The 120248-nt window shown below is 50.1% G+C and overlaps 2 protein-coding genes across 2 annotated transcripts; both read left to right on the forward strand.

The window, feature by feature from the left end:
- Window positions 1-24646: 24646 nt before the first annotated feature.
- GATAD2B (GATA zinc finger domain containing 2B) lies at window positions 24647-100167 on the forward strand. Its single transcript, XM_060255832.1, has 11 exons — window positions 24647-24910; window positions 52169-52498; window positions 69788-69917; window positions 71561-71692; window positions 73894-74025; window positions 85409-85579; window positions 87741-88056; window positions 89481-89683; window positions 91262-91372; window positions 92800-92917; window positions 96665-100167. The coding sequence occupies exons 2-11, from the start codon at window positions 52170-52172 to the stop codon at window positions 96796-96798; spliced, it is 1776 nt and encodes a 591-aa protein (XP_060111815.1). The 5' UTR covers window positions 24647-24910; window position 52169; the 3' UTR covers window positions 96799-100167.
- Window positions 100168-115991: 15824 nt separating this feature from the next.
- LOC132582421 (RNA-binding protein EWS-like) lies at window positions 115992-117697 on the forward strand. Its single transcript, XM_060254024.1, is given in 2 exon segments — window positions 115992-116727; window positions 116730-117697. Coding segments are annotated over 2 exon segments (1548 nt in total). The 3' UTR covers window positions 117542-117697.
- The last annotated feature ends 2551 nt before the right edge of the window (window positions 117698-120248 follow it).

Here is a 120248-nt window from a genome sequence, read left to right on the forward strand (position 1 = left end):
TTTGCATATTAGGCCACGCCCCCCTGATGTAGCCAGTCCTCTTGGAGCTTGCAATAGGCCCTGTACTAAGAGTCCTGTGAGCTCCTGAAGAATTGGCTACATAGAGGTGTGTGGCTGAATATGCAAAGGAGTTCCTGCTACAGAAAAAAGCCCTAATCTTCACGATGGCACAGGTGACATAAGCCCAGGGATCCAGGGTTGGCATTGCTGTGTTCATTCTGTGGCCTTCTTCTGGGGGAACAGGGAGTTGCAGTTTTCTAGAGCCGGTTTGGTGTAGTGGTTAAGTGTGCAGACTCTTATCTGGGAGAACCGGGTTTGATTCCCCACTCCTCCACTTGCACCTGATGGAATGGCCTCAGGTCAGCCATAGCTCTGGCAGAGGTTGTCCTTGAAAGGGCAGCCGCTGTGAGAGTCTTCTCAGCCCCACCCACCTCACAGGGTGTCTGTGGTGGGGGAGGAGGATAAAGGAGATGGTGAGCTGCTCTGAGACTGAGATTCGGAGTGGAGGGCGGGATATAAATCCAGCATATTCTTCTTCTAGATAACAGATTCTCTCTGTTAACATTTTGATCAATGCAGGCTATGGATAGGTATTATCCAAGGTCAGTTGGCTAACATTCTCTTCCCCCCTCCCCCGACTATTCTAGCATTTCCCTGATCGGAATAGTTCAGGCTAGTCTGATCCAACATGACTTCTCTTATGTTCTTAAGGAATGCTGGAGTCAGGACATAGACACAGGCAGTAGTAAACCAGCTCTGAGTGTCTCTTGCCTTGAAAATCCCATGGGCTTGCCATAACTCAACTATGATTGGACAGCAAAAACCAACCCCCCTCCCCCCCGGCCGATTCCAGTGTTAACTCAGTTTCGGACTGGTATGGATATGATTGCCCAATTTCCTAATGATGGCTTGGATTTGGGGAGCGGTCCCCAAAAGTTTCCCTGCTCCTTTCCTTGCCTCTCTTTCCTTTCCAGAATTAACCACGGTTAGGCACAAACCAAGAATTTGCAGCCCTGGTTAGAATGACTTTGGTAAACTCTGGTTAGCATTGAGACTGAAGCCGACTAGCTCTGAAAAGGGAAGGGAGGAGACAGGGTATGAGGAGGAGGAGGAGGAGAAGATGATGATGATAATGGATTTATATCTTGCCCTGTTCTCTGAATCTCAAAGTCTCAGAGCGGTTTACAATCTCCTTTATCTCCTTCTCCCACAACAGACATCCTGTGAGGTGGGTGGGGCTGAGAGAGCTCTCCCAGAAGCTGCCCTTTCAAGGACAACTCCTACAAGAGCTATGGCAGACTCAAGGTCATTCCAGCAAGTGCAAGTGGAGGAGTGGGGAATCAAACCCGGTTCTCCCAGATAAGAGTCTGCGCACTTAACCACGCCCCAAACAGGGGAGTGTGCAAGTCCATGGGCGTTCCTGCTCTGCTCACCATTATTAGGAAATTGGGTATGATGAGAGGAGGGGCTGTGAATTTAGGGGGAGGTATTTGTGTGTTTCCTGCATTGTGCAGGGGGTTGGACTAGGTGACCCTGGGGGTCCCTTCCAACTCTATGATTCTGTGATTCGATGTGGCTCAGTGGAAGCACATCTGCTTGGGATGCAGAACATCCCAGGTTTGATCCCCGGCATCTCCAGTAAGAATCAGGTCATGGGCGATGCGAAAGACCTTGACCTGTGACCTTGGAGAGCTGCTGTCCTTCTGAGTAGACAATATGGACTTTGATGGGTCAGTGGTCTGAATCAGTATAGGGCAGTATAGGGCAACGATGCGTATATTTGGTGTTTCAAAAGGTTGTGAAAAGTTGCAGGTATTCCCTACAGAGAGACTTTTCCTACAGAGAGATGTCGAGTTGGCCTGTGCCGTCCGTTAACGTTGTTCCGACTGTACAATCGTGATGCAGGTAAAAAAAAAAAAAAGATAGCTACTCTTTGCATCTTTGGAAAGCTGCCACGTCTCTTCCCTAAAACAAAGAATTTGGGGAAGGTTCGGGATGGATTCGCTGCGAGCGAATGCCTGGGGTGCCTTTGGAGCGAGATGGCGAGAGTTGCTCTCCCAATTTTTTTTTGTTCTCCAAAGGAAATCCATCTGCCGGATGCGGGCGTTCAAAATGGTTGCCTAGGAATGGCCCCCTTGGCTGCCGAACCAGGCCGAATCGGTTGCGTCTTACAGCACGCCCCCCCCACCCCGCACTGTGAATCATTCCCTAATTCATTTGATCCTCCTAATTCAGATCGGGGTGGGGAGGGTGTAGCGGCCTTGGTGGCATAAAATTCTTTTATTGCCTTGATGTTTCAATAGCTCATTGTTCGGGTTTTTTTCTCAGCCGTTGTGGACCGACGAGCAGCATGGGGGCATCTGGACATTCAAATGGGCGCTTAGCAGAACAGGGGGGAAGGGGGAAACCCTGCAGATTCCTAAGCACTGGCATCAAATTCTTCAGAGACCATATAGCTCTCCCCCTCCTCCCGCTTCTAGTTTGAGAGCCGGTTTGATGTAGTGGTTAAGAGCATGGACTCTTTATCTGGGAGAACCGGGTTTGATTCCCCCACTCCTCCGCTTGCACCTGCTGGAATGGCCTTGAGTCAGCCATAGCTCTCGCAGGAGTTGTCCTTGAAAGGGCAGCTGCTGTGAGAGCCCTCTCAGCCCCACCCACCTCCAAGGGTGTCTGTTGTGAGGGGAGAAGATATAGGAGATTGTAAGCCGCTCTCAGACTCTGATTCAGAGAGAATGCAGTCTTCTTCTTCTTCTCTCCCCCCCCCCCATCCCAGGATACTTACACAGTCACCAGGGGATATAGCTGTGTCACAGTCCCAGGAAAATGCAGAAAAGCCACAGAACGTGGTTTGCAGTTTTTTTTTCCTGGAGAGGGGGCGGAGTCTGGTCCTTGGGGTTCCGAACACGTGTGATGTTTATGGGCTGCGCCTGATGACATCTCAGCTGCCGCCTTCGAAAATGGCCTGGAAACGGTTTTGTGGAAGACAGTTTTTCCACAGGCTGGGGGCGGGGGGTGGGGTGGGAGCGATGGTTTCAGACGATACAATTGTGCACTATTTCTGTTAGTTTGGTGCGGTGGTGAAGTGTGCGGACTCTTATCTGGGAGAACCGGGTTTGATTCCCCACTCCTCCACTTGCAGCTGCTGGAATGGCCTTGGGTCAGCCATAACTCTCGCAGGAGTTGTCCTCGAAAGGGCAGCTTCTGTCAGAGCGCTCTCACCCCCACCCACTTCACAGGGGGGTCTTTTATGGGGGAAGAAGATAAAGAAGATTGTGAGCCAGTCTGAGACTCTGAAATTCAGAGTGGGGAGCCGGATATAACTCCAATGTCATCTTCTTCTTCTTATTATTATTACTACATTGTAATATATAATGAAATAATTATACAACTCACAACCAGGCCGTGCTGACAGGCCGGGGCTCGGGGGGTTGGGGACCCCTGCTCTAGCAGCCACCCTGAGCCCGGAAGGGGAGTGCGAGATACAAATCTAATGAAACAAACAAAATATTCCGTCCTGACCCGGGTGGCCCAGACTAGCCCAGTCTTGTCAAATCTCAGAAGCTAAACTAAGCAGGATGAGTCCGGGTTTGTATTTGGAAAGGAGACCGTCACAGAGTACCAGGGTCATCGCGTGGGGGTAGGCAATGGTAAATCACCTCTGAATGTTCTCACCTCGAAACCTACACGGGGTTGGTGTGAGTTAGATGGGTTTTCTGGGGCCCACTGAACCTGCAGTTCCCCTTGATAGGCTTCCTGCCTTCCAAGAGTTTTTCTAATCCACTTCTAAACATGTGTAAGTCTCTAACCACGGCTGCAGATTCTTGGTTTGTGCCTAACCGTGGTTAATTCTGGAAAGGAAAGAGAGGCAAGGAAAGGAGCAGGTAAACTTTTGGGGACCGCTCCCAAAATCCAAACCATCGTTAGGAAATGGTGTAGTGGTGAATTGCGTGGACTCTTAACTGGGAGATCCGGGTTTGATCCCCCACTCCTCCGCTTGCAGCTGCCGGAATGGCCTTGGGTCAGCCATAGCTTTCGTAGGAGTTGTTCTTGAAGGCAGCTGCTCTAAGAGCTCTCTCAGCCCCACCTACCTCACAGGGTGTCTGTTGTGGGGGAGGAAGATAAAGGAGATTGTGAGCCGCTCTGAGATTCGGATTGGAGGGCGGGATATAAATCCAATATCATCATCTCCTCCTCCTCCTCCTCCTGTGTTTTATATTAGTACATTTCATGCATTAATGTTGCTTTTTATACATGTTCATGTGTAGAGTTTTTTTTTTTTTTAAAGCAGGAATGCGCAGGATCACATTTCTGGCTGGCTTGGTGTCAGGGTTGTGGCCTAATATGCAAATGAGTTCCTGCTGGGCTTTTTCTGCAAAAAAAAAATTGCCTTGTTTGTGTATGCGTATTTTAAATTTGTCCCGAAATCTGCTTCCTGTTAGCTTCGTTGAGCGACCCTCCCTCCTCTACAAAGAAGGAGGGGCTTACAAATGGTTCCCACATGGTTGACGCCCGTATTGAGTAATTTCTTAGCCGTATTGAGTAATTTCTTAGCCTGGATGAGCCATTGGTTCGTTAGTAAAATGAACATAAGGCCCAGTTGGATCAGACTAGTAGTTCATCTAGTCCGGTATCTTGTTTCACACAGCTACCGACCAGTTTCTCTGAAGGTCTGACAACAGGGCAGAGAGGCCAAGGCCTTCCCCTGATGTTGGCTCCAGCTCTCGGATCCCTGTCAGGCACCGTGGTTAATAGACTTGCTATCACTACATCCTCTGGCAGTGAATTACTCATTTTAATCACTCTGTGTAAAGTACTGTTTCCTTTTGTTCCTCCTGAACCTACTGCCCATCAACTTCTAATGTCCTGGCCCCACTGAAGGACCTTCTGATGGCACCTGGTTTTTTTTTTTTGCCATTGTGTGACACAGAGTGTTGGAGTGGATGGGCCATTGGCCTGATCCAACATGGCTTCTCTTATGTTCTTATGGCCACTGTGTGACACAGAGTGTTGGACTGGATGGGCCATTGGCCTGATCCAACATGGCTTCTCTTATGTTCTTATGGCCACTGTGTGAGACAGAGTGTTGGGCTGGATGGGCCATTGGCCTGATACAACATGGCTTCTCCAACACTCTGTGTCACGCAGTGGCCATAAGAACATAAGAGAAGCCATGTTGGATCAGGCCAATGGCCCATCCAATCCAACACTCTGTGTCACACAGTGGCCATAAGAACATAAGAGAAGCCATGTTGGATCAGGCCAGTGGCCCATCCAGTCCAACACTCTGTGTCACACAGTGGCCATAAGAACATAAGAGAAGCCATGTTGGATCAGGCCAATGGCCCATCCAGTCCAACACTCTGTGTCACACAGTGGCCATAAGAACATAAGAGAAGCCATGTTGGATCAGGCCAATGGGCCATCCAGTCCAACATTCTGTGTCACACAGTGGCCATAAGAACATAAGAGAAGCCATGTTGGATCAGGCCAGTGGAACATCCAGTCCAATATTCTATGTCACACAGTGGCCATAAGAACATAAGAGAAGCCATGTTGGATCAGGCCAATGGCTCATCCAGTCCAATATTCTGTCACACAGTGGCCATAAGAACATAAGAGAAGCCATGTTGGATCCAGTCCAATATTCTGTGTCACACAGTGGCCATAAGAACATAAGAGAAGGCATGTTGGATCAGGCCAATGGCTCATCCAGTCCAATATTCTGTCACACAGTGGCCATAAGAACATAAGAGAAGGCATGTTGGATCAGGCCAATGGCTCATCCTGTCCAATATTCTGTGTCACACAGTGGCCATAAGAACATAAGAGAATTCATGTTGGATCAGGCCAATGGCTCATCCAGTCCAATATTCTGTGTCACACAGTGGCCATAAGAACATAAGAGAAGGCATGTTGGATCAGGCCAATGGCTCATCCAGTCCAATATTCTGTCACACAGTGGCAAAAAAAAAAATCAAGTGTCATCAGGAGGTCCACCAGTAGGGCCAGGACACTAGAAGCCCTCCCGCTGTGCCCCCCAAGCCCCAAGAATACAAAGCATCACTGCCCCAGACATAGAGTTAGTGTCTTAAGAGCATAAGAGAAGCCGTGTTGGATCAGGCCAATGGCCCATCCAGTCCAACACTTTGTGTCACACAGTGGCCAAAAAACCCAGGTGCCATCAGGAGGTCCACCAGTGGGACCAGGACACTAGAAGCCCTCCCACTGTTGCCCCCCAAGCACCAAGAATACAGAGCATCGCTGCTTCAGACAGAGAGTTAGTGTCTTAAGAACATAAGAGAAGCCATGTTGGATCAGGCCAGTGGCCCATCCAGTCCAACACTCTTTGTCACACAGTGGCCATAAAAACCAGGTGCCATCAGGAGGTCCATCAGTGGGGCCAGGACTCTAGAAGCCCTCCCACTGTGCCCCCCCCCCAAGAATACAGAGCATCACTGCCCCAGACAGAGTTCCAACGAGCCATGTTTCAACCCATGGCTGCCGAATGGCATCTCTCGCTCTCTCTGCTGAAATCTTTTGTGTTGGAAAACAGTGAGAACCAATTTATTTTTATACCGGAAGAAACTGCGCGGACTGCTTTGGGACTGGACCTCGGTCAGTGAGTGTTTGTAGGGCAAAGCTGTTGGTTTCCAGAAAACCATCAGTGTGATTGCTGTCTAGTGCCCTGCGGTGACCTGGAAGCAATGAGACTGCAAGCGACGGCCACTCCTCTAGAGTGCCCATCCTTAGAAAGAAGGGGAAGCTGATGCCATCCCCTTTCCTGCGCAGGCAGAGAGTCCCTGTGTCCATTCTTGGAAACGGACTGTACAAGATTACGCACAGGGTAGAGAAGGTGGAGAAAGAACTACTTTTCTCCCTTTCTCATTACAAGAACTCTTAGACACTCAATGAAATTGCTGAGCAGTCGGGTTAGAATGGATAAAAGTACTTCTTCACCTAAAGGGTTATTAACACGTGGAATTTGCTGCCGCGTGAGGTGACGGCGGCTTGAGGAATAGCCAGCTTCAAGAGGGGATTGGATAAACATATGGAGCAGAGGTCCCTCAGTGGCTACTAGCCACAGCGCATTGTTGAAACTCTCTGGGGCAGTGATGCTCTGTATTCTTGGTGCTTGGGGGGGCACAGTGGGAGGGCTTCTAGTGTCCTGACTCCACTGATGGACCTCCTGAAGGCACTTGGGTTTTGGCCACTGTGTGTGACACAGTGTTGGACTGGATGGACCATTGGCTTGATCCAGCATGGCTTCTCTTATGTTCTTAACCAAGTGAGCTGCATTTTCACATAATCCAAATGGGCATTGTGAGGGGGGAGGGTTGCCTCAGAGTACCCTTGGAGACTCCTGGGGTCCCTGGCCCCTAGTTTGAGAACTGGTTATCCATTTACAAAGTTCAAAGGCAATTGATTCTCTTTTTACTCCATCTCCTGGTTCCATGTCTGTCCCTCCATCTGTCCCTTTTCTCTTTACTCGCTGGTTTCCAGTGAGGCCACATTCCTTCATAAACCTAAAACTTTGAAAGCACAGCAAATTATATAAATTAAATATAATTTCTGCGCGTTGCATGATTTTGAATAAAGAATTTGGATTATGTCTGTAGCATGCCCTGGCCCCCTTCCTTCCTTCCTTCCCCCCCTCCGTGAGTAATTCCATATTAATTACCCTTTTTCACTTCCATCAAGGGTCAGATTGTGCTACATTTTTGAGTGTGCTGAACCGACTTGGAGCCCGCCTGGAAATTCTGGGATAATTATAATTTTGAATTTGTGCCGTGATGGGCAGCGGATGAATCACTTAAGTGGGACCGACTGAGAGAACGATTCGAAGCCGATCTACTCAGAACCCTACTCATGTCTGTTCGGTGAGGCTGACTCCCAGGAAGGTGTTTTTAGGGTTGCGTTATAAACCTCTTGATTGCAAGCTGCCCCAATTAGTATAACAGCGGGTTTAAAAAAAGAAAAAGAAAAAGCTGAATTATTAGTGTCACTAGCAGTGTTCCTTCTATGCCCCACAATGTTGTCAGCAGAAATTCTACCCTGTGAGCAAAAAAAAAAAAGCTAGTAGCATTAAAGTTGTGAGCGAGTCTATGTTTGACTAACGCCTAAATTGGTTTTTTAGAAGATTACTTCCATAACCTTGTAAACGTCTCAGAATAAATTCTTCAAAATTATATTTAAGAATAATTTAAACATTATAAGAGAAAACAGAATCAAGTCAAATCTCACCCAGTCTTTTCCACTATGTTGGTAGACCTGGCGTCAGATGAACAGGTCTACCCACCCCTTTCTACTATATTAGTAGACCTGGCCTCTGGAGAACTAATATAGTGGAAAGGGGTGGGTAGGCCTGTTTATCTGACGCCAGGTCTACCAATATAGTGAAAGGGGGTCTACCCACCCCTTTCCACTATATTGGAAGACCTGGCCTCTGGAAAACAGGTCTACCCACTTCTTTCCACTACTTGGTAGACCTGGCCTCTGAAGAACAGGTCTACCCACCCCTTTCCGCTACATTGGTAGACTTGGCCTCTGAAGAACAGGTCTACCCATCCTTTCTGCTACATTGGTAGACCTGGCCTCTGGAAAACAAGTCTACCCACCCCTTTCCACTATATTGGTAGGCCTGGCCTCTGGAGAACAGGCCTACCCACCCCTTTCCGCTGTATTGGTAGGCCCGGCCTCTGGAGAACAAGTCTACCCACCCCTTTCCGCTACATTGGTAGACCTGGCCTCTGGAAAACAAGTCTACCCACCCCTTTCCACTATATTGGTAGACCTGGCCTCTGGAGAACAGGCCTACCCACCCCTTTCCGCTACATTGGTAGGCCCGGCCTCTGGAGAACAGGCCTACCCACCCCTTTCCGCTACATTGGTAGGCCCGGCCTCTGGAGAACAGGCCTACCCACCTCTTTCCGCTACATTGGTAGGCCCGGCCTCTGGAGAACATGTCTACCCACCCCTTTTTTTTTTTTGTAATTTATATCCCGCACCTTCCCACTAGGTGGCTCAGGGCGGCTTACAACATATAAAAACTAACATAAAATATAAAATTAAGCATAAAAAATTTACATTTCATAATTTATATAGTTAAAATCTAGACATTTGTTATAGACGTAAACATTAAAATCATACAGCGGTCTTACAGCTACACTCAGTTCAAGTTCAGGTTCAGTGCCAGTTAGTTGTGGGCCAGCCGGAAGAGGGCTGTCTTGCAGGCCCTGCGGAATTGGGCCTGGCCTCCGGAGAACAGGACTACCCACCCCTTTCTGCTACATTGGTAGGCCCGGCCTCTGGAGAACAGGTCTACCCACCCCTTTCCACTACATTGGTAGGCCCGGCCTCTGGAGAACAGGTCTACCCACCCCTTTCCGCTACATTGGTAGGCCCGGCCTCTGGAGAACACGTCTACCCACCCCTTTCCGCTACATTGGTAGGCCCGGCCTCTGGAGAACACATCTACCCACCCCTTTCCACTACTTGGTAGGCCTGGCCTCTGGAGAACACATCTACCCACCCCTTTCCACTACTTGGTAGGCCTGGCCTCTGGAGAACAGGTTTACCCTGCCTCTTTCAATTGTATTGGTAAATCTGGTCTCCGGAGAACGGGTCTACCCACCGCAGTCCACTATGTTGGTAGATTTGCCTTGTGCTGAGCCTTAGAAAACATACAAGCACTTGGGGGGCTGGGGGGACTCTTGCAATCTACTTTTTAAAAAGTGAAATATGACAATCAGCATTACAGGTCAAGTATAGCAGAGGGGAAACAATCACTTTTAGAACCCTTACTAACCTAACAAACAGGAAGTTGCTTAAATGTTATCAACCTTATTCATATATTTATATCCCCCTTTCCCCTTCCAGGACAGCTTACAAATTGTGCAGAAAGGCATAATATGGCTGTGCAAAAGAAATTGTTTTTTTTCTCCCCTCGCTCCATTGTAGCCTTTGGGGACCATTATAGTCAGTGACCCCTTAGGCTATAATGGATAATTGATCTGGGAGTATCTGGGGTTCTGGGAGAGCTGTTTTTGGAGGCAGAGGCACCATTTGCAACATAGCTGCTGGTGCCTCTCCTCAGAAAGCTCCTCAGGTTTCAAAAAGATTGGACCAGCGGGTCCAATTCTGTGGGCCTCAGAAGGAGGTGCCCCCCTTCCTCCATTTTTTTCTAATGGAGATTGTGAGCAGAGAGAAGAAGATGAAGATATTGGATTTATATCCCGCCCTCCACTCCGAAGAGTCTCAGAGCGGCTCACAATCTCCTTTACCTTCCTCCCCCCCAACAGACACCCTGTGAGGTAGATGAAGATATTGGATTTGTATCCCGCCCTCCACTCGGAAGAGTCTAAGAGCGGCTCACAATCTCCTTTCCCTTCCTCCCCCACAACAGACACCCTGTGGAGGAGCCCGCTTCGGTGGGGTAGGGCGGGATATAAATCAAATAAATCAAATAAAATGAAAATGAAATGAGAAGAAACCTGTGGGCAGCCTAGCTCATCTTAGAGGGAACTATGTTCACTACAGGTCTTGACAAAAATTGGAGAGGTGAGGATCATCTTAAAAGGCATCCATGCTTTCCCTCACACAGAGGGGACGGTTTCTAGGGATGCCAGCCTCCAGGCGGGACCTGGGGATCCCCCAGGTTACAGCTCATCTCCAGGCTTCAGAGATCAGTTCCCCTGGAGAAAATGGATGCTTTGGAGAATGGACTGTACCCCACTGGGCACTGTACCCCACTGAGGTCCCCGCCCTCTCCAGGCTCCACCCCCAGATCTCCAGGAGTTTCCCAAACAGGATCTGGCAACTCTCCACCCGTCCCCCACTGGTATGCAGGGAGCACCTGATGACCCTGCTTCTAATCATAGCAGAGGTGTTCCCTCTGCTCCCCTCACACATAAGAAGGAATGTTTCTTCTAAAGCAGGGGTGTCGAACTCATTTGTTATGAGGGCCGGATCTGACCCAAATGAGACCTTGTCGGGCCGTGCCGTGTGTGTACCTATTTAAGATTCGGCAGCAGAGATATAGACTTTATAAAGGACACAGACACAATTAAAAACAAAAGACAAACACAGTTAAAGATTTTCTTTTTTTAAAAACACACACCTTAAAACGTACTTAAGATATTCGCACTGGTTGGCCTTAAAGGTGCTTTCTTTGAATCTCTCCCATGAAATCCAGGGAAGTGGGCAAAGGAAGCTCTGGCTCTTTCCTTCCTTCCCCAGGGGACCCGGAAGGAGAGGAGCCTCAGCTAATAGAAGAGAAAAGAGGCTTGGCTTAGTAGCTGTGCTGTGCAATTCAAAGAGCCTGACGAAGCAAGCTCTGCTCCCCCCTTCTGCTCCCAAGGGAGGAGCCTCAGCCAATGGATTTAGTTTAGTTTAGTTTAGTTTCGATTTATATCCCGCCCTTCCCACCGAAGTGGCTCAGCCTGAATGGAGAAAATAGGGGTTTTGCTCTGTAGCTCCTGTGCGATTGAGCAAGCCTTGCAAAGCAAGCTGTTGTGCAGATGACCACCAGTTGCTCAGAGGCCTGATAGGAGCCCTCTGGGGGCCTGATTTGACCCCTGGGCCGCATGTTTGACACCCCTGTTCTAAAGTTATCCCCAATGCATCTGGGAGGGTGCATCGTCTAAATCCCCAAAGAAAGCAATAGTCTCTACCAAACGTTTGGGATTTATTGATATTCAGATGTATGCAGATTTAATCAGTTAATAGAATTGATTAATTGATGAAAGCTCATATGATTATTTGATGTAGCTTTCTGTGAGTGCCAGCCCTGGTTTGCACAGGTTACACAAGGACATGACAGTGGGGCACGCATTAGCAAACACCCGTTAAAGGATGCGTTCCGCTAATGCTGATGCTTCCCCCCAAGGTAAGGCATCTTCCCCAATGGGAACTCTTCTTCCACTGAAGGAAAGTGCTGCCATTAGTGGCAAGGATCCACGGGATCTAGCCCAGCATATTAACCCAGAAAAGTATCCTTTTGTTTGAAAACAGGTCCATGGCACCTCCAGAGTGCAGTTGGGGGCAGTGCTCCCTCTAAGCTGCAGTCTTGGGAGCAAAAATTCCACTTTGTGAGCTACTGGTATTAAAGTGGTGAGCTCCTGCCTAAATTATTGTGCTCTGGGGCCCTCCTTCCTGAGCTAAGACAAAAATGCATGAGCCGGAGGGTCAAAATCTGTGAGCTAGCTCACGCTAACTCAGCTTAGAGGGAGCACTAGTTGTGGGATCTTCATAGTTGTAGATTGGTGCCTGGCATAACTTTGTGCCTTTTTCCCGGCAAACCACAATCCTGGAATCAGAATGGCTGAAGCAAGCCCCCAAGGTTACCAGCCGCTATTTGAGCGAAGGCCCTACCCACATGGTCCCAGGCCAACTGGATCTTGTCCGATCCCCCTTCCTGTCATAAGAACATAAGAGAAGCCATGTTGGATCAGGCCAATGGCCCATCAAGTCCAACACTCTGTGTCACACAGTGGCCAAAATATCTATATCTCTCTGTCTATCTCTCTGTCTATCCATCTGTCGTCTATCTATCTATCTATCTATCTATCTATCTATCTATCTATCTATCTATCTATCTATCTATCTATCTATCTATCTATCATCTATCTATCTATCATCTGTCTATTATCATCTATCATCTCTCTCTCTCTCTCTCTCTCTCTCTCTCTCTCTCTATCTATCTCTCTCTATCTCTATCTCTGTATCTCTCTCTCTCTATCTATCTATCTATCTATCTATCTATCTATCTATCTATCTATCTATCTATCTATCTATCTATCTATCTATCTATCTATCTATCTATCTATCTATCTATCTATCTATCTATCTAAATTTTTGGCCACTGTGTGACACACAGTGTTGGACTGGATGGGCCATTGGCCTGATCCAACATGGCTTCTCTTATGTTCTTAATTGCATTTTAAATGTAACCCCCCCAGAGCCTTGTGGTGCAGGGGAGGGTGGGCTAAAAGCCTAATAAATAAGCAAGCAAGCAGAGGGCGGTCCTGGTTAATGCTTGGATGGGAGACCGCCAAGGAAGTCCAGGCAAGCCATCTCTGTTCTTCTTTCGCCTTGCAAACCCCATGGGGGTTGCCGTAAGTTAGCTGTGATCTGATGCCGCTTCCCACCACCGTGGAAAGTTGCTTGTAGCTATACTAGTCCGGAACTGTAATCCAAAAACGAAAACCACCACCTGTGTGATAGTTTTATCAGGGAGGGACGATGGCTCAATGGTAGAGCATCTGCTTGGTAAGCAGGTTCAATCCCTGGCATCTCCAGCTAAAAAGGGTCCAGGCGAGTAGGCGTGAAAAACCTTAGCTTGAGACCCTGGAGAGCCGCTGAGTAGACAGTACTGACTTTGATGGACCTATGGTCTGATTCAGTATAAGGCAGCTTTATATGTTCATATATGACCGGATAAGGTAAAGCTAACGGTAGCCCCCTGTGCAAGCACCAGTCGTTTCTGACTCTGGGGTGACGTTGCTTTCACAACATTTTCACGGCAGACTTTTTACGGGGTGGTTTGCCATTGCCTTCCCCAGTCATCTACGCTTTCCTCCCAGCAAGCTGGGTACTCATTTTACCGACCTCGGAAGGATGGAAGGCTGAGTCAACCTGGAGCCGGCTACCTGAACCCAGCTTCCGCCGAGATCGAACTCAGGTCGTGAGCAGAGGGCTCAGACTGCAGTACTGCAGCTTTACCACTCTGCGTCGCGAATACAGTGGTGCAAAAGGGTTTGCAAGCGAAAGCTTTTGCTTGTGCTGGCTTTTACATCATTGTAGCCGATCCCATTGAAGGAGTTACATGGTCTGACATTTTCCTGCTTTGGTCACTGGGAGAGGTGGGATTCTGATAACACAAGAGAGACTTGGCAGGTGGTTCAACCACCGGTGTCACATCGAGCCAGTGAAGGGGCGGTTTTACAATGATCCACCTGAAAGCATTCCTTTCTGGCACTCTTGACTGCGAAGCCCCAGGTTCAAATCACATGACTGCAAGCCCCAAATTCTCACCCCCTGCCTCCAACTGCAAAATTTATTTTATTCAATTTAGATCCCGCCCTCCCCGCTAAAGCAGGCTCAGGACGGCTGGGGGAAGGCGAAAAACTGTCTTCCACTTTACAGGGCTGTTGTAAGAAGTCTTGACAGGGTATTTGTGGAGCGCTTTACTGCTTACTGCCCCGTGGCGCAGAGTGGTAAAGCTGCAGTACTGCAGTTGGAGCCCTCCGCTCACGACCCGAGTTCGATCTCGATTGACTCCGCCTTCCACCCTTCCGAGGTCGGTCAAATGAGTCCCCAGCTTGCTGGGGGGAAAGCGTAGAGGACTGGGGAAGGCAATGGCAAACCACCCCGGAAAAAAGTCTGCCGTGAAAACGTTGTGAAAGCAACGTCACCCCAGAGTCGGAAACGACTGGTGCTTGCACAGGGGGACGACCTTTACCTTTTTTTAACTACTTCAGATGTATTTCAGAGTCTGCGCTATTATAACAGGGGCAGAGAAGGGTTAGGTGGCTTGAAGTTATTTAGTCAATGTCCAAGGATAGTCAGGACAGCCCGATTCGAGTCCAGGACACATGAAATTGCCTTACACTGAATCAGACCCTTGGTCCATCAAAGTCAGCATTGGCAGCAGCTCTCCAAGGTCTCAGGCAGAGGCCTTTCCCATTGCCTACCGCCAGCTATTTTACTCGGAGATACCAGGGGATTGAACCGGGGACCTTCTGCGTGCCAAGCAGATGCTCTACCGATGGAGCCACAGGAGCACCTCAGAGCCCTATAGGATTGTCAAGAGTATGAGCTTTTGAGAGTCAAAGCTCCCTTCGTCAGACGCCTTTCGAACTTTCTCTCGAAAGCTCGTCCTCCGAATCTCTGGGCCCGAATCCCGCCGTTCTAATTGATTCGACTTCCGGAGGCTGTTCAGCAGCACTCGTCTCTGAGCGGCTTACAGTGAGCACCGAACAAATTGCGAGCAAGATAAGGCACCTTCTCGCTGAGGCTAAGCGGGTCTGATCTGGGAAAGTTGTGTAAAAGCAGGGAGCGCAAATCAGAATCTGTGTGCACCAGTGTGTGTGTGGGGGGGGGGGGAGGAGGGGCTGAGCAGGGTGTTGGGGTGATCTTGCCTCAATGCAGCCCCCTCAGCCTCGTGCCAGTTAGTCTACCAGGTCCCCCCTTCCCCCTCCTCTCCAAACTGGTTTTCCCAGTATTCTAAAAGGGGCTTCTAAAAGGAAGGGAAGTTGAAGGAAGATATGTCTCCCAGAGTGTTTTCTCCATGCAATTCACAGCCTCCAGCTCAATATTTCTCTCTCTCTCTCCCTCTCTCTGTGTGCCCTCTTCTCTTTCTGGAGTTACTTTTCCTCGTGCAAGCCCTTCAGAGCCCAGCGAGGCCCACCCATCTTTCTCTCCCTCGCTTCCAGAGTCTCAGCTGGGCTCCCAGCTTTTTGGAAAGATGGAGCGTCCGTGCCTCGGTGACGTTCTCTCCTGCCCTCGTTTGCACTGTGCTCATCTCCTTCACCACGCAGCTTTCCTCCTCAATTCCAAACGCTGTCAATCAAACTCACTCTCTATCCGTCTGAGCCAACTAACAGGTCCGTCATGCTGTAGCGTGACCAAGGAATGGGAGCTCAGCATTGGGCTGAGCCAAAGGGGCAGGCCGTGTGGGTAGAATCACGTGCCGTTCTCAGCAACTCCCACTGAGTTCCGTTCTCAGCAACTCCCACTGAGTTCCATAGGGCACCGTTAGCAGGCTGTCGACTGCTGCATTTTTATTTTATTTTATTCCCTTCATTTATTTTGCTATCCCTCCATTTTATCAATTGAGCCGGTTTTGGGGAAGTTACCTTGAATTTTGTGGATTGCCAGCAGGTGAATATAACTTCCTATTCTGTTGGTGTCCCCAAGAACACAGTTCTTTCTGTGTCCCTGTAGGATTGCCACTACCATAGAGTGTAGTGGGGATAAGTAAAAGCTGCAGCGTAGAGGGGACAGCTTTCTGGGGGTGGGGTTTGCGACCTACCAGTTATCCTTCAGCTGACCTATGGTGCCTCTTTAGCTTGGAGAAACGTCAACTGAGGGGTGACATGACAGAGGTTTACAAAATTATGCACGGGATAAAGAAGGTAGAGGAAGAAGTACTTTTCTCCCTTTCTCACAATGCGAGAACTCCTGGACATTCAATGAAATTGCTGAGCAGTTGGGTTAGAACGGATAAAAGGAAGTCCTTCTTCAACCAAATGGTGATTAACACGTGGAATTCACTGCCGCAGGAGGTGGCGCTGGCTGCAAGCATAGACAGCTTCAAGAGGGGATTGGATAAATGAATGGAGCAGAGGTTCATCAGTGGCTGTTAGCCACAGCTTATTGATGGAACTCTCTGTCTGAGGCTCTGTATTCTTGGTGCTTGGGAGGGGCAACAATGGGAGAGCTTCTAGTGTCCTGGCCCCACTGATGGACCTCCTGATGGCACCTGGGTTTTTTGGCCACTGGGTGACACAGAGTGTTGGACTGGATGGGCCATTGACCTGATCCAACATGGCTTCTCTTCTGTTCTTATGTGACACAGAGTGTTGGACTGGATGGGCCATTGGCCTAATCCAACATAGCTTCTCTTATGTTCTTATGTGACACAGAGTGTTGGACTGGATGGGCCATTGGCCTGATCCAACATGGCTTCTCTGATGTTCTTATGTGACAGAGTGTTGGACTGGATGGGCCATTGACCTGATCCAACATGGCTTCTCTTCTGTTCTTATGTGACACAGAGTGTTGGACTGGATGGGCCATTGGCCTAATCCAACATAGCTTCTCTTATGTTCTTATGTGACACAGAGTGTTGGACTGGATGGGCCATTGGCCTGATCCAACATGGCTTCTCTGATGTTCTTATGTGACAGAGTGTTGGACTGGATGGGCCATTGGCCTAATCCAACATGGCTTCTCTTCTGTTCTTATGTGACACAGAGTGTTGGACTGGAGGGGCCATTGACCTGATCCAACATGGCTTCTCTGATGTTCTTATGTGACACAGAGTGTTGGACTGGAGGGGCCATTGGCCTAATCCAACATCGCTTCTCTTATGTTCGTCTGTGACACAGAGTGTTGGACTGGATGGGCCATTGACCTGATCCAACATGGCTTCTCTTATGTTCTTATGTGACACAGAGTGTTGCACTGGAGAGGCCATTGGCCTGATCCAACATGGCTTCTCTTATGTTCTTATGTGACACAGAGTGTTGGACTGGATGGCCCATTGACCTGATCCAACATGGCTTCTCTGATGTTCTTATGACCCGCCATGGGGTTTTCAAAGCAAGAGATGTTCAAAGGTGGCTTGCCATTTCCTGCCTCTGCTTCACGACACTGGACTTCCTTGGTGGTCTCCCACCCCAATACTGACCAGGGCTGACCTTGCTCGGCTTCTGAGACCTGATGAGATTAGGCTAGCCTGGGCTATCCAGATCAAGGGCATTACAGTGCCACAGCCCTCCCATCCCAGTGGAACAATCTCACGTAGCTGCCTTATAGTATATCAGATGCTCGGTCCGTCAAGGTCAGTATCGTCTACTCATACTGGCAGCAGATCTCCGTGGTTTCAGGCTGAGCTCTTTCACGTCACCTTCTGCCTGGTCCTCTTAACAGGGATTGACCTGGGGACTCTCGACATGAGTCACCAGGACAGCTTTGTGGGGAAGACAAAGAGTTGGTTTTTATACTCTGCTTTTCTCCACCTTAAGGAGTCTCAAAGCAGCTTGCAATCACCTTCCCTTCCTCTCCCCGCAACAGGGCACCTTGTGAGGCAGGTGGGGCTGAGAGAGTTCTGAAAGAACTGGGACCAGCATGGAGAAGAGGAGTGGGGAATCAAACCCTGTTCTCCAGATTAGAGTCCCCTGCTCTTAACCACTCCCTCCTTCCTTCCTTCCCTCCCTCCCTCCCTTCGTTTCTTCAATGGAGAATGCATTTAGAAGATATTGGATTTATATCCCGCCCTCCACTCCGAAGAGTCTCAGAGCAGCTCACAATCTCCTTTACCTTCCTCCTCCCACAACAGACACCCTGTGAGGTAGATGAAGATATTGGATTTATATCCCGCCCTCCACTCCGAAGAGTCTCAGAGCAGTCACAATCTCCTTTACCTTCCTCCCCCACAACCGGCACCCTGTGAGGTAGATGAAGATATTGGATTTATATCCCACCCTCCACTCCGAAGAGTCTCAGAGAGGCTCACAATCTCCTTTACCTTCCTCCCCCACAACAGACACCATGTGAGGTGTGTGGGGCTGGAGAGGGCTCTCCCAGCAGCTGCCCTTTCAAGGACAACCTCTGCCAGAGCTATAGCTGACCCAAGGCCATTCCAGCAGGTGCAAGTGGAGGAGTGGGGAATCAAACCCGGTTCTCCCAGATAAGAGTCCACACACTTAACCACTACACCAAACTGGCTCTTTAATTTGGCATTAAAGTTGCTTTCTTTCCACCTCTCTCGTTCTCTCTCTCTCCCTCCTCTCACCCCACCTTTTCCCGCATGGGCTCTGAGCGGGTCACAACAGTCAATAATACAAGGTTAAAATCAGGTACTTATAATAAAACAATATACAATCTAAAAGCAACGTAGCAGTCTAAACACAAACTCCAGTTCTGCAGTTGGTGGTGTCAGTTGCCACCACTCCTTCCATACATCCCCCAGCTGGTATAAGATAAATGGGTCGACAGAGTTATTTAACTGGCACAACCAACCAACTATCCCTTACCTCTAGCAACAGCCATGTCCCAGGGATAGATTATTGTTCCTGGCTTGAGGAAAGCTGTTCTAGCAAAGACAAGAGCAACCTTAAAGACTTAACAGAAGACCAGTGGAACATTAAAGACTTAACAGAATTTGTGGCAGGGAACGAGCTTTCGTGAGTCATGCCACAAATGTCATTAGTCTTTAAGATGCTAATGGATTCACTGCTACAGACAGACTGCCTGATTCTTTTAACTGGGATCGAACTGGGGACCTTCAACATGCAAAGCAGATACCCTTACCGCCGGGCTACCCATCTTGATCTAGCAAAGACGACTATTCGTTCTTCGTTCTTGCTGTCTCCGTGTGACTGAGAGAGCTTTGACTTCAGGAAGCTTATACCAGGGGTGGCCAAACTTGCTTAACATAAGAGCCTTATAGAATAAATGTCAGATGTCTGAGAGCCACAAGACATGAATGTCAGGTGTCGTGAGAGCCGCAAGACATGAACATCAGATGCTGAGAGCCAGTTTGGTGTAGTGGTTAAGTGTGAGGACTCTTATCTGGGAGAACCGGGTTTGATTCCCCACTCCTCCACTTGCACCTGCTGGAATGGCCTTGGGTCAGCCATAGCTCTGGCAGAGGTTGTCCTTGAAAGGGCAGCTGCTGTGAGAGCCCTCTCCAGCCCCACCTACCTCACAGGGTGTCTGTTGTGGGGGAGGAAGATAAAGGAGATTGTGAGCCGCTCTGAGACTCTTCGGAGTGGAGGACGGGATATAAATCCAATATCATCATTGAGGCGAGGAAGTACTTCAAGTACTTAAAGGGCTGTCATATATAGAGGATGGTGTGGAATTGTTTTCTGTGGCGCCGGAAGGTCGGACCAGAACCAATGGGTTGAAATTAAATCAAAAGAGTTTCCGACTCAACATTAGGAAGAACTTCCTGACGGTTAGAGCGATTCCTCAGTGGAACAGGCTTCCTCGAGAGGTGGTGGGCTCTCCTTCCTTGGAGGTTTTTAAACAGAGGCTGGATGGCCATCCGACAGCAATGAAAATCCTGTGAATTTAGGGGGAGGTGTTTGTGAGCTTCTTGCATTGTGCAGGGGATTGGACTAGATGACCCTGGAGTTCCCTTCCAACTCTATGATTCTATGAAGGCAGGCAGATAGATGGGGTGAGAGGAGGGAGAGAGAGAGAGGTGGAAAGAAAGCAACTTTAATGCTAAATGCATTCTCCAAGCCAGCCGATAGGGCAGTGGGAGCTTCAAGAAAGTGTGAAAGAGCCACATGTGGCTCCCGAGCCACAGTTTGGCCACCCCTGGACTCTACCCTGAAAATCTAGCTGGTCTTTAAAGTGTTCTGCTGGATTCAAAACTAACTCTTGTCGTTTCTGTTTGCGATGGAAGGGACTTGCTGAGGGGCAGAGCACCATAAGAGACGCTTCGCATCCTCCCTGTTTCCACTATAAATCCCTTTCCTTCCTCCGTCTGTGCCCCTCTTGATGGGCGTTTCGCTCTTAAAATATCAAAATATGTCAGACATTTGCCAAATTCGAAATGCAGAATTTTGGATGGGAGTCAGGGACTCAACGGATGCCCAGCCTTCGAGTGTGGCTTAGGCTAGAGGTATTTGGTACTGACTCTTGAAGGACATAACCATGGACTTGCTTTCCTGCATGCAGAGGTATGAAGGCGACTAGAGCAAGGGTGTCAAATATGTGGCCCGGGGGCCGAACCAGGCCCCCAAGCAACTGGCTGTCATCTGCTTCCTTCTCCCTCTCAATCGCAGAGGAGCTACAGAGCAAAACCTCTATTTTCTCCATTGGCTGAGGCTCCTCCTTTGTGGGGGGAGGCAGAGCTTGCTTTGCCAGGCTCTCTCAATTTCACAGCAGAGCTACTGAGCCAAACCTCTCTTCCTTCTCCCTCTCCTCTCCCTCCTGGTCCCCTGGAAGAGGAAGGAAAGAGCCAGAGCTTCCTTTGCCCAGTTAAGAATGTAAAAACATAAGACAAGCCATGTTGGATCAGGCAAGTGGCCCATCCAGTTCAACACTCTGTGTCACACAGTGGCCAAAAAAACCCCAAGTGTCATCAAGAGGTCCACCAGTGGGTCTAGAAGCCTTTCCACTGTGCCCCCCGCCCCAGCACAAGAATACAGAGCATCACTGCCCCAGACAGAGAGTTCCAACAATACACTGTGGCTAATAGCCACTGATGGACCTCTGCTCCATATGCTTATCCATTCCCCTCTTGAAGCTTTCTGTGCTTGTAGCTGCTGCCACCTCCTGTGGCAGTGAATTCCACATGTTAAATCACCCTTTGGGGGAAGAAGGACTTCCTTTTATCCGTTCTAACCCAACTGCTTAGCAATTTCATTGACTGCCCACAAGTTCTTGTGTAGCGAGAAACGGAGAAAAGTGCTTCTTTCTCTGCCTTCTGTATTCCGGGCATAATCTTGTAAACCTCTATCATGTCACCCCTCAGTCGACGTTTCTCCGAGCTAAAGAGCCTCAATTGTTTTAAGAAGAAGAAGAAGCTATTGGATTTATATCCCGCCCTCCACTCCGAAGAGTCTCAGAGCAGCTCACAATCTCCTTTACCTTCCTCCCCCACAACAGACACCCTGTGAGGTGGGTGGGGCTGGAGAGGGCTCTCACAGCAGCTGCCCTTTCAAGGACAACCTCTGTCAGAGCTATGTCAAGGACAACCTCTGTCAAGGCCATGCCAGCAGGTGCAAGTGGAGGAGTGGGGAATCAAACCTGGTTCTCCCAGATAAGAGTCCGCACACTTAACCACTACACCAAACTGGCTCTCCATAGGGAAAGTGTTCCAACCCTTGAATCATTCCCTGGATCCCATGGGTGAAATACAAAGAAAGCACCTTTAAGACCAAGTGCATGTGTTTGGCTATGCCCTTTATAAATATCTTCCCTACCTTATCTTAAAATAGGTTCACATATGGCCCAGCCCAACGTGGGTCCGACCCGACAAGGTCTCATTTATGTCAGATCCGGCCCTCATAACAAATGAGCTTGACACCCCTGGACTAGAGAACTTTCAGCAGTTCTGGAAAGCCGCCGTCAGCCACGGCTGTTCGCAGATGCAGAAGAAGCGTGGCTTTGCCCAAGCGTGACAGTGGTCAAGATTTCCTGCTGTCGGCACCGATGTCCCCTCTAAGCTGCGGAGTCCTGTGAGCAGAAATTCTTACTTTGTGAGCTCCTGGCATTAAAGTGGTGAGCTGCTGCATAAATTAGCGCGCTCTGTGGTCGTCCTTCCTGAGCTACGACAAAAGTGTGTGAGCCGGAGGCTAAAAATCTGTTGAACTAGCTCATGGTCACTCAGCTTAGAGGGAACACTGGTTGGCACTAGGGAGTGCCAATATGTTCAATATCTGAAGAAGGGAACAGTGGCTCACAAAAGGTCCTCCCCCACCACAGATTTTGGAAGCTTTTAAAGTCCTAGAGAGCCCCGTGGCGCAGAACGGTAAAGTTGCAGTACTGCAGTCAGAACCCTCTGCTCTGGGTTCGATCCCAGCGGAAGCTGGTTCCAGGTTGACTCAGCCTTCCATCCTTCCGAGGTCGGTCAAATGAGTCCCCAGCTTGCTGGGGGGAAAGTGCAGGTGGCTGGGGAAGGCAATGGCAAACCACCCCGTAAAAAGTCTGCCGTGAAAAGCAATGCCACCCCAGAGTCGGAAACGACTGGTGCTTGCACAGGGGGACTACCTTTGCCTTTACCGTTACTGCATAAATTAATGTGCTCTGGGGTCATCCTTCCTGAGCTAAGACAAAAGTGTGTGAGCTGGAGGCTAAAAATCTGTTGAGCTCGCTCATGGTCACTCAGCTTAAAGGGAACACTGGTTGGCACTTGGAGTGCAAATATATTCCGTATCTGAAGAGGGGAGCAGTGACTCACAAAAGGTCCTCCCTCACCACGAATTTTGTTAGTTTTTAAAGTGCTCCTGGACGCTTGCTCTTTCCTGCTGCTACAGACAAACTCACACGACTGCTCATCTTAATATATTCAGTGGAATACCAGATGTGCTCTCAAGGACCAGGGGCGGGGGTGGGGGGGCGACACTAAATTTCTTCGCACCCACTCTGGTGAATGAGCCACGCACACCTGACCCGCAGTGAGCTCGACGGATCCAGTAAGAGTATGTAGATCAGATTTCCTGGTTGGGTTGCTCCATTTGCATTCAAGGGGAGATGCTGTTGGAACTGTAGTTTGTCCTAACAACATCGGTAGTCGATGGGAGCAGTACTCCCTCTAAACTGTGGAGTCTTGTGAGCAAAGATTCTACTTTGTGAGCTGCTATCATTGAAATTGTGAGCTACTGCATAAATTAGCTTGCTCCGGGGCCATTTTTCCTGAGTTAAGTCAAACGTGTGTGAGTCTAAAAAACTATGAGCTAGCTCACACTAACTCAGCACAGAGAGAACACTGGATGGGAGAGTTGTGGCGACATAGGGTCTTGTGGGGCATAGGGTCCTGTGGGGCCAGAAGGGTCATGTGTGAATGTGCAGAGTCACCAAAACTAAATTGTGGGGAGGGGGGGGGCATAGAAGATTTGATTAATGAGAATTATCTAAGTCTGGTTTACATCAGGGGTGTCAAATATGTGGCCCAGGGGCCGAATCAGGCTCCCAGAGTGCTCCTATCAGGTCGCCAAAACAACTGGCTGTCATCTGCTTCCTTCTCCCTCTCTCTTGCTTCCTTCTGGTTAACAGCTTACTTTGCAAGGCTTGCTAAATCGCAGAGGAGCTACAGAGCAAAACTATCTATTTTCTCCATTGGCTGAGGCTCCTCCCATGAGGAGGAGGAGGAGGGGGGGAGAGGCAGAGCTTGCTTTGCCAGGCTCTGTCAGTTGCACAGCAGAGCTACTGAGCCAAATCTCTCTTCTTTCTATTGGCTGGGGCTCCTCCCCCTCCTGGTCCCCTGGGGAAGGAAGGAACGAGCCAGAGCTTCCTTCGCCCAGCTCCCTGGATCCCATGAGAGAGATACAAAGAAAGCACCTTTAAGACCAAGTGCTAATGTTTTAAGCATGTTTTAATTGTGTATGTCTGTGTCCTTTATAAAGTTTGTATCTCTGATACCTTATCTTAAATAAGTTCACATGTGGCCCAGCCTGACATGGCCCAGCCTGACAAGGTCTCATTTATATCAGATCCAGCCCTCATGACAAACAAGTTCAACACCTCTGGTCTGCATAGCTTTACTCAGTAGTGTGGTGGCCTTTTCGTAGAACAAGAACGAGTTTCATTGGTAGAGCATGGTCTTTGCTTTCAGGAAGTCCCAGGCATCTCCAGCTCAAGGGTCTCTGGTAATAGATGTTAGGAATGTCTGTGACCCTGGAGAGCTGCTGCTGGTCATTGTAGTAGACAGCGCTGAGCTGGGTAGACACCTTGTATTGACATCTATATAAAGGCATCTTCACAAATGGTCCATAACTTGATCTCCCACCTTTCAAAGCGGGCCAAACAGGAGGTTACCGGCCTTTGGCTTAAATTTTGATTTCTCTCCATCCCGCCCCAGGGCGAAGACGCCGCCTAATTTGAATTGTGCTTTTCAGAAAAAAAAAATGCAAAACCAGCGCCCGGTGATATTATCCTTCCATTTTCGGCAGCTAAGTGGTTAAAAGACCCTTGGAGGAGAAGCCCACGCTCATGAATGAAAGGCAAAGTTTGGCAAGGTGCCAGCATATGCTTTCAGGAGTGGGGGCAAGAGAGCCAGCGCGGCAGAGCTGATGATGGAAGTCGTGGGGAAGGAAGGGGGGGGGAAGCAGTTAACTGGCTCTTATGCCACAACCAACTTAAAAAAAAAAATTAAGCGATAATTCCATGTCCTGAGGTTACAAACCGGCTGCAACTGGTTTTATTTTTTTTTTCCCCTGCCCCCGCTAGGCATCATGGGTAAAAGTAAGCATCCCCCCTTTTCTTTTGTTTAATATAACGGCACCACAGATGATTGGCAGGGACGTGCCCGTTCCGCAACTGGGCTCCGGCAGGTCCCTGGAGGGGGATGGCACGCCGCGGCCGCCCATGTTCCACCGAGGGGGCTTCTCGTGAAAAAAACCCTGGCTTTCCCCCCTGCCCTCGCGTGCTCGCAATCTGTCTTCCCCTCCGTCTGTCTGTCTCTCCCCTCCTCTTGACAAGTAGAGGAGCGAGGGAGAACACGCTACCTGTAAGTAGTCTGCCGGACTGTCTATTTTTAAAAAATATAGATATATGTATATATAAATATTTAACAAAAAGGGCCTTCAGGGAATAGCTAAGACCTTGGTTTTTTTTTTTTTTTTAAATATATATATATATTGTTTCTTTTATAGCCACAAGCTCTCGAATGTTTGGGTTTTTGGGTTTTTTTTAACGTTCGGGGGAAGGAAAATCTTTGTAGTATAATTTTTTCTTTGCCCCCCCCCCCCCTCCGTTCCTGCGGCGGCTGGTCTTAAGCTGTGGAGGAAGAAGACTGAGATTTGGGGGGGAGAGGGGGGGGAAGGATGATTATTGGGGGAATATGGCAAAGAAATTCTATTGTCTCTCTGGCGTGCTGATAGTTTGATAGAATACCCCGAACCTTCTCTCTCTCTCTCTCTCTCCCTCTCTCCCTCCCTCTCTCCCCCTCCCTCTCCCCCCTCCTCCTCCACCCCGCCTCCCTTCTTTTCATGTCAGCTACAACCCTGCTCTGTGAATGGAGGCAGCCAGCTGACGGGGGAAGAAGCCTGGCACGGTGCCAGGGGCTGGAGTCGCTTTTGCGCGTGTGTGGAGTGTATGCAGAGCACAAAGGGGGGGGCGGCGGCACAGGGAGGCCTTCCTTGCAGTCTAGGAAATCGCAGGCTATTATATAAGGGAGTCTGCGTCACCGGGGCGGATGGGGGGGGGAGGGCGGAGGGCGAGGAGGAAGGGGAGAGACAGGTCTTCGAGCCATGCTCAGCTTCCCCTCCCTTTTATTGTATTAAAATGGCCCAGGCGAGTCATTGAGCTAATGCCAGCCTCTTTTAATTCTACCGGCTTCTCCCTCCCTCCCATCCATCCCTCCCAAAAGAAAATTGTGCCGTTCAACCACGGGGGATAGGGGTGGGGGTGGGGGAGTGGAGGACCACCCTCCCCTCACTCCTCTCCAAGCGTTAACGAAATAAGACCTAAGATGCTTCGAAATCTTTCTCAGGTGCCGGAATCCCTGATGGTCTCTCTCCCGCCCCAGTCAAGGATTCCTCCTGCAAAAGGTTTCGTTTTATCGTGACGGAGCGAAATTTTCGGTGGGGAGGCTTTAAAAATAAATCCAGCTCCCATTCACGTGCCTCACAGCCTACGGCGACCCCTGCGAAGGTTCGTCTTTCCCCAGTTTCCATCGTTCTCTGCTCTAGAAGCCCGATAATTATAGGCCCGGGACTCCAGGCTCTAGGTCCTCTAGAAGCCGGGGGGGTGGTTCCATATACGTCTAGTGCATGACTCTCATCCCTTCAGACGTCTCAAGACATTCGGCTTCAGTGCGAAAGTTCAGAGGCGAAACAGAGGCCTAGGGAAGCCAGGAGCTCGAGAGCGATTCGCCGAGGGCTTCCCGCCACGTGTGTGGTTGAGGGAGGATTTGAATCCAGCTGCAGTTCTCTCTAATGTGGAGCGGTAAGATGCTTCTGCAGCTCCGAGACAAGGCTCTGGGAGGCTCTGTGTGCTTTCGTGACATTCAAATGGAAAAAAAAGTGTCTTGACGTTCAGGAGAAGTGCCAGTGGTTTCCCCAAGAGCACACTGGATCCTAGGGATCTGTTTGACTAATCTGCTCTATCTAGTGTGACGAGCCTTCCTTTCACAGAACATGCCTCCTCCGTGGCAGCAGGACTCCTTCCTTCCTCAGAAGGCTTTACACAGGTTTCCTAGATTTCAGTCTACTTTCTGCAACCTCTTTGCCCACCTTCCATTTAGCCCGGGAGTATATCTGTTTACTCAACTTTCTTCTCTTCCCTGGTGTGAGATGGGAGGCCAGGTCTGCATGCGCAATAGAATGCGGTCGTAATACCGAGAAGGGAGAATGGTTTGGGGGACTTCAAGCTAAGAGGCGGGGCATCCCAGACTTGCCCCCCCTCCCCAGCAGTTTGGGACCCTTTTGTCACCTCCTTTCCACCCCATTCTGTTGTGCATGCCGACAAGGGGTGAGGGTTGAACCAAGAGTCTATTCTGAAGCTTTTCACTTGACCTCTGTGTAAGAGTTGGTGCGGTTTAGGAGTTGGATCTTGGATCTTGAGTTCAGATCTTGAATCTGGACCGCTTGAGGCAAGGCGTTGTTCTTCCAGCCTCTCGTCTGCAAGGCAGGATTTGATCATTCTGGCCCACCTTGCTGGGCCGTTGTAGGAATTAGGTCATATACAGGCGGTTCACAAATACAGAAGAAGTTAAGAGCGCCGGCTTTGCATGCAGACGGTCCCCGGTTCATTCCCCAGCCACTCGATAGTTCAAGGGTTTTAGCAGGTGTTGACAAAGATTGTTGTCTGCGTGGGATCCCGTACAGCCATAGGTAGTCAAAGGGGATGATACCGGGCTAAATGGACCACTGGTCTGACTTGCTGAAAGAGAAGTTCAAATGTTAAGGATTGCTTGTGAAATCTCTCGACATCTTGACTAGCCTGAACTGTGGGCCTTTGGGAATCGTGGTCATTGGATTCGCTTGGAACTGCCTTTGCGTTTCGCCGACTGCCCAAAGTCCTTATCTTTGCTGGCAGGAATTTAGCAGGGCTGCTCCAGTCTGCATTTTCTCCTTCCTCACACCGAAGCTCTTCCTTCTCCTTCTCCTCCTACTCGCCCCCCCCCCACCCGTGACTTTATGCCGGAGAAACCAGACCGCTTTACTCTCTGGAGCCGTTGTGATGTTGCCGTTGCCCTTTCTGACGAGGAAAGCTTTCCCGGTCTGCTCGGTTCGTTCACCTCGGAAGAGCCACGAGGGAGAGAGAAGCGGAGCCGTCTTGGAGAGCTGGTGCCAAAATGGCTCGTAAGGAAGCGGCATCGGCAGCCGCTCGCGACAGCTCTGCGATGCCTTTGAGAACAGAGCCCACTCTGTCTGGAACGGTTTTCTGTTGCTTCTTCTCTACGATGCTTTGAGGATTCATGCGCAGATTGTCGAGAGGTGGTTTTTTTTTTTTCTTTTTGCAATGGATGGAGATGGAATTTGGACCCCTCGCCCCTCAGACGGAAGACCCGTAAGCTGAGCTTTCTCTTCTTTCGTTCCCCAAACGTCACGTTCCCCTCCCCCCCCCCAACCCAGTCGCAGCTGTGGCGTCGAACGTCTCTCGGCGAGTTGCGCATGGAACGAGAACGCGAGCAAATGGGATTGTGACCGCTCACGGTCCGAAGGAAGCGTCAGGATTCAAAGCTGGGTGGGGGCGGCGGCGGCAATAACGGTGTGGCTCCATTTGCGTCTCCTCCCTCTTCTCTTCTCTTCCTCTCTGATCTGCCTGGCCGTCAAGCCCCGATTTCCTTTTTAGGCGATTGTCCTTTTTATAGCATTGTGTGGGGAAAAAAAACGGTTTGGGAGCCAGCCATTTTGTGTGTTCTGTCTTGAAATGCATCTGTACGGCGGCGAGATCGCTTTGCATTTGACACGGGCGGAGGGGTTGAGATGTCGCAGCGGGCGGGCGGCTGGCGGGACTGAAAGCGAGCCAAAGGGTTTGGGGGAAATCGCCCTGCCAAGGGTTTAGCTTGTGCCTGGGGTGATTAAAAAAGAGAGAAAGGAAGAACTATAAAGCTTGGAATCTTGGAATTCTGATATGCCAAAAGCTATTACGTGCAGGGGAGGCTGAAGGCAAGCAGGATGGAGACCCAGTTCGGTGAAGTGAGATGGCTGACAGCTGTCAGCTAGGAATGCTAATGGAGCCTCCGTGTACACAGGCAGTATATTGTGAAACGCAACTGGGAGATTCCTTTTGATCGGAACTCAGTTCTGCTACCAGAGGCGCTTTCTGCCGGTGGAAAAAGTCTTCCACAAGAGGGAAGCGTCGTTGCTGGTGGAACCAGACCCACCGTGTTCATTCCATCGTCTTTATAACCTGACCATGAGCTTGTGGAGGTGCGTGCCGTGGTCCCAGCCGGAGTCGGAATAGCGGGTTCGATCCTCAAGCTTCGCAGTTCTTTTCCGCCCTGTGGAGGCTGCTTTGGGATGTAAAATCTGCTTCCTAGTTTTATTTATTACGGTACTTTCAGATTGCCTTTGCCTACGAAATGGGGAGCCCAAGGCAGTTTGCGATAATCTTTATGGTGTTGGTTGATTAATGCAGAGATGATCTAGGAATTGAGCAGAACTCCCACTCTCCCCGGGACATTGGACTGTACATCCATCATTTAGGCCAAGGTTTGGAAAATCCCAGGTGCCAGGATACCACGGCTCCTAGAAATTTCATAATTGTACCTAGCAGGGCTTTTTTTTTGTAGCAGGAACTCCTTTGCATACTAGCCTTCACACCCCTGATGTAGCCAATCCTCCAAGAGCTTACAGGGTTTACTGTAAGCTCCAGGAGGATTGGCTACATCAGGGGTATGTGGCCTAATATGCAAAGGAGTTCCTGCTACAAAAAAAGCCCTGGCGCCTAGTATTTTCATCAATCATTTATTCGTCAGCATTTCTTGGTGATTCTCAGTAGAAGTACAAAACGTTATTTGGGCGAGAGTTCAACGTTAGCTTTTTGTTATGAGCAGCTGCGAAAAGTTTAGAAGTAGGGTTTGCACAAAAACGGTTAGAAAGTGTGGTTGTTAAAACACAAAAACCTGAATGGGGAAAAGGGTCTGACTTCCAGATTTTGAGGGCAGTTTATGTGTGTTCAGTGCTGTCCAGTCACTTAAGAACATAAGAGAAGCCATGTTGGATCAGGCCAGTGGCTCATCCAGTCCAACACTCTGTGTCACACAGTGGCCAAAAAACCCAGGTGCCATCAGGAGGTCCACCAGTGCGGCTACGACACTAGAAGCCCTCCCACTGTGCCCCCCCAAGCCCCAAGAATACAGAGCATCACTGCCCCAGACACAAGAGAAGCCATGTTGGATCAGGCCAGTGGCTTATCCAGTCCAACACTCTGTGTCACACAGTGGCCAAAAAACCCAGGTGCCATCAGGAGGTCCACCAATGGGGCCAGAACACTAGAAGCCCTCCCACTGTGCCCCCCCAAGCCCCAAGAATACAGAGCATCACTGCCCCAGACACAAGAGAAGCCATGTTGGATCAGGCCAGTGGCCCATCCAGTCCAACACTCTGTGTCACACAGTGGCCAAAAAACCCAGGTGCCATCAGGAGGTCCACCAGTGGGGCCAGAACACTAGAAGCCCTCCCACTGTGCCCCCCCAAGCCCCAAGAATACAGAGCATCACTGCCCCAGACACAAGAGAAGCCATGTTGGATCAGGCCAGTGCCCCATCCAGTCCAACACTCTGTGTCACACAGTGGCCAAAACACCCAGGTGCCATCAGGAGGTCCACCAGTGGGGCCAGAACACTAGAAGCCCTCCCACTGTGCCCCGCCAAGCCCCAAGAATACAGAGCATCACTGCCCCAGACAGGGAGTTCCAACAGTATGCTGTGACTTACAGCCACTGATGGACTTCTGCTTCTGACCTATGGTGACCCTGTGACCGCCACGTCAGCGAGCTGGTGCCAAAATGCACCTCCGAAACGTCCTATAAGGACTTGCTCAAGTTTTGCAAACTGAGGGCCATGGCTTCCTTGATGGAGTCAGCCTTAGTCTTCCTCTTCTCCTGCTGCCTTCACCTTTCATCCCATTATGGAGCAGAGGCCGATCAGTGGCTCTTAGCCACAGTGTATTGCTGGAACTCTCTGTCTGGGGCAGTGACGCTCTGGATTCTTGGTGCTTGGGAGGGCTTCTAGTGTCCTGGCCCCACTGGTGGACCTCCTGATGGCACCTGTTTGGGTTTTTTAGCCACTGTGTAACGTAGAGTATTGAACTAGATGGGCCATTGGCCTGATCCAACATGGCTTCTCTTATGTTCTTATTATTGTCTTTTCTAACGACTCTTGTCATTAGAGAGCCAGTTTGGTGTAGTGGCTAAGTGTGCGGACTCTTATCTGGGAGAACCAGGTTTGATTCCCCACTCCTCCACTTGCACCTGCTGGAATGGCCTTGGGTCAGCCAGAGCTCTGGCAGAGGTTGTCCTTGAAAGGGCAGCTGCTGTGAGAGTCTTCTCAGCCCCACCCACCTCACAGGGTGTCTGTTGTGGGGAAGGAAGGTAAAGGAGATTGGGAGCCGCTCTGAGACTCTTGAGTGGAGGGCAGAATATAAATCCAATGTCGTCGTCTTCGTTGTCTTCTTCTTCGTCGTCGTCTTCTTCTTCTTCTTCTTCTTCTTCTTCTTCTTCTTCGTCGTCGTCGTCTTCTTCTTCTTCTTCTTCTTCTTCTTCTTCTTCTTCTTCTTCTTCTTCTTCTTCTTCTTCTTCTTCTTCTTCTTCTTCTTCTTCTTCTTCTTCTTCTTCTTCTTCTTCTTCTTCTTCTTCTTCTTCTTCTTCTTCTTCTTCTCATAGTTCAACCAAAGTACAATAGCCACAGTTTAGTCATGAGCGTGGCTCATGTCGTCAAGGCCTGCTTGAGGTGCGATTCTGGTACCTTTGAAATAAAAAACTAACCTGCCAAACAAATGTGCCCAACGCAGCTATCTGAAAACAGTCGGTGTCAACATTGTGCAACATGCTGCTTGATAGCTAAATAGAGCTCCCTTCCCCTTTGACTTTTCGGTGCTGGGAGGGAGGCAAATAACTGGTTAGAGCCACGACTGTCACTTTTGCTCTTCAAACATAGAAACGCTTGGTGCTGGGCTGGTGGGGGGGCACAGTGGGAGGTCTTCAGCCTAGCATTTGCCCCCAAATGCTAGCTTTTTGATTTGCTGAGTTCTCCCTTTTTGTTGTCTGGAAGAATATGCTTTAGCTCTTTAGCTTCAAGAGGCGATTGGATAAACATCTGGAGCTGAGGTCCATCAGTGGCTATTATTGTTGGAATCTGTCTGGGGCAAGTGATGCTCTGTATTCCTGGTGCTTGGGGGGGCACAATGAGAGGGCTTCTAGTGTCCTGGCCCCACTGGTGGACCTCCTGATGGCACCTGGGTTTTTTTGGCCGCTGTGTGACACAGAGTGTTGGACTGGATGGGCCACTGGCCTGATCCAACATGGCTTCTCTTACGTTCTTATGGCCACTGTGTGACACAGAGTGTTGGACTGGATGGGCCATTGGCCTGATCCAACATGGCTTTCCTTATGTTCTTATGGCCACTGTGTGACACAGAGTGTTGGATTGGATGGGCCATTGGCCTGATCCAACATGGCTTCCCTTATGTTCTTATGGCCACTGTGTGACACAGAGTGTTGGACTGGAGGGGCCATTGGCCTGATCCAACATGGCTTCTCTTACGTTCTTATAGCTAGCTTGATGACAGAAAGCACCATGCAGTGGCAACCAACTTAAAATGACCCTGGAGGGTTTTCAAGGCAGGAGATGTTCAGAGGTGGCTTGGCTGCCTCTGCGTAGCAACTCTGGATGATTAAAGAATGATTAAAGGGTCATCTAGTCCAACCCCCTGCACAATGCAGGAAACTCACAAACACCTCCCCCTAAATTCACAGGATCCTCATTGCTGTCAGATGGCCATCTAGCCTCTGCTTAAAAACCTCTAAGGAAGGAGAGCCCACCACCTCCCGAGGAAGCCTGTTCCACTAAGGTAGGGGTGGCCAACGGTAGCTCTCCAGATTTTTTTTTGCCTACTACTCCCATCAGCCTCAGCCAGCATGGTCAATGGCTGGGGCTGATGGGAGTTGTAGGCAAAAAACATATGGAGAGCTACCGTTGGCCACCCCTGCACTATTGAACTGCTCTAATGGTCAAGAAGTTCTTCCTGAAGTTTAAGCTGAAAATTCTTTTGATAATTTCAACCCGTTGGTTCTGGTCCTTCCTTCTGGGGCCACAGAAGATCAGGCAAGCAAGGGCATTGCGGTCAGGCGCTTTGGTTTGTGGCTGTTGTGTTTTGCTCTTAGAGAGGGCTGCAGTCTTCCGTCCATCTTCACTCCAACTCCCAAGATTTTGGAGCGCAGACTGCCCCAAAGCGGCCTCACTTGGAAACAGGACGCTGGGCTAGATTGACCTTTTGGCCTGACCCAGACGTTCAGGGTTGATGCTCTTCCGATGAACCTCTAGTGCTCCAACCCAAAGCACTGCTGTGTGTGTTTTTGCTTGAAATTGGTCCTAGCAAATAAAAAAAAACCCCCAAAGATCTTTGAGTCAGACGACTGCAGGCCTCATCCTTCATCCCCAGGGGCTTGCTCTCTGCCAAACCTATTTGCAGGGATAAATCCCGATTTGTTTGCTTTCTCAGATTGCCGCAGCCCTGGATCAACACCACGGCTTCTGTTCTGCCCCCCCCCCCCTTGCGTGTCTTCATCCCATGCCATGCCAGGATACTAACCTAGGAACACCACTTTTTTGTTCCTTCTGGTCTCAGTTCCTTCAGGACTGCTTTCAAATAATTTTAATAATTTATAACTGTTTTAACTATGTTTTTATAAGTATAATGGATGCAATGTGTATTTTATGTTGTGAGCCGCCCTGAGCCTGCTTCGGCGGGGAGGGCGGGATAGAAATAAAAAATTATTATCATTATATTATTAAAAACTTCTGTGGTCCCTGTTTGCAACAGGACTGCTGCCATAGTGTAGAAGCCGAGAAACGAGGCGAAGCACCCAGTTCGAATCGTGTCATAAGAACATAAGCGAAGCCATGTTGGATCAGGCCAATGGCCCATCCACTCCAATCAGTGGCCAAAAATTTATACACACACACACACACATATATATACACACTGTGGTTAATAGTCACTGATGGACCTCTGCTCCATATTTTTATCTAACCCCCTCTTGAAGCTGGCTATGCTTGTAGCTGTTACCACCTCCTGTGGCAGTGAATTCCACACTTTAATCACCCTTTGGGTGAAGAAGTACCTTCTTTTATCCGTTCTAACCCAACTGCTCAGCAATTTCATCGAATGCCCACGAGTTCTTGTATCGTGAGAAAGGGAGAAAAGTCCTTCTTTCTCTACCTTCTCCATCCCAGGCATCATCTTGTAAGCCTCTATCATGTCCTGCTCTGAACTCTCTCGGTGACTTTAGATGTGAATTTGTCCCAGAATTTCAGTACAGTATAGAAGAGTTCCTTAGCAGACCGGTCAGCCTCTTGCAGCCGATAGCTTAAAGACCACTTTGCCAAACGAAACCCTAGCTCCTGGTAGGATCGGTGTCTTTTAGGAAGCGTCCTAAAGGAAGACGGGACTTGCTGACATCACCACGATCTCTCGCTTGATAGTGAAGGTGGACGTGAGGTGGAGGCACGATTGCACAGGGACAAGCCATGTGGAGAATGGCACCCAGCAAAGCCTGTGGCATGGACAACCATCACCAGGGGCTGGAGGTATAGATCAGAGCAAGGCAAATCCCTGCAGACGTGTCTAGCCCTCTCTGGGAGGGGACCGAAACTGCATACCAGTTGGCCAAAAGCAGCCTAAATAGTCTATCATCGATGGTGCGGTCTCATTTGGAGTACGGTGTGCAGTTCTGATCGCCGCACCTCAAAAAGGATATTATAGCATTGGAGAAAGTCCAGAAAAGGGCAACTAGAATGATTAAAGGGCTGGAACACTTTCCCTATGAAGAAAGGTTGAAACGCTTGGGGCTCTTCAGCTTGGAGAAACGTCGACTGCAGGGTGACAGGATAGAGGTTTACAAGATAATGCATGGGATGGAGAAAGTAGAGAAAGAAGTACTTTTCTCCCTTTCTCACAATACAAGAACTCGTGGGCATTCAATGAAATTGCTGAGCAGTCGGGTTAAAACGGATAAAAGGAAGTACTTCTTCACCCAAAGGGTGATTAACATGTGGAATTCACTGCCACAGGAGGTGGTGGCGGCGGCCACAAGCATAGCCACCTTCAAGAGGGGGTTAGATAAAAATATGGAGCAGAGGTCCATCAGTGGCTAATTAGCCACAGTGTATGTGTGTATATAAAAAAATTTTTGCCACTGTGTGACACAGAATGTTGGACTGGATGGGCCATTGGCCTGATCTAACATGGCTTCTCTTATGTTCTTATGAAGGGCCGGGTGCCATTGCGTTTATGCATTGTGCCATCACAGCCCTATGAATTAACATCCTCCAGAACATCACAGGATGCTACAAGCATGGCCAGTGCCAAGAGGGGATTGGATAAACTATGGAGTAGAGGTCCATCAGTGGCTATTAGCCACAGCGTATTGTCGGGGAGGGATGGTGGCTCAGTGGTAGAGCATCTGCTTGGGAAGCAGAAGGTCCCAGGTTCAATCATCCCGGCATCTCCAACTAAAAAAGGATCCAGGCAAATAGGTGTGAAAAACCTCAGCTTGAGACCCTGGAGAGCCGCTGCCAGTCTGAGTAGACAAGACTGACGTTGATGGACCAAGGGTCTGATTCAGTATAAGGCAGCTTCATATGTTCATATGTTGGAACTCTCTGTCTGGGGCAGTGATGCTCTGTTTTCTTGGTGCTTGGGGGGTGGCACAGTGGGAGGGCTTCTAGTGTCCTGGGTCCACTGATGGACCTCCTGATGGCACCTGGGTTTTTTGGCCACTGTGTGACACAGAGAGTTGGACTGGATGGGCCATTGGCCTGATCCAACATTGGTTCTCTTATGTTCTTATGTGACACAGAGTGTTGGACTGGACGGGCCATTGGCCTGATCCAACATGGCATCTCTTATGTTCTTATGGCCACTGTGTGACACAGAGAGTTGGACTGGATGGGCCATTGGCCTGATCCAACATGGCTTATGTTCTTATAACGTCCTTTCGTTTAACAGCCTTGCTCAGTCAACTGGGAGTTGCGGCTTCCTTGATTAGCTCAGTCCGTTTCACGTTGAGCCGGCCTCTTTTTTCTGCCACCTTCCGTTTTTCCTAGCATTATTGTATTTCCCATACAGATAGGTCAGGACGGGTAGCCGTGTTATTCTGCCTGTACCATTAGGAAAGAGCCGAGAGTCCAGCCGCACCTTAAAAACTAAACGAAAATGAGCTTTCGTGAGTCACTGCTCACCTCTTCGGATACAACTAGAATACGAGCGGAGTGATTTGAGATGCTGAATGGCAATAGCAGGTGAATTACAATAGTAGACGTGAATGGATTTGGCGAGAGATGCAGAGGGATAGCAGGCATTGTTGTAGCAGTTGTCTTTTCCAGTGACTTTTATCTTCTCATGATGTGAGCTAAGTACGGTAACCTCAGTGTGGTCATTTTCGCTTCTAGGGCAGGGGTGTCAAACATGCAGCCCGGGGGCTGAATCAGGCCCCTGGAGAGCTCTTATCAGGCCCCCAATCAACTGGCTGTCATTTGCTTCCTTCTTCCTCTCTCTCGCTTCCTTTTGCATCACAGCTTGCTTTGCCAGGCTTGCTCTATCGCACAGGAGCTACAGAGCAAGACCTCTATTTTCCCACTGGCTGAGGCTCCTCCCTTGGGGAGGAACGGGGGGAGGGAGAGCTTACTTTGCCAGGCTCTCTCAATCGCGGAGCAGAGCTACTGAGCCAAGCCTCTCTTTCTTCTGTTGGTGGAGGCTCCTCCCTCTCCTGGTCTCCTGGGGAAGAAAGGAAAGAGCCAGAGTTTCCTTGGATCCCGTGGGAGAAATACAAAGAAAGCACCTTTAAGACCAAGTGCTAATGTTTTAAGCATGTTTTTAAGTTTTAAAAAAATCTTTTGTGTTTGTTTGTGTCTTTTATAAAGTTTATATCTCTGCTACCTAATCATAAATAGGTACACACACGGCCCAGCCTGACAGGGTCTCACTTATGGCAGATCTGGCCCTCATAACAAATGAGTTCGACATAAATATGTTTATTCATCTTTTTTGGTTATTCCCGGTATGCTGCCATACCTGGCTTTTCCCTCCGCTTTTGAGTTGTCAGGTCCCAGGGTTCCTGGTTCAGTGGAGGGAGGCTCCAGGACGTGCTTAAATGCCAATATTTAGGGGAAGGGATGGTGGCTCAGTGGTAGAGCATCTGCTTGGGAAGCAGAAGGTCCCAGGTTCAATCCCTGGCATCTCCAAAAAAAGGGTCCAGGCAAATAGGTGTGAAAATCCTCAGCTTGAGACCCTGGAGAGCCACTGCCAGTCTGAGAAGACAATACTGACTTTGATGGACCAAGGGTCTGATTCAGTATAAGGCAGCTTCATATGCAACACCTCAGACCGTGGCCGCAGGAGGTTGATGTCGCCTGTAACCCCTGACGGCTGCTACCTGAGCCTTTCCCCTCTCTATATATATCTCTGTTATCTCAGGCTGCAGGCTCTCCTCCCCAGCATATGCAGGTGCTGAGACTTAAAGCCCCGTCTTGACACCCCACTCCCTCCACCAATCCCTGCGATTCTTTAATACATTGATTCCCCAACCCCCAAAATATGCTCTTTAACAGGGGAAGGGGCTGCTGGGATGCCTTCTGCTCCGTTCGAGTCGACGACAGCGTCAGCCGGTCATTGCAAGGCACCCGCACTCAAGCCAGGGCACCGTGTAGGAATCATAGAATCAGAGTTGGAAGGGACCTCCAGGGTCATCTAGTCCAACCCCCTGCACAATGCAGGAAACTCACAAATACCTTCCCCTAAATTCACAGGATCTTCATTGCAGTCAGATGGCCATCTAGCCTCTGTTTAAAACCTCCAAGGAAGGAGAGCCCATCGCCTCCCGAGGAAGCCTGTTCTACTAAGGAACCACTCTTAACGCTCAGGAAGTACTTTCTAATGTTGAGCCGGAAACTCTTTTGATTTAATTTCATTTGTTCTGGTCCGACTTTCTGGGACCAAAGAAAATAATTCCACACCATCCTTGGGGGCCTATCTATCTTTGGGACCGCCTTTCTCCACATGTTCCCCAGAGAGCACTGCGTTCAGGGACGCAACATCTACGGTCCATCCCCAAACCAAGGGAGGCCAGGCTGTGTTCTACACGATCCAGGGCCTTCACAGTGGCAGCACCTGAAATATGGAATGCACTCCCGGAGGCCATAAGGGCCCTGCGGGACCTCTCTCAATTCCGCAGGGCCTGCAAAACTGAGTTATTCCGACAGGCTTTTGGCACTTAAGCTGGGAAAGACTGCCATCGATACTGCTGAGATGTTGGAACCACTACCAGGTTTAACTGTTAGTAATGGACAATCCTGCCTAGGTAGTTATGTAACAGCACCGTAAAATGGTTTGAAAATGTTTTAATAGTGTTTATTGTTTGAAGTTTGTGAGGAACTCCAAAGGGATCTGTTGAGGCTGGGTGAGTGGGCGTCAACGTGGCAGATGCGGTTCAATGTGGCAAGTGCAAAGTAATGCACATTGGGGCCAAGAATCCCAGCTACAAATACAAGTTGATGGGGGTGTGAACTGGCAGAGACAGACCAAGAGAGAGATCTTGGGGTCGTGGTAGATAATTCACTGAAAATGTCAAGACAGTGTGCGTTTGCAATAAAAAAGGCCAACGCCATGCTGGGAATTATTAGGAAGGAATTGAAAACAAATCAGCCAGTATCATAATGCCCCTGTATAAATCGATGGTACGGTCTCATTTGGAGTACTGTGTGCAGTTCTGGTCGCCGCACCTCAAAAAGGATATTATAGCATTAGAGAAGGTGCAGAGAAGGGCAACTAGAATGATTAAAGGGCTGGAGCACTTTCCCTATGAAGAAAGGTTGAAACGCTTGGGACTCTTTAGCTTGGAGAAACGTCGACTGCGGAGGTGACATGATAGAGGTTTACAAGATAATGCATGGAATGGAGAAAGTAGAGAAAGAAGTACTTTTCTCCCTTTCTCACAATACAAGAACTCGTGGGCATTCGATGAAATTGCTGAGCAGACAGGTTAAAACAGATAAAAGGAAGTACTTCTTCACCCAAAGGGTGATTAACATGTGGAATTCACTGCCACAGGAGGTGGTGGCGGCCACAAGTATAGCCACCTTCAAGAGGGGTTTAGATAAAAATATGGAGCACAGGTCCATCAGTGGCTATTAGCCACAGTGTATGTGTGTATATAACATTTTTTGCCACTGTGTGACACAGAGGGTTGGACTTGATGGGCCGTTGGCCTGATCCAACATGGCTTCTCTTATGTTCTTATGAATGTTTAATTTGTATTTATTGTCTGAAATTTGGACTGTTAGCTGCCCTTGCGCAGTCCGCTTGCGCAGAGGGCGGGGTATAAATTAAAGGTAATAAATAAATAATAAATAAATATATGGCAGCCCTTCACATATGTGAATAATCTCTCAGCCGCCACTTCTCCAGGCTAAACATGCCCAGCTTCTTCAACCTTTCTTGTAGGATTTGGTCTCCAGAGCCCTCACCATCTTTGTCGCCCTCCTCTGGATGTGTTCCAGCTTGTCTATAGCCTTCGTAAGTCCTGTGCCGGTGGAACGTGTAGCGGTCAAATCTTTGTCTTGTGGACCGGCGGTGGGAGGCTCGGCCAGGGAGGGGGAGCAGGTTGAGTCCGCAGCCCAGGGTGGTGTCGCAGACTGCGGACGTGAGGGCTCTGAGCTCTGTTAGGATAGGACCCGGATGCCAACCCTGGTTGAGATCCCCTCTGAGTTGTGACAGTGATTGACTTTGGGCCCAGCCCCATGTTCTCATCTTAGCCTGCTTCACAGAGTCATAGAGGGGATAAACGAGAAAAGGGAAACCCTCTTTGTATGCTCCCCTAACCGCTACGGAGGAAGGACGGGGGCGGGGAAGCTGTTTATGTAGAAGTTTCTCTGAATGATGTCCATCTACTGTAGTGTGATGCGTGGCTGTTTAGAGAATGAGCTGTGATGTGGTTCTGCTCCCATCTGTTCAGAGCACTTCGTTTGCCGCGACACCCCTGCAAAGCAGGCCGGTGTCTATTATTTATTTTGGTCAGGCCGCACCTGGAGTAATGTGTGCAGTTCTGGAGGCCTCTGTTCAGAAAGGATGTGGACAGAATGGAGTGGGCGCAGAGGAGAGTGACGAGGATGATCGGGGGCTTGGAGACCAAGCCCTGTGAGGAAAGTCTGGGGGACTTGGGAAGGTTCAGTCTGGAGAAGAGATTGAGAGGGGGCAGGATTGCTGCCTTTAAGTCTTTGAAGGGCTGTATCTTAGAGCAGGGGTCCCCAACCCCCATGCCATGGACCAGTACTGGTCCTGTGGCCTGTTAGCAACTGGGCTGTGAGTTGTAAAAATATTTCATTATATATTACAATGTTGTAGTAGTAATAATAATAATAAAACAGCGACATTGGATTTATATCCTGCCCTCCACTCTGGATTTCAGAGCCTCAGAGCAGCTCACAATCTCCTTTCTCTTCCTCCCCCGCAACAGACACCCCGTGTGGTGGGTGGGGCTGAGAGAGCTCTCCCAGAAGCTGCCTTTCCAAGGACAACTCCTGCCAGAGCTACGGCTGACCCGAGGCCATCCCAGCAGCTGCGAGTGGAGGAGTGGGGAATCAAACCCGGATCTCCCAGATAAGAGTCCGCGCAATTAACCACCACGCCGAACTAATAGAAATAAAGTGCACAGTTGCATCATCCCGAAACCATCCCCCCTCCCCGGTCCGCGGAAAAATTGTTTTCCCACAAAACCAGTCCCTGGTGTCAAAAACGTTGGGGACCACTGTCTTATAGGAGGACTGGGAGCTCTTCCTGTTGGCAGCAGAGGAGAGGACTCACAATAATGGCTTAAATTAAGGGTGGGAAGGTACCAGCTGGATATTAGGTAAACCATTTTTTATGGTAAGGGTTGTTTAACAGCGGAATCAGCTGCCTAGGGAGGTGGTGAGTTCCCCCCTCCCTAGCAGGCTTTAAGCAGCAGCTGGACAAACCCTTGCCTGGCATATGCATCCTGCATCGAACAAGGGGTTGGTTTAAATGGCTTTCATTGCCCCTTCCAACTCTGAGATTCCATGATAAAGCCCGGTAGCTGCTGGGCTGCAAAGGGCTAAGGAAGATGTGTCAGGGAGGAGCAAGAGGGGACGTGGAACAAGACAGTGCTGTCATAGAATCATAAGAGTTGGAAGGGACCTCCAGGGTCATCTAGTCCAACAACCCCCTGCGCAGTGCAGGAAACTCACAGACGCCTCCCCCTAAATTCACAGGATCCTCATTGCTGTCAGATGGCCACCTAGCCTCTGCTTAAAAACCTCCAAGGAAGGAGAGCCCTTTGCTCTGGAGAGCTACAGAGCGATGTAAATAGTCAGAGTGTTGAACTAGGAATGGCGAGACCTGAGTTCAAATCCTCAGTCAGGAAGTAGTGCTAGCAGACCTTTGGCTGTTCGCACTCTTTTAGTCTCACCAACCTTCAGTTTTGGGCATCACATTTTAAGAAGGATATAGACAAGCTGGAACGGGTCCAGAGGAGGGTGACGAAGATGGTGAGGGGTCTGGAGAGCAAGTCCTATGAAGAAAGGTTGAAGGAGCTGGCCATGTTTAGCCTGGAGAGGAGGCGTCTGAGAGGTGATATGATCACCATCTTCAAGTACTTGAAGGGCTGTCCTATAGGGGATGATGTGGAATTGTTTTCAGTGGCCCCAGAAGGTAGGACCAGAACCAGTGGGTTGCAATTAAATCAAAAGAGTTTCTGGCTCAACATTAGGAAGGACTTCCTGACCGTTAGAGCGATTCCTCAGTGGAACAGGCTTCCTCAGGAAGTGGTGGGCTCTCCTTCCTTGGAGGTTTTTCAACAGAGGCTAGAGGGCCATCTGACAGCAATGAGGATCCTGTGAATTTAGGGGGAGGCGTCTGTGAGTTTCCTGCATTGCGCAGGGGGTTGTTGGACTAGATGACCCTGGAGGTCCCTTCCAACTCTTATGATCCTGTGGGGGTGGTATTTGTGAATTTAGTGGGAGCCCTGTGGTGCAGAGTGTTAAAGCTGCAGTACTGCAGTCCTAAGCTCTGCTCACGACCTGAGTACAATCCCAGTGGAAGCTGGATTCAGGTAGCCGGCTCAAGGTTGACTCCGCCTTCCATCCTTCCGAGGTCGGTCAAATGAGGACCCAGCTTGCTGGGGGGAAAGTGTAGATGACTGGGGAAGGCAATGGCAAACCATCCCGTAAAAAGTCTGACGTGAAAACGTTGTGAAAGCAATGTCACCCCAGAGTCAAAAACGACTGGTGCTTGCACAGGGGACTACCTTTACCTTTACCTTTACTTGTGAATTTGCTGCATTGTGCGGGGGGCTGGACTAGATGACCCTGAGGGTGCTTTCAAACTCTATGATTCGAGACATCTTTCCGAAGTAGGAACTGAAGGCTGCTTTAGACATTACTCCAGGGCTGCAATCACATACGCTCACTTTCAATCCATTTTCGGTCCACTTTCCAGCTGGATTTTGCTGTGTTGAACTGACAAAATCCAGTTGGAAAGTGCATTGAAAGCGCATTATTTTGTGTGTGTGTGATCATCATCATCATCTTCTTCAAGCTGAGGTTTTTCATGCCTACTTGCCTGGACCCTTTTTAGTTGGAGATGCTGGGGATTGAACCTGGGACCTTCTGCTTACCAAGCAGATGCTCTACCACCGAGCCACCGTCCCTCCCCTAACTGGCAGCGGCTTTCCAGGGTCTCAAGCTTCACACCTATTTGCCTGGACCCTTTTTAGTTGGAGATGCCAGGGATTGAACCTGGGACCTTCTGCTTACCAAGCAGATGCTCTACCCCTGAGCCACCGTCCCTGCCCATGTTAGGGCCGGCCCTGGCCGCAGCTGAGTTTGGTGAAATGCTGATGCTCTGGGCTGTGACTCACATGTCATGTTGAAGGCCGTTTTTGCTCTGCAGTAAAAGGGAAACAGAAAAGCAAGGTAGTTGTTTGTTCTAATATCGGTGGGGGTCAACAACTTGTTGACTTGGGAGTGAACCTGTCCCTTCCACAACCGTCTCGGGAAATGGCCTAGCTTGACTGAACAGATCAGTGAATCAGTTGGAACAGAGGCGGAGAATTGCCAGCGGAAAGTCCCCGGATTGTCTTGATTTTTGGAAGTTTGTGTGATTTGAATGCACGGTTTGCATTCTCTCTCTCTCTCTCTCCCCTTGCCAGCCCTTTAAAGCGTGCCTCTACTTGCCTCACTATTTTTGGCTCCAGTTTGGCGCCCTGAAATTCTTCCCTAGCCCAGTTGGCTCCAGAGGCAAAGGGATGCTCGACTTTTGAGTTGCGGTTTTCCAAAAGTTGCCTTTGGGCACAGCGGGGGTGAGGGGGGGGGGGAAGCACATGAATATGGATGCAGAGGACCTTGGATTTGTGTGTTTGTACCCCTCCCTTGACAAGCTGAAGCAGCAATAAATTATGCAAGTATGTTCTGGGGCCTGGGGGAATGAGTGGGGGGCGCATACTTGGAAGCCTTCCTTGGGTGGAGGAATTGAGGTCACTCAAGTTGAGGGGCAGTGCATGTGACTCTTGTACCGAATCAGACTCGTGGTCCATCAAGGCTGGTATTGTCTACTCAGAGTGGCTGTGCCCCTCCAGGGTCTCAGACAGAGGTCTTTGCCATCACCTTGTGCCTGCTCCTTTGAACAGAGGCCAGGGATTGTACTGCGACCTTCTGCAGGTAAAGCAGAGGCTCTTCCACTGAGCCACAGCCCCTGCTCAGACTGGCAGTTTCCAGGGTCTCAGGTAGAAGTCTGTCACATCACCTTCTTACTGCCTGGTCCTTTCAACTGGAGATGGTGGGGCTTGAACCTGGAACCTTCTGCAGGTAAAGCAGAGGCTCTTCCACTGAGCCGCAGCCCCTGCTGAGACTGGCAGTTCTCCAGGATCTCAGGTAGAAGTCTGTCACATCAGAGCCAGTTTGGTGGAGAGCCAGTTTGGTGGAGTGGTTAAGTGTGCGGACTCTTATCTGGGAGAACCGGGTTTGATTCCCCACTCCTCCACTTGCACCTGCTGGAATGGCCTTGGGTCAGCCATAGCTCTGGCAGAGGTTGTCCTTGAAAGGGCAGCTGCTGTGAGAGCCCTCTCCAGCCCCACCCACCTCACAGGGTGTCTGTTGTGAGGGGAGAAGACATAGGAGATTGTAAGCCACTCAGAGTCTCTGATTCAGGGAGAAGGGCGGGATATAAATCTGCAATTCTTCTTCTTCTTCTTCATCACCTACTTACTGCCTGGTCCTTTCAGCTGGAGATGGTGGGGCTTGAACCTGGAACCTTCTGCATGTAAAGCAGAGGCGCTTCCACTGAGCCACGGCCCTGACTCAGACTGGCAGCGGTTCTCCAGGGTCTCGGGTAGAAGTTTTTCACATCACCTCCTGCCTGGTCCTTTTTTAACGGCAGATGCCTGGGGTTAGACCCGGGACCTCCTGTATGCCAACCAAGGTCTCAGGCAGTGGCCTTTCACATCTCCTATGACCCTGATCCTTCACTAGAGATGGGTGGGATTGAACCTGGGATGTTCTGCAGGCCAGGTGGAGGCTCTACCACTGAACCACAGCTCCTCCCCAACTCCGAACAGACTAAATAACACCTTCGTGCAATTGACTTATTGTTTTAAATCGTGTAAACGACTGTTGTAAGCCGCCCTGAGTCCGCTTGCGGAGAGGGCGGGATAAAAGTCTAATGTAAATAAATAAATAAATGCCACATTAGCTTACAGAGCTGACTGCCGTAAGATCTTTTGATGGGCATGAACTGAGATAGCTTTAAGTGAGGACTAGGGGCAGGTTCATGGAAGAGGAGTGGTCTGACGGGGGCTGTTCCCTCTAAGCTGCAGAGTCCTGCGAGCAAAAATTCTACTTTGTGAGCCGCTTGCATTAAAGTTGGGAGCTACTGCATAAATTAACATGCTCTGGGGTCATCCTTCCTGGGCTAAGACAAAAATGTGTGAGCTGGAGGCTAAAAATCTGTGAGCTAGCTCACGCTAACTCAGCTTAGAGTAGGGGTGTCAAACATGCAGTTCGGGGGGCTGAATCAGGCCCCCGGGCAACTGGCTGTCATCTGCTTCCTTCTCCTTATATCTTGCTTCCTTCTGCATAACAGCTTGTTTTGCAAGGCTTGCTCAATTGCACAGAAGCTACAGAGCAAAACCTCTATTTTCTCCATTGGCTGAGGCTCCCCCCCCCAGTTCCCTGGGGAAAGAAAGGAAAGGGCCAGAGCTTCCTTTGCCCAGTTCCCTGGATCCCAAGGGATACAAAGAAGCATCTTTAAGACCAATAGGTGCTAACGTTTTAAGCATGTTTTAAGTTTTTTAAAATATATATTTGTGTTTGTGTTTTTTATAAAACGTATATTTCTGCTACCTGATCTTAAATAGATGCACACATGGCCCGGCCTGACATGGCTCAGCCCAATCCGACATGTCCTGGCCCAACAAAGTCTCATTTGTGTCAGATTCAGCCCTCATAACAAACTACGGTAGTTCAACACCCCTGGCTTAGAGGATAGCAAGATGAAGCTTCCACGCAAAGATGCAGTATTCTTTGGAATACAAGTTGCTGTAGAGCGAAAGGGTTGGCATCTGAGTAAGAGGAAGCCATTCTAGATAAAACCTTGTTTGGATCAGCAGGGCTTTCTTTACTTTCTTGCAGCAATTCAGGAGCACTGGAGCCAGGGTCTTTTTTGCAGCGCCCCGGCTCCAAAGCGACTTTCCTGGAGAGGAATGAATCGCCATGGCTCTTTTTAAAGGACGGTTTGTACAGCACACTTTTAAATACGCTTTTTGGCAAGTCAGTCTGTCGATGCCGTTTTTTAAAGCGAGTTTCCACCTACAACTTAGCCCCACAAAATTTGAGGCACATCTTCCACAAAAGAAAGGAATATAAAACGGCAGCCACCAAAACGGTAGCTTGGTTTTAGATATTATTCATTTTTAACATATTGTTCAGGGTTGTCATTTAATTTTCATGTTTATTTCTAGACTTCAAATCGGGGGTGTCAAACATGTGGCCTGGGGACCCAATCAGGCCCTTGGAGGGCTCCTATCAGGTCCGCGAGCAACTCACTGTCTTCTGCTTCCTTCTCCCTCTCTCGCTTTGACAGTCTTCCTCAATCGCACAGGAGCTACAGAGCAAAGCTCCTCCCTTGGGGAGTAAATGGGGGAAAGAGAGCTAGCTTTTCCAGACTCTCTCAATTGCACAGCAGAGCTACTGAGCCAAACCTCTCTTCCTTCTGTTGGCTGAGGCTCAACAAGCCATTGAATAAGAAGATGATGATATTGGATTTATATCCCACCCTCCACTCTGAATCTCAGAGTGGCTCACCATCTCCTTTCCTTCCTCCCCCCCCCCCCCCACAACAGACACCCTGTGAGGTGGGTGGGGCTGAGAGGGCTCTCACAGCAGCTGCCCTTTCAAGGACAACCCCTGCGAGAGCTATGGCTGACCCAAAGCCATTCCAGCAGCTGCAAGTGGAGGAGTGGGTATTCAAACCCGGTTCTCTCAGATAAGAGTCCGCGCACTTAACCACTACACCAACTGGCAGAGGTGACTGAGGTGGATTAGGCTGAGTGTGTGTGTTGTGTCCTTTATGAAGTTTATATTTCTTGCTACCTGGCATTACATTTCATGACAAGGTCCCATTTATGTTGGTTTTTATGTTGTAAGCCGCCCTGAGCCCACCTCGGTGGGGTAGGGCGGGATATAAATCGAATAAAATAATAAATAAATAAATAAATAAATAATGTAGGATCTGGCCCTCATAGCAAACGAGTTTGACACCCCTGCTTTAAATATAGGCTTATAAACTGACAGTCACCCCATTGTTTGGTTAAGAAATTCCCTCCAGGTGATGGGGCAGAGAAGCTTAAGCAAAACCTGGCACTCTCCGCTGCCTTCCCTCGCAGCCATGCCTTCCGAATCCCAACTGCTGAACGTTAAACATGTGTGGGCAAGCAGGCACACTCACGGAATCATAGAGTTGGAAGGGATCTCCAGGGTCATCTAGTCCAACCCCCTGCACAATGCAGGAAACTCACAAACCCCTCTCCCTAAATTCTCAGGATCTCCATTGCTGTCAGATGGCCATCTAGCCTCTGCTTAAAATCCTCCAAGGAAGGAGAGCCCACCACCTCCCGAGGAAGCCTGTTCCACTGAGGAATCACTCTAACGGTCAGGAAGTTCTTCCTAATGTTGAGGCGGAAACTCTTTTGATTTAATTTCAGCCTGTTGGTTCTGGTCCTGCCTTCTGGGTAGTAACTTCCGAGGACCTTTTCAAGGCGACTTTCAAGGCATTTATGAATTGCCTCGATCTGTCAGGAAAGGGCTAGGAAACGAATGCAATCAGAGATCATGGGAGCAATGGACTGAAGAGGTTTTTATTTTGTTATATTTATATCTGGCCTTGAAAAAAGGCTCAGAGCAGCTAACGAATATATAAATGAGCCAGGGCTGACCACTCGGAAGAGGTGCTTCAGTCTCCCGAAGACAGTTTGGTGTAGCGGTTAAGTGCGTGGGCTTTTACCTGGGAGAACCGGGCTTGATTCCCCACTCCTCCTCATGCAACTGTTGGCGTGATCTTGGGTCAGTCATAGGTCTCTCAGAACTGTTCTCTCAAGAGCAGTTGGAACTCTCTGTCTGGGGCAAGTGATGCTCTGCATTCTTGGTGCTTGGGGGGGGGCACAGTGGGAGGGCTTCTGGTGTCCTGGCCCCACTGATGGACCTCCAGATGGCACCTGGGGTTTTTTGGCCACTGTGTGACACAGAATGTTGGACTGGATGGGCTATTGGCCTGATTCAACATGGCTTCTCTTACATTCTTATGTCTGAGGCAGTGATGCTCTGTCTTCTTGGTGCTTGGTGGGGACAGTGGGAAGGCTTCTAGTGTCCTGGCCCCACTGATGGACCTCCTGATGGCACCTGGGTTTTTTGGCCACTGTGTGACACAGAGTGTTGGACTGGATGGGCCATTGGCCTGATTCAACATGGCTGCTCTTATGTTTTTAGTTCTTGGGGGGGCTCTCTCAGCCCCACCTACCTCACAAGCAGTATTCCATATAAGCTGAGTTAGTGTGAGCTAGCTCACAGTGTTTTAGCCTCCAGCTCACATGTTTTCATTTTCACTTAGGAAGGATGACCCCAGAGCACACTAACTCATGCAGCAGCTCACAACTTTAATGCCAGAAGCTCACAAAGTAGAATTCTTGCTTACTAGACTCTGCAGCTTACAGGGAGTATTGCTCAAAAGGTGTCCGTTGTGGGCAAGGGAAGAGAAAGGAGATTGTAAGCCACTCAGACACCTTCAGGTAGAGAGGGGCAGGGTATAAATCCAATCTCCTCCTTGCCAATTGGTGGATGGACTGGTTCCTTGTCAGGTTAGATATGCCAATTAAAGGTTATTGAACTTGAACTTATTCTCCTCTTCCTCCTCCTCCCCCCTTGATTGAGACTGAGATTCTAGGTCAGGGGTGTCAAACATGCAGTTTGGGGGCCGAATCAGGCCCCTGGAAGGCTCCTATCAGGCCCCCGAGCAACTGGCTGTCATCTGCTTCCTTCTCCCTCTCTCTTGCTTCCTTCTGCATCACAGCTTGCTTTGCCAGGCTTGCTCAATTGCACAGGAGCGACAGAGAAAAACCTCTATTTTCTCCATTGGCTGAGGCTCCTTCTCTTCCTGGTCCCCTGGGGAAGGAAGAAAAAAGCCAGAACTCCCTTTGCCCAGTTCCCTGGATCCCATGAAAAAGATACAAAGAAAGCATCTTTAAGACCAATGAGTGCTAACGTTTTAAGCATGTTTTAATTTTTTAAAAATATATATATATTTGCGTTTGTGTTCTTTATAAAATTTGTATCTCTGCTACCTAATCTTAAGAACACAAACACAAATAGGTGCACCCACGGGCCAGCCCAACCCAAAATGATCCAGCCCCACAAGGTCTCATTTATGTCAGATCCGGCACTCATAACAAATGAGTTCTAGGTGGCTGTTGGGTGTCGTTGCTTTGGAGAAAGGATGAGAGGCCAATCTACAGGGGAGAATGGCACTCTCATCACCTAATAGCCGCAAGTGACTAAAGTAAAACCTCCTTAAGAGAAGCCATGTTGGATCAGGCCAACGGCCCATCAAGTCCAACCCTCTGTGTCACACAGTGGCAAAAAATGTTATATACACACATACACTGTGGCTAATAGCCACTGATGGACCTGTGCTCCATATTTTTATCTAAACCCCTCTTGAAGGTGGCTATACTTGTGGCCGCCACCACCTCCTGTGGCAGTGAATTCTTGTGTAGGGGCAGTGAATCCTTGTGTAGGGGCAGTCTATCTCTCCATACTTGCAGCAACAGGTGAACAGTAAGGGAGGGCATCGCCTCTGCGGCCCTCTTAGGAGCTTCCCAGAGGCAGCTGCATTAAAAATGTGTCATGCTTTATAGCTTCATATGCTCATGTGAGGAACCCCTCACAGTTAGTAGGTAAGCTACAACCTGACGATTACATGCCATCCATGCCGCTTTCCTATTTTGAGGAGAGGCCATGGCTCAGTGGTAGAGCATCTGTTCGGCATGCAGAAGGTTCAATCCCTGGCATTTCCAGTTAAAAGGACCAGGCAGTAGCTGATGGGAAGGGCCACTGCCAATCTGAGTCGAGGCTGTGGCTCAGTGGAAGAGCATCTGTTTGGCATGCAGAAGGTCCCAGGTACAACCCCTGGCATCTCCAGTTGAAAGGACCAAATGGGAGGTGATGGGAAGGAGCTCTGCCAGAGACCCCCGAGACCAGCTGCCAGTCTGAGTAGACAATACTGACCTTGAACATATGAAGCTGCCTTCTACTGAATCAGACCTTTGGTCCATCAAAGTTAGTATTGTCTTCTCAGACTGGCAGCGGCTCTCCAGGGTCTCCAGCTGAGGTTTTTCACACCTATTTGCCTGGACCCTTTTTTGGAGATGCCAGGGATTGAACCTGGGACCTTCTGCTTCCCAAGCAGATGCTCTACCACTGAGCCACCGTCCCTCCCCAAGGGTCTTGATGGGCCAAGGGTCTGATTCAGAAGGCAGCTTCTCGGTATGCTTATATGCTCAATCTCTGGCATCTCCAGTTACAAGGATCAGATGCCAGGTGCAGAGAAAGACATAAGAACATAAGAGAAGCCATGTTGGGTCAGGCCAGTGGCCCATCCAGGCCAACAATCTGTCTCACACAGTGGCCAAAAAAACCAGGTGCCATCAGGAGGTCCATCAGTGGGGCCAGGACACTAGAAGTCCTCCCACTGTGCCCCCCCCGCAAGCACCAAGAATACAAAGCATCACGTGCCCCAGACAGAGAGTTCCAACAATATGCTGTGGCTAAGAGCCACTGATGGACCTCTGCTCCAGATGTTTATCCAATCCCCTCTTGAAGCTGTCTATGCTTGTAGCCGCCGCCACCTCCTGTGGCAGCGAATTCCACGTGTTGATCACTCTGTCCTCTTCCTAACCTCTTCCTGAGTCCCTGGATAGTCTACGTAGACTCTGCCAGTCTGACTTTGATGGACCAGCGGTCTGATTTAGTATAAAGCAGTGTTGTATCTTCATATGCTGCATACACGGGAGCTGACTGCCCCAAGACACGGTGACAGTTGGAGCTGCCTTATTGGTTGCATTCTGTGGCCTTCCTGCTGCAGGGGCCCTGGTGAAATAACACTGTCTGGCCATTTATCTTATACCAGCTGGGGGATGTATGGAAAGAACGGAGGCAACTGATGCCACCAACCGCAGAATTAGAGATTGTTTTTAGACTGTTATCTTGTTTTTAGGTTGTTATATTGCTTTGTTACGTGACTCTGATTTTAACCTTGTATTATCGATCGTCGTTAACCTCTCAGAGCCCATTCGGGAAAGGGCGGGCTATACATCGAATATAAATAAATAGATTTCTTTCTCTCCTCCCCCCTTTTCTAAACGCAAGAAACCCGTTAAAAATAGTGAAAGAAATAGAAAATGCAAATGGGTCTGAGCAGGCTTCACTTTTCCGCCTTCTCGTTCTTCCTGACATGCGGAAAGACAGGCCCCCACGACACCATTATGAAAGAGAGAGCTCCTCGCCATAAGCCTTAAGAACATACGAGGAGCCATGTTGGATCAGGCCAACGGCCCATCCAGTCCAACACCCTGTGTCACACAGTGACCAAAAACCCCAGGTGCCATCAAGAGGTCCATCAGTGGGGCCAGGACACTAGAAGCCCTCCCACTGTTGCCCCTCCCAAGCACCAAGAATACAGAGCGTCACTGCCCAGACATAAGAACATAAAAGAAGCCATGTTGGATCAGGCCAATGGCCCATCCAGTCCAACACTCTGTGTCACACAGTGACCAAAAAACCCAGGTGCCATCAAGAGGTCCATCAGTGGGACCAGAACACTAGAAGCCCTCCCACTGTTGCCCCTCGCAAGCACCAAGAATACAGAGCATCACTGCCCAGACATAAGAACATAAGAGAAGCCATGTTGGGTCAAGTCAGTGGCCCATCCAGTCCAACACTCTGTGTCACACAGTGACCAAAAAAACCCAGGTTCCATCAGGAGGTCCATCAGTGGGGCCAGGACACTAGAAACCCTCCCACTGTTGCCCCTCCCAAGCACCAAGAATACAAAGCATCACTGTCCCTACATAAGAACATAAAAGAAGCCATGCTGGATCAGGCCAGTGGCCCATCCAGTCCAACACTCTGTCACACAGTGGCCAAAAAACCCAGGTGCCATAGGAGGTCCATTAGCGGGGCCAGGACAGTAGAAGCCCTCCCACTGTTGTAGCCCCTCCCAAGCACCAAGAATACAGAGCATCACTGCCCCGACATAAGAACATAAGAGAAGCCATGTTGAGTCAGGTCAGTGGCCCATCCAGTCCAACACTCTCTGTCACACAGTGGCCAAAAAAACCCCAGGTGCCATCAGGAGGTCCATCAGTGGGACCAGGACACTAGAAGTCCTCACACTGTTGCCCCTCCCAAGCACCAAGAATACAGAGCAGGGGTCCTCAAACTACGGCCCGTGGGCCAGATGCGGCCCGCTGAGGACATTTATGCGGCCCGCCGGGTTATGGCAAAATCAGACCGGAAGTGACATTCGACCTAAACTCGCGTTAGCAGTACACACTTCCGGCACTGGGCTGAGGCGGCGGAGACAGAGTGTGAGGTGATACCGAGGTGAGGTGAGTTCCCAGGCCGGGGTGTGTGGTGTGGGGAAGGGAGAGAGATGCAGAAGACGGAGAACTGACGGCCCGCGGTCTTGTACAGTAACGGCAGTCCGGCCCTCCAACAGTCTGAGGGACAGTGAACTGGCCCCCTATTTAAAAAGTTTGAGGACCCCTGATACAGAGCATCACTTGCCCCAGACAGAGATTTCCAACAATACACTCTGGCTAATAGCCACTGATGGACCTCTGCTCCATATGCTTATCCAATCCCTTCTTGACATTGTCTATGCCTGTAGCTGCCACCACCTCCTGTGGCAGTGAGTTTCACATGTTAATCACCAGCCTTGCACTGACCCCACTCTCCTTCCCCCCTCTCCCCCCACAGGATGGACCGAATGACGGAGGATGCCCTGCGCCTGAACCTCTTGAAGCGGAGCCTGGACCAAGCCGACGAGCGGGATGACGTCCTGGCCAAGCGGCTGAAGATGGAAGGGCATGAGGCCATGGAGCGCCTCAAGATGCTGGCACTGCTCAAGAGGAAGGACCTGGCAGGCATCGAGGTGCCCCACGAGCTGCCTGTCAAGCAGGATGGCCTGAAAGTCTACGAGGAGAAGCTGAACGGGAACCTGCGACCCCACGCGGACAGCCGGAGTTCGGGCCGGCCGGGGAAGGAGAACATCAACGACGAACCGGTGGACATGAGCGCAAAGAGGAGGTAAGGGGACTTCCTTTTCTTTCTTTCTTTCCAGAGCCATCCTCCCTGTTGTGAGGCCGAAAGGCAAAACAAAGCCCTCCCCCTCCGCAGCAACTTAGAGACAAACAAGAAAGCAAGAGTGTAATGTGTCACCAGAGTAACCTACATTGCTAGGCCAGGGGTGTCAAATGTGTGGCCCGTGGGCCGGATCAGCCCTCCGGAGGGCTCTTGTCCGGCCCGTGAGCAAGTCTGCTTCCTTCTCCCTCTCTCTCGCTTCCTTCGGCATCACAGCTTGTTTGGCCAGTATTTCTCAATTGCACAGGAGCTACAGAGCAAAGCCGTTGAGGCTGAGGCTCCTCCTTTGGGGAGGAAGTGGGGGGAGAGGGACCTTGCTTTGATACTGACCACAGTGTTGCAAGAGTGCTAGTACTTTAAGCATGTTTTATTTTGGGTTTTAAAAAAATCTTTATTTGTGTTCGTCAGTGTCCTTCATTAATTTTCTATTTCTGCTACCTGTCGTTACGTTTCGTGACACGCATGGCCTGGCCCAAGAAGAAGACTGCAGATTTATACCCCGCCCTTCTCTCTGAATCAGAATCTCAGAGCGGCTCACAATCCCCTTTACCTTCCTCCTCCCACAACAGACACCCTTTGAGGTGGGTGGGGCTGGAGAGGGCTCTCCCAGCAGCTGCCCTTTCAAGGACAACCTCTGCCACAGCTATGGCTGACCCAAGGCCATTCCAGCAGGTGCAAGTGGAGGAGTGGGGAATCAAACCCGGTTCTCCCAGATAAGAGAGCTATGGCTGACCCAAGGCCATTCCAGCAGCTGCAAGTGGAGGAGTGGGGAATCAAACCCGGTTCTCCCAGATAAGAGTGCTACGGCTGACCCACGGCCATTCCAGCAGCTGGAAGTGGAGGAGTGGGGAATCAAACCCGGTTCTCCCAGATAAGAGTGCTATGGCTGACCCAAGGCCATTCCAGCAGCTGCAAGTGGAGGAGTGGGGAATCAAACCCGGTTCTCCCAGATAAGAGAGCTATGGCTGACCCAAGGCCATTCCAGCAGCTGCAAGTGGAGGAGTGGGGAATCAAACCTGGTTCTCCCAGATAAGTCCATGCAAACTTAACCACTACACCAAACCGGCTCTCATTTGCCAGCTGTGGCCCTCACAACGAATGTGTCCGACACCCTTGTAATCTAGGCCTTTCCCCAACTTAACCCTAGAGCCTTGAAGACGAGACAAAATAAATTAGTGTGTGTTTCCTAATGTCCCTTGTGAGTAGACTTTGGCAGCACTTCAGGGCAGGGCCGGGTGTTCAGTCCATGAGGACGGGCAGGTGTCACACAAACCAAGCATTCTGCTCCCAGGGTGTGGATGGTAGTCCAGAGTGGTCTCAGTAGTGGACCACATGGAAGAGCAAAAAAAAGCGGCCAAACTTTTATGATTTCGTGCCCCCGGAATCAAGTAGGGATCATAAAATTACTGAAAACGATACCTCGGTCATCTCCTCGACATGCCAGAATTTAAGCAAGAGACAGGTAAAAACAGAAATCTTGAAGGGAGGTGCGACAGACAGCACCATTTAATGTGCCATCTTGGGAGCCTGAATGGGGCAGCAGGGTGGGGCTTGGGAGAGGGTCTTTGATCTCTGTGTCCCTTCTTGGTGAGAGGCAGCAGAAATAAAAATAAGGGACATTTTTAAGAGCCCTGCTGGATCAGATCAGCATTCTGTCTCACAACATGGCCACCCTATTCCTCTGGATGGCCAATGATAGGGCAGAGAGCAGGGGTGTCAAATATGCAGTCCGGGAGCCAAATCAGGCCCCCAGAGGGCTCCTGTCAGGCCCCCGAGCAACTGGCTGTCATCTGCTTCCTTCTCCCTCTCTCTTGCTTCCTTCTGCATAAAAAGCCTTTGCAAGCCTTGCTCAGTTGCACAGAAGCTACAGAGCAAAACCTCTATTTTCTCCATTGGTTGTGGTTCCTCCCTTGGGGAAGAGGGGAGGGGGAGGCAAAGCTTGTTTTTCCAGGGTCTCTCAATCGCACTGCAGAGCTACTGAGCCAAGCCTCTCTTCCTTCTGTTGGCTGAGTCCCCCGCCCCATCCCCTGGGGAAGGAAGGAAACAGCCAGAGCTTCCTTTGCTCAGTTCTCTGGATCCCATGGGAGAAATACAAAGAAAGTACCTTTTAGACCAACAAGTGCTAACGTTTTAAGCGTGTTTTAAGTTTTTTAAAAATATATATATTTAATTGTGTTTGCCCATGTCCTTTGTAAAGTTTATATCTCTGCTACCTAATCTTAAATAGGTACACACATGGCCCGACCCAATCTGACATGGCTCGGCCCAACAAGGTTAGATCCAGCCCTCAAAACAAATGAGTTTGACACCCTTAGCATAGAGACCGACGTTACCTCCTGGCTCTGAGTTTCAGAGGATTAGTGCCTTTGAATGTGGAGGTTCTCCTCAGTCTCTGTGGCTCCTCAGGCGTCATTGATAGACTTCTTCTTGACCCTGTCTAATCGCTTTTTAATGCTGTTTATTCCTACGGCCTAAGCAGATTCAGACAAGTTCAGGAAGGGATGTGATAGTTTAGCTTACCTTGCATAATTTACATAGGTTGTCGAATTCACCTTGTTTGGGGTGTGGTGTTACCAGTTGTTTCCTAATTTTGAAGCAGAGAATCACGGAATCATAGAGTTGGAAGCGACCTCCAGGGTTATCTAGTCCAACCCCCTGCACAATGCAGGAAATTCACAAACACCTCCCCCTAAATTCACAGGATCTTCATTGCTGTCAGATGGCCATCTAGCCTCTGTTTAAAAACCTCCAAGGGAGGAGAGCCCACCACCTCCCGAGGAGGCCTGTTCCACCGAGGAACTGCTCTAACGGTCGGGAAGTTCTTCCTAATGTTAAGCCAGAAACTTTTCTGATTTAATTTCAACCCATTGGTTCTGGTCCTACCGTCTGAGGCCACAGAAAACAACTCCACACCATCTTCCATATGACAGCCCTTCAAGTACTTGAAGATGGTGATCATATCACCTCTCAGCCGCCTCCTCTCCAGGCTAAACACGTCCAGCTCCTTCAGCCTTTCTTCATAGGATCTGGTCTCCAGACCCCTCACCATCTTCGTCGCCCTCCTCTGGACTTGTTCCCGCTTGTCTATATCCTCCTTAAAATGTGGTGTCAAGAGGTTGTGACAAGTTCCATCAGTGTTTAGATGCTGGTCCACAAGGAGATCAGCTTGTTTTTAATGGCCACGTGGGTGCAGTTTTGCTGGTTTAAGAAGCGTGACACTGCGTGCCCCATTGGGTTTGATTACACACCGATGTCCCCAAGGGCAAATGAGACTGATCTAGAGGAAAGAGGACATTTCTCAGGGGCATCCTAGCCAACCAGGAATGGGAAACTGCTTTGAATGGGTTTTATTTCTAAAAAGTGTGCCTTTAGTTGTTAAATAAATAAAACATGTGAGAGCCCTCTCAGCCCCACCCACCTCACAGGGTGTCTATTTGCAATAATTCCTGAGAAATCACTGGGAGAGCACATTTAAGACACATTGCTCTAAGAACATAAGAGAAGCCATGTTCGATCAGGCCAGTGGCCCATCCAGTCCAACACTCTGTCTCACACAGTGGCCATAAGAACATAAGAGAAGCCATGTTGGATCAGGCCAATGGCCCATCCAGTCCAACACTCTGTGTCACACAGTGGCCATAAGAACATAAGAGAAGCCATGTTGGATCAGGCCAATGGCCCATCCAGTCCAACACTCTGTGTCACACAGTGGCCATAAGAACATAAGAGAAGCCATGTTGGATCAGGCCAATGCCCATCCAGTCCAACACTCTGTGTCACACAGTGGCCATAAGAACATAAGAGAAGCCATGTTGGAAAAGGCCAGTGGCCCATCCAGTCCATCACTCTGTGTCACACAGTGGCAAAAAAAAAAAATTATATCCACTGATGGACCTCTGCTCCATATTTTTATCCAATCCCCTCTTGAAGCTGGCTATGCTTGTAGCTGCCACCACCTCCTGTGGCAGTGAATTCCACATGTTAATAATAATAATAATAAATTTTATTTGTATCCCGCCCTCCCCACTGAAGCAGGCTCAGGGTGGCTAACAAGACATGGTATACACCATGATTTTGCATAAAACAATTTTAAAATACAGTTAATAAATACATTTAAAACAGTTACATAAAAAGTTAAAACTACAATTAAATTAAGGTGCTATGTTCAATAGATGTATTCCGATGGCTGGATATCGCTTTCAGGGTTCCTTATAAGCTTGCAGGAAGAGGGTGGTTTTGCAAGCCCTGCGGAACTGATTAAAGTCCCGCAGGGCTCGCACTTCCTCCGGTAGTTGATTCCACCAGTGGGGGGCCATTATAGAGAAGGCCTGCTCCCTCGTTACTTTCAGTTTGGCCTCCTTTGGTCCTGGGATCCTTAAAAGGCTTTGGGAGCTAGATCTTAGTGCTCTCTGGGGAACGTGTGGGGAGAGGCGGTCCCTAAGGTAGGCAGGTCCTCGGCCATATAGGGCTTTAAAGGTAATGACCAGCACCTTGTAGCGAACTCGGAATATAATTGGAAGCCAGTGCAGTTCTTTCAGCCCAGGCCACACGTGTTCCCACCGAGGTAGTCCCAGTAGCAGCCTGGCCGCCGCATTCTGGCCGCCCTTTGGGTGAAGAAGGACTTCCTTTTATCCGTTCTAACCTGACTGCTCAGCAATTTCATCAAATACCCACGAGTTCTTGTATTATGAGAAAGGGAGAAAAGTCCTTCTTTCTCGACTTTCTCCATCCTATGCATAATCTTGTAAACCTGTTTCATGTCACCCCGCAGTCGACGTTTCTCCAAGCTGAAGAGCCCCAAGCGTTTCAACCTTTCTTCATAGGGAAAGTGTTCCAGCCCTTTAATCATTCTAGTTGCCCTTTTCTGCACTTTCTCCGATGCTATAATATCCTTTTTGAGGTGCGGCGACCAGAACTGCACACAGTACTCCAAATAAGACCGCACCATCGATTTATACAGGGGCATTATGATAGGCTTCGCTGGCCTTCAGACTCCCGATTGGCTAGGATCCTCCATGTGACAAGTTCGGAAAGCAGTAAGGTGGATCTGACCGCCCACCAAGGAGTCTTTCTCCAACTTTAGAGGTTCTTCCTCCAGCAGGAGCCACCGACTTGAAACTGTTCATTGGAGCGGTAGGACGGGCGGCAGGATCCAACCCTAGTCCCTCTGGGGATACTACCCCGCAGTCAAACTTGACAGCATCGTTAGGATTGCCAGCTCTGGATCAGGAGAGAAACTGGAGATATTGGGGGAGGAGCCAGGGGAAGGACCACAGCAGGGCAAAATGCCCTAGAGCAGGGCTGGCCAAACTGTGGCTCGGGAGCCACATGTGTCTCTTTCAAACATATTGTGTGGCTCTTGAAGCCCCCACTGCCCTGTCAGCCAGCTTGGCATTTGTCTCTTTAAATCACTTCTGCAAGCCAAGCCAGCCAGTGACTTGGAGAATGGATTTAAAGGTAAAGTTGCTTTCTTTCCACCTCTCCCTCTCATCTATTTTCCTTCCTTCCTTCCTTCCTTCCTTCCTTCCTTCCTTCCTTCCTTCCTTCCTTCCTTCCTTCCTTCCTTCCTTCCTTCCTTCCTTCCTTCCTTCCTTCCTTCCTTCCTTCCCTCCCTCCCTCCCTCCCTCCAGTCCCAGGCCACTTCCTTCCTTCCTTCCTTCCTTCCTTCCTTCCTTCCTTCCTTCCTTCCTTCCTTCCTTCCTTCCTTCCTTCCTTCCTTCCTTCCTTCCTTCCCTCAAACATCCAACCACTGTACCCGATCCCCTCGTCTGAAGAAGTGTGCTCTAGCACACGAAAGCTTACATTCTGAATAAACTTGGTTGGTCTTATGTATGTTGCTCCCTTCCGTCGGGAGGAATATGAAATACGATTATGAGAATATGTGCACTCATGTATGCAACGATTGTACTTGTGGCTTATGTCAAGGCAATGAGTAAAGTATAGTTATAGTATAGTTTCATGGTTGTATTGGGCACATTTAACCTACATAAAGATTCTGGACAGCTCTATATATTGTGTTTGTATTAAGATATTTATTGTACATGGAAATAGTAGTAATAAATGAAGACCGCAGATTTATACCCTGCCCTTCTCTCTGAATCAGAGTCTCAGAGTGGCTTACAATTTCCTATATCTCCTCCCCCCACAACAGACTCCCTGTGAGGGGGGTGGGGCTGGAGAGGGCTCTCCCAGCAGCTGCCCTTTCAAGGACAATCTCTACCAAAGCTATGGCTGACCCAAGGCCATTCCAGCAGGTGCAAGTGGAGGAGTGGGGAATCAAACCCGGGTCTCCCAGATAAGAGTCCGCACACTTAACCACGACACCAAACTGTGACTGGCATCCTCAGAGGTGTAACCCAGAAAACTGGAGCTCGCTCTGGGTCATCCCTGATTGAAACGTCAGTTCTCACAGTGCTAAGACCACAGCCCGGAAAAATCTACAGCAGCCAATGGATTCCGGCCGTGAAAGCCTTCGACAACATATTGAGCAGAGACGGTTTGCCATTGCCCTCCTCTGCATAGCGACTCTGGTCTTCCTTGGTGGTCTCCCATCCAAGTGCTTAACCTGGGCTTGAGCCTGCCTAGCTTTCAAGATCTGATGAGATGGGGCTGGTCTGGGGCATCCAAGTCAGGGCAGTTCCCCGTGTTAGGGAATGTTTTCTCCTCCAAAAGCTGCATTCGATCTGGGAAACCCCAAACGGTTGAAGCTCCAGCACCCTCCTTGAATGAACAGTCTTGTTGGCTCAGCAGACGGTTGGGCGCTTGGCGGGGCTGGGGTTGTCCTTACAGTCCCAGGCCACTGAGCTTCTCCGCCCTTTGCCGGTTGGCTTCAGAGGTCTGGGGCGGGGAGCACGCCCAGCCCTGTCGCCCCTGCAGTGCGGCGGCACAAACGGGTGTTCAGCAGAGCCCAGCAGCGTCAACGCAGGGGCTGGCTCGATCGGCAAAACCCTGACTCACTGGTTAAGTCACAGGAGGCAGGGAGGCAAGATGCCTACCGTGGGTGGGAGAGAAGCATCTCCAATTCGGAACCGTCTTGGCTGCTGCTCCGTTTGGCTGGTGGCGGCCCCGGGCTGCGGCGCCTGCCATCTGCCCCACCACCTCCGGTCAACCTCCGTTTTCTCGTGCTGGAACAGAAGGATCTTACAGTTTGGATGGCGGGGCAGTGTGGGGGGGGAAGAGCCGCACTGATGTGTCAGAATCGGGCTGCAGTCAGCCAATGAGCCAGCGCCACCTGGGAAGTGGGCATAGATCGGGTGCAGCGAATGCTCTTAATTGCTCAAGCCTTTGTCGTTATCCCAGGTCCGAGGGAACAAACGGTCAGCGTAGGAAGGCAAGGTCATTCCTCGGCCCAGGAAACTGTCATCGCCAGGGCAAAATGGCTGACCTTGTGCATGGCTCACAGACCCGCTGGTCCATCACAGTCAGTATTGTCTACTCAGACTGGCAGCCGCTCTCCAGGGTCTCAGGCAGAGAGAGGTTTTTCGCATCATCAACTCCCTGATCTTTTCATGTGGAGATGCTGGGTATTAAAACTGGGAGAGCCAGTTTGGAGTAGGGGTTTAGTGTGCGGACTCTTATCTGGGAGAACCGGGTTTGATTCCCCCACTCTTCCACTTGTACCTGCTGGAATGGCCTTGGGTCAGCCATAGCTCTGGCAGAGGTTGTCCTTGAAAGGGTGTCTGTTGTGGGGGGAAGAAAATAAAGGAGATTGTGAGCCGCTCTGAGACTCTGATTCAGAGAGAAGGGCGGGATATAAATCTGTGTTCTTCTAATGTTCGTATGAGAGGAAGGCCTCTCTGCTCTATTGTTGGCCCTCCAGAGGAACTGGTTGGTCACTGTGTGAGACAGGAAGCTGGACCGAATGGACCACTGGTCTGATCCAGCAAGGCTCTTCTGATGTTCTTATGAGGGGAAGGCCTCGGCCTCTCTGCCTTGTTGTTGGCCCTCCAGGGGAACTGGTTGAGGTCACTGTGAGACCAGATGCTGGACTAGATGGACCCTCACTGGTCTGATCCAGCAAGGCTCTTCTGATGTAAGAGGGGAAGGTGTCGATCTCTTTGCCCTGTTGCTGGCCCTCCAGAGGAACTAGTTGAGGCCACTGTGTGAGACAGGAGGCTGGACTAGATGGACCACCAGTCTGATCCAGCAGGGCTCTTCTTCTGAGGGGAAGGCCTCGGCCTCTCTGCCCTATTGTTGACTTTTCAGAGGAACTGGGCGAGGCCACTGGGTGAGGCAGGATGCTGGACTAGATGGACCACTGAGGCTGATCATGCCCGGCTCTTCCTATATGGAAGGCAAGGGATTCAAGGGAAACAAAGAACGAAGGAATTGCGCAAAGGAGTACGCTTTCTCGAGTTCCTTTCAGAGTGGTATTTCCTTTAAAGGTGATGGAGCTTAGCATCACACACACCCCAAACAAAAGCGATCTGCAGCGAGGAGAGTGGATGACATCCGTGTCCATGCACACCCTGGAAAACCTGCGGTCCCTGTCAAAGGAAAGTGCATAGGAGGAAGAGTTTTCTGTAGGGCGTTCCTCTTTGGTCTCGGCTGCGAGAAGCGTCTCTCGATGCTCTGTCACAATCTTGTGATCTTGGAAGCTTAGGCAGAAAAGGGAGGCGAAGTCAAGGTAGCCAGGCGCAGTTTTACGAAACGCTAAAGTGCTCTCTGGCAGGAAGGGAACAGAGGATTGCACACAAACTCGAGCCACCATTTTTTTTTTTTTTTGCACGCCTGCTCCCGTCCTCCGAAGTAAGCTTGCAGTCCTTTTGTCAGGAGTTTTCAGGTGGGCAGCTTTTAATTGCTTCTTAATTGTCGCTTGGACTGACCCTTTGTTCTTGCCGTCGTTGTTCTTCTCATGGAGAACCTCACGGAGTTGAAAAGTTAATGGCTAAAAAAATGATAATCAGAGACCGTCGGGGTCTCAGATGGAGGCGGAAGGGCCGAGTGTGCAGGTAACGCCTGGAGCAGTTTATCTGCCTCTCCTAAGAATTCTGTCCTTCATGTAGGTTCACTGGCTTAAAGAGCCCCTCAAGGTTCTGTCCCCATCGGTGGCAGAGGAGAGTTCGAAAATAAGTATTCCTCCATTTGAGTTACCCCCCTTCTCCCCACCCCTGCCCGTTAAATCGCAGCCAACCAGAGCAGGGGTGGCCAAACTGTGGCTCGGGAGCCACATGTGGCTCTTTCACACATATTGTGTGGCTCTTGAAGCCCCCACAGCCCCGTCGGCTGGCTTGGAGAAGACATTTGTCTTTTAGAATCCATTCCCCAAGCCAAGCCAGCCAACAGTTTGGAGAACACATTTAACGTTAAAGTTGCTTTCTTTCCACCTCTCCTTCTCTCCCACCATCTATTTTTTCCTTCCTTCCTTCCTTCCTTCCTTCCTTCCTTCCTTCCTTCCTTCCTTCCTTCCTTCCTTCCTTCCTTCCTTCCTTCCTTCCTTCCTCCCTCCCTCCCTCCCTCCCTCCCTCCCTCCCTCCCTCCCTGTCTTGCAGCTTTCAAACATCTGACGTTCATGTCATGCAGCCTGCAAACATCTGACATTTACTCTATGTGGCTCTTAGGTTAAGCAGATGTGGCCACCTCTGCTATTGGGTTTTCAAGGCCAGAGACGCTGGGAGGTGGTTTGACATTTCCTGCCTCTGCATCGCGACCCTAGCATGCCTTGGTGGTCTCCCTTCCAAATACTGGCCAGGGCCAAACCCTTCAGAGATCTAACAAGATTGGGCTGGGCTATCAAAGTTGCCCTATTAGGGGTGTCGAACTCATTTGTTATGAGGGCCGGAACTGATACAAATGAGACCTTGTCAGACCAGGCCGTGTCAGTCTGGGCCAGGGAACTGGGCAAAGGAAGCTCAGGCTCTCTCCTTCCTTCCCCAGGGGACCAGAAGGAGGAGGCTCAGCCAATAGAAGGAAAAGAGGCTTGGCTCAGTAGCTCTGCTGTGCAATTGAGAAAGCTTAGCAATGCAAGCTCTTCCTCCCCCCCCCTTCCTTCCCAAGGGAGGAGCCTCAGCCAATGGTGAAAATAGAGGCTTTGCTCTGTAGCTCCTGTGCGATTGAGTGAGCCTTGCAAAGCAAGCTGTTATGCAGAAGGAAGCGAGATATAGGGGAGATGGAAGCAGATGGCAGCCAGTTGCTTGGGGGCCTGATAGGAGTCCTCTGAGGGCCTGATTTGGCCCCCAGGCCAGATGTTTGAGACCTCTGCCCTATCTTAAGAATTTCTTTTTAATATTCACTTACATAAAAAGCCCCTCAAGTTTCTAGCCTTCCTGGTGGCAAAGGAAAATGGGTAGGCACCAACTGAGTCACCCTACCTGTCCTAAAGTATTTATCTTTCACATATCTGACAAAGGAAGCATTGATCCTTGAAAGCTTATACCCTGAAAATGTTGTTGGTCTTTAAGGTATCACTAGACTCCAATCCAGCTGTTCCATTTCAGATCAACACAGGTATCTTCTGAAACAGTCTTTCACATCTGTTCACTCACTTAAAGAGATAGAGGCACCAGATTTTCAGCATAAGTATCTGGTGCCTCTCCTCAAAACACCTTCCGAGTTTAAAAAAGATTGGACCAGGGAGTTCAATTCTATGAGCGCCCAAAGAAGGTGCCCCTATTCCTTCATTATTTCTAATGGAGGAAAGGCATTTGAAAGGTGTGCAGTCCCTGAACTCCTCTCTGGAGTTCACTCATACTTGCTTCTGGCTCCACCCTCAATGTCTCCTGGCTCCACCCCGCAAAGTCCCCAGATAGTTCTTGAATTGGACCTGGCAATCCTAGAAAGAAGCCATTTTCTAGACTTCTTGACCGCAGCACACTAAGTATGCAAGCGTTCCAACATTATCTGGAAAAGGGCGGAAGTGCAGAAAGGAGGCTTCTGTTACTGTTTGTAGGGGAAGTGGTGCATCAGTGCAGTGCACAAACTTCTATCTCTTCCCCCCCCCCCTTCATGGATTAGCAGCTGCCCTTTCGCCACAGTACTTCCTCTCCAGTTTGGTGTAGTGGTTAAGCGTACAGACTCTTATCTGGGAGAACCGGGTTTGATTCCCCACTCCTCCACTCGCACCTGCTGGCATGGCCTTAGGTCAGCCATAGCTCTGGCAGAGGTTGTCCTTGAAAGGGCAGCTGTTGTGAGAGCCCTCTCAGCCCCACCCGCCTCACAGGGGTGTCTGTTGTGCGGGGGAGAAGTTATAGGAGATTGTAAGCTGCTCTGAGACGCTGATTCAGAGAAGGGTGGGCTATAAATCTGCAGTGCTTCTTCTGCTTTTCTTCTTTTTTAAAGCTTTAGCAGAACCTTCCCCCCCCCCCCCAATAGCGGTAATTTTGCAAGGGCCCAAACTTCTCAGTTGAAGCAAATCGTACCAACTGATTAAGGCCATGGAGGTCCACCGCTGGAACTTCAGACATGTTTTCGTTCCCTCTGCGGCTTTCCCCTCTTTGAAATTAGACCCTTCGCTCCCCCTATCCCATGCCCTGGTGCAATATAGATTTTTTATTTTTATTTTTTTATTTTATTTGATTTATATCCCACCCTACCCCACCGAAGCGGGCTCAGGGCAGCTCACAGCATAAAAGTTCTAACAATAAAATTCAGAATTAAAATACAATAGCATTAAAATACAAAAAAATACAATAGCAATTTACATAATTAAAACATTAATATCAGAACATCAATCCAACAGTGTGCTATCTGTAGACTTCCTTCAGTATTTTGGTGCCAGTCAGTTATAAGCCAACCGGAAGAGGACTGTCTTACAGGCCTTGCGGAACTGTCCAATATCCCGCAGGGCCCTGTCTTCCGGTAACTGGTTCCACCAGCAAGGGGCTGTGATTGAGAAGGCCCTGTCCCTGGTTGACTTCAAGCGGGCCTCCTTTGGCCCGGGGATTACGAGCAGATTTTGAGAGCCAGATCGCAGTACTCTCTGGGGGACATATGGGAAGAGATGGTCCCTAAGGTAGGCAGATAAGATGACGTCACAATGTAAACAGGACCAAGGAGGAGAGACTAAGCCACAACGAAAAGAAAAAACTCTCCGTGTAGAATGCAATTTTAATGTGTTGTGAATAGGCGCCTGCATTGCTGAAAAAGATAGCACTTACTATGGCGTTCCCGCTATTATGCGTCCTCTTTAGAGAAAGCTAGGAATTCTTTTGGCGCTACTGGACCTGGAAAACTGTGCAATACTTTTAAGAATGGTCCTTGGAAGAAGGATTTGAGATCCGAAACGGCTTGCAAAGCGGACCGGTTCTCCGTCGGACCATCTACTTTTTATACTGGACTGAATGTAATTTAGTGGCTTTCAGCCACAAAAGGACATAGGAGCATTGAGCAACTTATGAGGTTTTAACTTGGTGATACGTACTGATAATATTTGTTTTGCATTTTGATACTTGTTATTCACAAGTCAAAATTTCACTTTACGCGGAGAGTTTTTTTTTGTTGCGGCAACGTAGATAAGATCCGTGTCTTCCTCCGTTAGTGTGACTTTAAGCAGCCTGGGTAGGGGATGGTTTGGATCTGGGAAGTGACATGGTGCCGGCTACTCATCTTGGTCCATCAAAGTCAGCCTTGTCTACTCAGACTGGCAGCAGCTCTCCGGGGTCTCAGGCAGAGGCAAGTCTCGCAGGGCCCGGATCTCCAACGGGAACTCATTCCACCATGTAGGGGGCCTGGATTGAAAAGGCCCTGGCCCTTGTTGATTCCAACTGGGTGTCCTTAGGACCAGGGATTGCAAGAAGATTTGATTTAATTTAATTTAATTTGAGGCTTATACCCTGCCCTATCCCGCAAGGTGGGCTCAGGGCGGCTTACAACTTCAAAAAACATTACAGTAACAATAAGCAAAACATATCCAATGAAACACAAGAAATTTAAAATCTCATAAACGTAATACGTAAAAGCAGAGGATCATAGCTCCAACAATAGCACAGCCAGAAGCCACCGTTCAGCAGTTGGTACGACTTCAGCTGGTTAACACCACTCTTAGCGCAGCTTCAGGACATTGATACCACTCAGACCCTTGACCGACTCAAGCACAAGGATAGTAAAGTGCTGGGGGAAGGTTTCAGAGGACGGCTGGTAAATTAAAAACCTCCTGGAAGAGCTCTGTCTTACAGGCCCTGCGGAACTTAGGTAAGTCCCGCAGGGCCCGGATCTCCCAACGGGAACTCATTCCACCAGGTAGGGGGCCCGGATTGGAAAGGCCCTAGCCCTTGTTGATTCCAACCGGGCATCCTTAGGGCCAGGGATCGCAAGAAGATGTTGTGTAGATGATCTCAAAGTCGGGGGGGGGCCTCATATAGGGAGAGGCGGTCCCGAAGATATCACCTACTCCCTTATACTTTCTACTGAAGATGCCGGGGGTCGAACCTGGGACTTTCTGCATTCCAGGCAGCTGCTCTACCAACAATCCACAGCATCCTCCCCTCAGCCACATATCCCCCAGATGCATTTTAGGGCCGAAAGCGACGTTGGGGGGGTTCCCATCGCAAAACTTCAGCATTGCCTGGGGTACGGCCTTCAGCGACGCAGCTCTTCTCCTGCTGCTGTCAAATTTGGCTATTTTGGGTATGGTTGCCGAGAGAAGGCCTGGTTGCATCGCCACCTCCCTCTGTGTGACGTCACAGTGCCCGCAACGGTGCTCGGTGACAGCTGGGGTGACATCACCTGTCTCCGAGTGACAGGAAGGGGCGGCCAGTTCTGGCGTCTGGTGATCGCTTCCAGGTTGCACGTGGATGGTTCAGTCTGTGCTTAAGCTTTCTCTCTCGACGGGAGACGCATTCTGAGGCTGCGATGAGTGCAGAGTTCAGGTAACCCACCTGTCTCGGAACTGTCTTGAAATTCTCTCTCCTACGTCTCTGATTGGATGGACTTTCCGACATACCTCTCCTTCCTTTGAGGTTTTTAAACAGAGGCCAGATGGCCACCTGACAGCAATGAAGATCCTGTGAATTTAGGGGGAGGTATTAGTGAGTTTCCTGCATTGTGCAGGGCGTGGACTACGTGACCCTGGAGATCCCTTCCAACACTGTGATTCTATGATTCTACCTTGCCTCCTGTAAAAACTTTTGCTGTATTCCTTATCGGTGGCCTTCATTTTTTCATTTGCTGTGGATGCCACTGCTCCTTAAGAAGGGCCTGGAATTATCCCTAGGTTCTTGGCTCGTCTGTCTATTTAATTCTTAAAGCTAGGAGTGTGAGCAAAGTTGAGAACTGGAGTAGGACACCTGCCCCAGTTAGTTGAAGAGACTGTAAATAAAAAGGCTGGGAGGGGCTGTGGCTCATTGTTCCCAGGCATAAGAACATAAGAGAAGCCATGTTGGATCAGGTCAATGGCCCATCCAGTCCAAAAAAACCAGGTGCCATCAGGAGGGCCATCAGTGGGGCCAGGACACCAGAAGTCCTCACACTGTTGCCTCTCCCAAGCACCAAGAATACAGAGCATCACTGCCCCAGACATAAGAACATAAGAGAAGCCATGCTGGATCAGGCCAATGGCCCATCCAGTCCAACACTCTGTGTCACACTGCTGCCAAAAAAACCAGGTACCATCAGGAGGTCCATCAGTGGGGCCAGGACACCAGAAGCCCTGCCACTGTTGCCCTCCCCCAAGCACCAAGAATACACAGCATCACTTGCCCCAGACAGAGAGTTCCACAAATAACCTGTGGCTAATAGCCTCTGATGGACCTCTGCTCCAGATGTTGACCCAGTCCCCTCTTGGAGCTGTCTATGCAACCCTGTGGGATTTTCAGGATAAGAAACGAACAGAGGTGGTTTCCCATTGCCCCCGTGCAGCAACCCTGGACTTTCTCAGTGGTCTCCCATCCAAGTACTATCTAGAGCTGACCTTGCTTATCTTCCAAGATCCAGTCAGATTGGGCTAGCCTGAGCCATCCAGGTCAAAGAAAGCTATGAACAGAGGTTGTTTGCCATTGCCTGACTCTGCGTAGCAACCCCGGACTTCCTTGGTGGTCTCGGATCTCAAACTTTCAAAGTTTTCCTCTGAGAACTTTGCTGCAGTTTCTTCATGTGATGGGTGGAAAGTGTTGTCAACTCTCAGCCAACTTATGGTGGCCCTGTAGGGTTTTCAAGACAAGAGACAAAGGGAGGCGGTTTGCCATTGCCTGCCTCTGTGTAGCAACCCTGGACTTCCTTGGTGGTCTCCCATCCAAGTACTACCCAAGGCTGACCCCACTTAGCTTCCGAGATCTGGACGAGATCGGGCCAGCTTGGGGCATCCAGTCAAGGTGGTTGGCCAATGCCTGCCTCTGCGTAGCAACCCTTGACTTCCTCGGTGGTCTACCATCTAAGTACTACCCAAGACTCACCCTGCTTAGCTTCCAAGATCTGAACGAGATCGGGCCAGCTTGGGGCATCCAGTCAAAGTGGTTGGCCAATGCCTGCCTCTGCATAGCAACCCTTGACTTCCTCGGTGGTCTCCCATCCAAGTACTATCCAAGGCTGACCCCGCTTAGCTTCCAAGATCTGGACAAGATCAGGCCAGCTTGGGGCATCTAGTCAAGGTGGTTGGCCAATGCCTGCCTCTGCGTAGCAACCCTTGACTTCCTTGGTGGTCTCCCATCCAAGTACTAACCAAGGCTGAACTAGCATAGCTTCTAAGATCTGATGAGATAGGGCTAGCCTGGGCCATACAGGTCAGAGTGAGAGACATTAAGAGGTTGGCCTTACCTGCCTCTGCATAGCAACCCTGGATTTCCTTGGTGGTCTCCCATCCATGTACAAACAGAGGCTGACCCTGTTTAGCTTCTTAGATCTGATGAGATAGGGCTAGCCTGGGCCATACAGGTCAGAGTGAGAGACATTAAGAGGTTGGCCTTACCTGCCTCTGCATAGCAACCTTGGACTTCCTTGGTGGTCTCCCATCCATGTACAAACAGAGGCTGACCCTGCTTAGCTTCCAGGATCTGATGAGGTTGGACTTGCCTGGGCCATCCAGGGCAGGGCAATTTCTATGTGGCCCTTTGCAAATCGGACCCTTGGTACGGCTTTCCCAGCCTTGCAGACAAACCCACCAAAGTCTGTAGACCGCACGGCTCTAACTGGTACTAGTTAGTCATTTGCAGCCTCCATGAAAAGCTCTGCCTTTTGTGAAGCCTGGTTGCCTGGAGGTGATAGTTATTCCCCCAGGGTGACCAAGCCAGTGGTTTGCTTGCATGCTTGGCTTTCTTTCCAACACACACCAGGCAGATCTCTCCGGAAAGGAGCTCCGCAGCTAGATCGCCACCACCGAAAAGGCCCTGTCGTCAGTCACTCTCCACTTGACTTCGGCAGATGGGGAGGGGGCACTGAGAGCAGAGTCCACAGCGAAGATCAGGGCCAGCCCTAGACTGTCTGGCACCCTAGGCAAGGCTGACTTCTGGTGCTCTGCCTACACTGATAAAGTCACTGAGTTACAAGGGAGAACCCAATTTGGTGCCCCCCAGAAGGCTGGCGCCCTAGATAATCGCCTAGTTTGCCTAGTGGCAGGGCCGGCCCTGGGGAAGATCACACACTTTTTATCCCAACCCGCCTATAGGGAACTCAGGGTAGCATGCATTGTTCGACCCTCCCCTGTTTTATCACACAGCAACGCTGCAAGGCTTGTGAGACTCAGAATCAGTAGCCGGTGTAGCGTGCTTTGCGGCACAGTACGGATTTGGAGGCAGGTCTTTCAGCTCAGCATAGATATAAACTTTATAAAGGACACAGACAAGCGCAAAGATTTTTTTTTAAAGTTAAACTAAAACATGGTTAATACATTAGCATTTGTTGGTCTTAATGGCGCTTTCTTTATATCTCTCCCGTGTGATCCAGGGAGCTGGGCAAAGGAAGGTCTGTCTCTTTCCTTCCTCCCCCAGGGGACCAAGAGGGGGAGGAGCCTCAGCCAATAGAAGGAAAAGGGACTTGGCTCAGTAGCTCTGCTGTGTGATTGAGAGAGCCTGGCAAAACAAGCTAGTGGAGAAGACAGAGGTTTTGCTCTGTAGCTCCTATGCGATTGAGCAAGCCTGACAAGGCAAGCTGTGATGCAACAGGAAGCAAGAGAGAGGGAGAAGGAAGCAGACGACAGCCAGTTGCTCGGGGGCCTGATAGGAGCCCTCGGGGGGCCTGATTTGGCCCCCGGGCTGCATGTTTGACACCCCTGGCATAGGGTATTTTTGCCTCGCCTGTCTCAGCTTCCGTTGCGTGATAGTTGCAAAACTTAGCTTCTCTCTCTCAATCTCTGTCCCCCTCCAGCAGTGACCAGGACAGGGGTCGGCTAACCCCCTCGCCGGATATCATTGTCCTTTCCGATAATGAGGCTTCCAGTCCCCGCTCCAGTTCCCGGATGGAGGAGAGGCTCAAGGCCGCCAACCTGGAAATGTTCAAGGTGAGCCGCTTCTTTGCCCCGGTGTCACGGTCTGGGTGCAGTCGGGAACAAAGTCCGAGTCCAGTCCGGGTTGAGCCGGGGAGTTCTATCAGAATCCGAGTCAGGTAGCTGAGTTGGGCGGGGGGGGGGGGGGGTGCGGAGAGCAAGGACATCTGGAGCTGAGAGTCAGGAAGCTGGAGAGTTCGAGCAGGAGTGCCAAGAACCGGGGTGGACGCTGGTCGGTCATGGATGCGACTTGTCGCTTCCACGGAGAGCCCAGCCCCAAGCAAGGGGCTAAATGGGCCTCCAAGGAGGTTAGCGTTAGCACACGGTGAAGCTCCTGTCAAAACTCAGGGCTCAGCGACCGCCTTCCTCACAGGTGTGTGTCCCTCCGACAGGTCGCTAAGTCCCAATGGAGTCGCTCCCTCAGCTGAGCTACCTGCTGGGTTGAGTCTGGTGGGCTTCCTGCTCGCAGCTGTTCCTCGTCCCCTGCTGCTGGGTCAGGTGCAGGAGATGCTGGGTCAGGTGGAGGCAAGCTGTCAGCTTCAGGAGTGTTAGAGGGGCCAGCTACAGGCTCTGTTGCCAACTCGGGCGGATCCCATAGTTGTCGGCAGGGGTCGTTTTGTAGAAAAATAGGTGGTGGAGCTCATTAGCATAACATTAGCATATCCCCTCAAGCCAAAAGCAACCTGATACAAGAAAGGAGAGAGCCTTGGTCAAGAGAGGCCTACTTGGGCTGGCTAGAGATCCAAAGCAACCTGATACAAGAAAGGAGAGAGCCCCAGTCAAGAGAGGCCTACTTGGGCTGGCTAGAGATCCAGCCAGCCCAAGCAGGCCTCGCTTGCCTGGGGCTCTCTTGGGCCACCCCTCCCTCCCCAGTCAAAAGGTCAGCAAGTTACCCACCGCCCAAAACCGCATAAGAAGTGGAGAAAGGGTGGCACGGGTTTCTTCAGGGGTTAATGAGGACTGCTGGGAGTGTGGCAAAGCCCCTGGGGGCTGGCTACCTGCCGGCTCACCTAATCCAGGGATTGTTATGCAGCTGCACCTCCTATTCAATGGACAAGGTAGGTGGGGAGGAGGGGGGGAAGCCACAGAAAGGTTCAGGAGCTGCGCTTCTGTAAGCTCCTGATGAATCTAAGGCCTAGTTGTCGGCGTCGCCCATGGCACCTGGTCCCTGAGAACGCAGAGGCCTGAAGCACTAATGTGCAGGCTCCGAGTCCATGCTTCTTTTTTGTCAGAACGCGAGAGAGGTTATTTGTTCATTTGGACATACAGGCACGCACAGTCTCAGCTTCCTCCAAGGAATCTTAGGACATGTAGTCCCGAAGGGTGTGCAGTTCAGCATGCTTTCATCGAGGCCCTTAACTCTTTGCTTGTCAGACAGCGGCTTCTGGGGTGATTCTGCCCTTCAGGTGGTTTCCCGGGGCACGCAGCCATGGGAAAGCGCAGCCTGTGCCACTCGCGTAACACGTGAGATCCCGGCAGGAGCTCCAAAGCTCGTTAACGGTTTTGCAAAACGAGGTTCCGGCTCTCGCGCCCGGAGCCATCTTGGCATCCCAGGCCACTTTGGGAGGTTCCCGTCCGCGCACGTTTGCAAGCGGCCCTCGCGCCCCCCGCAGCCGACGGGGCGCCTCTCACCTCGACCCGTGTCCTCCTCTCCCCAGGGCAAAGGCGTCGAGGAGCGGCAGCAGCTGATCAAGCAGCTCCGGGACGAGTTGCGGCTGGAGGAGGCCCGGCTGGTGCTGCTCAAGAAGCTGCGGCAGAGCCAGCTGCAGAAGGAGAACGTGGTACAGAAGGTGATGCGTTAGGCGGGGGGGCCTGGCGGAGGGGGGTGCTGTTCGCGCAGCACGTGACAATCCCTGCCCCAGGTGCCGTGGGAACGGCTGAAAATCTGAGCCCTTGTGCCAGATGCGCCCACCGTTGCCCATGGCACATATGAACATATGAAGCTGCCTTATACTGAATCAGACCTTTGGTCCATCAAAGTCAGTATTGTCTTCTCAGACTGGCAGCGGCTCTCCAGGGTCTCAAGCTGAGGTTTTTCACACCTATTTGCCTGGACCCTTTTTTGGAGATGCCAGGGATTGAACCTGGGACCTTCTGCTTCCCAAGCAGATGCTCTACCACTGAGCCACCGTCCCTCCCTCCTCCTCTGAGAATGCAGAGGCCTGGAGCACTAACGTGCAGGCTCAAAGTCCATGTCAGAACGGGGAGACAGTGTACAGCAGTGGCCCCCAACCTTTTTGGCCCCAGGGCTGGCAGGGTGGGGGCACCCAATTCTGCGTGGCACCTCTTCCCCCCCGGTTTCCTCTCCGTTTCCTCCGCCCCCCCTCCCATGCAGCCTCGCCGCCCCCCCATTTTCACCATTTTAAGGCTGGGGAAGGGGCCGTGAAGCACCTCCCAGGCCGCCCCGCCCCCCCCCCCCCAGGAAGGAAGCGGGGAGGAGGCAAGGGCAGTGCCGCACTTTCAGCAGGTTGCTTGCTGCTGCCACCACAGTTTTCCCCGCCAATCAGCTGATTGGCAGGGGGGAGGTCGGCCTGGGAAGCGCTTCATGGCCCCTTTCCCAGCCTTAAAATGGTGAAAATGAGGGGGGGAGGAGGCACCTCGTTGGGGGGGGGGGGCGTGAGACTGCACAGGGGTGGTGAGGCCGCAAACCCAGGGGTTGGGGACCCCTGTGTACAGCATCGGTTCCCCTATCCGTATTTCCCCTAGCCGCGTCTCGGCTGTGACATCGTCCCACAGCTTGCAGACCGGCTTCAAGCCCTAGTCTTAGTCACTGACCTGCTGGTCTGTTGTGAACTTTGGGTTCAGACGTCTCCCCGTTGGACCACTTCACACATATCATGTCAAATGGTGGTCTGGTGCTGTGGGAACAGTCCCTGTGCTTTTGCGCCCTTTCTCTCTTCCCTTTGCAGTTTAATTAGCGACCTCCGCTTGAGTGGAGAGCGGCATTTGCGTGTTCGTAAGAACCAGCCGTGTGCTGTGTGCTTCCACGGCTTGCGGGTTTGGAGGAGCAGAAGCACACAAAGACACAGTTTGCTAGTTCGACTCTTTAACCAGAAACCGTGCTTTGTGTTAAAACGCTGTATGCCAAATCCCGGCATTCAAGGGAGAGGGGAAGGAGTGTGTGAACTCTGGGCTTATTCCCATAGCGCCAGGTGACGGTTTGAGGTTATGTGAGAGCTTGACCCACAGTTGAGATTCCTTAAGCATTAAAGAAGAAGAAGACGATATTGGATTTATACCCTGCCCTTCACTCTGAGTCTCAGAGTGGCCTACAATCTCCTTTACCTCCCCCCCCCCACGCACATACAAAACAGACAACCTGTGAGGTAGGTGGGCTGAGAGAGCTCTCCCAGAAGCTGCCCTTTCATGGACAACTGAGCGAGAGCTACGGCTGACCCAAAGCCATTCCAGCTGCTGCAAGTGGAGGAGTGAGGAATCAAACCCGGTTCTCCCAGATAAGAGTACGCACACTGAACTGCTACACTAGACTGGCTTGGTGCCACATCTGAATTGAGCCAAAAGTAACCAGGCTGTGAGAGCCAGCACGCTGTAGTGGGTAAGAGTGATGGACTCCAATCTGGAGAACTGGGTTCGATTTTGCACTCTTCCGTGTGAAGCTAGCTGGGTGGCCTTGGGTCAGTCACAGCTCTTTCAGAGCTCTCTCAGCCCAAAAAACCAAGTCTAGCTCGCCACCTAAAAATAGCTAGAACTTCAGGCTGCCAGACAATCTTAGGATCTCCTGGCTATACTACACACAGTGCCATAATACTTAATGAATCAGCCACGCCGTTCCACGTGTGCTAAGACAGTAACTTCTCTGTTATTTTGGGGGCTTATTCAGAAAGAGCAAGTATATCATAGAAACGTGGAGGGAAGCTGGTCTCGCCATCTTGATCCAGGGAGGGAACAGCACCGTTGGTTTTAATAGCACCGGAAACCGAAGTTCTGCATTAAAAGTAATGCCAGTGTCGCTCTCTCCCTTGTCTGCTAGACTCCGGTTGTTCAGAACGCAGCATCTATCGTTCAGCCATCTCCTGCCCACGTCGGACAGCAGGCTCTGTCCAAACTTCCCTCCCGGCCTGGAGCTCAGGGGGTCGAGCCCCAGAACCTCCGAACATTACAGGTAAGGAACGTAGGGGTCCGCTGGTTCTTTCTCTCACTTCCCAAACTTTTCCTTTTGGGTCTTGGAGCATGACAAGCGCGCATCCCTTTGCGAGGCGTCTGCTACTTAGCTGTAACAGTGTTTGCTTTCCCCGGTCACAGGAGTTCAGGTCTGCTGTTGGCTCTTTCCAAGTTTGACGTTTTGCCGAGTTCATTTTCTGTGCATCCCAGAAGCGGGCGATCTTTTGCAAGCTTCCAAAATGTTGCCCGTATCAGCTTTGTCTCGTGCAATTGAAGAAATTGGATTGTCTTGCTTTCGCCTCATCCCTGCCCACCGAAATCCAATCGGCTTTGCCTTAAAAGGGAGAATTCTGTATACTGCACTACCCTCTAGCTTGGAGAAACGTTGATTGAGGGGTGACATGATAGAGGTTTGCAAGATTATGCCTGGGATAAAGAAGGTAGAGAAAAGGGCACTTTTTTCCCCTTTCTCGCAATGCAAGAACTTGTGGGCGCTCCATGGAATTGCTGAGCAGTTGGGTTAGAATGGAGAAAAGGAAGTATTTCTTCACCCAAAAGGTGATTAACACATGGAGTTCACTGCCGCAAGCGGTGGCGGCAGCTACAAGCGTAGCCAGCTTCAAGAGGGGATTGGCTCGACATAGGGAGCAGAGGTCCATCAGTGGCCCATCCAGTCCAACACTTGGTGTCACACAGTGGCCAGAAAAAACCAGGTGCCACCAGGAGGTCCACCAGTGGGGCCAGGACACTAGAAGCCCTCCTACTGTTGCCCCCAAGCACCAAGAATACAGAGCATCCCATGTTCTTATGTTCTTCATTAATCTGACTTGCACTGACTTTCCCCTCGCATTCATGCACGTCCTTTGCAAACAAGTCAGGGTCCCCCTCTGTTCACTCTGTGCAGGATCAGCCAGGCAGCCTCCTTCCAGCCGCAGGGTGCCAACCAAACGCTCTCTCCTCCGGCCAGCAGGGTGCCGACAAATCGCTTCCGTCTCCACCGATTCAGCGGGACGCAAACCAATGCTGCCCGCCCGTAGCGCCACGCGATGCAGGCTGTACGCCATCCCGGGCACAAAGCGTTTGAGGAAGCGCGCGCATGCTCATGAAGAGTGGAAGAGCCATTAAAAAAATAAATACATCGTTCAGGGGCTGTCTCAATAGCGAGCTCGTTGGAACTTGTCTGCTCTTAATTACCGGTTTCTTTATTTTCAGTTAAATTTGCAGAGATAAGCCAGAAACACACGAGTAAGATAGATAACTCCTGTGCTGGCATCTCTCCTTGCCAAGCCGGAGGAGGTGCTTCTGGAGAACCTTGGCCTTTTCCAGGTCTTCTTCTGAGAGCCAGTTTGGTGTAGTGGTGAAGTGTGCGGACTCTTACCTGGGAGAACTGGGTTTGATTCCCCCACTCCTCCACTTGCAGTTGCTGGAACGGCCTTGGGTCAGCCATAGCTCTCGTAGGAGTTGTTCTTGAAAGGGCAGCTTCTGGGAGAGCACTCTCAGCCCCACCCACCTCACAGGGTGTCTGTTGTGGGGGAGGAAGGTAAAGGAGATTGTCGGCCGCTCTGAGACTCTGTCCTTGAAAGGGCAGCTGCTGTGAGAGCCCTCTCCAGCCCCACCCACCTCACAGGGTGTCTGTTGCGGGGGAGGAAGGGAAAGGAGATGGTGAGCTGCTCTGAGACTCTTCAGAGTGGAGGGCGGGATATAAATCCAATATCTTCATCTACCTCACAGGGTGTCTGTTGTGGGGGAGGAAGGTAAAGGAGATGGTGAGCCGCTCTGAGACTCTTCGGAGTGGAGGGCGGGATATAAATCCAATATCTTCATCTACCTCACAGGGTGTCTGTTGTGGAGGAGGAAGGGAAAGGAGATTGGGACCACTCTGAGACTCTGAGATTTGGAGTGGAGGGCGGGATATAAATCCAATATCTTCTTAATATCTGTTTAATATTTTTCTAGAGATAAGGAGAATATCTATCTAATATCTAGCTAGGCTAACATCTATGTAGAGAGACAGTTTGGTGGGTGGTGAAGTGCGTAGACTCGGATCTGGGAGAACCGGGTTTGATTCCCCGCTGCTCCACTTGCAGCTGCTGGAACGGCCTTGGGTCAGCCATAGCTCTCGTAGGAGTTGTCCTTGAAAGGGCAGCTTCTGTCAGAGCTCTCTCAGCCCCACCTACCTCACAGGGTGTCTGTTGTGGGGAAGGAAGGTAAAGGAGATTGTGAGCCATTCTTTGATTCGGAGTGGAGGGCGGGATATAGATCCAATATCATCTTCTTCATGGCCTGTCCTGGGAATTCCTGCTGGGCCTTGAACGAACGGAGGAAGCCCCTCTCCCGTTCCTGCCGCCCAGAGACCTTTCCGTCTCGTCAGAGAGCAGGCGGGCGCGTTTTCCCTTGTAGGGCCGACCGGGCCTTTCCAAGAAGCCCCCGTCCTTTTTTTCTTCTCCGCACCATCGCATCGGTTCCCAGAAACGCATTAGCATTGCGTTGACCTTTTTTTTTTTTTTTTTTACGAATTGCACGCTCCGTGCTGGGGGATGGGGAGGGTGCGGCCGCTGCGCCTGGATCCCCGCCAGAAGACATCTTGGCAGCTAGGCTGCTTCGACGGGAGCCTCTTTCCTCGAGACTCAGTCCCACCTTCGGGTTCTGGCAGCCAGCTGTTTGGCGGCGGCTGCCGTCACGAGGCAGGATGCAGAAGCCGGGAAACGAGGGCCCGGGAGGAAGACTCCCTTTCGGGAAGGCCGCAGTGGGCTTTCCTCGGGGGTATATTTTTACTGACTTACTTTGGATTTATATGTCGCCCACTCCGCAAGCAGACTCTGGGCAGCTAACAGCCATGATTAAAAATACAATCTGGGTTAGTTTTAAAACGATGAAAACACGCACAAACAATTTAAAAATGAGATATTTGGCGCTGTGGAGAGGAATTTTTTTTAACATAGGCGGAGCAGATGATATAGAATCATAGAGTTGGAAGGGGCCTCCAGGGTCATCTAGTCCAACCCCCTGCACGATGCAGGAAACTCACGAACACCTCCCCCCTACATTCACAGGATATAGATGTCTCGGTTCTTCTGGTAATCTGTGAGTGGTCCTTCTGATGGTGTTGCTCAGCAGCATAGCAGTGGCAGCCTCATCCCACATTAGTTGTTGTAGGCCTGTCGAAAGAGTTCAGTTTTACAGGCCCTGCAGGATTGGGAGAGGTCCTGCAGGGCTCTCGTGGCCTCTGGGAGAGCGTTCCATAACGTTGGTGCTGCCACTGAGAAGGCCCTGGCCCGTGTAGAGCTTAGTATGGCCTCCCTTGATCTGGGAATGGATAGCAGATTTTGGGCTCCCGAACGCAGTGCTCTCTGGGGTATGTATGGGGAAAGGCGGTCCCTTAGATAGAAGAAGAAGAAGATATTGGATTTATATCCCTCCCTCCACTCCGAAGAGTCTCAGAGCGGCTCACAATCTCCTTTACCTTCTTCCCCCACAACAGACACCCTGTGAGGTAGATGAAGATACTGGATTTATATCCCGCCCTCCACTCTGAAGAGTCTCAGAGCGGCTCACAATCTCCTTTACCTTCCTCCCCCACAACAGACACCCTGTGAGGTAGATGAAGATATTGGATTTATATCCCGCCCTCCACTCCGAAGAGTCTCAGAACGGCTCACAGTCTCCTTTACCTTCCTCCCCCAAAACAGACACCCTGTGAGGTAGATGAAGATATTGGATTTATATCCTGCCCTCCACTCCGAAGAGTCTCAGAACGGCTCACAATCTCCTTTACCTTCCTCCCCCACAACAGACACCCAGTGAGGTAGAAGAAGATATTGGATTTATATCCCGCCTCCACTCCAAAGAGTCTCAGAGCGGCTCACAATCTCCTTTTCCTTCCTCCCCCACAACAGACACCCTGTGAGGTAGAAGAAGATATTGGATTTATATCCTGCCCTCCACTCCGAAGAGTCTCAGAGCGGTTCACAATCTCCTTTTCCTTCCTCCCCCACAACAGACACCCTGTGAGGTAGATGAAGATATTGGATTTATATCCCGCCCTCCACTCCGAAGAATCTCAGAGCGGCTCACAATCTCCTTTCCCTTCCTCCCCCACAACAGACACCCTGTGAGGTAGATGAAGATATTGGATTTATATCCCGCCCTCCACTCCAAAGAGTCTCAGAGCGGCTCACAATCTCCTTTACCTTCCTCCCCCACAACAGACACCCTGTGAGGTAGATGAAGATATTGGATTTATATCCCGCCCTCCACTCCGAAGAGTCTCAGAGTGGCTCACAATCTCCTTTACCTTCCTCCCCCACAACAGACACACTGTGAGGTAGATGAAGATATTGGATTTATATCCCGCCCTCCACTCCGAAGAGTCTCAGAGCGGCTCACAATCTCCTTTCCCTTCCTCCCCCACAACAGACACCCTGTGAGGTAGATGAAGATATTGGATTTATATCCCGCCCACCACTCCGAAGAGTCTCAGAGCGGCTCACAATCTCCTTTCCCTTCCTCCCCCACAACAGACACCCTGTGAGGTAGATGAAGATATTGGATTTATATCCTGCCCTCCACTCCAAAGAATCTCAGAGCGGCTCACAATCTCCTTTACCTTCCTCCCCCACAACAGACACCCTGTGAGGTAGATGAAGATATTGGATTTATATCCCGCCCTCCACTCCGAAGAGTCTCAGAGTGGCTCACAATCTCCTTTACCTTCCTCCCCCACAACAGACACCCTGTGAGGTAGATGAAGATATTGGATTTATATCCTGCCCTCCACTCCGAAGAGTCTCAGAGTGGCTCACAATCTCCTTTACCTTCCTCCCCCACAACAGACACCCTGTGAGGTAGATGAAGATATTGGATTTTATATCCCGCCCACCACTCCGAAGAGTCTCAGAGCGGCTCACGATCTCCTTTACCTTCCTCCCCCACAACAGACACCCTGTGAGGTGGGTGGGGCTGAGAGGACTCTCACAGCAGTTGCCCTTCAAGGACAACTCCTGCGAGAGCTATGGCTGACCCAAGGCCATTCCAGCAGGTGGAAGTGGAGGAGTGGGGGATCAAACCCGGTTCTCCCAGATAAGAGTCCGCACACTTAACCACTACACCAAACTGGCTCTCCAAGTCGTTGGCTCTGTAAGGCATATGCATGTCAGCCGTGGCACCTTATGAGAAAAGGCCGAATAAAATCATCCCTTCCTGACTGCACTGTTGCATCATCCCGGGTCAGTAGATCAGAGGCCGGTCTGAAGTCCCTTGGAAGCCCATCTGAGGCTCTTCAGTCACCGGAACAGAGATGACAGACAAGCTGCTCTCACAGACGAGGGCAGAGGCTGCAGGGGGGGGGGGGGGCGGGGGAGCCGGGCAGTTTTCCCCGAGTCCACATCCTTAGTTGCGCCAATCAACTCAAGACGTCTTGGGTTTGCTGTGGCGCCATATGCTTCACGGCCAAGGGCAACATTCTCTTCTCTGGGCCCTGCCCCTTTAGCCGTCCCAAGAGGCGGTGACCCCACAGCCTGCCTTCCTAGAGCTGGAAGGGACCTCCAGGGTCATCTAGTCCAACCCCCCCTCCCCCGCACAATGCAGGAACTACACAAATGCCTCCCCCTAAGCTCACAAGTGCGGTCTTGAGTTCTCTGCTCATGATCTGAGTTCAATCCTGGCGGAAGCTGGGTTTTCAGGTAGCCGGCTGAAGGTTGACTCAGCCTTCCATACTTCCCAGGTCGGTCAAATGAGTCCCCAGCTCGCTGGGGGGAAAGTGTAGATGATTGGGGAAGGCAATGGCAAACCACCCCGTAAGAAGTCTGCCATGTAAACGTCTGATACGACGTCACGCCAGAGTCGGAAACGATTGGTGCTTGCACAGGGGACCGCCTTTACCTTTTTTAAGTTCACTGGATCCGCATTGCTGTCAGATGGCCATCCAACCTCTGTTTAAAAACCTCCAAGGAAGGAGAGCCCCCCCACCTCCTGAGGAAGCCTGTTCCACTGAGGAACCCTTCTAACTGTCTAACGTAATCCAGCTCCAAGTTCCTTCATACCGCTGCTCTTCAAGACTGCCCTAGGATCTGAAATCGTCCAGCCCAAACGAGGCTCGCCAGCTGCCCAGTGCCCTCACATGCCCCTTGCAGGCAGGACTGTTTGCCCTCCCACAGATTCTGCGATCCCCACCCCACCCGCTTCAGCTTCAGCAGAGGCTCAATGGGTTCACTGGCTGGTGGATACACCTTGCCCACCTTTGCCTGAGGGCCTTTAGCCTGGCCACCTCTGGCCCACCAGGAAACCCAAGTTACCCCCATCACAAGGATTCTCCTGGGTCATAAGAACACAAGAAAAGCCACGTTGGATCAGGCCAATGGCCCATCCAGTCCAACACTCTGTGTCACACATTGGCCATAAGAACATAAGAGAAGCCATGTTGGGTCAGGCCAATGGCCCATCCAGTCCAACACTGAGTCACATAAGAACAGAAGAGAAGCCATGTTGGATCAGGCCAATGGCCCATCCAGTCCAACACTCTGTGTCATACATTGGCCATAAGAACACAAGAGAAGCCACGTTGGATCAGGCCAATGGACCATCCAGTCCAACTCTCTGTCTTACACAGTGGCCAAAAACCCCAGGTGCCATCAGGAGGTCCACCAGTGGGACCAGGACACTAGAAGCCCTCTCACTGTTGCCCCCCCGCAAGCACCAAGAATACAGAGCATCACTTGCCCCAGACAGATAGTTCCAACTATACACTGTGGCTAATAGCCACTGATGGACCTCTGCTCCAGATGTTTATGCAATCCCCTCTTGAAGCTGTCTATGCTGGCAGCCACCACCACCTCCTGTGGCAGTGAATTCCACATGTTAATCACCCTTTGGGAGAAGAAGTACTTCCTTTTATCAGTTCTAAGCCAACTGCTCAGCAATTTCATGGAATGCCCACGAGTTCTCGTATTGTGAGAAAGGGAGAAAAGTACTTCTTTCTCTACTTTCTCCATCCCATGCATAATCTTGTAAACCTCTATCATGTCACGCCGCAGTCGACGTTTCTCCAAGCTAAAGAGCCCCAAGCGTTTTAACCTTTATTCATAGGAAAGTGTTCCAACTCTTTAATCATTCTAGTTGCCCTTTTCTGCACTTTTTCCAATGCTATAATATCTTTTTTGAGGTGTGGTGAGCAGAACTGTACACAGTACTCCAAATGAGACCGTACCATCAATTTATACAGGGGCATTTTGATACTGGCTGATTGGTTTTCAGTTGCCTTCCTAATGCCAGCATGGCGTTGGCCTTTTTTATTGCAGTTGCACACTGATTTGACATTTTCAGTGAGTTATCTACCATGACCCCCAAGATCTTCCCTTTGGGAGATCTTGTCACCCCTTTGGGTGTCCTAATGCTACAGGTCCTTTTGCACTCAGTTCCAGGGTGTGTTTGTAGCAGAGTCGGCATTTGGTAGAGATAGTTAGAGAGCCAGTGAGACCCCCATGACCTTGGGAGGAGGCACTGCTGGGCAGCGTCAGCAATCACCACAAAAGAACATGAGAGAAGCCATGTTGGATCAGGCCAATGGCCCATCCAGTCCAACACTCTGTGTCGCACAGTGGCCAGAAACCCCAGGTGACATCAGGAAGTCCAACAGTGGGGCCAGGACACTAGAAAGCCTCCCACTGTTGCCCCCCTAAGCACCCAGAATCCAGAACATCACTGCCCCAGACAGAGATTTCCATCTATACCTGTGGCTGATAGCCATTGATGGACCTCTGCTCCATATAAGAACACAAGAGAAGCCATGTTGGATCAGGCCAATGGCCTATCCAGTCCAACACTCTGTGTCACATAAGAGAAGCCATGTTGGAGCAGGCCAATGGCCCATCCAGTCCAACACTCTGTGTCACATAAGAGAAGCCATGTTGGATCAGGTCAATGGCCCATCCAGTCCAACACTCTGTGTCACATAAGAGAAGCCATGTTGGATCAGGCCAGTGGCCCATCCAGTCCAACACTCTGTCACATAAGAGAAGCCATGTTGGATCAGGTCAATGGCCCATCCAGTCCAACACTCTGTGTCACATAAGAGAAGCCATGTTGGATCAGGCCAATGGCCCATCCAGTCCAACACTCTGTGTCACATAAGAGAAGCCATGTTGGATCAGGTCAATGGCCCATCCAGTCCAACACTCTGTGTCACATAAGAGAAGCCATGTTGGATCAGGTCAATGGCCCATCCAGTCCAACACTCTGTGTCGCACAGTGGCCAAAAAACCTAGGTGCCATCAGGAGGTCCATCAGTGGGGCCAGGACACTAGAAGTCCTTACGCTGTGCTTTCCCCCCCAAAGCACCCAGACTCCAGAGCATCCCTGCCCCACCACCTTGCCCTTGCTGAGCTGGAGCAGCCCAGCCCTCCTTGTCTCGCATTCCATTGTCAGTGGCGGAGGTGGCAGCTGCTCCTCATCCTGATAGACTGCAGCCCCTGAGCAGGCAGCAGCCCACTTGGTTTGCCTGCCCGACTGGGCATCAGCTGAGAACTAACAAAACCTGGACTAACAAAATCTGTGACAGGGGATGAGCTTTTGCGAGTCCCTGCTCCCTTCTTCAGATACCTGAAGAAGCGAGTAGTGACTCTGAAGCTCATCCCCTGCCAACTGGACTCTTGCTCTTTTGTCCTGTATCAGTATCGGGTTGTCCTCTTGGAAATCTGGGAACACGGACGGAGGATTCTGGGAAGTATTCCAGGTCACGCACGCCGAGGTGCTGGCCTCCCCGTAGCATCAGAGCCAACCCTGGGGTTTGGGGGACCTCAACAAGGGACGTTGGGGCATCTGCTTGGGAAGCAGAAGGTCCCAGAAGCGAGTAGTGACTCTGAAGCTCATCCCCTGCCAACTGGACTCTTGCTCTTTTGTCCTGTATCAGTATCGGGTTGTCCTCTTGGAAATCTGGGAACACGGACGGAGGATTCTGGGAAGTATTCCAGGTCACGCACGCCGAGGTGCTGGCCTCCCCGTAGCATCAGAGCCAACCCTGGGGTTTGGGGGACCTCAACAAGAGACGTTGGGGCATCTGCTTGGGAAGCAGAAGGTCCCAGAAGCGAGTAGTGACTCTGAAGCTCATCCCCTGCCAACTGGACTCTTGCTCTTTTGTCCTGTATCAGTATCGGGTTGTCCTCTTGGAAATCTGGGAACACGGACGGAGGATTCTGGGAAGTATTCCAGGTCACGCACGCCGAGGTGCTGGCCTCCCCGTAGCATCAGAGCCAACCCTGGGGTTTGGGGGACCTCAACAAGAGACGTTGGGGCATCTGCTTGGGAAGCAGAAGGTCCCAGAAGCGAGTAGTGACTCTGAAGCTCATCCCCTGCCAACTGGACTCTTGCTCTTTTGTCCTGTATCAGTATCGGGTTGTCCTCTTGGAAATCTGGGAACACGGACGGAGGATTCTGGGAAGTATTCCAGGTCACGCACGCCGAGGTGCTGGCCTCCCCGTAGCATCAGAGCCAACCCTGGGCTTTGGGGGACCTCAACAAGGGACGTTGGGGAGGGACGGTGGCTCAGTGGTAGAGCATCTGCCTGGGAAGCAGAAGGTCCCAGGTTCAATCCCCGGCATCTCCAAAAAAGGGTCCTGGCAAATAGGTGTGAAAAACCTCAGCTTGAGTCCCTGGAGAGCCGCTGCCAGTCTGAGAAGACAATACTGACTTTGATGGACCCAGGGTCTGATTCAGTAGAAGGCAGCTTCATATGTTCATACATATATGTTCAAGGAGCTACCTGGCAGGTCCCTTCCCGGGTGCAGCTAAGCCACGGAGGACAAGCAAGGGAACATCGACTGCCCGAACTCACTGCTGCTACTTGCTCATTCACTGAAGGGAAGCCAGCTGCAGCTTCTGGATGCGGCTGCTGCCAAGAGCCAGGGCCGCCTCCTTCCCACTTCTCAGCTGATGCCCACTCAGGCAGGCAAACCAAGTGGGCTGTTGCCCGCTCAGGGGCTGCAGTCTTATCAGGATGAAGAGCAGCGGCCACCTCCGCCCCTGACAATGGAATGCGTGACAAGGAGGGCTGGGCTGGTCCAGCTCAGCAAGGGCAGGGTGGTGGGGCAGGGATGCTCTGGAGTCTGGGTGCTTGCGGGGAGCACAGCGTAAGGACTTCTAGTGCCCTGGCCCCACTGATGGACCTCCTGATGTCACCTGGGGTTTTTTTGGCCACTCTTCTTCGTATGGTAGTTTCCCAAGCGCAGGATTTAAAAAAAAAAATCCTTTTAGAGGATTGCTGAATCTTGTGGGCTCCACCTGCACTGTGAAATGGTGCTAGTCAGGTGCCGGTTGAGCACCTCAACGAGGACTAGAGCCTTAAGCGATATGAGCAGGCTGGATGGTTGGAATGAAGGGAAATGTGTACATGACAGTGGAAAGCGTCCACAAATGGCAGCTAACGTAGGGCTACACTTTAGGGATTTCAAAGCATGAGAGAAGAAGAAGAGGTGACTTGTCATTGCCTGCCTCTGGGTTATGACCCTGGCCTCCCTTCCAGGGCCTAACCAGGGCCAACCCCGGATGATAAAAGGAAGTCCTTCATCCAAAAGGTGATTAACGCATGGAGTTCACTGCCGCAGGAGGTGGTGGCAGCTACAAGCATAGCCAGGATAAACATACGAAGCAGAGGTCCATCAGTGACTATTAGCCACAGCATATTGTTGGAACTCTCTGCCTGGGGCAGGTGATGCTCTGTATTCCTGGTGCTTGGGAGGGGCAACAGGAGAGGCTTCTAGTGTCCTGGCCCCACTGGTGGACCTCCTGATGGCACCTGGTTTTTTTGGCCACTGCTTGACAGAGTGTTGGACTGGATGGGCCATTGGCCTGATCCAGCATGGCTTCTCTTATGTCCTTATGTTCTTAGCCCTGCTTAGCAGGTGGGATTTGATCATATTAGGCTAGCCTGGCTCACCCAGGTGAAAGCTGAAAATGTACTTTCTACATCTGCCAAGTTTGGTGTAGTGGTCAAGTGTGCGGACTCTTATCTGGGAGAACCGGGTTTGATTCCCCACTCCTCCACTTGCACCTGCTGGAATGGCCTTGGGTCAGCCATATCTCTGGCAGAGGTTGTCCTTCAAAGGGCAGCGGCTGTGAGAGCCCTCTCCAGCCCCACGCACCTCACAGGGTGTCTGTTGTGGGGGAGGAAGATAAAGCAGATTGTGAGTCGCTCTGAGACTCTTGAATGGAGGGTGGAATATAAATCCAATGTCGTCGTCTTCTTGTCATTGAGCCTTGAAGGTGGAAAGATTCTTGTTCCTTAACATGGTGAGAGATGGAATCCAGGGCATTGCCCCAAAGCTTAGAGGGCTGTTCTGTTCCCAGCTGAAGCCACATGTCCCTCCCCCCCCCTTCTTTCTCTCTTTGGACAGGGTCACAGTGTCATTCGGTCGGCCACCAACTCGGCCCTCCCCCATATGCTTATGTCTCAGCGTGTCATCGCGCCAAACCCCGCCCAGCTCCAAGGGCAGCGCGTCCCTCCGAAACCAGGCCTCATCCGCACCACCACTCCGAGCATGAGCCCGGCCATCAGCTACCAACCGGTGAGTTGTGGGGGATCCGGGAAAGGTTGCGGGTCAGGGCAGCAGAAAATGGCTTGGCAGCTCCAGAAGGGGAGTGATGACCTTCCAGTTCTTCCACAGGCTGCTCTTGGAGCTCCCATTTGGTGGCAATCAATAGGGCGGTCTTCATCCTAGCAGGGTGGGGAGAGAAGGAGGGAAGCCCGTGGCAAAGCGAGCTCGGCTTCAGCTGGTGCCAGATCAGAGAAGTTATCGATCATCATATAATTTCAATTACAATATTCAGGGCTTTTTTTGTAGCAGGAACTCCTTTGCATACTGGCCACGCCCTCCTGATGTAGCCAATCCTCCTGGAGCTTACAATAGGCCCTGTACAAAGAGCCCTGTAAGCTCTTGGAGGATTGGCTACATCAGGGGTGTGTGGCCCAGGGATGGAATTCTGGCAGGAGCTCCTTTGCATATTAGGCCACACCCCCCTGATGCAGCCAATCCTCCTGGAGCTTACAGTAGGCCCTGCAGTAAGAGCCTTATAAGCTCCAGGAGGATTGGCTGCATCAGGGGGTGTGGCCTAATATGCAAGGGAGTTCCTGCTACAAAAAATAGTCCTGCACATTCCCCAAGATCATTAGGGTTGCCAGGTCCCGCCCCAGCCACTGGCATCAGATGGGGTGTGTAGCCTAATACGCAAAGGAGTTCCTGCTACAAAAAAAAAGTCCTGCCCTGGACCCTGAAACAGACCCCAAGAAATTGTACTGCCCTGGGGAACCTGATAGTCCATCTAGGGCAGGGGTGTCAAACATGCGCCCCGAGGGCCAAACTGACCCCCCCCCCCCCGAGGGCTTCATTCAGGCCCATGAGGCTCTCTCCTCCCCCCTCCTGTCCTCCCCCTGCGAAGCTCCAATGCTTCCGACGACATTCCCAGCTCCTTCTGCCTTTTCTTTGCAGAGGCTAAAGCAGGAGTGATGTGGCAAAGAAGATGTGAAATGGATTTCCCATTCTGGCCCAGTGGCAGAGCAGACTGGAATGAGAAATCCACTCCACGTTTTCTTTGCAAATTTTTGAATGGAGAGGTTTAACTTCCCAGCGTTCCTATGGCCGATTGAAGCTTCCTGGAGTTGTGTGCTTGTAAATCAAGCATCCATGCTCTGAGTCAGCTTTGTTTCTTCCCAGTGGAGTGAGGACTAGCGCCTAGTCAGTACTCTAACTTGGGAACCCACAGCCAAAGGGGGATATTACACTAGAGAGCCATTGCTAATCTGAATAGACCGGGGAGGGCGGGGGGGGGGGGAGGGGAGAGCTTGCAATGCCTTGCCATTTCATGTTTTCCCAGGCTGAGAGCATTTTTTTTTTAGTTTTCTGCTGTGTGATCCTTGCGTTTCTCCTTGATGTTTTCTTTTTAAAATTGCATTGTAAAATCCTACTATTTCCCTAACTTTCCATTTTAAACAAATTATTGCAAGAGTTTTAAGCTTGTATGTATTTTAAGTTTAAAATAATATTTCAAATTGTGTTTGCCTGTGTCCTTTATAACGTCTGCTCTATCTGGCATTACATTTTAGGACATGCCCCACAAAGTCCCATTTCTGTCAGATCCGGCCCTCTTCACAAATGAGTTTGACACCCCAGATCTAGGGATAAGCCAGCGGGGGACCTGAGTACAGGAGGGTCTCCTCCTCCAGAGCAGGGATGCTAGAGCTGGCATTCTAGGTTCTGAAGGCAGTCAAGAGAATACCAGAAAGCCAGAGGAGGGTGAGACACTAAGCTGAAGTACAGCCCTGTCAAGAGATCCTCTCTTCGGGGTGGGGTGGGGGGCTGAGTTGGGCACTCTTCTGGGTCAACACCATGGCATCAGACTTGGTGCTGCCCTGGAAGATGTCAGATCCAGATGGTTGCCTGAAAACTATCCAGCGGATTGCTTGCCCAGCCACCAGCAGCTTGCTCTTGGCTCCCCAGGCCTGGCATGCAGCATCTGACATTATCTTTGACCGGGCACCTTTGCGCAGGCTTTTGCCGGCAGAACCAAGAACAGAGGGAAGCTGAAGACTGTGTGGAGCTGGCACACCGAGAACCCTCATGTGGCGGACGGCAGGGACCATTCGGTGTCGGGAGCAGAGCAGGGGGAAGCCACCTTGAGAAGAACACCCCATAACTCACCCCCTCCATTTGTCCCTGTCTCCCCCTCCAGCAATCCAGCTCGGCCGTCCCTTGCCAGCGCACCACGTCCTCGGCCATCTACATGAACCTTGCCTCCCACATCCAGCCGGGCACGGTGAACCGGGTTTCGTCGCCCCTGCCCAGCCCCAGCGCCCTCAACGATGCCGCCAACTCCCAGGCAGCCGCCAAGCTCGCCCTGCGCAAGCAGCTGGAGAAGACCCTCTTGGAGATCCCGCCCCCGAAGCCGCCCGCCCCTCTGCTCCACTTTCTGCCCAGCGCAGCCAACAGCGAGTTCATCTACATGGTGGGGCTGGAGGAGGTGGTACAGAGCGTCATTGACAGCCAAGGTAAAGCACCAACTGGAAAATCCGGGCATGGGTGATGGTGGTTAGACCGGGCAAAGGGGGAAGCAGGCAAGTAGGATTGCGGGGGGATGCAGGAGAGGTTGGGGATTCAGGGAACACAGGAGGTGGGGATCCAACCAGGAGACCGACGAACTGGCACTGTAGCAGCTTTGGCCTCCATAAGAACATCAGAGAAGTCATGTTGGATAGCAGGGCAATGGCCCATCCAGTCCAACACTCTGTCACAGAGTGCCCAAAAAAAAGCAGCTGCCATCAGGAGGTCCATCAGTGGGGCCAGTAAAAACATTTTGTGTATATTTTGGAGGCTGGTTTACGCTGAGGTCTACGCCTTTAACCCTGCCCCACCTGGGGATTGGGAACCCTAACTAGGTATAGGGATAAGGACATTTCAACACCTTACTCTGTATAAAAAATTCCCATTTGCATTACTGCTTCATCCATTCATAGAAAGGAGTCCATCTCTCCAGCACTTCTTGCTTAGGTTTATTGTTTAAAATGCCTGCCAATATGTCCATTTCAGCTGTTTCTAATATTTCCTGTGTCAGTTCTATTGTTGGTATTCCTCTCTTTTCCCAGCATTTGGCAAAAATCATTCTAGCTGCAGTTACAATACGTATTATCAAATGTTTACAATTCATTTTGGGTATTTGTGGCACCATATTTGGGAGCCAGTTTGAGAGCCAGTTTGGTGTAGTGGTTAAGTGTGCGGACTCTTATCTGGGAGAACCGGGTTTTATTCCCCACTCCTCCACTTGCCCTCTCCAGCCCCACCCACCTCACAGGGTGTCTGTTGTGGGGGAGGAAGGTAAAGGAGATTGTGAGCTTTTACCTAAATGTGAACAGTTATCCTTTGTTGTATATCACCTAGAGCCTGGCATCAACTAGGATGCGGGAATTCATTAAATTGAAATAACAGCAACAATGATAATGTAGAGTGGTAGAAGTACCCTGTGAATTTAGGGGGAGGTGTTTGTGAATTTCCTGCATTGTGCAGGGGGTTGGACTAGATGACCCTAGAGGTCCCTTCCAACACTATGATTCTAAGTAGTAGAGTGGCTTTTTTGAGCAAGAATGTACAGGGACGCAGTTCTGGCTGACTTGGTGCCAGGGGTGTGTGGCCTAATATGCAAATGAGTTCCTGTTGAGCTTTTTCTTCCAAAAAGCCCTAGTAGCAGTCATCATCGTCATAGTAATAATAGTGATGATGGTGGTGGTGGTGGTGATGATGTATTCATATTCTGCTAATCTTGGGGAGATGGCGGCACAATTGAGCTCCTCCGCCATCCATCCAGGTATCTTCTTCTGTCTCCCCTCAAACGACTGGGAGATGACTCTCCTACGACTGGCCTTTTCTCTCTCCCCCCACCCCCACTTCCCCTCTCTCTTTTTCTGGGATGCCCCTCCAGGCAAAGGCTGCGCCTCCCTCTTGCGAGTGGAGCCTTTTGTTTGCGCCCAGTGCCGCACAGACTTCACTCCGCACTGGAAGCAGGAGAAGAACGGCAAGATCCTGTGCGAGCAGTGCATGACCTCCAACCAGAAGAAGGCGCTCAAGGCCGAGCACACCAACCGGCTGAAGAATGCCTTCGTCAAAGCGCTGCAGCAGGAACAGGCGAGTTGCTACCTCGGACTCGAGCTCTGGGGGGTGGGTGGGGGGAGTAGAGTTGCTGGTGCAAGAATTGCAGTGGGTGGGAGGCTGAAGGGGGGGAGGTCTCACTGGTGATGAGCTGATGTCACTTCCAGGGCGACTGGGAAATGATACCAGCACATTGTAGAGTTCTTCCTGAATGCTGGAGCATCCCTGCTGACGCGTCGATGTCACTTCCGGTTGCATAGCGGGTCAGGATACAGCCTATCGCTCCCTCCCCCCCAAATTTTCCCCTTTTATTTTTTCTCCCACTGCCCAGCTGAGTGGTGTGAGAAAGGGCCTCCCAAGGGGCAGTAGAGGATCCCCTACTCCCAACAGGCACCAGGGGTGCCCCATGTGTGGATGCAGAGGTTCAAGCTAGAACATGAGAAGCTACGCTGGATCAGGCCAACAGCCCATCCAGTCTAACACTCTGTGTCACACAGTGGCCAAATAACACCCCACCAGGCGCCATCAGGAGGTCCATCAGTGGGGCCAGGACGCTAAAAGCCCCCCCCCACTGTCCCCCCCCAGCACCAAGAATGCAGAGCATCACTTGCCCCAGACAGAGAGCTCCAACAAATACGCTGTGGCTAATAGCCACTGATGGACCTCTGCTCCAGATGTTTATCCGATCCCCTCTTGAAGCTGTCTATGCTTGCAGCCACCACCCCCTCCTGTGGCAGTGAATTCCATGTGTTAATCACCCTTTGGGTGAAGGACTTCCTTTTATCCGTTCTAACCCAACTGCTCAGCAATTTCATTGAGTGTCCACAAGTTCTTGTATTGTGAGAAAGGGAGAAGAGTTCTTCTTTCTCTACTTTCTCCATCCCATGCATAATCACATAAACCTCGATCATGTCACCCCTCAGTCGACGTTTCTCCAAGCTGAAGAGCCCCAAGCGTTTTAACCTTTTTTTCATAGGGAAAGTGTTCCAACCCTTTAATCATTCTAGTTGCCCTTTTCCAATGCTATAGTACAGGGGTGGCCAACGGTAGCTCTCCAGATGTTTTTTGCCTACAACTCCCATCGGCCCCAGCCAGCCTAGCCAATGACTGGGGCTGATGGGAGTTGTGGGCAAAAACATCTGGAGAGGTACCGTTGGCCACCCCTGCTATAATATCTTTTTTTGAGGTGCGGTGACCAGAATTGTATACTCCAAATGAGGCCTCACCATCGATTGGATTTCCTGAACTTAGACCGGGAATCTAATATCCCTGAACTTCCTCACCAAGGCTTCTGTACTGTTTCCTGGGATGCATCTTCCAGCTTTAGACCTACTGCTCTGCTTTCTCTCCCTCCAAAAAAAAAATAATAATGATAATGATGGCAATTGTAGTTTTTATGTGGTGGTTGAGAATTCGTCATTGACAATCTTTAAACAGGAGGAAATGGGGCAAAGAGAGCCAGGCGTTGCAGGTGATATTTCAGGGGCAGCTGTGATGGCAGTAAAAACGTCCTTAGAGGCTTTGAGAAAGTGGGCGCTGCCAGGAACTCATTCTGTACGGGAAGGTACAGCTCTGCTGTCTTAACTCGCGACCCGCTTCCTTGTTCTTCTGCAGGAGATAGAACAGCGGCTACAGCAGCAGGCAGCCCTGTCACCCACTGCCGCTCCTGCTGTGTCCAGCGTCAGCAAACAGGAGAGCATCATGCGACACCACACGCTCCGCCAGGTAGGCAGCCCCCCGCCCCCACCCAGCCCTCTCGGCTGCTTGCACTTGACCGCAGCCCCTCCTACTGCGCCGCTTCTGGCAAGGCCCTAATCTTGCAACCGGGCAATCTGAATTTGGGATATTATGTAACTTTGAGGGTATTTGCATTCTCTTTTTAAAAACATGAACATGAGAGAAGCCATGTTGGATCAGGCCGATGGCCCATCCAGTCCAACACTCTGTGTCACACAGTGGCCATAAGAACATAAGAGAAGCCATGTTGGATCAGGCCAGTGGCCCATCCAGTCCAACACTCTGTGTCACACAGTGGCCATAAGAACATAAGAGAAGCCATGTTGGATCAGGCCAATGGCCCATCCAGTCCAACACTCTGTGTCACACAATGGCCATGAGAACATAAGAGAAGCCATGTTGGATCAGGCCAATGGCCCATCCAGTCCAACACTCTGTGTCACACAGTGGCCAAAAAAACCCAAGTGCTATCAGGAGGTCCATCAGTGGGGCCAGGACACTAGAAGCACTCCCACTGTGTCCCCCCCAAGCACCAGGAATACAGAGCATCACTGCCCCAGACAGAGTTCCAACAATACACTGTGGCTAATAGCCACTGATGGACCTCTGCTCCATATGTTTATTCAATTCCCTGTTGAAGCTGGCTATGGAAGGAAGGGAGGGAGGGAGAGAGGAAGGAAGGGTTGGAGGGTGGGAAGGAAGGAAGGACATAAGAGAAGATCAGGTCGATGGCCCATCCAGTCCAACACTCTATATCACACGGTGGCCAAAAAGAAAACAACTCCAGGTGGCATCAGGAGGTCCATCAATGAGGCCAGGACACTAGAAACTCTCACACTGTTGCCCCTCCCAAGTGCCAAGAATACAGAGCATCACTGCCCCAGACAGAGTTCCAACAGTACACTGTGGCTAATAGCCATTGATGGACCTCTGCTCCATATGTTTATCCAATCCCCTATTGAAGCTTGCTATGGGAGGGAGGGAGGGAGGGAGAGAGGAAGGAAGGGTTGGAGGGTGGGAAGGAAGGACATAAGAGAAGCCATGTTGGATCAGGCCAATGGCCCATCCAGTCCAACACTCTATGTCACACAGTGTCCAAAACCCCCCCAAGTGCCATCAGGAGGTCCACCAGTGGGGCTAGAAGCCCTCCCACCTTTTCCCTCCCAAGCACCAAGAATCCAGAGCATCACAGTCCCAGACAGAGAGTTCCAACAGTACGCTGTGGCTAATAGCCACTGATGGACCTCTGCTCCATATTCTTATCCAACCCCCTTTTGTAGCTGTCTATGCAGTTAGTGTCTCCGCATCCTCAAATAGCCATCGGCGGCGGCTTTTGCCACTGCAAGAAATGGGTGTTGTCTGTTCGGTGCTCAATTCCTTGTTTGCCCTGTTTTCCTCCTCTCCACCCTCTGCAGGCACCGCAACCACAGAGCACTCTGCAGCGCGGAATCCCCACCTCGGCCCGCTCCATGCTGTCCAATTTTGCGCAGGCCCCACAGCTGTCTGTCGCAGGCGGCCTCCTTGGCATGCCAGGTAACGTGCCAGATTTGGGGGGTAGGGGACGGGCAACTCCCTGAAGCAGTCCCCAGTCGATGGCGGTAGGCGCTGATGTCAGGTCTGTTACTGGGTATATCTCTCACCTCTCCATACAGCTTAGCCTCGACACGCGGAGAATGTCTCCATTGCAATCGTTTGACCAATATTTGTGCAAAATTCATGTGGCCTTAATTTTATTTGTTATTTTATAGCGTTTCTGTGCCACCTTTCCGACCAAATAGAAGAAGACTGCAGATGTATATCCCGCCCTTCTCTCTGAATAAAAGACTCAGAGCGGCTTACAATCTCCTATATCTTCTCCCCGCACAACAGGGAGGTGGGTGGGGCTGAGAGGGCTCTCCCAGCAGCTGCCCTTTCAAAGACAAATCTTACGAGAGCGATGGCTGACCCAAGGCCATGCCAGCAGCTGCAAGCGGAGGAGTGGGGAATCAAACCCGGTTCTTCCAGATAAGAGAGCTATGGATGACCCAAGGCCATTCCAGCAGGTGCAAGTGGAGGAGCGGGGAATCAAACCCGGTTCTCCCAGATGAGAGAGCTATAGCTGACCCAAGGCCATTCCAGCAGGTGCAAGTGGAGGAGTGGGGAATCAAACCCGGTTCTCCCGGATAAGAGAGCTATGGATTATTATTATTTATTATTATTATTAATTTCATTTATATCCCGCCCTCCCCCACCTTGGCAGGCTCAGGGCGGCTAACAGCAATCCATAAAAACACACCATAATAAATAAAACATTAGAATTACATTATAGAACAATAAAACATTAAAACATTAAATTAAAAACCAGTCTAGTAGATACAATTATACTGCGGTATAGATCTTTGGACCGCATTGGCGGATCTTTAATTACCATTTTTCTTAGCAGTCCGAATATGCTGATTTAAAAAGGATGGTCTTGCAGGCCCTGCGGAACTGTTCAAGGCTCCGCAGGGCCCGCACCTCCTCGGGGAGTCGGTTCCATAGGGTAGGGGCCGCGATCGAAAAGGCCCGTATTCTGGTGCTCTGATATTTAACTTCCTTCGGCCCAGGGATAGTCATTAAGTTTTTCCCCGTTGACCTCAGTGCTCTCTGGGGTTCATATGACCCAAGGCCATTCCAGCAGGTGCAAGTGGAGGAGCGGGGAATCAAACCCGGTTCTCCCAGATAAGAGTCCGCACACTTAACCACGACACCAAACTCGCTCTCCCAAAGGTGGTAAACTTCAAGGCATTAAAGCGTTTAAAACTTTGAAATTGTACAGAGAAGTAGGCGGGGTTCCAGGGGGCGGGACACAGTCCCAGAGTCCCGCAAGGCTGAGAGCCCACAATGCATTGGTTTATATTGAGGGAGGATAGCAAACAAACAGGGTTGTGGCCAACTGACATTATACTGTCGGGAAGGCAGCTGACAGAGTCCACTAGGAAACCTATTTGCCCGTCTCATGAATCGGCATTTTTGGTTATGAGTGAGCATCATCCTTAAATCTGGCATGCTAGAGTCATAATACGTTTATGCCACGACCACATGCATTTAAATATGATCGTTGTCCGCTGAAGGCATTGGGAACCGTGTGGGAGGAAGACCTCAAGACCCAGAAGGCGGGACAAGAACCAGCGGGTTGAAATGAAATCAGAAGAGTTTCCGGCTCAACGTTAGGAAGAACGTCCTGACCGTTAGAGCGGTTCCTCAGTGGAACAGGCTTCTCGGGAGGTGGTGGGCTCTCCTTCCTTGGAGGTTTTTAAACAGAGGCTGGATGGCCATCTGACAGCATTGAAAATCCTGTGAATTTAGGGGGAAGAACTTCCTGACCGTCAGAGCGGTTCCTCAGTGGAACAGGCTTCCTCGGGAGGTGGTGGGCTCTCCTTCCTTGGAGGTTTTTAAGCAGAGGCTAGATGGCCATCTGACAGCATTGAAAATCCTGTGAATTTAGGGGGAAGAACTTCCTGACCATTAGAGCGGTTCCTCAGTGGAACAGGCTTCCTCGGGAGGTGGTGGGCTCTCCTTCCTTGGAGGTTTTTAAGCAGAGGCTAGATGGCCATCTGACAGCATTGAAAATCCTGTGAATTTAGGGGGAAGAACTTCCTGACCGTCAGAGCGATTCCTCAGTGGAACAGGCTTCCTCGGGAGGTGGTGGGCTCTCCTTCCTTGGAGGTTTTTCAACAGAGGCTAGATGGCCATCTGACAGCATTGAAAATCCTGTGAATTTTGGGGGAAGAACTTCCTGACCGTTAGAGCGGTTCCTCAGTGGAACAGGCTTCCTCAGGAGGTGGTGGGCTCTCCTTCCTTGGAGGTTTTTAAGCAGAGGCTAGATGGCCATCTGACAGCATTGAAAATCCTGTGAATTTAGGGGGAAGAACTTCCTGACCATTAGAGCGGTTCCTCAGGGGAACAGGCTTCCTCGGGAGGTGGTGGGCTCTCCTTCCTTGGAGGTTTTTAAGCAGAGGCTAGATGGCCATCTGACAGCATTGAAAATCCTGTGAATTTAGGGGGAAGAACTTCCTGACCATTAGAGCGGTTCCTCAGTGGAACAGGCTTCCTCGGGAGGTGGTGGGCTCTCCTTCCTTGGAAGTTTTTAAGCAGAGGCTAGATGGCCATCTGACAGCATTGAAAATCCTGTGAATTTAGGGGGAAGAACTTCCTGACCGTTAGAGCGGTTCCTCAGTGGAACAGGCTTCCTCGGGAGGTGGTGGGCTCTCCTTCCTTGGAGGTTTTTAAGCAGAGGCTAGATGGCCATCTGACAGCATTGAAAATCCTGTGAATTTAGGGGGAAGAACTTCCTGACTGTTAGAGCGGTTCCTCAGTGGAACAGGCTTCCTCGGGAGGTGGTGGGCTCTCCTTCCTTGGAGGTTTTTAAGCAGAGGCTAGATGGCCATCTGACAGCATTGAAAATCCTGTGAATTTAGGGGGAAGAACTTCCTGACCGTTAGAGCGGTTCCTCAGTGGAACAGGCTTCCTCGGGAGGTGGTGGGCTCTCCTTCCTTGGAGGTTTTTAAGCAGAGGCTAGATGGCCATCTGACAGCATTGAAAATCCTGTGAATTTAGGGGGAAGAACTTCCTGACTGTTAGAGCGGTTCCTCAGTGGAACAGGCTTCCTCGGGAGGTGGTGGGCTCTCCTTCCTTGGAGGTTTTTAAGCAGAGGCTAGATGGCCATCTGACAGCATTGAAAATCCTGTGAATTTAGGGGGAAGAACTTCCTGACCATTAGAGCGGTTCCTCAGTGGAACAGGCTTCCTCGGGAGGTGGTGGGCTCTCCTTCCTTGGAGGTTTTTCAACAGAGGCTAGATGGCCATCTGACAGCAGTGAAGAGCCTGTGAATTTAGGGGGAGGTGTTTGTGAGTTTCCTGCATTGTGCAGGGGGTTGGACTAGATGACCCTGGAGGTTCCTTCCAACTCGATGATTCTAAGACTGAATTTTGTCCTGGGCTCTAGGTTATCTTTGGACAGACCGGGGGTAGGAGAGAATCCAGCGTCTAATATTTTATCCTGTAGAACTCCAAGGCTGAGTCCCTGAGAATGGAGCTCATTACCAACTTGTTTGCCCCCGTCCCAGGCTCCCAGCGGTATCTGACTGGTTGGTAACAGACATGGGGCCCTGCAGATACCCTTTCCGCTAATGGGAGCACCGTCTCCTGCTAATGCTTCTCTCCCGTGATAAGAAGGCTCCCCGTGATCCAACCCCAAATGCAAGACCCTTGGGTTTGATCCCGCCAGGATCAATTCTGACCACCTCGTTTTCTCCCCCAGGTGTCAACATCGCCTACCTGAACGCCGGGATCGGGGGCCACAAAGCGTCGAGTCTGGCGGACCGGCAGAGGGAGTACCTTTTAGATATGATCCCGCCGCGCTCTATATCGCAGTCCATCAGTGGGCAAAAATAACGCCAGCCTTGCCCGCTCCCCTTTCCTGCCCCTTTGGCCCTCCCCCTCGTCCGTCGCATGCAGTGCCTGTATTGGTGCCTATTAAACGTGGAGGAAAAGAAAAAAAAAAGACAAAAAAAAAAAGAGAAGAGAACATTTCCAGTCTTCAGAGACCTTCCCTCATCTCTCCTCGCCTTTTCATTTCATTCGTGGGGAGAGGCCCCTTTTCCCTGCCCGAGGTCAGAACGTGTCTGCTTGGATCCTGCACTATACATGTGTTAATTAATGCTTGTTTTATGCTCCTTTTTCTTTTTCCCCTCCCCCCTTTCGTAATGACAATGCATAGAATTTTTAATGGTTGTGTTCTTATTTTTAATAACTTTCCCCTCCTCCCGTTTTGCTTAAATGGATGGGGTGTTGTTTTTTTTTAAAAAACTTTTTTGTTGCAGAAAAAAAGATCTTTTTTAGAGACTGCAAAAAAAAAAAGAAGATCATCTGCTACGAACTTCTCCTGACTTGGGCGGGGTGCTAGAAGCACCTGGGGCAGGGAGTAAGCCACCCCCATGGGTGTGGCTGAGCCTTCCAAGGCAGCAACCCTCCCTACCGCAGAGGGTGCCCCGGAAGGTTAACCGCGCCTACCAGACATATGGATGTCAGGGATAGGTAGAGGGATCCAGACCCGGGGAGGTTTTTTAATCCTTGGGAACAGGACATCTTGGTTTTGTAGTCATGTTCGTGGGGGGTTCCCACCGAGAGAGTTGCTTGTTAATTTTTTTAGGGGGAGGAGCATTCTTCTCCTACATGACCATGCCAGGGAGCCAACTCAGAGAAAGATGAACCGCTCCTTTGGAACCTCCTTCCTTCCCTCTGCCTCTCTGCTGCTGGTATTTCCCCGCATCCCCCTGCCTCGTCTCTGTCCTGTAGTCCAAAGGAGCCGCGCAGTATTGTACCAGGACCCCCAGACTGGAACCTGCCGTGGGGGCGGGGACGTGTGCTTGTCTTCACTCTCCCTTCTGTGCCAGCAGAGGGCACTGTCAGTTGCCAGAAAAGCTCTGCTTGCGGACACCCTCTCTCAACCTTCCGGAATGCAAACCGGGTGACTTCTCCGCCCAGCTGGCTTTGAGTACGGCGAGGGGTGGGGGGCTTAAGAGGCCTGGCCGGGAAGGGAGTGAGACCATTTTGCGTTCCTAGGCCTGCTATGGGAAAGGAAAAGGAGCATCTGCAGTGGGGACCGGAGGCAGTTTCCCAGCAACGTAATCTAGCAGAGGGGGGCATCGTTCTGCTGAGCAACGTTTCGTTTCCCAGGTTTCCCTTTCTTTTCCCCTCCAGCTTTCTCCACTACTTCCTCAACCTGTTAGCCATAGGAGACTTCCCAGGCCTTAAATGGGGGTGGCCGGGGGACATTTCCAGGGTTATGTCCCCCATGCTCTTTTTTTCCCTCTTGACTTCCTCTTCCAGACAGACACCACCATGGCCCCAGAAGTCCCCCCAGCCTACCCACATCAGGAAATCCCTGCTGGGCTTGTGCTCTTCCCCAGGGACCCCTCCAGACCCGCACTTTCCTCTTCCCCCTCCAATCTCTGAGCACTTAAAAAAAAAAAAAACGGAGATGGGATGAGGCCTGCCTGTGTGTGGGGCTGAGGGGCACCCCTCTCGTCAGATCCTGGTTGCTCTATACAAGCTAGCCGAAGGTTAGTTACAATACGCGCACGCAGGTTTGTGTCGACAAAGGGTTTTGTTCCTCACCTGCAGGCTTCTGACAACCTCCCCCCAACCCGGGCACCTGTGCAGTTAATTGTGGTGGCTTCCTTTTCCTTTGCAGTTTTCTCTGTAAAATCTCCCTGCCCCGCCCCTTGCCCGCCACCTTCTCTCTGGCCCTCCTCGCTTGGATGTGATTTGTGCTCCCCTGCCCCGTCACCAAAAACCCAAGTGCCATTGTCTCCCCGCCCTCTTTCCCACCCCCCAGCCCCTTAAAAATCCGGCATTGCTGAGAGTTCCGATGCAATGTGGTATTTTTTCTTTTAGAAAAAAATTATGGTGATGACATAAAAAATGTGCAATACCGACCCCTCCCTCTTTTTTTGCCCTCTGCTCCAAAGCCTCGGACAGGGGCTTTAATAGCGACCATTGAACGGTAGCAAACCAGACAGTTTTGGGGAAGGGGGCTAGCTAGGTACAGCTCTCCCCTTCCCTTCTGGCTGGCGTGTAGTTTTAGTAGAGAAAGTCCACAAAAAGAATTCTTTGGGATCAGTCAGTACGTTTCTTGCCGTTTTAAGCGAGATCGCTCTCCTGCCCCCTTGACCCTATCTCGCTGAGCAGCTGGCCGAAAAGGAATTGGCAAAAACGCTGCCGGTCGGTGGATTGGGTCCCCCCTACATCAGAGTATCTCACGGTCTGGAGATGGTGCTTGTCCAATGAGGAATTTTGACCTGAGTGTCTGAGATTGGCCAAGTTTCTGCCTTGGAAGCAGATGTATCAATGCCGAGGGGTGGGGCTGATCCAGGAAGCAGTCAGAATTTCTTCTTTTCCCTTGCCCACCTTATTTTATGGTCAGGGCGGGTGGAAGAGAGCCAATTTGGATAATAGTTCCGTAGTCCGGGGGATGGTGGTGCTCCTTCCTTGCCCCATGAGGCCGGTGCTCTGCTCTCGCACTGTTGCTTCACCTGAGAACGTACTGGCCTGGGGTCTAGCGTGGGACTTCCTTAGAAGAGACATGGGGGAGGTGGGGTTGGGCCTGCCGTCAGTGTTCTCCTCCTTGCACCCTGTAGGGGGGGATACAAACTTTGGACCCTTGTCCTTTTATGTTCCCTTTTCTCAGTTGACTTCCCCCTCTCAGCTTTCCCCAGATCCAAGGGATAATAACCTTCCTTCACTCTCTCTCTGTTTTTTTTTTTTTTTTGTAGCATAGAGGATCATCCTTATTTTCTTTAAGGTACATGCAGCTTACGTTTTCCTAGCTTCCATTCGCTTTCCTTTTTCGGCTTAATTGTAGACGCTTTGTGGTTGATGCTTTATTGGGGGGGGGGTTTTCCACACCGTGTTTCCTCAGAAGAAAAAAAAAATGACATAACTTGTCCCACTCCCCCACCCTTTTGGCCTCCGTTCTCCCCCCTTTCTTCTCCTTTGTTCTTTCGCTCCCTTCCCCAACCAGATCTTAGCTTAACGATATTTGCTGCCGAAATGTTATAACAAGGACTCATTTGTTGTATATAAGCTATTTCTTGACACATTTAAAGACAAAACCGGAAAAAAAAAAACGGAAATTGTACATTGTGTAGAAAACAAAACGACAAAAAAGAGAGACAGCTTAGCCATGAATATTGTGAAAGTTGTTAACGTCCTTTTGTAGTGTGAACTTTTTTGTGTATGACATTAAAATGTGCAAAAGGCGGTTTCCTGGAGATTGTGGGGAGGGGTGCCATACTTTTTTTTTGCAAGGGGGGGTGAGCCTGTGCAGCTCATGCCACATACTGCACCCCACGCCCCGTCCCCAAAAGCTGGAACAGACTTGGTGGTAGCCACTGTGTTCCCCAAAACGGTGCCTTTCCTCCTCTTGTGTCAGAGGCAAGGAGTCCTGTGTACTACCAGCACACGCACACAGCCCTGGCAGAGGGAGTCCAGAAGCTCCGCTCCCCTCCCTGCCTCGTCAGTCTCTAGCTGGCGTCTGACGGAGGTAACTCTTCTTTCTTTCTTTTTCGGCGAGCAAGGGAGCAAGGCAAGTATTATTTTCCTTGTGATACGATCACTAATAAACTGTCAGTGTATTTGCACTCTCTTTTAACAGTCGCTTCAGCTTTTGGACAACTTACGTTTTGATCAGTGTGCGGCACAAAGATTCCCTGTATAAAAGGTTTTTACCAGTTACCCCAGCAATCGGGAGGGGCGGCAGTCTGGAGGGGCAGGGTGGGGGATTTTCAGGAAGGGGGTGATCCGTGCCCACTTTCATTCACCCCTTCTGTTGACTCGCCTGCCCTTATTGCTGACGCCTCTGCTGATGCTTCCCTCTTTTTACTGCCTGTGCCCTTCTTCCTCCTGTGTCTTCCGACCGAAATGTCTGCTTCCGGCCTTGAGGTTTACATACTTCCCGTGACACTCCAAAACATCTGAAAAACCTCAGCCAGGAGCTGGTTTTTATTTGATTCAATCCTACCCAATTTTGGCTCCCGACGACTTCAGCTTTTAAAAAAAAAAAAAAAATCATGACTAAAATTCCCAAGATGCTTGTGCAGGAGGATCCAACATTCAGGTGGGTTACCTTTTGCACAGCAGACGCTCTTCATCAGCCTCCATTGACGTTTTCTTTATTTGGTAGATTTGGGAATACGGACTGCTCCACAGAGGAAGACGCCAGCGGTAGATAGGACGAGTTGGAAGCCGAACCGCACGGCAAGAGGTTGCGGGTTTCATTTTGAATGAAAACCATAATCCCTGCTTTAGTGGCGTAGAGAGGAGTTGGCAATTCTAGGCTAAGGTTGCTGGTTCTAACCTCAGGCAGCCTCTTAATGTTCGCTACTTGCAAGACTTCCCGAATTTTCCTTCTGAGAAAATTCGGGCTAAAATTCGGGCTATCTTCTCTTTCTGAGGGTTGTATTTGGGTTGTATTTTCTCGCTGAGGGTCTCTGCTTTCCTTTCCCTTCCGCTTTCTTCCATGGCTCTTTTTCTTCGATGCTGAACTGGACGTCTGTGGAAGGTTTTTTTTTTTAATTCCTAATAAGACTTTATTTAAAAACAGAAGCCAAGTTTCTAGTCTTCATTATGTTTATCGATACAAAAGGGCTCCAAGTGTTTCAGGCACGTAAGTTTTTGTGACCTGCACAGTTATTCATGCATTTCTTGTGTATTCGAACTCTCCCTTCTCATAGTCTGTCTTTTCCTGTCCCCCACTACCACGCTGCTCAAAATGTCCAGCCCCTCCCCCAACTCTCCAGTATTGAGATTCGGAGAAAAACGCATTAGCATGCCAAATATATTGATTTGAAGAATGTATTCTTATGGCTGGAATATCAGGGGAAGAGGCTTGGTTGATAAGTTGACCAGCACTGGGTGATGAGGCTTCCACATTTCCCCTGACTACGGTGTGAGACAAAGTTAACAAAAGCCATAAAGCGCTTGCCGATGCCATCTTTCGTTTTCGCATTGCCATCCTGAGATGCTTCCTAATGTTCCTACATCCCAAAGTTGTTTTTCCCGGCACCCCAAGAGGTTCCCTCAGTCTTCGCAAATGTGAAGTTCTGTGCTACTCTCGGTAGGGTATTTCCCCCCAAAATCCTCATCGTTTACCATGGAAAAGACCCCTAACCCTCTTCCCCCCCTTAACATAAGGACCGCCATACAGTCTCTGACCAATTTCGCACTAAATTTTTAATCCTGGTTTAGCTCTGCGCCCAAGGTGACATTCTACACTAAAATTATAGAGTTGTAGTTGGTTTCTCTGATTCTAGAGTAGAATGTCAGTTTGGGGACAGAGCTAAACCACGATTCAGGGTCTAGTGTGAAATTTGGTCTCAGTTCTCCACCCCCACCAGGTTTTATGGCAGGAGTTATGTAACCTCTCAAGTTTTTAAATCATAATAATAATAATCTCAAAGGTTTCAGTCAAAATCACAGGCCTACCCTCAACTCATCCAAGGATCGATACAAGGGAGCAGCTGAAATCCTTTGCAAGATATGGAAACTCGTAAGGGAACGCAGCAATCCTGCTATTAGTTGTAGTAGATTTTCCGGGCTGTACGGTCATGGTCTTGGCTAAGCCCGGAAAATCTACAACAACGAACGAACTGCAACCGACAACATAATCCTGCTCGTTGGTTTGTGGGGAGAGAATGGGGGATTTCTTAGGACAGCGCGGTGGCTTTATGTTACAGGGATCAGGCAAAACTTCACCAAGGGTAGGTTACGTACTTTTCCTTCAAGCCCTTTTAGGGATAACGCAGGGCCATAACGTGTGGATACACCAGTCTCGTTCAGCGAGTTCGCTGTTCCTCTTCCATCCTTTCCACTGCATTCTTCAACAGTGTTTAATACCACATAGCATCTGAAAAGCACCACGGTCTTTTGTTGCCGTCGTTGAAAGGAATGTGTGCAGGGCTCTTCTTCTAGCAGGAGCTCCTCTGCATATTTGGCCACGCCCCCCTGATGTAGCCAATCCTCTTGGAGTTTACAGTAGACCCTGTACTAAGAGCCCTCTAACCTCTTGGAGGATTGGCTGCATTGGGGGGGGGGCGTGGCCTAATATGCAGAGGAGCTCCTGCTAGAAAAAGAGCCCCGGATGTGTGCATGTTTTAAACTCAAAATTTTGTCAATTTAAATCCCGTTCAGCAGTCCACCACAGGACGAGGGAAGGGAGGAAAGCTGGTTTTTGTGGCGGAAGTATCGGAGAAGAAGGAGAGGCCCCCGGTGGGAAACCAGACCTTTTGCACAATTTTAAAGGGGCTTTTTTTTTTTCCTTTCCTTTTTTGCATTGTGTTTTTGAACCTGGTTTAAAAGGAAGGGGGAGGGAAATCTGTTTAAATATTGCCAATTGATTATGCAGTGACCTGATTAAAAAAAAAATAATAAGCTAATTTTTGGAGAAAGGATTAAAAAAAAACTTTGTAATATTTATCACTTGCAAGCTATGTTTAATAAAGAAAGGAATGGTTTATAACTTTTGATGTGGCTGGTGCATTGTATTTGCTGTCGCGGTTGGAACAGGGTGCGTGTTTGCATATGCAAAATTGACAACTGCCCGAATGTGAGCCTTCTCTGTGGTGGCTCCACCTTCAAGAGGGGTTTAGATAAAAATATGGAGCACAGGTCCATCAGTGGCTATTAGCCACAGTGTGTGTGTATATATAACATTTTTTGCCACTGTGACACAGAGTGTTGGACTGGATGGGCCACTGGCCTGATCCAACATGGCTTCTCTTCTATTCTTATGGCCACTGTGTGACACAGAGTGTTGGACTGGATGGGCCACTGGCCTGATCCAACATGGCTTCTCTTATGTTCTTATGTGACACAGAATGTTGGACTGGATGGGCCACTGGCCTGATCCAACATGGCTTCTCTTATGTTCTCCCGTGTTGTGGAACAGCCTGCCTGAGGAGGTCAGGTAGACCCCCGCTCTCCTGGCTTTCCGCAAACAGTGCAAAACTGGTCCAGGTGGGCAGCCGTGTTGGTCTGAAGCAACAGAACAAAGTCTGAGTCCAGTGGCACCTTTAGGACCAACGAAGTTTTATTCAAAGTGTGAGCTGTCATGTGCACACGCAGTTCCTCAAAGACTTTGAGGGCGTGTGCGTGCACATGGAAGCTCACCCTATGTGAATAAAACTTTGTTGGTTTTAAAGGTGCCGCTGGACTCATAGAATCATAGAGTTGGAAGGGACCTCCAGGGTCATCTAGTCCAACCCCCTACGCCAGTGGTCCCCAACCTTTTTGGCACCAAGAACCGGTTTCATGGAAGACAATTTTTCCACGGACCGGGGGAGTTGCTAACAGGCCATAGACCGGGACTGGTCCATGGCTCGGGGGTTGGGGACCCCTGCCTTACACAATGCAGGGAATTCGCAAATCCCTCCCCCTAAATTCACAGGATCCTCATTGCTGTCAGATGGCCATCTAGCCTCTGTTGAAAAACCTCCAAGGAAGGAGAGCCTACCACCTCCTGAGGACTCCCACTGAAATATTCACATGCAGCTGTGTAGCCATGGTGGGGCACATAGGGTTATGTGCCCCACAGCTCATGGCCCCGTGCCCTACAACTCCCAGCAAGCCCATGCTTCAGACTGGCAGAGAAGCACCAGGGGGGCGGCCTTCATCCTTCTGCAGCCAAGGTTGGGGGGGCGGTCTTCTGCTCTGCTCCCCACCCCTCTATTTCCCCTGCAGGGTGTTTAATGCAGGGGTGTCAAACATGAGGCCTAGGGGCTGAATCAGACCCTCAAGCAACTGGCTGTCATCTTCTCCCTCTCTCTTGCTTCCTTCTGCATAACAGCTTGCTTTGCAAGGCTTGCTCAATCGCACAGGAGCTACGGAGCAAAGTCTCCATTTTCTCCATTGGCTGAGAATCCTCCCTTGCAGAGGAAGGGGAAAGGAATAGTTTGCTTTTCCAGGCTCTTTCAGTCGCGCAGCAGAGCTATTGTCCCAAGCAGCTCTTCCTTCTATTGGCTGAGGCTCCTCCCCTGGGGAAGGAAGGAAAGACCCAGAGCTTCCTTTGCCCTGGATCCCATGGAAGAAATACAAAGAAATCACCTTTAAGACCAACAAGTGCAAATGTTTTAAGCATGTTTTTAAACAAAACAAAACAAAAACCTTTAACTGTGTGCTGTGCCCTTTATAAAGTTTATATCTTTGCTGCCTGATATTAAATAGGTACACACAAGGCCCAGCCTGACATGGCCCAGCCCGACAAGGTCTCATTTGTTTCAGATCCGGCCCTCATAACAAAGAGTTTGATGTCCCTGGTTTAATGTGCTACGTTAACACTGAGGCTCTGCTTCAGTTCTGGGGGATGGGGGGGAGTGTTCTACAACCCCGTATTCCAATTGCATTGTTTATTGATTATCCCAGCCAGGGGTCCCCAACCACCGGGCCATAGACCGGTCCCAGTCCTGCTAGCAACGGGGCCACGGAATGAGGCAAAGCAGCCCCGGACTAAAGAGGCAGCACGGCCTCACTCCAAGGCTGCCTTCCTTTGCAGGGTCCCGGACCAGTAGAAAGTGCGGAGCTGCTGTGACCTTAGCCTACCCCTCATGTAAATGGGAGGGGGAGGCAGAAACAATCCCAGTCTCCCCCCCTCCCAATTTAATGACCCCCATGGGGGGCAGGGATGTGGTGGGGTCGGGGAGCCTGGGATGGCAAAACCCCCGAGGCCCCTCCCCCCACTGGTCCGTGGAAAAATTGTCTTCCACAAAACCGGTCCCTGGTGCCCAAAAGGTTGGGGGCCAGTGATCCCAGCTGTCCATTATATTGTCTCACTCTGTGCAAGCCGCCTTCAGTCCAAGTGAGAAAGACAAACTGTATACAATGTCAATAAAGATAATAAATAGGCAAGAAGTCCTAAAGATAGATGAATAAAGTGGCCGGTTGCAGGCGAGAGTTTAGTCCCACATTTGCATCCTCAGGGTGCTTTTTTGCAGCAGGGATTCCTTTGCATATTAGGCCACACCTTCCTGACGTAGCCAATCCTCCGAGAGCTTACAGGGCTCTTCGTGCGGGGCCTCCTGTAAGCTCCAGGAGGATTGGCTACATTAAGGAGGTGTGGCCAAATATGCAAAGGAGCTCCTCTACAAGAAAAGCCCAGCGCATCCTGTTCTTCCCGCAAAACGTCTCAGATTTTAAGATGACCGAGAGCCTGCGTATGATTCTGCACTGAGAAGGATAGTGCGGTAAGCATATTCTCAGAGGCATTTTGGTTTCATTGCACTCGTTACTGACAACTCGTTTCATTCGTGTAGGTAGTCGTGTGAGTCTGAAACAACAGGGCAAAGTTTGAGTCCAGTGGAGCCTTAAAAGCCAACAAAGTTTCATTTTGGGCATTAACTTCAAAGCGTGCGTATGGAAGTTTATACCCCGGATTAAACGTTGTTGGTCTGAACGGTGCCACTGGACTCAAAACAAATTTGGGGTAAGTGTCACCAGCATCTCCTTAGCTCATCCTTCAATACCGAGTCGATCTTCAGCAGTTTCCAAGTAATGACGTTTCTCTCCATATCGGTGCTGCGTCCTGCATAAGCCTGGTTTCAGAGAGTGGAAGAAGACGACTGCAGATTTATACCCCGCCCTTCTCTCTGAATCACAGACTTAACAATCTCCTATAACAACAGACACCCTGTGAGGTGGCTGGGGATGAGAGGGCTCTCACAGCAGCTGCCCTTTTGAGGACAACCTCTGCCAGAGCTATGGCTGACCCAAAGCCATTCCAGCAGGTGCAAGTGGGGGAGTGGGGAATCAAACCCGGTTCTCCCAGATATGAGCCTGCACACGTAACCACTACACTTCGGGAGTAAGTCCCATAGAAGGAGCTGCTGTTTAAAAAGTCCAGGAGGAGGCCAGCCCTTTCCCCATTTGAGAACCTTATGTTGAGAACCTTATGTAGGCATAAGAACATAAGAGAAGCCATGTTGGATCAGGCCAATGGCCCATCCAGTCCAACACTCTGTGTAACACAGTGGCCAAATATATATATATATATATATATATATATATATATATATATATATATAGTGGCTGCCACCACCTCCTGTGGCAGTGAATTCCACATGTTACTCACCCTTTGGGTGAAGAAGTACTTCCTTTTATCCGTTTTAACCTGTCTGCTCAGCAATTTCATTGAATGCCCACGAGTTCTTGTATTGTGAGAAAGGAAGAAAAGTACCTCTTTCTCTACTTCATCCCATGCATTACCTTGTAAACCTCTATCATGTCACCCCGCAGTCAACGTTTCTCCAAGCTAAAGAGTCCCAAGCGTTTCAACCTTTCTTCAGGCAAGAGTGCCGCAGGATGGATCTGTTAAGCCCTCGTTCAGCATTGGATCTGGAAGACCTGTGTTTGAATCTCCTTCTCCTGGATAACTTCAGAGCAGTCATACTCTCAGCCTAAACCTCCTTCACAATGGTAGTGAGGGTGGAACAGAGAATAGTGGGCGCTGCATTGGACTTGGACACAGGTAGGCTAAAGCTGTACTAGATAGACCCTGCCCTGAATTCTACCGCTCTGTATGCAGAATGTCGAGTTTTTCTGTACACCACTGTGTCCCGCCCAGCAGTTTAACAGATTTTAGTTCCTTCCTGCATCAATTAGTTTGCTCTGGGGTCATCCTTCCTGAGCTAAGACAAAAATATGTGAGCTGAAGGCTAAAGAAACTGTGAGCTAACTCACACTAACTCAACTTGGAAGGAACATTGGCTGAGACAGCTGTGACTGGCCGAAGGTTGCCCAGCTGCTGCATGTGGAGGAGGAGTGGGGAATCAAACTGGGTTTTCCAGTTTGCCGCTCCCAATCACTAGACCACACTGAGCTTCCGTGGCTGAAGCAGGGATTCCACCTTGCGTCTCCCAGATCCTGGTGCTAGACTTTAACCACCACATAGATGCTCAGCGGCTGATACTACACCGAATGCTCACCCTGGTCCTACATCACCAATATAAATGGAGGAGGGAAGCAGAACGATACACCCTGCTCTGAGCTCCTTACCGGAAGGATTTGGAAGCCACACCTCAAATTTCCATGGAGTTGAGGTCTTGAAAACATTGTGAAATTGTCGGGAGGAATTGTAGGCAAATGCTCTGGAAGCTAGTTTGCATTCAGAGGGGGGGGGGGTAGGGGTTGAATTTGCAGGAGCTCTGCATATTAGGCCACATCCCCCTGATGTAGCCAATCCTTCAAGAGCTTAGAGGGCTCTGCTTACAGGGCCTACTGTAAGCTCCAGGAGGATTGGCTACATCAGGGGGCGTGGCCTAATATGCAGAGGAGCTCCTGCTAGAAAAAGAGCCCCGCCAAGTACCAAGCTTAGGGGACAGCAGGCCAGTGGCAAACACAGCCCTGCCTTCCCACCTGGTTACTGGTGATAGATTTTGGTTCCCTCCTGCTTCCCATTTGCACCCCACCCCGCAAGAAAGGAAGAAGAAGACATTGGATTTACATCCCGCCCTCCACTCCGAAGAGTCTCAGAGCAGCTCCCAATCTCCTTTACCTTCCTCCCCCACAACAGACACCCTGTGGGGTAGATGAAGATATTGGATTTATATCCCACCCTCCACTCCAAAGAGTCTCAGAGCGGCTCACAATCTCCTTTACCTTCCTCCCCCGCAACAGACACCCTGTGAGGTAGATGAAGATATTGGATTTATATCCCACCCTCCACTCCGAAGAGTCTCAGAGCGGCTCACAATCTCCTTGACCTTCCTCCCCCACAACAGACACCCTGTGAGGTAGATGAAGATATTGGATTTATATCTCGCCCTCCACTCCGAAGAGTCTCAGAGCGGCTCACAATCTCCTTGACCTTCCTCCCCCACAACAGACACCCTGTGAGGTAGAAGAAGATATTGGATTTATATCCCACCCTCCACTCCGAAGAGTCTCAGAGCGGCTCACAATCTCCTTTACCTTCCTCCCCCACAACAGACACCCTGTGAGGTAGATGAAGATATTGGATTTATATCCAGCCCTCCACTCCGAAGAGTCACAGAGCGGCTCACAATCTCCTTTACCTTCCTCCCCCACAACAGACACCCTGTGAGGTAGAAGAAGATATTGGAGTTATATCCCGCCCTCCACTCCGAAGAGTCTCAGAGTGGCTCACAATCTCCTCCCCCACAACAGACACCCTGTGAGGTGGGTGGGGCTGGAGAGGGCTCTCACAGCAGCTGCCCTTTCAAGGAAAACCCCTACGAGAGCTATGGCTGACCCAAGGCCATTCCAGCAGGTGCAAGTGGAGGAGTGGGGAATCAAACCCGGTTCTCCCAGATAAGAGTCCGCACACTTAACCACTACACCAAACTGGCTCACAAATATGGTGCCACAAATACCCAAAATGAATTGTAAACATTTGATAATACGTATTGTAACTGCAGCTAGAATAATTTTTGCCAAACGCTGGGAAGAGAGGAATACCAGCAATAGAACTGACACAGAAAATATTAGAAACAGCTGAAATGGACATATTGGCAGGCATTTTAAACAATAAACCTAAGCAAGAAGTGCTGGAGACATAGACTCCTTTCTATGAATGGATGAAGCAGTAATGCATATGGGAATTTTTTATATAGAGTAAGGTGTTGAAATGTCCTTATCCCTATACCTAGTTAGGGTTCCCAATCCCCAGGTGGGGCAGGTTAAAGGCATAGACCTCGGCGTAAACCAGCCTCCAAAATATACACAAAATGTTTTTACTAAGGCTATAGTCAATGAAGACAACCAATTCGATGGTCAATATCAAATCGTACAAAATTAGATATTAAAGGAACATCCCCGGACCACCCGAAGTCAAGTCACAAGTCAATGTCCATGGGAAAATGTTTCAAACAACAGTTGGAACTGTGAAGTAGAATGTTGAAAGCTTGTTGAAGCAAGAGCGAAATGTGGGATCAAGTACGACCATGTAGCGGACTAATCTTTGCCTTGCTGTACAAAGAAGTTCGGCGCTTCAGTCTCTGTTGTGGATGGCATCACTGGAATTTTTACCCGCACCCTTTGTATGAAAATTGGACATTGACTGTTGTGACTTATTGACTTCGGGTGCTCCGGGGATGTTCCTTTAATATCTAATTTTGTACTATTTGATATTGACTATTGAATCGGTTGTCTTCATTGCTATAGCCTTAGTAAAAACATTTTGTGTATATTTTGAAGACTGGTTTCCGCGGAGGTCTGTACCTTTATCCCTGTTACTCTTTTTTGGTTGCACAATCCCCAAGTGGGGGCAGGGGATCCCTTGGTTTGGAGGCCCTCCTCCTGCTTCAGGGTCCTCAGAAAGCAGGGGGAGGAGAGGGAAATGTCTGCTGGGCACTCCATTATTCCCTATGGAGTCTTATTCCCATAGAAAATAATGGAGAATTGATCTGCCAGTATCCGGGGTTCTGGGAAGGCTGTTTTTTAAAGTAGAGGCACCACATTTTTAGTATAGCATCCAGTGCCTCTCCCCAAAATATCCCCCATGTTTCAAAAAGACTAGACCCAGGGGGTCCAATTCCATGAGCCCCAAAAGAAGGTGTCCTTATCCTTCATTATTTCCTATGGGAAGAAGGCATTTAAAAGGTGTTCGGTCCCTTTCAATGTGATTGCCAGAACTCCCTTTGGAGTTCAATTATGCTTGTCACAACCTTGCTCCTGGCTCCGCCCCCAATGTCTCCTGGCTCCACCCTCGAAGTCCCCAGATTTTTTGAAGTGGACTTGGCAACCCTCTACCTAGTTTAGAAGTTTACCACCTACGGGTTGAAAGAGAGTGAAGATATTGTTTCAAGAAATATGTCTTCTCATCCCTCCTTCCCCTTTTTTCCCTTTCCCCTTTCCCCCTCTGTTTCCACTCCCCGATTATGTTCACAATAACAATAAAATTCTTTCAAATGGAAGAAATGGACACAACCAGGTTGCATTTTGCATTTTGTTTTTAATTTTCAACACAGACAAGAAAGATTCCTGGACATTATATGACACCCTCATGATTGTGAAATTTACAAGTGGCTGCTCAGGGTGGGGGTGAAGCCCAGAGAGAGGTGTCTTGGGGAGAAGTCAGTAAGAAAGAATCTGCTGGGGGGACATCCTTTTAACAGCACTAAAAGCATTTTCCTCGCTTGTAAGTTGCTGGGGGTGGGGGGAGGAGGGTTGGTTTTCCCCCCTGTTCCTCACATTTTGCTCCATCTAGTGGTCAATTCGCTATTACATTGGTTTATGGCTGAAATAAAAACCTGCCGTTTAAGAAGATAGAAGAAGATATTGGATTTATATCCCGCTCTCCACTCCGAAGAGTCTCAGAGCGGCTCATAATCTCCTTTACCTTCCTCCCCCACAACAGACACCCTGTGAGGTGGGTGGGGCTGGAGAGGGCTCTCCCAGCAGCTGGCCTTTCAAGGACAACCTCTGCCAGAGCTATGGCTGACCCAAGGCCATTCCAGCAGCTGCAAGTGGAGGAGTGGGGAATCAAACCCGGTTCTCCCAGATAAGAGTCCGCACACTTAACCACTACACCAAACTGGCTCTCCACAGGGAGATACGCCAGCCATAGACCTGTGTAATATAGAATCGACCACAAGATGGCGCAAAACCCCACACCTAATAAAGAAACAGGAAACTTACATGGGAGAAAAATCAGAAAGTGAAATACCCACAATTGATGTAAATGTATAATTCGGAAAGAAAAAAAGGAGTTTATTCTTAAATGAGCATAGAGGAAATTTTTTTTTAACCATTTCCTCCCTAAAATAAAATCGATAAACTGGAACATAAGACTGAAATACTGGCAATAATTTCAACTGCAGATCATGGTATCTGAAACAGGTTGAACTATCCAAGATGCCAATGGGAACCCCACCGCCCTTTAAAATTTGCCTCATTGACCGTGGTTTCCTTACGCTGATCTGTTTGGACCAGCCGTTTTAATTTCACCATCCTCCTTTTCTTGGGGCGAAATGCAGCCACTGCAGTTTCAAAACCATGAGTGATTTTCTGTTGGTTCATGCCAGGTAATGCAGTAAAAGAGTGATGGAGAAGTTGGGGGAGGGGGTCCCTATTTGGGTGCTAATTTCCCCTCCTTCCAAAGTGTTTGTTCCTATGGGCCCCGGTTTCCCACTCTGCCTCAGCCCTACTTTTCCATCACCCTTAAATCACACTGTCTCTCTTGAACAGGTGGTTAGCTTTTCCCGGCAGGGTCCTCCTCTCTCCAATAATTAATCTTCCGGAAGGACCCTGGCCGCGGCTTCTTAAAGCTTTGTTTCTTTCGCTTCGTTACACAAAACACAGTTTTAAAAAACAAATTTCGGTTCGAAAGCATTTCCTTGTCTCATTGGTTCTAGCCTTTTTTCTCGATCGCGCTATTCACAGTGGTTCGTCGGGAGCGGAAGCTGGGCTTTTGCAAAACGGAAGTTGGACTGATGGCCCAGGGGCTGCGCTGGATGTACTGGTGGTTGCAGATGGAGGGAGATCCAGGGCATGTGTTCAAGGGATGACTGGTCTATAGCAACTAAGGTTAGGGTGTGCCTCTGGTGGGAATCCAGAGCATCGAGAAGGAACTGAAGGATGCTGGCATCTTACGTCCAGCTTCTCACAGTTTGGAGCAGGGCTTTTTTTTTGTAGCAGGGACTCCTTTGCATATTAGGCCACGCCCCCTGATGTAGCCAATCCTCCTGCAGCTTACAGAAGGCCCTGTACTAAGAGCCCCGTAAGCTCTTGGAGGATTGGCTACATCAGGGGTCTGTGGCCCAAGGATGGAATTCTAGCAGGAGCTCATTTGCATATTAGGCAACACACCCCTGATGTAGCCAACCTCCTGCAGCTGACAGCAGGCCCTGTACTAAGAGCCCCGTAAGCTCTTGGAGGATTGGCTACATCAGGGGTGTGTGGTCTAATATGCAAAGGAGTCCCTGCTACAAAAAAAAAGCCCTGGTTTGGAGAGAATTTATAAATGAGGGACAAACCAGGTAGGGGAAAAGAAATTAATTTCATGCTGATCGAAGACCTGCGTGGCCTGGGCTAGCCCATTCTCATCAGACCTTGGACCCTAAGTCGGGGTCTGTAGTGCCAGGGCTAAGTTTTAAGTTGACCTAAGTTCTTACAGGATTTCTCACCTTCTGTTGCAAGCCCCAGGGTGGAGCCCCCAGCTGCAAGGCATCAAGCTTTGATAGCCAATGAGCGGCTGGTGGGCTAGTAAAAGAGGAGATTTCTCCTCCTAGTTTGAGTCTCCTGGGCTGCTTGTTTAGGCAAAGAGCTATGGTGACTTGAGGGTCAAAAAGAGTATTCTTAGAACCCTGGTGGATTTGACCGGACCGTCCCAGAACGGAGTGCCAGTGGAACTCTGAACCTTTTTAGCTCTCTATAATCGGCCTGAGGGTCCAGGTAACTAGACAGCTTTTAAAGCTTTTTTCTTATTCTGTGACATGGTGCTGGGAAAATAACTGTACTATCAGAATACATTTTAGTTTCGCCTTTCGTTGGTGTCAGTGGCTTGCCAAAGGACCGGTGCCTTTCGGCCTTACTTGGAAGAAGGTGTGAATACCATTAGCATCTCTTGGGTTATCTGGAGATTGTTGATCCTTTAGGGGAAACGGGGGATTGGGCCTTGCCAAAAAAAAATACCGGTCTGGTGGCAGCACTCTTGGGGGAAGGTAGAAGAGCTTTCCCTCTCTCTTGATATTAGACTTAAAGTGCCCTGGTAGTAAGTTCCTAGATTGGCCTCCTCACAGGGAGCTGGGAGGTGGCTATGGGGTCTACTGGGTACCACAGGTTAGTACTTAGGTGGGAGACCACCAAGGAACCCTTGACAGGGAATGGCAAATCGCCTCTTGCCATGAAACCCTTTACGAGGTTGCTCTAAGTCAACTGCAGCTTCCGGGCAGAAAAGAAGAAGAGATGCAAGAAATGGAATTGGTGCTTGGAAAACGGACGGAGTCCCAAGAAAGGCGTGTTTCATCTTTGCGCAAATTTTTGGATTCGGAAAGAATGTATTTGCGATGAAAGGAGAAAAGGCTCTTGTAGGATCCGTCTCTGAGAACGATGTGCGCGTGTAAGTTGAGTGAGGAAAGGAAAGGTCCCCTGTGCAAGCACCAGTCGTTTCCGATTCTGGGGTGATGTTGCTTTCACAACGTTTTCACAGCAGACTTTTTACGGGGTGGTTTGCCATTGCCTTCCCCAGTCATCTACACTTTTCCCCCAGCAAACTGGGTACTATCAAAGATTTCAGGTTTTCACGGCTGGTAACATCATTAGGGTTTGTAGAGTCTTTCGGGATCAAGTGCCGTATTCTACTGGAGAAAGTTTGGAAGGAAAACTTTCTCCAGTAGAACACGGCACTTGATCCTGAAAGACTCTACAAACCCTAAACTGGGTACTCATTTTACCGACCTCGAAAGGATGGAAGGCTGAGTCAACCTCGAGCCGGCTACCTGAAAACCCAGCTTCCACCGGGGATCAAACTCAGATCGTGAGCAGAGCTTAGGACTGCAGTATTGCAGCTTTAACACTCTGCGCCACAGGGCTCTTGCTAAGTTAAGTAAACGCGGAGGCTATTTTGTGAAAATCTCTTTTACGGAATGTAATTACTTTGGAATCCAGTATACCCTAATGGCACTGTTCATTTTCAAAATGTGTATTTGGAACAGAAATTGCTGGGTGCCTATTGAGTAATCTTTCACATTTGGAGGTGAATGCATGCCCTGTTGCGGGCTTTTGGGAAGGAAAAATAGGGACACTAATTCCAGAATTTTGTTAACTGTTTAAGGCTGCAGTTCTTTGGCATGTGTTATTTTAGTTAAGAGATGGGAGAAAACCATGGTTTGCCCCCTTTAATCAGCAGTTCCAAGCCAACCAGTCCTCTGGGGGGAAAGTCTCACTGAGTTGAATGAGTCTGGCTTCCAACTCATTATGTTGAAGATGGCAATCGGGTGCCACTATTTTGGGTTTCCAAAATGTAACCAAGCATTTCTGTGGTTAATACAGCACAGACATGTTACCCAGAAGCTGAGGGGCACATGTTTGGGTATATGTAGAGATGGCTGGGCCCAAGGGCTTGTTAACACCACTTGAAATGTGACTGGGGAAAAGTGCTGGAACTCTCAAGACGGAAATGAAGGAGAAACGCACAGGTGTCCCTCATGAACTTTTAAACATTTTTTTTTTTTTAGAATTTTGTTTCCACAAAGAGATTCTGGAACTCTGTTCCACTGCGTTCCCCTAGAAAATAAGCCCTGCCGCCAAGTGTTTTTGTAGAAAGTGCATAGGGCCAGGTAGGACTTTTGCCCAGCAAGACTTCTGACTGGCCCACTGGAGATTGGATCGGCTGTTCAGATTTGTGGAAACAATGCTTTGGCGGCAGCTGCCACCAGAACACAAGGATCTTCACTTTGTGACTGAAGGTAAGCTGCAGCAGCCGTTTTGGGTGGCCAGCTCCCATTTTCTGGGAGCTATCTTTGTGAGTAGCTCCACCTTTGGGACCTTTTTTCTGGCAGCCATTTTGTGGCTGCATTCGCTATGCTGTGTCAGAATTCCAAAGGTGCTCCCAGAATCAAAAAGACTGAGGATCACTGATCTAGAGGAAAGGATCTGATTTATAATATCTATACAAACTATAATAGCAAAAACTATAATATCTACACAATAAATACATCATCTAAACTTTAATATCATTTGACAACAGAAGTTGGTATGGATCATAATGCACACCATATACCATCTACTAATGACGTATTTATTGTGTAGATATTATAGTTTTTGGTTTATAGTGACATGTATTATTATTATTATATGTTGCTTTGAATATATATTTGCCTTGCTTCTTTATGTATCTATATTATGTATAATCATCTGCTTCTTTATGTATCTATATTAAAATTCCATTTTTGTCCCAAAAAGGATACGCAAAACTCACTGGAAAAAAATTCCACTATGAATTGCAGCTCACGCACATGGCAAATCTATTTTCAGGAAAGAAATCTTGTTGTGCTCTTTTGAGGTTTCCATCCTTTGCTTAATTGACTTTCTCTATACAAGTGTCCAGATGTTTTTGCTCATAGTTGCACTGAGTCATGGATATTGTAGTCTTTAAGATAGACATGGGAGAAAACCTATACTTGGGGGGAGGGAACTGGTTACTTCAGAGCGATTATGGACAGAGTAACTACAGTTATCAGGTGCCTGGCAGTTACCCCATGCAGCCAGTTACTGCACCTCCATCCTATCCTCCCACCAGCTATTCCTCATCACAGCCAAGTAGTTATGATCAGAGCTCTTACTCCCAGCAGAGCAGCTATGGTCAGCAAAGCAGCTACGGTCAACAGAGTAGCTACGGGCAGCAGCCCCCCACTAGTTACCCACCTCCAACTGGATCATACAGCCAGGCTCCAAGCCAGTACAGCCAGCAGAGCAGCAGCTATTGGCAACAAAGTTCATTCCGTCAGGATCATCCCAGCAGCATGGGTGTGTATGGCCAGGATTCTGGAGGCTTTTCAGGCCCAGGAGAAAACCGGAGCATGAGCGGCCCTGATAGCCGGGGCAGGGGCAGAGGGGGCTTTGATCGTGGAGGCGTGAGCAGAGGTGGGCGGGGAGGAGGAGGCCGCGGCGGAATGGGCGCTGGAGAGCAAGGTGGCTTCAATAAGCCTGGTGGACACATGGATGAAGGACCAGATCTCGATTTAGGCCCACCTTTAGACCTAGATGCTGCTGCTGACAACAGTTCAGTGTATGTTCAAGGGTTGACTGACAATGTGACCCTGGAGGACCTAACAGATTTCTTCAAACAATGTGGTGTTGTCAAGATGAACAAATAAATGGACAGCCAATGATCACAATCTACCTTGACAAGGATACAGGAAAGCCAAAAGGGGATGCTACTGTGTGCTATGATGACCTGCCCACTGCCAAAGCAGCTGTAGAATGGCTTGATGGTAAAGATTTCCAGGGGAGCAAACTTAAAGTCTCGCTTGCTCGGAAGAAGATGCCACTGAACAGCCTGAGAGGAGGAATGCCCCCTCGTGAGCCACGTGGCATGCCTCCCCCTCTCCGTGGAGGTCCAGGAGTTCCTGGTGGGCCAGGTGGGCCTGGTGGTCCAATGGGCCGCATGGGAGGCAGAGGTGGTGACAGGGGAGGTGGTTTTGCACCAAGAGGACCACGAGGATCAAGAGGAAATCCTTCTGGCGGAGGAAATGTCCAACACCGAGCAGGAGACTGGCAGTGCCCCAATCCGGGCTGTGGAAACCAGAACTTTGCCTGGAGAACAGAATGCAACCAGTGCAAGGCTCCTAAACCAGAAGGCTTTCTTCCCCCACCCTTTCCCCCTCCAGGTGGTGACCGTGGCAGGGGCGGCCCTGGTGGCATGAGAGGAGGCCGAGGAGGCCTCATGGATCGTGGTGGCCCTGGAGGAATGTTCCGAGGTGGCCGTGGCGGAGGAGACAGAGGTGGATTTAGAGGTGGCCGGGGCATGGATCGAGGTGGCTTTGGAGGAGGTCGCCGAGGAGGACCTGGGGGCCCACCCGGACCTCTTATGGAGCAAATGGGAGGCAGATGCTGCAGACGTGGAGGACCAGGAAAAATGGACAAGGGAGAGCATCGCCAGGAGCGCAGAGACAGGCCCTATTAGGGGCAGCCGACCCCCTTCCCCCTGCAGGACTGCATTTACTACCAGATTTATTTTTTAAACCAGAAAATGTTTTAAATTTATAATTCCATATTTATAATGTTGATCACAACATTAGGATTATTCCTTGTCTGTACTTAGTATTTTTCGCCATTTGTGGAGAAACATTAAAACAAAGTTAAATGGTAAAAAAAACACAAAAAACACCATGTCGTGTGAGCCGCCCTGAGCCCGCTTCGGCGGGGGAGGGTGGGATATCAGAATAAATGTTGTTATTATTATTATTATTATTATTATTATTATTATTATTATTATTATTATTATTTTGGCATCCTTGCAGCCAGAAGCGTTTTTCAGCCGGGCATCTTTGAATGTTAGCTTAACAGCTCTTGGTTTGGAACGTTGCTTTGGTTAGGCTTTGGGTTATTTCAAAAAAGAAACCAGTCATCACCAGGAACGATGGATTTTGGTTGAGCTCTGTCCAGGGGACAAGAAGCAGCTGTAGGTGGAATTTGCACCCCGGATAAAAACTCCCCTCTCTCCTCGCTACCCGGTCCCTGCCTCCGACTCCGCCAGAGAACCACTGTGCGCATCTCTGCTTTTTGGGAGACGCGTTCTAAACAAAATAGGAAAGGTCAACTCTCATCAACTAGGAAAAAACGTTTTGCCTAAAGCACTAAAATTAAAAAAAAAAAAGGTTAGGGTGGGAGGGGATATTTTTGTAATATTTTGGAAGGGAAGGGAAAAGGTTGGGGTATTTTGGTTATAGTTCCTAGAGAGAGACTAGGGTGAAAAGGGGGGGGGGGGACAGCAAAGCTTTCAGGCAGCGTCTACCTAATGATCCTCTCTTTTTTCATACATGCACATTTTGGTCGGACAGGTTTTCCCCACAAGCGCACAGAGAGATCATGCCTTGGAAAAGAGAGTCTTGAACGTCACTCATTCGGAGGGGGGTGTGTGTGTGACGTGAGCTCTCACACGGTCTTGCGTACCCTGGGCTGTGCTTTTCATTTTTTTCCTTTTTTCTTTTTTTTGGAAAGAGGTTGACAATCAAAAAAGCAGAAAGAGAAAAAGGCACCTAGCTGGCAAGAGGGGGCGTAGGGGATTTCTGTAAGACTCAGCAAGGAGGCTAATGCACCAAGCTCCTCGTTTCATGCCTTCTTATCAAAGCATTTATATGGTTTTTTTTTTTAAACCCTGCTCCTTGCTGAGTGGAGCCAGGGGAATAGCTAGAATGGAAGAGGTGAGGTGGTGAACCCCAGAGCAAAAGGCTAGCAATCAGTTGGATCCAGCAAATCCATTCTGTTAGCTTTCCTGTGGTGGAAAAATCCTGCCCTAGACACCAGACCGGGGGAAAACACTTCTACCAGTAGAACAGATTGTTGGGATCTGACTCTATGGGCGCAGTCTGTCTGAATCTGGAGACACGTTGGCAGGATGTGACCAAATTTGGAATGGTGACGGTAGATAATTTCACATCTGACAGGACAAAGTGTTGCATTGGCCGGTAGGTACATAAGCTAAGATGGCAGAAAGGAAAATTAATGCAAAGAGGAAGGGGGGGGGGGGGCATTGAATTGTTAAGCCACGAGCTGTGTCAAAACAGCAAAACAGTTTTTTGTGTGTAGAGCTGCTAGCCTGTAGGGGGTAACTGGAGATCTGGAATTACAACTGATCTGAGCCCCAGAGAGCACTGAGGTCAGCTGGTAAGCACCAGCTGAATATCCCTGGGCCAAAGGAGGCCAGACTAAAGACCACCCGGGATCGGGCCTTCTCCGTTGTGGCCCCACTACTCTGGAACCAACTCCCGGAGGAGGTACGGGCCCTGCGATGTGTAAAACAATTCCGCAGGGCCTGTAAGACACACCTCTTCAAAATAGCCTTCGCTCATGCCGAGCTAAGATAATGTCGCTGTGTATGTTTTCTTCTCTTTTACTGAACTTAAGATCTACTTAGCACCTTAATGTCAATTTTAATGTAATTGTATACTGATTTAAGATGATTTTATTGTTTTATATGATTTTATTGTATTGTACTACATTTATATGATGTGAGCCGCCCTGAGCCTGCTCATGCGGGGAGGGCGGGGTACAAATAAAAAGTTATTATTATTATTATTATCTCCAGGCTACAGATATCAGTTCCTGTGGAGAAAATGGCTATTTTGGAAGGTGGACTCCATGGCCTTATACGTTACAGAAGTCCCTCCCTAGAACACACCAAATCCAACCCTTCCTAAGCTCCAACCGCAAATCTCCAGGGATTTCCCAACCCCAAGCTGGCAACGCTGACCTTCCTTTGGATTTTTAGTGATCAACAACTGCAGCCAATCAAAGCTGGCCCTGCTGAGGGGGTCTTTCATGCTGGAGAAAGTGTTGGCCTTAGAAATGGACACTTTGTGAGGATTCTACATTCCTTCTACTAAGCAGAGATGAAATGAGTGGCCTTTGGCTTCAAGTTTCAAGCAGAGCAGAGATCCATCAGTGGCTCTTAGCCACAGGGTATAGATGGAACTCTCCGTCTGGAGCAGTGATGCTCTGTATTCTTGGTGCTTGGGGGGCAGCAGTGGGAGGGCTTCTAGTGTCCTGGCCCCATTGATGGACCTCCCAATGGCACCTGTGTTTTTTTTTTTGCCACTGTGTGACAAGAGTGTTGGACTGGATGGTCCACTGGCCTGATCCAACATGGCTTCTCTTATGTTCTTAAGTTC

The sequence above is a fragment of the Heteronotia binoei genome, chromosome 1, assembly GCF_032191835.1.
Source record: "Heteronotia binoei isolate CCM8104 ecotype False Entrance Well chromosome 1, APGP_CSIRO_Hbin_v1, whole genome shotgun sequence".
Classification (NCBI taxonomy): Eukaryota; Metazoa; Chordata; class Lepidosauria; order Squamata; family Gekkonidae; genus Heteronotia; species Heteronotia binoei.

What these genes read in the sequence shown, in the direction of transcription:
- GATAD2B (XM_060255832.1), top strand. Translation starts at nt 52,170, where the DNA reads ATGGACCGAATGACGGAGGATGCCCTGCGCCTGAACCTCTTGAAGCGG. An exon ending in GACATGAGCGCAAAGAGGAG is followed by an intron (nt 52,499 to 69,787) that starts GTAAGGGGACTT and finishes CCCCTCCAGCAG; the next exon opens with TGACCAGGACAGGGGTCGGC. An exon ending in AGGAGAACGTGGTACAGAAG is followed by an intron (nt 71,693 to 73,893) that starts GTGATGCGTTAG and finishes CTTGTCTGCTAG; the next exon opens with ACTCCGGTTGTTCAGAACGC.